This window comes from Numida meleagris, chromosome 5 (assembly GCF_002078875.1).
Source record: "Numida meleagris isolate 19003 breed g44 Domestic line chromosome 5, NumMel1.0, whole genome shotgun sequence".
In the NCBI taxonomy this organism is placed as follows: Eukaryota; Metazoa; Chordata; class Aves; order Galliformes; family Numididae; genus Numida; species Numida meleagris.
The window spans coordinates 16,678,898-16,823,076 of NC_034413.1; the positions used below are offsets into that span (position 1 = coordinate 16,678,898).

Consider the following 144,179-nt stretch of genomic DNA (forward strand, 5'->3'; position numbering starts at 1 on the left):
GCAGGCGCTAGAGGGCACCAAAAGACCCCTAACCCGCGGCTGCAGCATCCCGGCCGCAGCTCCGCGCTGGGCTGGCAGGTGGGTGATGCTCTGGGCTTGCATCCACGTCAGGACTTTCAATGGGACGAGCTCCTGGAGTGGGCTTCTTGAAGCCATATCCCTATTTACTTTGCGTCGCAGGGATGTTTCTGTGTGTGTGAAATATTTTGCTTTAGGATAAATCTAAATCAGAAAGCAAGCTCCAGAAGGGCATGTATGCCAGTCACTGAGAGGCATCTGTGCTTTAGGACCAGACTACAGCTACGGTGAAGTGAGCCCATGTAATGGGCCAGAGATGCTTCTTTGCTGTGTAGATCTGTTCTCATTTCACCACACAAGTTGCTAATGTAGACAAAACCACGAGGCCCCTCGACTTTGCCGAGGGAGAAGGCAGCTGGAAAGCTTGTGTCAGAGCCTGAAAATCCCCATAGTGTATAGATATTTGGGTTATGGCTTTTTATGCATGCCTATCTTAAATTAAAAATAAGTTTTAAAAGTCCCAAGAAGCAGACGACTCATAGTCGGCTAGTCAAGAGAAAGCCTCAAAGAAATGAGATGGGTGCCATAGGACCTCTGGCTCTTCTGACCCGGTGTTTGGGCTGGATCTTTTCCCTTCAGACACAAGCCTGTTCTGTTGTGATGCTCTGGTCTTAAGCTCTTGTACTCTGGTGCTTAAAGGCAGCGGTGAGCATGGCCCTCGCCAAGGCTCCCAGATGCGTCTTCTTGCTGGGAACCAGGAACCTTTATTGCTGAGCTCTAGGTTCCTCAAAGTGGCCTGCAAGCTCAATGAACCTGAGAGCTCCAAGCGAAACCCAAGCAAAGCCACACAGCTTTAAGTGCTCTTGGAATAAAATCCCCTCCGCGGCGTCGGGGAGAGGCAGAGCACGCCAAGCTTGGCTCTGCTCTACCCCAAGCTTTCAGGAAACTCCTCGCCGCGAGGCCAAGAATATGATGTTTGTAACAAAACCTAAAACCAAGCAAAATATATCACGTTTTGAGTTTCTTCGTGAAAGGTTAGACCATCTTGGGATGTGCTCTGCTGGGATGAGAGGAGGGATGAATTCTGCCCTAAAGGGCCAATTTCACATGCATTGAAATCGCATGCAAAGCTCCCAGGGAAGCAAGCTTAAACCTTTAAACTGCTAAAAAAAGCAGCTACCACCTTTCTGTCACTCCAGTTAACTATCTATAAACAGTTACTCACTTGACCTCTATTTGATCTCTCCCTCTGCCCTCCAAGGAATCTTTTGGGCCATCACACTTAATGGATATCTCTGCATACATGAACATTTGGGGCTGTTTTATTCCAATGAGAACAAACTTCTTCCAGTTCTATCTGAAACCTGATTATTCGGGGAGATTTTTTTTCCTTCTCTTAGGGCAGACAAATCCAACATGTCACTTCTCATGGTTTATGCTACTTTGTGGAAAATTCTTCATACAAAAAGCTCTGCTCACCACGTTTGTATAAGAGGAGGTTGGAACCTTGACAGGACAATAAGGAAGGGAAATAATCTTTATTTTAAGCACTTTAAACAATAATATCAAAGGCAGGAGCCAAAAATGATCTTCGGTCACTCTTGAGTTGTCGTCTTCTGGCTCTGTGTTGGGTGCTCAGCAGCGCTGTGAAGCCTCCAGGCTGTCACCTGCTTACTGGTGTAAGCAAAAACATCTCTCATGTTGGAGTGTTGCAAAATAAGGCTACTTCAAAAACAAAACCAAAACAATTCTTAAGTAAAACAAGAGTGACTGTAAGATGGGGTAAATGTAAGGGCATAGAGTCAGTAACTGAAGAAAGAAAAGCTTTATGTGGATTCTTTGTTTTGTTGTTGTTGTGTTAGTTTTGTTTGGTTTCTTTGAAAGCACGATGAAGCAAGGAATTTCAAGTTGCAAAAGAATCAATCTCTGTTCCCAAGTTCCCCAAGCTCTGCTCTGTAAGATACTGTGCAACAATCAAGCAATTTTAATGTTAATGTTTTAGTTTCGCTTCTCTCCCCTTGCAGGATTGTGCTGTGTGGAAATGAGCAGTTTAAGCTTTTATTTTATTTTATTTTTTCCAAAACCATGTCTTGAAAAAGAGCTGCACCTAGAGATGGGGATGGTGATCTGCTCCAGTTGTTATCATGTGGGCTCTCGCATGATGTTACAACAAGGCAGAGATAAGGTCGATTTGGTATCTTAATTGTGCAGCTCCACAGCCTAATACATATAGATTTCTAAATGTAATTAACTTTAGATCACTGAGTTTTCTGGGATTTGTGTGCTTGGTTTGCAGCGTGTTTTACTCCGATTTGAGATGCACTGTGAATCTTAGCTCCACTTAAACAGAGACTCTGTGTGAACACCATGGCCATCCAAAAACCATGGTGCATTTGGTAACAGAAGATAAGCCCAGGAAGCATTAGGGAAGGTCGCAGTCAGATACTATTAGTGCAAACAGGATGAAATCTGGGATACTCTTTTCCCAAACTTAGTTTAATTCTTAACTCACACACACAAAAAAATGTTTCTTAAGAATATTAGGTTGTGCTTTACTGGCGAGAAATGTCTTCCTATAATCTGTGGGGATTTAAAACAACTTCTGACGGCAATGATTTCAGTGCTGGGCTATGCCAGTCTAAAATTATAAGCAACAGAAGTGGTGCTATCTTCCCTTTTAAGAGGAAATGTAATTTGATTCAAATACAGCAAAAATTTGGAATTTGGTATTATTAGAAAAGTCTGTCTCAAGCTGTGTTGGAATCAACAGCAGGCTGTTGGTAAGGTTCCTGAATTCATCCTTTCTTTACTAACGTTCAGATAACAGATCGGGTTTAGCGGCCACGGGGAAGTTCTGGAGGCGGTTGGGTGGTGGAGGGGGGTTCAGCCCTCAGGGCTGCGCTGGGTCTGCCGGGCGGCCAGAAACCCACTGGTTAATTCAGTGGGAGTTAGCGTGAAGTTAAAGCGAGCTTTCTGAGGAATTTAACGCTTGTTAAGCTATCTGGATTTCCTTTCAAAGTGCAGAATTTGTTCAGATTTCCTAATATTAGATTTGGGGGGCAAACGACAAAACCCCCGTTGAAGTTTTTTGTCCCTCTTTGTTTCTTTTGGCATCCTGTTTATTGCGTTTATTGCGTTGTTGCTATGTGAATCTTAGAATCACCGTACCGCAAGGTAACACTTCGTTCTTGGTGGAAAACGGGGTGAGCGCTGTTAGTTTAACATCTCTCCCTCCCAGCAGCGGCAGCGCAGCTGCGGAGCGATGGAGAAGCACTGGGGTGCAGCGCCGGCTGCGGCGGTTTTTCTCTGTGCCCCGAGCAGCAGCAGACACGTTTGTGACAGTGCAGCCATCCCCGTGTGCCAACCGGAGCGGTGGGACAGCGCTGCTCCCAGCACTGTTTGCACTGGGATTAAGCTTCGCTTCTCCGGCACCTGCAGAATGTCACAGCTGTCACCGATCTCATAGCAAGGCTGGGGGCACTGGTTGGGATTATCAGCCCTTTCAGTGCGGCAGGCTCGTGCACTGCTGGGCTGGTTTACCTAAAGCAAGAGGGGGAGCAGGATCAGCCTAAGCAAATTCAGGGCTCCCTGGTAAACAGAGAAAAGGAACAAGAAATAGGTTTAGGGGAGCTGGGTGTGAGAATCCTTTGCCAGCTGCTGTCGGGATGGAGCCTGTTCATGGCCCAGTGCAGCGCGTTTCCCTCGGGCAGCTGTTTCCATCCTCCTGAGCTGAGGCTGTGGGGATTTGAGGTTACCTAGGGTACAGTCTGCCCACGCTGCTGTCCGGTGGCACCGTGGCCGTGCCCTTCAGACACCTCCAGGCCAGGATTAGCTTTACCCCGCCGTTCCCTGCTCTCCCCCAGCCCTTCGGAGGGCGTCTGCTTTCAGTGCATCCCAGGGGGTCCCAGTTCAATCAAAGCCTCAGTGTTTATTTAAAGTGCTGAATGGCAACAAACAGGGCCCGGTGGGCTGGGGCTGCGGACAGAGGACGAGCTCAGGGCCATTACCCCGACGTTGCTGCCAGCCCAACTGCCGGGGAGCCCGGCAGCATCTGCACCACAAAGGGGGGGTGAAATGGGGAAGCAGATGTGGGACTAAGTTCGGCTAATGCGGTGAAAAGTTGGTGTTTGGAGCTAAGCGCGGAGAAACAAAACTGAAAGCTTCCTTCTCTTTACCTCCCCAACCCCCCTCCCCCCCCCCCAAATAAAAAAAATCCCCTAGAAAAACTACTAAGATGCTTCGTATGAGGCGCCGGATGCAATGTCTAGGGTGCCAGTGTAAGGCTAGATTCGCGCCCACGGGACTGGAAGGGGATTTTTCTCCTGGTGTGAGCGCTGGGACGCGGCAGGATGTCCCCGCACCCGTCCCAGGCATGCAGCTGTGGTTGGAGCGCAGGGCTCGGGCTGCCCCGTGCCAGGCGGGCAGCGCCTGCAGAAGGAGCTCTCCCCCCGCAGTGCCCGTCTTCCCGCTGCAGAGCCGAGCCCCGAGGAGGGGGGGGAACTCTGCCTGGGGGAGCACCGCGGGGCTGACGGAGCGCAGAGAGGAGCCCTCGCTCTTTTTGGTCCCTTTCCAAGCATTTTTTGAGCGGAGGAAGGATGTAATAACATGCCACGGGCAATAAATCATAGGCTGGCTACTCCCCCCGCCTCCCCTCCCCCGGCCCCTCTATAGACGGAGGGGAGGAGGGGACTCCGGCAGAGCGCTGCCGCCGCCGGGACGAGCTGAGCCGCTCCGAGCCCGCCTGCCTGTTCTGCCGCCAGCATGGACCTCCGCGCTCTGGCTCTGCTCGCCTTTGCCCTGGCCGTCATCTCCCTGTCGGAGGGTAAGTGAGCCGCCTCCCGCCCGCGGCGCCGGGACTGCGCGGGGCGACCGAGCCCCGGCCCGAGCTGGGAGCGGGTGCGCTGCCGTCCCGGGGGCTTCTCGCTGCGGGCTGCTCCGTGCTGCTCGCCCGGCCCGCGGGCAGCTGGGGGAGGCTTGCAGCAGCGCTCGGGGCACGGAGAGGTGGGTTTTTTTTGCAACATATGCATATTGATTTCTGTAAAGGAAAAAAAAAAGTTACAGAAATGAGAAGCAGGCGGCTGCTCGCTTCCTCTCCAGTCCTCTTTCGTGGGCTGTATCTTGCCTCGGTTGGAGCCAAAGTGGGGCCAGGACTCCCGGCTCCGGAGGTTTCGGGCAGGGGCTGCCCCAGGTATCCCGGGCCGGCGGCGACGTTTGTCGCTGGGACAGCGACACAGCGCGGTGACACAGCCCGTCCCCGCGTGTCACCCCGACCCGGCCGCGGCAGCTGGTCCCTCGCCCGGCTCCGGCAGCCCCTGCCCGGCTGCAAGCTGCCACCTTTTGTCCCCTCATCGAGAACCGCCGGCTCGGTCATGCCGCTCCCATTCGGGGACCGAAACTTGGGTGTTCCCTTGCCGGGGCAGGGAAGGATGCTCCTTTGTGTACTGGCGCGAGTTAATTGCTCCTGATGATCTTAATAACGCGGTGCCGAAGGCGAAACCTGGCCTCCAGCCCGCACCGCACCGCACCGCTGCGGGGCTTTGTAGCACGGTGAGAGCGTGAGGCGGCTGCTGGAGCGGGGAAACGGCTTAAAGCGGCCATAGAAAAGCTAGGGAAGGGGAGAGACCGAGAACTTGCAGCGATGAAAGTTTTCGTGGGTCTTGTGGTGCTCTCAGCCCTGCTGCAGAGTTGCAGGGCTGCCTTGTCCTGCCGGGCAGGTGAACTCCCAGCGCTTCTCAGCCACCCCGGTGAAGCCGTTTCTGCCTACCGCAGCCTTACTCCCCAGGGATATGGAGCTGTTCTAGTCTTACCAAGTTGCTAGCCCTCTCCTGATACTGACAAACGCAGCCCCGGGTGAGCAGCAGTAAAGCGATGCTGCCATCGAAGTGCCCGCAGCAACCCTCCAAAGGGAAGATCTGTAGCATCTGCCCTATAGGGGATTTTTGTGAGTGTGTTGGCTCTGGGGAGAATTTGTCCACAGAGGTGGCTGTTCAGAGCTAGCAGAACTTTCAGTTAGAAGACAATCTAAAAATTCTTCTAGTCAAGTCCAAAGAGCTGTTTTCTTTGTGCGTAAGGAAATGATGCTGTAGGAATGACAGCGAGATGGCTGAGTAGGGTCTGGCTCTGCTGTAACTTCTGACTGTTTCAACCAAATATGCCAGACAAAGTTCTCAAAAGCTTCCTGCAGTCAGTTTCATGCAAACTGGTGTCTTCATGTAACAGTACCACTAACAGGCCATACGGGAGGGCAGCCTAAGCTCATGCTCAGTGTCTGTTACGCATAGAGGAGCCCCAGAGCTTTCATTCCTGCAGTGTAAGTTCAAAGAATTACTGGCTCAATCAGCTCTACTATGTGTGGAACAGTTGGATTCAAATTTTGAAAGGCGATAAGGAAGATGTGCTTGTCAGCCTCAAGGTCGGAGCAGCGCTGTGCCTCCTGCTTTGGGACAGCAGGGTCCCCGTGCTAGGGGATGCCATGTGCACCGAGTGTCCCAGCTGGGCTCAGGGCTGGAGCGCTGAGCAGGAGGTGTTGGCTCTCTGGGAATGATGCTGCAAGCAGCCCCGGTGTCTATGCTGCCGTACCTGTGACTTGCAGACCTGTTAGCGATAGTCAAGGTTTCTCTCCTTCCGATTTCAGGATGGGATTGAAAGTCTCTCTCCCACTCTCATAGAGGACAGGATTGCGTTTTCTATTATAAGTCTGAACAGTTCATCTCTTGCATGTTGTTTAGGGTGAAGCTTAAACTCACTTTGTTAGCACTAACTTGCAGAGGCACTTCTGCAGCTGTGCTGAGTTGCTCTATGACTGCGTGCAATGTCAGCCTCCCTTTCCTAAAAAACAAGCTGATACGTAGCTGTCAGGCACAGGTCCTCATGCCTTTCTCCCTCACTAGCACCAGTCAGCACAGCCCACGTTTGGGGGTTCACTCTGCAGCCCTCCTTCCCCCTGCACATCATAGATGAGAGCTTCTCCTCCTATTTATTAACTCATAAATAATGCCATTGTTTGGACTGACTGATTGCCATGAGACTGATAGAAAATGTCCTCCAATTTTATTAACTTCTAGTCCAGACTCAGATGTGAATCTGTAGGAACTCCACTGATGAATTTCTTTGTCTGTCTGCCAGTCAGATCAGATCCTGGTTCAGAAAAAAGGGTGCTCAGAAAAAAGGCTTTTCCCTCCTGAGGACAGGGCAATTTCACTATGTTGTCTGTGATTATGAGTGCTAGGGTCAGGCATTGGCAAATGTGCAATACATGCCCATCAGCTGCACTTAGAAGAGCTGTGTTTTTTCTCACCTTCAGCAGCTTAGGGATTCTCAGCCCTTCCCACTCTTCAGTTTTGCTTCTGCCTTTAAGGTAGCAGGGCTCGGGTGCTGCTAGTGCTCCGCGTGGCTAAACAAACGGGAGCAGATTGCCCTGTGGGATCTGAAGCCCAGTCAGATGCAGCTCTGACCAACAGCACGAGCCAGCGCTGATGGCTTATGTCCTCATCTATGAGTTCGGTTTTTCCCAGAGGCTGAAAACTGCCCCACTGGGATATCACTTAGAATTTTAGGCAGCTCGGTCTGGACTTCCAGGCAGTACTGCTGTGCGTGTGTTTTATTGAGCATGAGGCTTTGAAGCTTCCACGCTGTGCAAAGACCTTAATTCTGTGCGCTTGCTTGCCGATAATTAAGTTCTTCCATGGAGAAACCATCTAGTAGGACTGCATCAGATGCTGTGCGAGAGCCAGGCAGCTTTTCTCCGTTCTGCATGCATATATATTGCTGATTTCTAACCTAGGGAGTAAACTTAATTCTGTCCTTGTGGTGCCAGTGATGAGGAGCTCACCCAGCCCGGTGGTCCCTGATCCCTGTGTGGGAAGCACGCCCAAGAGAGCTGTCTCCTTGAGCTCCGTTCCTTTGCGACAGGCTGGAGGGGGTCCAGGAGACCCCCAGTCTCTCCTGCAAACCCACTGCGGTCTTGCATTCCTGACTGCAGCCGCATACCGTGTGCGAACAGCTCTGGCAGCAGTTCGGCTGCGGTGGAGGAAGGTCAAGCGCTGGGCCCTGGGAAAGGCGGAACCACTCGGGGCTTTTCTGCAGCCACTAAGTCCCCCCTGAAAGCTGCACCTGAGCCCGGCCGGTTTGATCGGAGCCCTTTGGAATTCACCGCTTTCTTCTGGCTACCTTCTAATTTGGCCTCGGGTCAGAATCGTTTGGCGAGAACAACGTGGGGACAAGTGCCCCCTCTTTCGGCCTTTATCTTGTCTAATTACCAGGAGCATCCCCGCACAATGCGGAGCTCCTTATTCTAATCTCTCCTTTTCTTATCTCCATTTTCTCTCCCTCTTCTTTTGTCTTTCCCAAATCCCACGCACCAGGATTAAAGGGCCGGGGAGTGGGGTGAAAGGATCGCGCTGCGAGCTGGGAGTAAATGCTCTTCCAGAGCCACGGCTTTTCTCTTTGCTTTTTTTTTTTTTTTTTTTTTTTTTTTTTTTTGCGTTTTTGGAGGGCTTCGCAGCCCTGCTCTGTGCATCCGGGAGCAGAGGGAGTAACGTGTCCTTTCTCTCCGTGTCCCACAGAGAAGCCCGTCAGCCTGACGTACCGATGCCCCTGTCGATTCTTCGAGAGCAACGTGGCGAGGGCCAACATTAAGCACCTCAAAATCCTCTCCACTCCCAACTGCTCACTTCAGATTGTGTAAGTCTCTTACTCTTTCCAGCTGGGTGTCAAAAGGGAGCGTCGGAGCCGGTTCCTGCTCTGTATGCTGGCTAGCCTTCTCCATTGCTGTAGTTAGTGATGTGTCACATGCCCTGATTTCCAGCTCACCTCTTCTTCCCATACGTCAGATATGTCAGGACCGGGCTTTACCCCATGCATGGGAGCCCACATGTTTCCAGTGGTGTTCCACCTCTGATCTCTGTGATCCCATGTCCTGCTTCTCCCATGGGCATGTGGGCAGGAATATCAGACAGGCTGTCCCTTCCCTTATATTTAGAGCTTCACATCTTGAGATAAAGACTTCACTGAGACCTGACTCTTCCAATAATCCGTGTTTCCACAAGCAAAAAGAATTCCTAGATTTTCCATAATCTTCTCCAGAGGTACAGCCCCTAAACATGTGTTGGCCTGATCTAAGGACACCCTCACCGGGCAATGTCTGACTCCACTAAGTCCTAGATTGCAGCAGTGCAGGAATGGTGTGCTCCCAATGGAAAATAACCTCTTAATCTTTGCTGAAAAGGAAACACCAATTTTCAGGAAGAATGGGGTTGTTCGGGTTTTTTTGGGGTGTGTGTGTGCGTGGATTTAAGAAGGTGTTTTGGGTTGACTTTTTCATGGATGACTCCCTCCTCCAGCGTGATAAAAATGAGCATTCATCTTCCCATTGCAAAGGAGCCTTACCATCATCAGCTTCTTCTGACCTGTCTGAGAGGGTCTGTGTGACTACATGGGCTCCTCTTGCCTGTCCTATGTGCATCCATGTTGAGCTCTTCCAGTTGCAATTTAAATGCTGTAAAAATCCATTCTTTGTCATACAAAACATTTCTGCATTGAGAAAACTCATGTGGTTTCACGATATTTCTCAGGGATGTACAGATACATTTAAGGGCGTCTCCATTTGTGAGCAACTATTTATTCATATGGCATTTCTTTTTAAACCACTCTGGATGGATCATCCACATTTTCTCATCTGTGCTCCTGCCTTAGGATTTGGTGGAGGACAGTGAGAAGAAATGTAAACCTACTTGAGAAATAATTTTGTTTCAGAAAAATGGTAAAACCAGCTGTGGCTCTGATCTGTACCTATAAACAATTCTGGAGGCAAACGTCCAAAAGGAAACTAGCGTATAAATTTGTGTTCTGGGACTGTCAATGGATGTTGTAAGGGTCCTAATGCTGAGGCTTTGTAGAGGATTTGGAATTTTCCAGAGTAGTTTCAAGAAGATGACAGTCATTTAAGCTTGGATACAGTAGATATATTTCTCTTCCTTAACATCATTGGGATCATAGTCATTAGACATTGTTAAGAGCTTGAAATAGAGAACCACTGACAATACATGTTCTCGCCCCATTCCTGATCTGAGTGTGTTTGCAAGGTGAGTGAATGGCATGCACAACACATGGAGCTGTAGGTCATCACCTTTCTTTTTATTTAAATAAATAAATTACTTAAACCAAAAACTTACCTCCAAATGCCCCCAAAAGCTTGAGCTAGGTCTTCACTAAAAGAGGAGTTGAACTGGAATCAAAACTGATCTCTTATTGCTGGTTGAGATGGTTTCTCATCTCATCTCAACCGCACACTGAACTCAGTGGATCTGTTATGCAGTGAAGGTGTGAGTGACTTAAAAGCTATTTTCAAGAACAGAGAATGTCACTGAATCCATACGGTTTTAATGAAGGAGCTTGTGTTTTTTTTTTTTTTCTCCTTTATGTTGAGGGGAATTGTACCTGAACAAAAAGCCTAAGAGCTTTGTCTCCAGTTCCACAGGGAGTCAGCCTTCCAAATCCAGAAATCTGCTTTGTGAATGTCTACTTCTACAAAGCCAATCCTAATTCCCCAGCTTTTCAACAGAAGGAAATAGGCATGTTTAGCATTGATTTCAGTTAATTGCCTCCTAAGCAGACACCAGAACATCTGCTGGAAGAACATTCCCTACAGACTCCGCTGTAACTGTGCGAGGCGTGGGGGCTGCCAGGCTCAGAAATAGATGCCTACAAAAACTGACGTCTTCATCCTTGGTCTTCATCTCCTGCTGCATGTGCTGGGAGACGGTTACGTGTGCTTTTGGTTCTGTGCACCGTACAGCCGGCTTAATAGTTCCCAGGCACTGCTAACATCAGCAAATCCATTTGCACTGTAGGTATCACTTCACTGGAGGTTCTCCAGCTTGGCACTGCTTTATGGGAAATATGAATTAGGCCCATTCATCACTTTATTGGCACAGGGCTAGCAAGGCTGGATCTTCAGTGTGTTTATGTTACAACTGTGTTGTTGCATAACTTCAGACCGAGGAGCCTTTTTGACCTGTTACTTCTTACTCCACATTTTTGTATTCCGCAGGCTTCATTTTATGAAGTAGGGAATATTTTGGCTTTCATCCAACAAAAGGCTTAAGCAAGTACTGAACTCGCTCCTATGGGCATTTCCCTGGAATTGCTGTTCTTGGCACTCTTGCGTGGCAAGGCTGTTTGAGGGGAGGCTTCTGAGCAGCGGGGCAGGGATGCTTTGGGAAAACTGAAACAGTCTTCAGAGGTGCTGGAGGTCACCTGTGAGTAGGGGTGAGGAGCTGTTTGTACTGCTCATGTGCAGGTAACCCGAATCCCCGGCTGCCACAGGGAATTGGCTTCAGACAGATGTCCGAAATTTGTCTCCTTTTCCGCAGCTTCTTAGCAGATTCAAATTAGCCAACAGCGTGGCTTGGAAAGTGCAGCTCAGACATTCAGGAGAAAGCCCTCAGGAAGTTTCTGCATTTGTTTCTAGTGCTGACTGAATGCGAGAGACGAAATTTGCCTCTGGCACTATGGTACTTCCAATTGTCTTCCTGCCTATAATCTGCTGGTTCAGTCTTGAATAAAACAAGAAGTGGAGGAGTGATCAGACCTTTTCAAGACGTCCAAGAGTTATGGCTTGGTGTCTGTTTCCAAAGCATGCAAAAATTCAATTTGGGGTTGAGTCTGAAAGCTGTTCTTAATTAATTTTGTGCAGAAGTGACCTATATTTACCACACTGTTATTTTTGAATGAAATTTAGCTGTTCCCAGCACTGAACTTGTAGCAGTCCAGATAGGAATTAAATTCCAGTTCTGCATCTCTTTCCCCCCGGAGTGCATCCCAGCACAGGCTGAAGGAATCAGCACGGGGGGGGGGGGGGGGGGGGGCAAATTGTACTGGTGCTCCGAAGTCAGACATATTTATAGGAGGTGCCTGGAGGACGGCAGGGATATCCCAGCCTCTTCGTGGGGTACCCCAGAGCAGCACTGATGCCCAAGGGCTACAGCTTAACTGTCTGTAATGCAGTTGCAAACCTATGTGCGGAGTAAGGTGTGTGGGTGTGTGCGGGCTGAGGGGCGTCACACATGGGACTCACTCTGACTTCTCTCCTTTGGCAGTGCAAGGCTCAAGAGTAACAGCAAGCAAGTGTGCATTGATCCCAAGCTAAAGTGGATCCAGGAATATCTGGAGAAAGCTTTAAACAAGTAAGGCAAGAGACAAATGGACTTAACAGCTAACACATCCTGAGTTATTCAAGGGTAGAACGTTAAGGGCTGGCTTTAACCATGCGGACAAAGTATTTTTGAATTCACATATTGTTTTGAAGATGGGTTTGGAGTTGACCTTGTCTGTATCAAAACAACAGCTTCTAGCATATCCTAAATGTTAAGCCAAGGATTTTGCCAGGATTGTAGGCAAAATCTGTCCTAAAGAATCTGTGCTGGGGTCCCCAACTCATCCTCTTTTATAAAGAGCCGTTCTCCCAAGGAAAATGCTTCCTTTATACTCCCTCTTCTCCAAGTGAAAGTACAATTACTTCAGAATCTATATGGTTAAATTCTCTGGAGCCCCTTCTCCATGTCACACTGGGGGTCTGCTTGCACAGGCGGACAAGGCTAACTGTGTCTTGGCAGTAAAAAATTGTTTCTCCTTTGGCCAGTGCAGAGTGCTAATAATATCAGGCAAGGCAAGATATTCTGCCATGAATAAAGCTCTCCCACAAGGTCAGGGCAAAACCAGCTATGCTTGGAAAATCCAGACTCTTTTAATTCATTTTTATTCCCCTTCCAAGTGGCTGGTTGTGTCTATCCTGAGGAGGACCCAGCCTATCTCTGTCAAGTTTTACAGTGAGCAAGAGCATCACAGTGAACATTTCTGTGCTGAGATGCAGGGGTGGCTCCAGCTTTGCTGGAGTGGAAGATGAGACAAGTGATGGGGCCCTGGCCCTGGGCTGTGGTTCATCCTGCGGCAGTATTTTGGCCAGCAAGCCCACCTGTGCACTCAGAGTCCCTCCCACCACTGCCACCACATTGCCACTCCTCCGTAACCATGCCGTAACCATGCTGAACCTTGTCCCCGCTGCCTCTGCAGGTAAAGGCAGGGTTGGAATCAAGTCATTTTCAAAAGCAGTGCATCCTTGGAGACAGGCTGGGATGGGTATGGCCTCAGAGCAGGTTGAGGCCATACGGGTAGCTGAATGCCCTCCTCTGTCTAAAGTAAGAAAAATGCTTGTTCCCCTGTGGTTTTACAATAGGCAAGGGGGGAAAGTGGTACCAGAGGTAAAGTAATTCTTTCATCTAAGCTTTCTGGGACCATGATAGGGCCAAGAGTGAGGAGGAGAGGGGAGGGAAGCCAGCTAACACAGACTGTGATTCCAGCCCTGCCAGCTCTGCCCATCTCATCTGATGCTCAGTGCCTTCTTTGCTGCCAGCATTCAGCCCTCTCATCCTTGGGCAAATTCTCTGCGGAGGTAATCCAGGTTAATGCTGCCTGGATGGCTTTGGATTTAGGCACAAATGAAGCCAAGAGCAGGATGTGGCCCTTGCTGACTATCATAGGGGCTTCAGCTACTCTTTTCCCAACCTGGGAAAATCCTCAAGCCCCTGCCTAAGTTTCTGTTTTCTGTCAGGCCCAGTGAAGCCCTTTGTGCTGTTCGTAAGGATTGAAACTTAGGAGGCACTAAGAAATTTGCAGGGTTGGCTAGATGTGATGATAAGCTCACATCTTGCCTGCCTGCCTGAGGGGAACAATTTGGCTGGAGCACCTTTTTGCTCTCATTTCCACTGGTGAAGATCTGGGGCCAGCTCTACTGAAACCAGTGAGCCTGCACCTGATCTCCAACCAGATTCTGGGTTTCGCTTACCTAGCTGTAATCCAGAAGCAACTCTGCTAATTTCTGTGGGTTTCATCCTGGTTCACATTGAGTAACAGAAGAGAATTTGGTCCCAGTTCTATTAAATGAGATGACAGAAAGCATACATCTCCATCACCTAATCCTGGTCATCATGGCATTATTTTAATTTTCCAACTATTAATGCTAGCACCAGTGGCATTTTCAGGCTCCACAGACAGTCAGGACTCTGTCTATAGTGTTTTCACAAGGCATGTTTTTGATATATTTTAGTGCACAGCTTTGACTTCTTCAATGAAATGTATTTGGAATATATTTATAGCACATCAAGCGATTCATATATTTGAATTGGAGCCATATGAGTGTTGGTAGTTTAAAACACCGATATCCTTCTGAACTACTAACAGCTTGTAAAATAAATCTATATAGATCTATAAATGTTAATGTAGCTATCAGTTTCAATCAGCCATATATTATATTTTTTCACTTGTACTGAAATTGTATGAAATGTGACATTACCCTATATGCACTAGCAATAAAATGGCTAATTGTTTCATGTTATGAAAACCCAATTGTACATGGGAATTTATTTTTCTGGAATAAAATTAATACGTTTTGTAGAAAGGGCTCTTGTAATTGATTAAGTAAAATCCATACTGTCAAGACATCTTAATCTATACCAGTGTTTCAATACAAGAATATCTTCTGTGTTACAATTCGCAGCTAAAGGCAAGGACAAGTTCATAGAGCATAGCAGTCCAATTCAAGTCATTGTGAGAGCAGAGATGGTTTTTAGTAGGAAATTATTTTGCTCATTAATCCCGCTTAGCCTTTATTATTGCTTTATATTCATCACATCTCCATGTAATATACACACTTATGAGACATCAGTAAAATGCATTCAAGCGGTCAGGAATCCAAATACCTTAACTGGCTTTAAAAATCATTGTGCAGCTGCTGTGGCCAACATCATTCAACACTCATCCATTTTAAAGACGTGGGGCAAATCAGTACTTTCTTGAAATAGCTAACAAATCCTTTATCACTTCTAGGCAATCCCAGTCCTCATTTACAGTCCCACCTTGACTGCCTTTCCCTTCTCTCTTTGCAAGGATTTGCGAAATCGGGCCCTTGCAGAGTTAACAGAGCCCAAAATAAAGAAACCAGAGAACAATCCTGGCTTCTACACTGTCACGTTGACATAGTCCCAGCTCAAAACCTCCCCTCAGCCCGAGATGTTGGAGAGCATTAAGCTCAGCTGTTACTGCTGGCGCAGACAAGAGAGCTGATGGATCTGGAGAAGATAATGAAGTCCAATAGGAAAAGCCTTTCCCCAAGCCCTCTGGGAGAAAGGAAACTCCCAAATTCTAGTGGCTGGCTGTGATGGGAGCTGAGCCCCTCTGCTGCCTTCCCCCAAAGCACTTGTAAATCCAGGTGTGGCAGCTCTTCCTAGCTCCCGGCCTCATTTGTAAATAACGGCTGGAGTACAAGGCACCAAACCATCAGTCTGCTGGTACTCCATGATGCATGTGCATGGTGCCTGCCCTGCACGGTGGGGACAATGTGGAGAAACATCATCACAGCCTCATTTTAAGGCACTGAATGCCCATAAATCCCATAGGAAAAAACACTTTTTAATGTAAATATCAGTGGGACTGGTGGGTGGGGAGCCAGAAATCCAGCCCCCTCCGCTTCCATTATACCTCAGCAGGTACCGTGTGGATGGAGGCAGTGGGTATGTGAAGGGGGATGTGATCTTCATTTGCACCCTGCCAGCAAGATGTGGAGGGACCATAGGATAAATGTGAACAAGGCCTTTGTATGTGGATAATTTATGGCAGTCTCTTTGTATTTTTCTTTTAATTTAGACCACGTCATCGCACTCATAAAAAAAAGCAACAGAAGAAACGGGGCCCACTCTGCCCTTCCCGTGCAACACCACTAAAGTCTCCAGGGAGAAAGAATGGTAGGAGGCATTAGTTTCTGAGCTGGGATACCCCAGGTTCAAGTCCCTGCTCTTACACAGACCATCCTGTGTGACACTGGGCAAACAGCTTGCCCAGGCCTCTTATTTTTCTCCATTGTTTGTTGAAGATAACAATTGTACCCTCCCTGCAAAGGGGTATTGTACAGATAAAACTCATAAAGCATTGGAAAAATTCAGCCACAGCAGAGGTGGGGGTGAATGGGACAGAGCTTTTGAACCCCAGTTCACGTGAAGCTATAGTGGCTGTTGGGACGTCAGTTTTGTTACACCATGGGGGAAGTTTGGCCAAGTTATTTCACTCTCAAAGTGGCCATGTCTTAATGTCAATGCATAATTCATTTTAGCTGGTCTTATTCCTCCAATACCAAATTGGCAGAGTTAAGCTGTAAGTAACAGCTGTGAATTTGTCACTGGTGTTTTTCAATGACAAATTCAGCATTAGGCCTGAAATGCTGCATTGGTGATGGGTTAAGACTTCTCCTATGGGAGACTTCAGACAAGTCCCAGAGCTTGGTACTATATATGCCAGCTCTGGATGTCCCGAGTTCTGTCCCGTCAGAATGGTGTGTCCTACCTTTCTGCAATAAGAGGTCATGCCACTGGTGTGGAATACTACAAAGTATATCTTCAAAGAGGAAAATTTTACTCATGGCTTAGTTACCCTTTTTATGTCTGGATGAGTTTTCTGAAGCTACCTTCACTAAGAGTAGTCACAACCATCTCTGGCTGTGGTCACACAGTCTTATTTGCCCAGCAGGCATTGAAAGGGCTCTTCATCCTGAATCTGAAGGCTAGACAAGACAGTTTGGGGCATCAGGGTTTTTGAATTCTTGGTGTTTACCCTCTTGACACATGTAGCTCAGCCTTAGTGATCTCTTCTAGATTGTAAAAGGTTGATCAGTCTGAAGCAGGAATAGGGATAAGACAAAACCTGGAGGCTGGCAGCACTGGCCTGGCTCCTTGTTCTGACTGAACCCTGCCCACACCCATGGCACACTTGCACCATACTATGGTTCCTAACCCAGTGCTCCTCTTGGGTACCCTTGGTACCCAAGAATCTTGGGTATCACCAGTTTTGGGTGAGATTCAATTCCTCTGCCTCCTACCCTATGCTTCCTACCTCTACACATACACTTCACACATCTCCCATGCAGCCCAGGGCTGCTCCCTGTCCCTGGGACCCCCTTCAATGGCAGGTGGTCACCATGCGGTGTGGCGTGCTGCCCTTCTGTTCACAGCTACAAGGTCAGAGAGCATGGAGGTGATGGAGATTGTTCCAGGCTGAACAGCACACTTGGGGCCTCTGCTCTCCATCCTCCCCATTACGGGAGCTGAACACCAACAAGAGCAGAGAGTGTGCTGCCTTCTGTGTACTTTCATCCACACAGAGACCTGGCACCTCTGCAGGCCCCTGTGGAGCACAAGGGATGCAGTGCAGCTTCTCAGCAGAGCTGTGGGTTGGGGGAGGGAGAGGAGGCATTCGTAGAGTCACTTGCTCCACTATTGGGGCTGCTCACATATGATTAATCCCTCCTTTCCCTGCTATTTTTTGCTGAGTCTCTTTGCTCGCTGATAATTATTTGCTCTGGCTTTCAAGTCCAGAATGAGCTTTCTAGCCAGCCTTCCTCCTGTGTGAGCTCTGAACACTTTACTAACTGTGATGAGCACAAGCTGCCCAAAATAACTCCCAGTGCTGGGTTTGCCCTGCTGGGCCCCAGTAGCTCCTTGTGGAGAACTTCCCCCAAACTGTTTGGCACATACTGATTGGAGGGACTGGAAATAAATGCCTTTGTGTTAGTCCAGATGCAGATTTGCTGTTTGACTAGGCCTAATGTCAAAGCTTTTGTAACTGAATAAACCTTAATAGTGTTTCACTCTGTTCTTCATCAACAGGAGGTTCAAGATGTAAGAGGCAAGCATTGTAAGCCGTCTACAGGATTTCTTACTGTAGGACCCAGAGAGCAGATAACCAGTATTAGGGAAGGAATACATTTCACTGTTATCATGCAGCACAAAAGCAACGCTTCATGCATTTCCAAAGGTGTTTTTTATTTTTTTGTCTGTTTTTTTCTCTTTTTTTTGCACAAATTGGCTTGCATTCACAGTGCTATTTTTTGTAGTAAGATGTATTTGATTTTGAGAAAAATATGGTTTTATACAGGTTGGTTGATTGCTTAGCACTGAGGGCAGATATGAATTTAAACTAATCCTATGTTATCAGATAATATTTTATTTTCTTTGCTATGTAGAGGTCCTGCTTTATTTAACTTTCTTTTGGTTCATGCAAGTCTCCTGGAGATTTAAACCTAGAAGGACATGAACTGTACAGTGCAATGATGTTGTGTAAATAGAAGAAGAGTTCCTTGCCCCAAAAGTCATTAAGGCCAAGAACATAGGAAGGCTAAAAAGCATCAGACATCAGTGAAAGTGGCCAGCATTATCATGGGTGGTGGTTATAGGTATTTTGGCAGAGGGATTAAATTCAGATCTTCAAGGCTAAAGCCATTCTCTGTGGATCAGAGATCTTGGTGACAGCTGTGAGCTACTGGGACAATGCACATGTGGTACTGCAAGGTGCCAGTACTTTGTAGAAGCCAAGTGTTAGGAGCCACAATGCTGATCTGATGTCACTTGGCTTTTCCTATGTTCCTGTCTCTGATGACAAATTTTAGCACAAAAAGAAATGGATTATTAAAGATCTGGCAGCATGATCATGTTGCAGATTGCTGGAGGAGCCAGAGGTGCTGTCATGCACCAGGTGTCTGTTCCCACCCATCTGCAGAAGGTGACTTCAATTCTCCGGACTGGCCTTGTGTTGAAGCACATGAAAGAGCATTGACCCTTCACCAAGTGCTGTACTCTCTGTTACTGAACAGTCGCATTTACCCAAGGGCAGCAGCACCTTTGATTGTTCTGGGTAGATCCAAAAGAAGACGTCTGGCCATGTCTTTGGAGAAAACAGATGACTGGGGCAAAAGAGGAAATACTGAGGGTTTGCCCAGTTTGTGCGCTTCTTGAGTGTGGAGATGAAGGCCAACACTCACTGTTCACCAGTGGTCATGGTTTGCTGGTGAATGGCACAGGCTCTGGAATCTCCTTTGCAAAGTACACCTGGGGACACTTCTTTCACCAATTCCTTCTCTCAGCCGAAAATTTCTTTCTCCTGGTTCCTACCTGTATGAACAAGTATCTTCGCTAAATAGTGTATGGAAAAAATGCCTAAAATACTATGATAATTATGTTATGCTGCACACAGAGATCCGGGGGGGAAGCACATTAGTGCAGCGCAATACTTACATTTATATGTATCTGTCTATTGTAAACAAAAATGTCATAACATTATATGTTTTTTTGGAGCTGGTTGCTTCAAAAGGAATCTTCCTTCTTATCTGCAGCCTGTGTCAGGAACACTGAAAGGGCCGTTTTGGTAAGCATGCCTTTCCGTGGCAGGCAACTTTAAGGCCAAAAAGGCACTTTGGCTAGCTGGGGCTACCTTATTTCCATGTGGATTCAGGTAAAAATCTTGTAAGTCCTTTCCTCTCTGCAAAAAGGTGCTATTACAGAGAGTGCTTTGGCCGGGACTACATCACCTCATTTACTTTGAAGTAGAAACCAACTGCTGTGCCTAAAATGTGTGTGTGCGTGTAATTTTGACATTACTTCTATTGATGCCATCCCCAAGCTGGTGCTTTAAGTATACTTTGTAATATACTGTTCTGTTTTAGAAGGTCTGGTACCACTGTACTTTATGAGAATTGGGCTGTTGATTTCAACGTGAATAGGATCAGAATCCCTGTTGTCAGGGTAAAGACAGGAAGAACTTATATAAGAAAATGCATTTTTTGTATCCTCCCTGGACTGTGCTGTATATCCTAGGGCCCACCTCCTGTCCCTGCACATACATCTGCAGTAGCAAGTGGTTTTCCAGGAGGCTGACACTTGATTGTCAAAGCTAAGAATGATTTTGAGGAAAGTGTGGAAGAATCTTGGTTCTTACACAGACATGAAGCTTGTTCTTCTCCCCCATGAAGGTGCAGTCTTCACTTGTGCTTCCCAACTAAGGGCAGCTTAATGCCTGATCTGTTTCCTTTGGAATCAGACCAGAGTTAAATAATCCTCTTAATTTTGATCCAAGAGCATCCCTTGCTAAGGAGGATAGAGGCCATGAAGAAGTGGCTGGACAGCCTTGGAGTGTTCTGCTGCAGTCCCAGTTCGTACATCAGAGCCTGGGCAAACAGAGAACTTGACAGAAACATTTAGATGGGCAGTGCTGGAGCACCCTACCCAAAATGTAGGAAATTGGGGTCACCTGATGACGTTCTCTTCTAGGGGCAAACTTGTGGGCGTTGCAGGAGCAGACTGCTAAAGAAAGGGCATTCCTGGAAGAAATACATGTGTAGGCAGGAAAGGGGCTCCTCACAAGGGACTTACGTGAGAACCTGATCAAAGCTTTGCCTTGCTTTAGTCCTAACGTCAACCTTGAGCGGTAAGCTTTGCTTTTTGCCTGGCATTATTTACAAGAGAACCATTGCATAAGGAAGAGCAGCTCTGCCATTCACGCGAAGGTCATCAATTACCGGGCTGCATCAAGCTTCCTCACTACCCTGTGTGTCACACTCTATTTCTCCTGTGGACACTTAGCAGGCCAAGAAGCTGCACTAACAGAAACCCGCTCAGGGAGAACACTAGATTTTCCTTTCTGCCTTTAACTGTTGACCAAAGACCAAAACAGGGACTGAACTGGGAGATGGGAGTGATGTAGGGACCACACGTGAAGGAAAGGAGGAAAAGGGATAACACTGAACTAGTGCCAAAAAAGCAGCTTCTGTAAATGTGAAATGGTCATGTCACGTGTGGTATTTTCAAAGTGCAGCTGTCAAATCCTAAGGTGTTTTCTTGTTTATTTTTAAAAAAGAGTAGATGGTATTTATTGCTGTGCCATTTTTTAACTTATACTAGCTTTGTGCTTGTATGTATGAATATCTTATCTGAATTCTGCCTGAGGAAGTATGAAGGATGACTTTTTGATATGTTTTTAACGATGTGGTGTTTGAGCGAAGGTGACTGTTTGTTGGTCTTTTGCAATGAAAGCTATGTTCCAAATAAAATAGACACGTTTTGTTGAAAATGCAGTTCCTATAGAAGTTTCTGTTGATATTTTCCCTTTGTTAGAATCCAGAGGGTCTTCTTTTCTCTGGCTGTTTGTTTTGATTATATGATGTATAGTAATCAAGGGCATCTGAGACCTCATTACCTAAAAATCTTATTTTTTTATTTGCCAACTTCCCACCTAGATGAGTCTTGCCGGCAAACGTGAAATTCATAGAATCATAGAATGGTTTAGGTTGGAAGGGACCTTTAAGATCACCTAGTTTCTGCCCCCCTGCTATAGGCAGGGACACCTCCCACAAGACCAGGTTGCTCACAGCCCCTGGATTCTGGTGGCCACAGAGAAGAAAATGTTTGTGGTGATGAAGGGGCTGCATGGACCTCCCATCTTTTACTCTGTAAGAGCTCAGTGTAGTCAGAATGTGGTGGATACTGTACTTCATATTTTTATTAAATAAAAAGAAATCTTCCCAAATAATGTGAAAAGAGTTTTGTATTTGTGTTCCTGTAAGGCAGCTTTGATGGAGGAGTTATATTGTGCATTTGAAATTACTCCTTTCATAGATTATTTTGAAAATAAACACTTTTATATTGTAATTTCTCCAGTAAATGTGTATGCACTTATAATTTTCTTAATAAAAATGTCTATCTGAATGAAACAATTACTTGCTTCCCATGGTTTGTCCTCAGATATGAGCAGCTGAACGTGAAAGCTGTTCAGTCCTCAGCTCCTCCAGTGCAACAGCATGGTTGGGCTCCAGCCCGTAATACAGCTCAGGGTGCAGCAAAGGCTGGAGATGATTAAATAGCTCATGACAGTGAAACAGTGCTTGAGCCTTCCTGAACTTCCTATTCAATAAATATTATTCGGCCAAATTGACGCAAGGCAAAAGACATGCAAAAAAGGAAAAAGGAAGCTCCAATGACTGATGATCCCTTTGCAAATCCAGCTGTGATTTAGTAAGTGGTTGTGAAAAACTGAGCAGGTAATTGTGTGTGCAGATGGTCAGTGAGAAATTCCCAGGCCATTGGGAAATGGATTGCAGTAATTAGCTACAAAATTACACATTAATATTAAAGAAAGGCTGTGTGTTCTGTGCAGCATTTGACTGCATCTTTTATCAGTTCTTTTCTCTTGAATGTGAAGGTTGGATTTTTCACTTCCTTGGCAAAGCATCACGACAGTGTATCTGTGAGCTGCATATTCAAAGGGCTGCCTTGAAATTAGTGGTGAACCCACCTTATTAGCACATCTGGCTCTCTTCAGAGGCAGCATTCCAGTATTAACAAGCTGAAGAAAATCAGCTGCGTTCATGGCTTCAGCCATCTTGATGCTGATTACAAGCAGGATATATCAGACTCTGGAGTAGCACAGGTCAGAAGGCAGTATGGGGAATGCTTCTGTTTCTTTAGGATCAGTAGCCACATGGAGGGCTTCACATGGGCTCATCATTACAGATCCTCTTATTCCTTCAGAGCCTGAAGGTGGGGAAGGTGGTTACAGAATGGGATTTACGGTCATTAGGAATGTGTGGTAAGAGTTGCTGTCTCCAAATTCTAAAAAAGGAGATTGATTTGAGTAAGAAAACTTGTTTATGTGTCTTTCATGCAATTACTGCTTTCCTTTTTCACCAGTGTAGTAGAAATGGCAAGTCATGGCTTGAGCCAGTGATTGAGCACCTGGTGGGAAGGCAGGGCCAACCCAGGGGAGCTCAGGTGCATGCAGTGCACCTGAGTGACTGGAACACCTGGTGGACCCTGGCTCCACCCCTTCCCAGACCTCATTTAAGGGTTTGCAGAGGAGGTAAGGGTATCTTGCTGGAGATTCCTGCATATCTGAGGTCTTCAGATGGTAAGCAGCAGCTTTCCTTTATTTCTGTGCCCACAGCTGCCGCATTTGAGCAGAGCCTCACTTGCTGCAGCCTGGGACCATGCTGCTCTCCTATTATTGCTGTGCTTTCTGTTGCATTACAACCAGTTCCTCTGTTTTTTAAGGCTGTAGGATTAAAGAGTGCTTGTGACAAGAGAAAACAGGTCTTCCTTTCTTGATGCTGTGGCTGAAATGGGCAGAACAAGAGAAGAGGGTAAGAGTTTCATGATGAATAACATGAAAAGGAGTGAGCTAGGCAAGAGACCTTTGCAAGGCTGAGAACAAGTCTAAAGAAGATGGGGATAGGGTAGATGCACAATGTGAAATCCTCTGTCACTAGAAGAAAGAATATGGGAGACTTGAGATAAAGGGGACAAGGAAAGGTATGGACCTCACATCAGAAAAAGGAGGGTGAAAGATGAGGACTTGTAAAAAGAGGTGTGGAGGGTGCTGAAAGAGATGGAGGTGACAGTCATAGGAAGAAGTCAAGCAGGAGGGGAACAAAGGAGTGACTAGAGGAGAGTTGAAGGAGAACAGGGAAGCAGCCTGTGGAGGAGGGCAGAAGTATCTTTTGTTAGCTAGGGGAGATAGCAGCCTGGCACTCTGGGTTCTAAGCAGGTACCTGAAGGAGGCTGCTGTAAGGATTGGAGCCTTCAGGAGATTCAGAAAGGTGAGAAGGAACAAGAAACAACTTCCATCCAAAGCTCCCTAGCTACCTACATAAGAGAAGCACCATCTCTTTCCATGGCTTTCTCTTGTCTCACTCCCACCTTAGCTCTGTTACCAGGGATCCTCAATCACTGGCCACCTAGCATAGGCTTATCTAGTGTTGTTACTGGGCACTGAGGTTCAAAACTAGGTGCGTGTCCAAAGTTGGAGGTTGGTAGAGCCCAGTGAGGCTGAAAAGCCCCCCACTGTGTTTCCCCAGTCCTCCGTCCTGCATTAAGGGGTGCCAGAAGTGAAGAGTAGGGCAGGAAAACTGTTGAAAGAGAAGTGGAACTTCCTCCTGTTGGGAAGGCCAAGTGCTGAGGATGTTACCTAGGAACTGCTGTGATGCTACACGGTGAGTGTCAGTCCTAGCTTCTAGTAAACATCTTCCTGTTTTACAAAGCTACTTGCTTTTAATTCATCCAGAGTGTCTCAGACAAAACAAGTAAGTAGTTTTGAGACTAGCAAAGAGAAAACGGGGGGGGGGGGGGGGGGAAAGCAAGGTCTTAGAAGCCGAAGCCAGAGACATCCAAACTGAAAACAGATTTCTAAGTGTGGAACTGATTAGCCTTTGGAATAAGTTCCCCAAGAGAAGGGGAAAGCCCTGATTTCAATTTTTTTTTCCTCTGTCTTCACAGCAGTGCTGAACGCTGTTCTGGTGTTTGCCACATAGAGTTTGATGGGCTCTCAGGGGATACTGGGTGAAATTCTCTTACCTCTGTTATGGATGGGGTCAGACCAGATGAGCTAATGATCCCTCTGGCCTTAGAAACCCATCTGCAGAAAGCCCTGGCTCCAAGGGAGCATTCCTCAGCTTGTCTGTGATCAATAACACCAGTACGTCAGTTGTCCCAGCTCTGCTTAAACTGAGGCTGAGGATGGCTCCTGCTGATACACAGGAGACAGCTTTGGGGTAAAACACCATTGCTTTTTGTTACAATGGTTGCCCTCCCTCTGAAGAGGCAGAGCTGTGGCAGAGAGATAAGGCTGCAGCCCTGCTCCTGATCCATGTACCCCTGTTCTGGGAGCAAATCCTGCTCACATAGGTTCTCTCTGGCAGGAGTATTCACACTGGTGATCTTGTAGGAAATCTTCCTCTGACTCTTGTAGCTTCTTCCTTTGTCTCTTATTGGTCCTTTGTTCTGTCCTCTGGCTCTTTGAGGATCTCCTCCTGCCTCCCAAGCCCAGTTGCTGCAGCTCATGTGATGAGTCTTGGTGATTCAAAGTTGTCTGTGGCTCTCTGCCCACCATCACCATCCTGCTTCCTCTTCCTTGTTGGTGCTCTCTGGCTAGTTGTCAGTATCCCACCACCTCTCCCAGAGGCTGGAAAATTCCACTTTTGCTGTTTTCATCCACTGTGTCAGAGCAGGATCTGGAGTCCTTTCAGCCTGATCATTGCTAATGCACTATTGAGCTTATGCTCTTGGGCTCAGTCCACCAGTGAAGTTTGATCCATCTTTCATTGCCTGCCACAGCACCACCCTTTGGCACATTAGCATAGCCTCAGTTCACATTCCTTCCATCCTTTCTTTCCAGCCACTCCTTGCAGAAGCTGTCTAGGAGAAGTGGTGACCTCCTGTTGCTTCCTTCCTTCTGCCAGTGACTAGGCAGTGTAACCCTGATGGAATAGGATTATGAGTTAGTGCAACCAGGAGGGTGCTTGAGGGCTTTGGCAAACCCAGACCACACCACCTTGGCCCACCTCCAGTTTGAACTGAGAATGGTCTACCACAGGCTGTCAAATGATGGAATAACACAACTTAAGAGTGGAACAGAGGTTTAAAATGCTGCTGTAGCTGACTGAAACCTCAAAAACTTGTGTGATTCTTCCACTCCAAAGATCTGCAATCACTTCCAGCTGCCTATCGTGCTGCTTGATTTACTGCAGTGACTGGAAGAAGATGATTTTGGCTGTGGTGAAATGTTTGTGCATTAACTGTAAAAACAGAGGAGCTGAAGAAAGGACTCTCTGAATGATGCTTAGAGTGTGTAACAAAATCTGAGCCACCAGATCACCAAATTCTTTGACATACAGTGCCACAGCTATACATAAAACCAATAGAAGTTTAATATCCAGCACACGTTATCTGTTTGCCTCTGAATGCCACAGAGGCACATAAAACACTTCAGATTACACACTACAATTCCTGTGCAAAGGGAAGACTACTTACATGAGCAAATGCCAAGCCCTATTGTATGGCCAGGCCCATGTTTTCTAAATTAGAGTCTTCCCACAGGGCAGAGCTTGAGAAAAATAGTTCTGCACAAAATATTTGGAAAAGCATGAGGGAAAGAGAAAATAGTTATATTCTTTAAAAATCTGAATACTATGAATGCAAACAGGAATCAAATTCTGTATGCTGGAACTGCAGGCATGAAGGCAGCAGGATGCCTACCATTATGCTTAGCGTCTGCATTCAGGATTAAGGTCCTCATGCTCATGTTCAGTTGTTTCCTCAGCCCAGCTGTCCCAGTGTTTCTCCTAATTGCCTGTGGAGAAATCTATGCTCTCCTTGTATCTCTCCTCTCCTTGTATCCCATCTCCTGGTCTGATTTTGTCTCTGTCCATTTTTCTTGTAGCTGTGGTAAGGCTCCACTGTGCAGGAGTCGCGCAAACGTGGGATGATAGAGTCCTTACCTGATAGGTTTCATGGCTGGAGATCTGCTCTGCTGGGCTCCTATCGGATGTGCACGTTGCAAAGAGTGCAAGCCTCTATCTCTCTGTTGGGTGTTGGAGAAGCATCACACCAGCCATGGGGACGGTATGTCAAGCAAATAAAGAAATACAGATCATCTAATGTCACATTTGCCTCTTTCACCATCTGCAAGGCTTGGTTAACAGGAAGTATTTCAGCTCATTGAAGTGCTGGAGTAATGTAAAAAGATAGCAGAGAAGTGTTGAGAAGAAGGGAGGCTTCCCAGTCGTGCAGTTACTAGAGATAAAGCCTGGGGAGGGATGGCTGCAAGCAGGAGGTGAGCAGCTCTCTGTGCAGCTTTTTCCATGTGGCCCGCTCCCATGTGAGCCTCAGCAGAGCTCACCCTGTGCATCACTGCACTGGGCACCTGGCCATCCTGGCTCCTCCTCTCTTCCCCTCCCTCCTCACTTTTAACTGCTGCAAGATTTCTCTTTCCTGCTGCCACGCTACTTCTTGCTGACTTTGGACATTCTTTACTGCCTTGCATTGGGCTTCCCAGTGCTCGCATACGTTGTGTTGGTTTGGCCTGCTCTGCCTTTTGTCTGTGCAGAAATGAAAGTTCTATCTGCTGCCCAGAGACCATGGTGACTCCAGGGCTTTCCTACTGCCAGCACCTAACTGCAAACAGATTGAAGTCCCCAGCAATACTGTGTCTTGGGTGAGAGGGCCTGATTCTGCACTTTGACATTGGTGAAATGCTCTTGGTTTACAGCTGTGTATCTGGGAGTGCCATCTGGCCATCAGCAATTGAGCTGCCTTGGAAGAGAAGGCAGAAAAGCCACATGACACTCATGACATGAGTGTCTCTGATGTCTGGTTTCCCTCAGCCTCAATAAATAAAGGGTAGTTGATTGCAATGAGCAATCTGGACACTCCTCAGAAAGCCTCACAGGGCACAGAAGCAAATGGCACAATGCTTCCACTCCATTTCTGTCTCTCTTTAAAACCCACAAAGAGGGTTCAGCAGAGCTGCTGAGAATTAGACTTTCAGCCAGGAGAAAGAAGGAGAGATTCCCAATACTCTGGTCTTTTTTTTTTACTGCAAATTAAGATGGAAGTCTGAGTGTAATGTTTTCTTGTGTAATGGAGAATTTGGAAAGAATTCGTCAGTAGATGACAAAATTGTTTGTTCTGTTCAAATTGTCAGATAGTCTGACATGTAGGCATGCAATTGACTTAGAGCTGTTGAAGTTCCAGCAATCCACCCCATCCTGGGTTTCCTGGCCTGCACTACATCTCCTGTGCTGTGCTGCTGTTGTGGCCCATCCATGGCACCGGAATATGTGAGCCAGGGATGCTTTGTGCCATTTACAGTTTCTTCTTACAGTTGGACTAGATGATCTTTGCGGCCTTTTCCAGCCTTGACGATTGATTCTATGATTCACAGTGTCCAGTTCATGAGAGCATGAAGAAGTATCTGGGAGCTTGGACAGGTACTGAGCAGGGTCTACTTTATCTGACATCTTTCATTTATGATTTTTTTTTCCTCTAAAAGAAAAGAGTATGAAGAGTTCTGCAAGCTTTCCCTGACAAAATTAATATTCATTTTAACTTGGAGACCGCCCAGCCTTTGTGTGAAGTGCACATTTCACATGGAGAAATCACTCCTGGGGTATGTACTGCTCCTCAGCCTCTGTCCCATGGCAACTTCATGCGTCTATCTGTGGGTCTGCACAGGCTTATCTCAAATAGTGCTCATCCTGTGTGATGCTGGGTAGCAGAAAGACAAGAGGGAGGACTATTTTTGCCTGCTCTTTAGCAAGCAGACCTGGATGAATTTTTTTTGTGGTCAGACTTGTTTTCTTGGAATCCCAGCATTCAGTAGGAACGTGGCTGTGCTGGTTAACCTTCAACGGGAAAGTCAAAATGCTCAGAGATTAGCTTTTCAGGTCCTTTCAACAGTGCTCAGTTGTTTCATTTTCTTACTATTGAAACCTGTAGAGATAAGGTAAAATGGCTTATTTTGACTTCTTGATTTCAAATATTATTAGATCATATAACACAATACAGCAACATCAAAATTAGATGTTTCTATCCTTTTGAATTGAAATATATTTTTGCAGAAACACCTTCCTGCAAAAAGTTACAATATTCTGACTTCCCCTGGGCTGATTAATGATGGAATCCAATGGCAAAGCATCAATAGTTTTCAGGGAAAGGAGATTTAATTTTGTTTTTAATTTTTTACCGGCTCTACCAGTCTCTCCAGACCACATATTGAGAAAGAGGGACTGCAGAGGTGAAGAAAGCTGATTTCTCCATCTAGCCTTATGAAGCACTGAGAGCAAGTCATTGCGGTGCTGCTGGGTTCTGTCTCTAGCAGCAGCAAGCCTCAGAGGTTGGAAGAAGAAGGCATGAGAGTGCGCAGCAGTGGTGCTTTGGCAACACCAGTACCTGAAAACTGTAGAAAGAAGTACGTTCAGCAGCCAACCTGGATGAGTCTTTTATGTACGCTTCCCTTCAGGGGCTGTTTTGCAATGGATTTGAATTGCGCTAAAGATATGCATCTATAAATGTGGTATTTTTGGTCAAGCTGCCTGTTTTGCATTAAACCTCTGCAGCTTGCATCTTCCTCTTTTTTAAATTTTAGCAGCTGTGCAGGGTGCTGAGTACTGCCTCAGTGTCATCAGAAAAAAAAAGCTGGTGAGAGCCAGGTGAGTAGAGGAAAGGTGTGACATGCTCTGATTAGTCCAGTATTTGGGGTCTCAGCAGTTGCTGAAAAGTCACAGAACCACTTTCTGTAAGGCTCAGAAAGGAGTCTGCGTTCAGAACTGCACCCATCTTTCCTGCATCCAGACCATCGGAGAAGAGGGTCTGTGCAACATGGGCATGCTAGTCCCTGGCACGTAGTGTGTGTGTTGGGTTTTTTTCCATCTCTGGCACAGTATTTCACCAAAGCCAGGGGTAAAGAAATAGCTTTTAATATAATGATTTTTAGATTGAGAAAAACCTATTCTATTACCTTATCTGTCTCCTGAATCTGATATATCTGTGAAACCCACAGTTCCAAAAGCAGTGTATCTGTGTAGGAAATAGATCTAATGCTCAATTCCTTTCACACGGGGAACTTGTTTCTAGTACAGCTACATGCTATCACCTGTGATATACACCAGGCTCTGCAAAGGAGAACCAGGTCCAAAGGGCTGCAAGTCATTTTGTCCATCTAGGAAAAAGCTTTATTTTTTTTTTCTCTCTTAAGAAAGAAAGGCCTAAATAGTTTCAGGTATGTGGATTTAATGACATAGAAGACAAAGTCTGTGGGCTCATTTTGGATTTATGCTGCACAACCAATACCAGAACTTGGCCAAGTGTACTCCCCTTGGACTTTTTAGTTGCTTTGTTTTACTAGTTGCTTAGGACCTGCGGATCTGAGCTCTTTAAACATTTGCTTTCAGAGGAATTAAATTAGATTATCTTCAGCTTTCATCCTGCAGTCCTGACTGTTCAGACTTTGGCAAATATCCTCCCACAAAGGATCAGCCCTGGGGACCTGCAGAGCCCCTCACCACCCAGACACAGACGCCAGGTCAGGACTTTGTCTCAGGCCAATCCCACTCTCTGTGTTTGCTATAAAGAAAGAAGCAGGGAAGGCTGAGGCAAAATCCATGCTGATGCCCTGTGAGGAACTTGTCATTGGTAGCAAAACAAGCTGGTAGGGCTGGAAGGCTTAGAATTATAGAATCATAAAGGTTGAAAAAGGCCACTAAGATCTTCCAGTTAAGCCATCAACCCACCCCACACCATGCCACTGACCATGTCCCTCAGTGCCTTGTCTCCACATTTCTTGAACACTTCCAGGGACAGTGACTCTACCACCTCCCTGGGCAGCCTGTGCTAACGCATCACCACTCTTTCTGCGAAGAAACATTTCTGAATATCCAACCTGAACATTCTAGTATTCATCCAGCTTGCAGATGCCTGAATTCAGCCACAAAAATGAGCAAAATGGTTGCCAAATGCTGAATGCCCCTGCACTGTGTTGCCTCTTCTCATTGTCCCTTTTTGTTATGCTCACAAGCATTTCTAGAGAAGACAATCTGCTTGTCTAACATGTTGCCTGATTTTGCATGAGCAAATCACTTGAAATAATTGCTAAAGGAAGTCATTTAGGAAAATTCCTACAGAAATGAAGTGTTGCATGACCCCTTCAGCCACCAGCGCTCCTAGTTGCAAGGCACAAGAAGCATATGCTCTCAGGGATGTCTTCTCCTGGAAGCCAGCCCAGAGCAGGGTTGGAGTAGCCTGCATCTCTTGGCAAGGTTTCTGTTGATCCTTTACAACTCTGCAGAGATAAAGCACAAAACTCTTTGGTGAAGTCTAAAATTGCTTGCTGCATTGACCCCAGTGGTGTGTCGTAGCATGGAATGGCCTGTCAGCTCCCTGATGCTATTGGAGCCTCCTCTCTCTGCTGATTCACCACACCATTATCAAGCTCTTAAAATCTCCTTTACTTACTTCTAGTAGCCTGCATCAGCACATCTCTCTTCCACCAGAGAACTACCCAAGTGTTTAGGTTATGAAGTGGTGGCTGAACTTGAAAAGAGTCAGGAACTGACACACTTGGCACAACCTGTCAGACTGGGACCGTTCATTTCCTGCACACTGAAATCCAGGCAATATTTGAATTTTTTTTTTTTTCCCCTCATCCAGCAAGAAAGAACAACATTACGACCATTTACTTTGTTGTCATTATTTAACTCCCTGTAAGGACATTGTAGCAAAGTGAGGCTCAGGCTTTTTTCCCAGGTAACAGCTATTGTCTGAGAGAAAAAAGTGCTTAAGTTGTGCCTGGGCAGGTTCAGGTTGGATATTAGGGAAAATTTATTCTCAGAAAGAGTGGTGAGGCAATGGTGCAGGCTGCCAGGGAGGTAGTGGAGGCACTGTCCCTGGAGGTGTTCAGGAAAAGGGTAGGCGTGGCACTGAAGGACACAGTGGCATGGTGGGGATGGGTTGATGGTTAGACTAGATGATATTAATGGTCTTTTCCAACTTTAATGATTCTGTGATACTATGATTCTGCTAATAGTTATTTATAATGTCACCTGTGCACAAGTGCTACCATACCAGAAGGTGCCCGAGTGCAACAGGAATCTCCCTCCAAGCACCTGCCCTGGGATGAAGAGCCATCCCAAACTCCCTGTCGATATTTCCCTATGCATGGCTGCAACCCAAACAGTAGCTCTAGCAGATGCAGAGAGGGAAGCAGCAATTGACAGGCGCTGCAGCAATTGACAGGCGCTGCATCAAGTGGGAGTTGATAAGAAAGAGGAAGAGCAAGGAGCAGACAGCACAAGAACTAAACTTCTCTTTTCATTTGTCTCTTTGGTTTTCAAGTCACTCTATAGCTTCTGTTTGGTTTGTTCTTGCCTCTGCCAGCTGGCATGCTACGAACGTTAAGAAAGAAAACCGATCACTCTGATTTCCTTACCATTTACAGAAGCAGCTCTCAGTTTATTGCTCTGAAATTTGCATTTATGTATGTGCATTTAAGCAAGGTCACTGAATGCTTCAATGCCTGCTGATCATGAAGTTGTAAAGAAACAGGGAGCCATAAGCATGCCAAGCATTCTTCCAAAGAAAAATATGCGTATTAGAGTCATATGTCTATGTATACATACATAAATGTGTGTGTGTACATATCTTTGTATGTATAGATAGTCATACATATAATCTGTTCTACACGTGTATAAGAGGTGTCTGTAAAAGGCAGCCAGCAGTCTAACAAGCCAATAAAATCTCACCCCAGGTGCTCCAGCTAGGAAGCAGGGGGAATTTTATTAAATCTGCTATTGAGCTCGGCATATAAATCAACCCTTACCTAGTTCTACCCATAATATTAATTAAGAAATGGCACCATAGAGAAATTCAAGCGTACTCAGTCCTTGGAAGGGACACATGAGATCTATATTAGACTATCCAGCGGGAGCATAGCGAAGAATGTAAACTCCAGGCAGAGCTGTTCTAGGGATCTGCTTTATCCCATTGGAAATCGGAGCTGTGTCAAGACTGACGTCTTTTGTGGAAATAGATTGATTTTGGCAGCACCTTCCCTTTGGGAAAAGTGAAGCAAAACGTCTCATTTGGAATCAGCAGCCGTGTCTCATCTGTGCCAGTCATCCAGTGCCTCACAGAACTTGTTTTCTCATAGGACTGTGACGCGGCGGAGGGGGGGGGAGGGGGGGGTCACACTGAAGACTGGGAGTGGGAGGCCAGCGGAGACCGAATTCAGTACGAGCAGGGCTGGGGCAGGCTGCAGGACAGGCAGGGAGCTTCATGTCAGCTGACAGCAAATAGCTCCCCAGTGCTGAAAAGGGCTCTTTTGTTGACCTCTTGTTGTCTTGAAACAAAGTAGAAAATGTCGGGATGGGCTGAGGGAGATTGCTTTTCTCCATTAGGCTCTAGCTGTTAAGGTATTTGAAGACTTGTGTTATCCATGCAAGAATATTTTCTTGGGAGAGGTTCACTTAGTGTATAAGTAAATAAACATCACAGGAGTCCATTGTGTTACAAACCCCTGTGGGCTGAACTGCTAGCGAATGGACTAATTAAGCTCAGGGTTAGTTAATGTGTGTAAGGAGCAAGCACCATCTACTAGCAGGACCCCGTGTGAGCAGAGAATGACTGAGTTATTGCAGTATTTTGGCTAAGCTGCACCAAGCTGTTGTTTCTCAAGTTAGCTTGATCATTCTGATTTAGGTCACACCAGCAGAACCAGATTATGGCCAGGCCCAAGAGATGCTCAGCAGACTATTTTCTACTTCCAGCTTGGGTCTGTCTCCTGCATGTGCTAAGTAGCATCGATTACAATCACTTTCTGTCTTTGCTTTATCCTTTCTCCACTACAGGCTCACTCCAACTGCGCTGTCAACACTCCTTCTCCCTGACTGTACCCCCCAGTTTCTTTCCATTTTACATTTATGTGCAACAGTGGAAGCAGAAGAACTTGCTGATGCCTCTTCTATGGCACCTAGACCATTGTCAAGTCACACACGTCACCACCTTTCCAGAGAGCTGTTCCAAGGGCTATCCTCTACAGATGGGAACTGGCACTGAATTGAGTGGAATGGGGCAAGATCTCGCCATAGGAATGAAGACATGGATGCTTTATTTCCCAGGGAGGAATAACTGCTTTTTCTGTCTGACACTTCTCCACGGATGCAGTTTACTGTGGTCTGGGAGGCTGCCAGAGACAGGGAGGAGTACTTGGAGGCATCAACTCTTTGCTTCCCCATTTTGTACAGGGTGTTAACACACCCAACATTGAGTAAGTGTTTGCTTCCACAGGTGCTTCCTAGCTTACTCCTTGTCTGAAGCAGCAGGAGCCGGAGCTCTGTGCTGCTCTGTCATCCCCAGTCACCGTCCGTGACTTCTCCTTCTCTGGGGGTGACTGTGGGTTGGCAACAGCTGCTCCACATCTGTCCCTCAGTGCTGCTGGGTGACAGTTGTCTTTTTTATTAAACAAACACAACCAAAGCTCAAGGGGGTTGAAATTAGCCACATGTTTGGCTGATTCCAGTCAACAATTTCAGAAGTCAAAAATGAAGCAAGTTTCAAAAATTCTTTAGCATTTCAGTTTTCCCTTTAAATATTAAAATGGTTTGACTTTTCCTTTTAAGGAATCCTTCAGAAAGATAACTTGAGCTAAAACAATAGATTCTCTGTTGATCAATCTGTAAAAATTTTTTTCTTCTTTAACTGTTCAATTAAAGAAATTCAGCTCATTCCAAATCATTTATCTTATTAATTCCGTTAGTTCCTTATTAATCTACCAAGAAGTTGGTCTCTTTCCAGCTCCTCTTCATCCATGTTCTGTGTGAATAGCCTTCTCCTGATCTCCTCGCCTATATTTATTGAAGCTGAACGACCCAACTGTAATGGAGCTAAATTACTCTGAGTTTCCTGTCTTCCCTTTCTTGTCAGCAGGATGTATTTTTTCTTTTCATTCCTCCTTTGATGAATGTGTCCCTTCTGCACCAGCCTCCTTGGTCTCCTCTGAAGATTTTTTTCTTAGGCTCAGGACTTTTTAGTGTCTCTTCTCTAATGTGCACATCATGCATTCCAGGACAGAGTATGTCCCCAGGAATGGCCATTCACAGAAGGTCATTTTACTTGTGAGTGTGAAAATGGCCAAGCCCTCAACTGCTGTGACCTGGCACATCTCCAACACCTCTATGTAGGTCTAAAGAGTTTTACACTCCTCTGAAGAGATGGTTCATCAAGAAAGATCACGAGATACTTTACAGGAGGAGAGCTAAGGGTCACTTTGCCTGTGGCTGATGTATAGTCAGCTTTGGTCTGTTATGTCTATCATTTTTATTAGACTTGCTTTCCTTACAGGCAACCCCCATACAAGCCTCTTATTGGGTAATCTGCTCTTCATCACCCTGTGTGTTTCAATCCACATATTTACACGATTGGAGCTGTATAGGAAATAAGATCCACATCAATCCACTTTTGTACTCCCCCTCTGGAAAATATTTCACTGCTGGGCTGTCAGGAATCATTACAAACCCAAGGAGCCAATGTCCTCATACAAATGCTGTCAACTCGCCTCCAGGACCAGAGATGATGTATGAGCTGCGTTAGGCTCTCTGCTTTCCTTGGTGCTCAGAAATGCTGCTCCTCTCTGGAAAGGAGGATGCTTCTTGTTGCAAAAGCCTATACACATCTGCACTTAAGGAGCAGAGAGATAAAGCCTTGAGCTGTAAGGACTCATCCTCCTTCTGCAGCTGCACACCATGTGCTGAGTTCATGGGGTGTTGTGCAACAGTGCTGACAAGCACCAAGCACCTTGCTGAGCCAGTGATCACAGCTCCTGGTACATGCCACAATGCCTCCAGGGCCTTTCTGCCAGCAAAGCCCTTGCCTTCTCTTAGCTTCCTGGGTAGAAATAGGACATCAGTGTGTCATCACACCACAAAGGCAGTACAAAGACAAATGTCTTAATGTGAGAATGTTAAAGCCCATGTGAGTCTTCTAGGCAGAAGTCACTTCTGTGGTTTCTTTTAAATGCAACAACAACAAAAACTGTGTGATGGGGAACTGTTCTGTCATGGCCTGAACTGATGATTGAGCACCTGGTGAAGGGGCTGGCTGGCCCAGGAAGCACAGGTGCAAGCAATTCACCTTTGCATCCCACATGACTGGAAGGGGTGGGTGCTGGGTCCACCCCTCCCTGAGCTCATTTAAGGCTTGCCTCCAAAGGGAGAAAGTTTCCTGTATGAAGGCCAGTTCCTGGGAGGGAGTGTTTTACAGCTGGATACTCCCATCACCAGTTGGGTGAGTCAACTTTTTTTTTAATATATGATTGTTGATATTCCTAATGATACTTTGCCTGGTACTGTAATGAATTTATCAGAAGTTGTTTCTAAGGACTAGCAGTGTTTCAATGTTTCTTTTGTTCATTTTGGTAGTTAAAGTCCTTATTTTTCAAAATTTATTTTTTCTAGTAATTGTGTTTAAAGAAAGGGAAAGGAAAAGAACAAACAGCAGTGAGGAAAGGCAGAATATTGTGGAGAAAAAGCTTCAAAGCTAGTAGTATTTTAAAAAGAATTTTCATGCTTTACCAGAGCATGAGTGCTAGCTGTGGGACATCCTCAGGGACCCCTGCTATCTGCAACACAAGAGAAAGGACTCCTCTGAAGAACTTGTTGATCTTAGCAGCTCCCCACTGTGCACAGTGGTGGGGTGTCCCCTCATCAGCTCCCTCTGCTTGGATTTACACCTCCTCAGGTTTACGCTCATTGGAAGGGGTTAAAATTGGGGGAGAAAAAAATAAGGGAGCTTAAGAGTGACTTAAAAGGGGTTCCACATATGGTGGCACTCAGTTTCCTATCAGCACATGAAATCCAAGCCCTCTTTTCTCTCGGTTTATTGCCTATTTAAAAGGGTTTCCCTGTTTTATGTCAGCTCACGGATGACACAATGTCACGCTCAGAATTAACGAAGGCAGTGAGGACAAGTGAATGTCATTAGACTAAATGCAAATACAGTGCTCAGAACCGGCCCAGACCTTTGCCCCAAAGCTGAATGAATTCAAGGCTAAATCCTGGATGTAAATAGCTCAGGTGGTGACCTGTTTCTTATTCAGACCAAATCCAGACCTTGAACTTGAGAAACTGTTAGATTTTTTTGCTTTTAATTTTCATACACTATGCAGAACTACTGAAGGGGGGGGGGGCGAGGGGTATCCTTCAGCTCCCATCAGTCAGACCAGAATGGGAAGCAGCTAGGAAGTCTAGATGTGTTTGAAAGGTTTCTAGGACTCATTTGTGGACTCCTCAAGTCTGGGTGAATTCCTAGTGATCACCCATGCTTGCTAGGTCTTCCATGCATAATGCTCTCAGGAGAGTCTACCCTTCTGCATAAAAAGACACCTTATCTTTTCTGTCTGAATAGTGTCTTCTTGAGCTGAAAACAAAAGAAATGGAAGTGAAGGTTCTAAGGGAAACCCATGTGCATGGTTTCTACCTGATGTATTGCCTCTGAAATGAGGTCAGGATGGCCACTCTCTCATGCTGGTCTGCAACTTCTCTTGTGCTGTAGGTGGGCAGAAGTGAGACTTTGCAGTTTACACATAACTCATCTTTTTTTTCTCCTTCATTCTGAAATGCATCAGAGGTAAATATATATTTAAAAAAAAAAACTGAAAAAAATACTGAAAATTAATAAGACAAACAGTCCAGTGCATTTATTTTTCTAGATGTGAAAGTTCTTGACCCATTTTGGCCAAGGGTTTCACTTCCAAATAGTCAATTTTCAAAAACGAAAATAATTGTCATGCATCTTCTCGGACTTTTTATTCTCTACAGAATCATAAGGGCTGCACTTCTCCCTTCTGGCTGCTGATTCCACTTCACGTCTGTCTTTTCCTCTCAGGCAATTTGAGTGTTTCCTACATTGAAACCACTTTGTTTTTTTTTGCTTTTTTAGTGTAATTTCTTTCCTTCCTCACATAGAGATCTGCACTACTGGCTCAGAGCTGAGCTTATGATCCCACATTCCCAAAGCATCCACAATTACTACTGACATCAGCATCTGTACTGAAGCTAAGCTGTGAAGTACAGGATTAAAATGAGGCTCACATTTCGGCTGTACTGTTTGGAAGCTGGGCTGGCTTTTAACTGTGTGTGAAATGAAGCACTGGGCACATAGCTCCTGGCTGTTAGGTACCAGGCTGTGACAGCTTTCCTAGCACAGCCCTTCCTGAAGAAATGTTGTGCCCAGGGACTTGTTAGATGGACTCACTGCACAATGAAGCAGGTTCTCTCTCAGAGCTCTGTATAAAACTTGCATCTGCACATATCCTTCTTGTTCTCAGGTCAGCTTTTATTCCTGATGGCTGCTTGCCAGGGCAGGGTTTACTAGTGAAACTCACATGGGAGTAGTTTCGAGAGACTAAAAATCCATCACAACTTTAAGACTTTTTTTGCCTTTTTCTGTAGGAGTAACACCCATTCACCGCCCTCCCTTGTGTTGCTCTGGTAAGTTATTTATCAATAAAAATTCCTCAGCCAACACATAATTGGATTTCTATACAAGCTTTCAAAACTGAGCTGCACCAACCTGCAAGAGGCTGACAATTAACTTGACAGAGGAGTTAGCACTTCCAGCTCAGCATCTGTTCTCACTGCCTGCATCTTTCAGAGCAATTGCTTTCCCATTTTGTTCTGGTTGCAGGAGGAGCAGGTGAAAATAAGCCATAGTTTGTTTTTTTTTTACCAGGCAGTTCAGGTGGTTGGCTGATGCTCGTTCGTGCACTAGCAAATAAATGTTCTGGGAGGTGCTGCTGGCAGTAGCTTTCAAACTGGTGCTCACTGGGAAAGAGCGTGGGAGGAAAGAGATGCATGCAAAAGCTGCAGGCAAATTTCAAGGAGTCTCTGTGAGGGTGCTCCCCTTATCAGGGCAGTCTGGTGTCAGGGGTGAGGTGGTCCATGGAAGCTGGGAGGCATGAACAACTGTTCTGCCCCACAGAAAGCAGGAACTGTCAGTGTTGCTTGCTATCAGCATCATGGGCAGCAGTGTGACTTGTCACTAATGTCACCATCCTGTGGTGCCCAGTAAAAGACAAGGGTCCCACTCTGCTATGCTGTCCAAGGAGCTTTCAGGCTTGTATCAACAAGAAAGCTGTAGCAAATCTGGGTGTAAATTTGTGCTTCTGGATAAATCTGTCTCGGAGCACAGGATGAGCTCTGCCTTGGCCCCCAAGCACAGATCTCCTGTGGAATTGGCTTCTTGTCCCACTGGGTCTAAGTCAGATCTCTTGCAAGAAAATATAACCAGAGCCTCCTCTTCTTTGTGGCTGGCTCCATAAGTTCCCTGCAGTGGCTATCAGGTGCTGCTCTCTCCATTACCTATTTCAACAGTCTTTCTCTCTCGATTTGGGGCTCAGTGACAACTCTTCCCGTTACCGACATCCTCCTGACGTACGCTCTGCTCTGCCTGTTGACTTCCATGAATCCAAATCCTTCTCCTTTTTGTGTTTCATATAAGCAGCCCATTTGTTATCCCCCAAGCTCTGTCAAGGGCTGGGTCTGAGTTTGATTTCCCAGTAGGCACCAGGAAGGAGTGGGCTGCCTCAAGGCTGTAGGGACATGCAAACATTTCTTATGAAGCGAACAGAGGTTACAAATTAGATTCAGGTCTAAATCAAACTCCAAACATTTCTGAAATGAAGCTTGAGACTGAATCTGGGCTTGAAGTTCAGCATGGTTCCTGTTGTGAATAGGAGCCAGAGCTAAGCTAATACTAAGCTGTCTTGAACCCTGCAAATGAAACACATGGAGCGCTTTTTTACTTCTGAATCTGAGGGAGAAGAGCTGGAGATGAGAGCAGGAGAGAGGAGCTCTGTGGCAGAGCTTGAGATGGAAGCTTTTCCAAGGGCTGCTCTCTTGGCCTGGGCCACCCACCTCTGTGTCCTTCTGCTGGCAGTGGCTGAGACATGGACTGGATCTGCTGCAGGAGGAGTAATTGCTTTACACTTGGCTTCCTGTTTGAACAAAGCCAGAAGACCAAATTACCAAAGCATTTTAAAGGCAAAGAATTTCAGGAGAATTGAATTAGGAGCATGGAAACAGTACTTTTGAGGCATTCTCAACAAAGATTAGAAAAACAACAGCAATACTGATGAGAACAGCTTTTTCCATCTCGGATGAATGTTTTGAAACAAAATAGCTTTATTTTGCTCCAAAGCTCAAGTGGAGGCAAGTTTTCTTTTTGCTTCATTTCATCTCCTCTCACTGGAATATTGAAAAACATCTGCCACAATGGCCACATTCCCCCTGTCTCCCCCTAAACGTGTATTGCTTCACTTGAAACCACATTTTTTGATAGGAAAAAATATTCAGGCAAAAAATCCCACTTTGTGAGAATGGACACTGAGCTGTCTGGGAACAAGCTGTAACTCAACGCAACGTCTCTGTTCATGGAGAACTTCTCCAGGCACTTGGTTCCCCTCTGCACACGGGCTTGTAAATAAAACATCAAGACTCCTGCCCTTGCAGCCCCAGCAGATGGAAGTAATCTGCGCTGGCTGCGTATCATTTTACACCCTGGGGAAATCAAGCAGGTGGTGACACAGTTACATTTCACCGGGACTCTAAAGCAGTCCCTTGTGTGCCCATGGACGGAATTCCATGCCAGAGCTGGACATGAGTAGCAGAATGCACTGGTGGATGATACATGTGTTCTGCAGCCCCTTCTCTCTTCTGATCCCTTGAGGCTGTCTGTGTGGGGACACTGCACTGCCTGAGAAGGCAGCTGCCTGCAGCATCCCCTGCCTTCCCGGGGACTTCACCTTCCAAAGCAGAGGCTGCAGTCAAAGCTGAATTGCAAATTCTGCTTCCAACCTCCAATGTCAACCTTTCTGCCTGATTTCAGCGTGCCATTCCCAGTCTGCAAGTGCTAGTTTCTCTTACTGTGAAATCCTTCTGGGTTTTAAGACAATTCTTTCTTCCTCTGCAATATGTTTTACTTATGCCTGTGTGTATAGAAGGTCACCCCAGAAGGTGAAGGTTAGGTCATGTAGTGGTTTGTGGGGGAAACCATTCAGCTTTGGCAGGGTCCGTGCTCCTGATTCCTGGTGAGGATCAGGAAAGGGATCACCAATGTGCAGTCTGTGCTGGGAGGAGGAGATCTGGGATCCACTCATCTCCTTTGCTGCATGATTAGGAAAGATTTCAGAGCTTTCCTATCTCTGACCCTTTGGTTGTGTTTGAAATATTCCATGGGATTTGGGGAGAAAGGACAAGTATGTTTCATAAACATAGCAGGCTTTGTAAAACAACTTCACAGTTTCTTTCTCCTTCAGCTTTTCAAGGAGTCATGTAGAGGGAAAGAAAAAATGTGTGGGCATTAAAAAAAAACTTTTTATTTAAGTGTTTCAGGTTTTGACTTTCAGTTTTCTCAAAACAAAAATAGGTCAGTAATGCGAAAAAGAAAGTAAAATGGGGGAGGGAGGCTGCAGGGGAGGGGGAAACTTACATTCATCTTTGTCCAAGCCAAAATCCACTTTGAACTGTGAAAATCATGCAACCAGTCCTCTGACCATCACTCCCTTTTCAAGCACAGAAACAAGCCAAGCTTTTACTAACCTGGGATCTGTCTGCACACAACTGCATTGTTTTAAGAGAACACATAAGCAGTACAGATATCAAGTGATTTCCGTACATTTTTTTTCCCCACAGAAATGTGGCTTCTAACTGCAACCTTAATTCCAGCAGACAACTGGGGATACACTTTGCATTTATAATGTTATCTGTACCAGGTGTTCTGCTGCATGGGATTCACACTCCTATCTTTCAGAGATACACCAGTGAAGTTTTAGGCCAAGGTGTAATTCTTATGGTGGAAGAAGTGCCATCAAGCAGATACAACCAGGGCAGCAGGAAGAGAGGGCTGCTTGTCTCACACTGGATGGCTCCTTTCAGCACTAGTGATAGGATGGAGAATAATCCAAGCAATAGCATCGTGCTACTGCATGTATCGGGGAGCCCTGATCCCAGAAGGAAGCTCTAAAATCAGGAGTGTGATTAGAGGCAGGGAGAGCAATTAGTGATCAGGAAAGCATGTTGTGCAAGAATACACTGCAAAAACTGGGACTTGCTTTGGAGGGGAGATTAAAAAAAAAAAAAAAACCAACAAGGGGCATTATGGAAGCAGACAGAACTAGCAAGGCCAGACAGAGCCAGACCATCACAGAGCTTCTGCTGCTGTGTCTCCTGGTGCTTGAGTATCCTGGATGTTCAGACACTCCTGAGGCTGAGTCATTGCATCTGTGTATAACTAGGAGAAAGGCTTCTCTGCTCATCACAAATAAATACGAGGCTTTAGATGCTGGGAGATTAGTGAGGTTCATGGTGAAATAGGACGTTCCTCAAAGCTAAGGGGAGTATTCATAGTGATATTAATTAAGTTTCAAAAACAAGAGTTTGGGGAAAGTTATAAAACATATTGGCAGACAACTGCTAATAAAGAAAATTAGTAAGGCACTTCCCCGGCGGGCAATTTCTCTTTTCCTTAACAGCACCTGGTTCTGAATATAGCTGGAGTTGGGATATTGGCCCAGATTTCTCAGGCAATTTGGCAAGCTGGAGGTTCTTCCCTTCTGAATTTACTCCTATAAGTCAGCGAAGGTTCAAAATGCTCAGTTTTCTGACTTCCCTCCTGTGCATTTTCTCAGCATCCATTGCTGTGTTCCTTATTTACGCATCCAAGGCCAGTGTTTATGCTCCAGGGTTCGCTAACCAGGACTACATGTCTACAAACTGCAAAACCTGAGTTTGTAGAGTGGTAAAGAATAATTTCACTTGCATTTTTGATTTTAGGCAAGGCTATGTTCCTCTTGTGGCATTTGCAGACCAATCAGAAACCTCTTCAGCTTAGTTCTGCTCACTGTAGAAGATGGAATAACTTGGATAAACACCGGCTAATCAGAGCAGCTCCTCAGTACTTATCTGCCACAAATCCAGACTGCTTACTCCTTACTACTCCCCCAGCACTTGTTTTTGTCAGACATAATCACAAACATTCCTGTTTCCTGATAACAGAGAGAGAAGCAAAGTTGATTCAGAGAAATGTTGGTGTATGCAAGAGCACAGGCAGCTGGTGCTTGTGCTGGTGTTAGTCGGCGGCTCAGCAGAGCCAGCCTGATGTCCAGCCCAGATGTGGCTGGAAGAGAGGGGGTGGGAAATGTGGCTTCTGAAGAGCACAGATAGCCAGGGATAATCCCTACTGTTAGCGCCTGAATTTCACTTCCTGATAGCCCTGTGAGGTGTGCATGAGATGGTGACACTAGAGATGAGCAAGTGACTGTCAGGAGCTGGACCCTTCTGAACTTATACTGCAGTGTTATGGACTTTGGCAAACTCAGCAAGCTTCTAACACTAAACCCATCAGATTCTACGTTTACAGGGAGATTTTTTGTTTTCACAACACTTTTTATTTGAGGACCAGGAAGGTAGATCTCATACACTGGCTGCTGCTAAACCTCCCACCTCCAGAGTGGTGTTGGGAGAATATGCCCCAGCCTCCTACCCCTTCATCTTTGTACACACCATCTGCAGAGCCAGACCCCTCTGTGTGCACGGACACTGGGGCATAAATCCTGAGCAGCAGGAGACCAGATTACATTATCACATATACCCACGTCTTGACTTACATCCATGTCTACAGTTCTCTAAGTCTTTTTGAGGATATTTCTATTCATTTATTTTCTCGTGTTACCAGTGACATTAATAACAGAGCAGCAGCTGCTGCCAAAAGAATGATCTGGTTTATAGGCACAGTGAAGAACGGTCTTTTACATTATTTGAGATAAATCTTTGTTCTCCAAGCAGAAGAAATGATTTGATTCAGGAAGGTAACTCAGCAGAGAGATGCTTTCCCTCCAAAGGGCTCAAGAAATGCTGGTAATAAAGAACGCAAATAACTCAGCAGATTTATTTATCTGCTTTCCCTCCATCACTTGTCATATACTTCTAAAACTGAGCTGACTCCCAAAGGGACCAATTCACAAGACATTTATGGCAAAAGCTATGTCCAGCCAAACCAGATGGAGAGCAGATAGCGCAGTGCACGGCAGGGGAGCAGATGTTTTATAATTATTCCTGCATTGTTCCTGGTCGCTAGCCAGTTGTATTGGGATTACCCAGTCCCCACACACGAGCAGTACGGCTTTGTGCTCTGCAGAGATGCATGCTAATCCAGATGCCTGCTTGGGAGAAACATCAGGAGTCTCAGCGCTGGTATTTTTATGATGCCTCACTGCTGCACCTCATTTAATCTGTGTTGATGGTAAACAAAGGGAGTGAGCATCAGAACTGCAATCACACTTTTCACAGCCATCTCCAGCACCAGTGTCACTGCTCTGGAGCCCTCTCCATCTCCATGTGAGGCTGTGTGTGACTCCTGGCTGGCTGTCGGCCCTCACCGCTTAAAGAACCCGTCTGCAGGGGAGGGGGCTGTGGCCTGTCTGCTTTGCTGGGGGGAGGGCACATCGCAGGCCTGGGAGCAACTGGCACGAAGCACACATGATGGCAAACTCCCTACAAGTGCTCCTGGAGCATCTCCAGGGCTCTCTGTAAAGTACAGAGAGGAAAAGTTCCTGCCAAGCCCTACCTCCTTACAGCTGGAGCTGAAATGGCCAGTAGTGTGAAGGGGGACCTGAGGCACCTCAGGTGGTACAAGAGGTTGGATATTAGGGAAAACTTCTATGAATGAGTGGATGGGCACTGGCACAGGCTGCTTGGGGAGGTGGTGGAGTCACTGACCCTGGAGGTGTTCAAGAAAAGGGTAGATGTGGTACTGAGGGACATGGTTAGTGAGCAGTATTGGTGGTAGGTGGATGGTTGGGCTAGATGTTCTTAGAGGCCTTTTCCAACCTTTATGATTCTCTCTATATAGTTCATATATATCTCTATTTTCATTCGTATCTGTATCTCTGTGTATACATTCACACAGAATGTGCTGTAAAGGTATGTAGAACAGATCCATTACATTATGGCTCAAGCTGTCCTCGAATCAAACCAGGATGATATTTCCTGGTTTAAGGCAGAACTGCCTTTGTGCAAGAGGCCACATGAATAGGTAAATGTGTGGTTTTTTGTTGTTTTTTTTTCCCCTGGGAAGATGGGCTTCTCTCAGAAGATCTGTCTCACATGCCTGTGACCTGCATCTTACTGTATTATGGCTACTACGTATTTACATTCCAGTGACACCTGACGTGGGAAAATAGACTTCTTCTTGTCATAAGGTCCTAGGGGAGTGGGTGCCTCCTGAGCTGAGGGTCCCATGTGGTCCCTCCCTACTAGCAGTCCCTCATCTGGCTCATCCCAGGTGTGCCTGCACTCACATCACACAGCTGCTACAGGCTGAGGGCTGTACCTGATTTAGACACATCTGAAAATATTTCTGATGACTTTGTAGCACACTATGCACACTTATATGTATGTATACAGATATTTGTACAAATACTTGGGTAGCTTCTTGACATGGAATCAGCTTTTCCTTTTAGGCCACCTGTCAAATTTCTGCTTCTAAAACAAATCCAGAAGTTTTCATAGGGTTAGAAGTTTTCATTCATTTTGTGTATGAAGGGCTGGAATTTTGGTGCAGACGAGGACCAGTCTGAGAAGTATCACTGAAGGAAGTGTCTGCATTAAGGATATTAGGTGATGCAGAGAAAGACTGGTGGTCCAACAGATGCTTTCCTATTGTAAGTTTGATTATCTTTGTACTTCCTGCCTTCTTCAGCCAGGAAAGGGCCTCAGTACTAAGTGTTCTTTGTAGTAGGCTCGGGACAGAAGAGGATTAGGGGGTGAACAGAGGTGATGGAGAGTCCACCAGCCAGCTTGGGAACAGGGATACTGGGCTACTTGGGAAAAGGCAGGAAGGCAAAATCCTAATGCTCAGAAGCCCAGTAGTATATACAGTGCTGATAGTGAGACAAAGGGCTGAGAGCAGCTGGATGTGGTCTGTGCAGTCTCATGCTGGGACTGCATTGGTGTAACAATTTCCGTCCCTTAGCTGGATTCATTTGGGACTTGGCTCTCAGCAAGCTGTGATCAACATGTGGTCCTTTCCACTGCCCTGCCAGGAAGGAGAGAGGACGGCAAGCCCCATCCCCTTGGCCAGTCTTTGCCAGGAACCATTCTGGGGAGAGAAGGGTATTCAGTTGCTCTCCCAGCTCCGCGGAGAGACTGGAGATGCCAGCTGGTAGGGGGAGCTCATGCTGGAAGTAGATGGAGAATCAGGTCTTATTACTGCCTCATGTCAGGGCTCTCCCAGTGTTTGGAGGACTCTGCACCGCTCAGCCAAGTGCTGCTCATGAGGGTGCAATTTGCAGCAGATTTGTGTGGGTGGGTCTCCCTGGAGAAGAGTGATACTAACCCAAGCACGGAGCCAAATGGCTTTGCTTTCCCAAGGATGACGAGAAGGTAAAACAAGTTATGGCTAAAAAAATACTTTGCAGCACAAAATCTGGAAGCTGTCACGAACGTGGAATTGCAATTAAAATTCTGAGGTGCTTGCAGCCTCACCATTAAAGAGTGGGTCATCAGGATCCTTCTGTTGATGACAGCCAGGACATGTCTATTGCTCTTGGTGTGATGGCTGCAGGAATGTCATTAGGCAGAATTTCTTTGCAGAGAATAATTGTGTTATTTCAACCTGGAAAATGTTACTCATTTTAAGAGTTAATCAAGAGGCACAAACCCTGCCAAGCAATAGATCTGCGTTGAAAAAATTACATCCTCACCTGACTTTTCTAGCTTCATCTCTGAGAGATTGTTTCCCAGGAGTAAATAACAGAGGCTTTCATCCATTGGGCAAATACAACCCTAGCATGGTCTTCCTGAAAGCTTTGGTTGTCCAGAACCGAGAACATATTCCAGCACTGCAGGCAGGGGTTACAGTGCATAGAGCAGAGGGCAAACACAAAAGGCTCTTAAGTATTGCCTGTGGCTTTAGTTCAGCAAAACACTAAGGCACTTTCTTAGCCTGAAATTGTAATACGAGCAATAGTCACTTGTCTACTTGAAGTTAAGCATGTGGTGAAGCACTTTGCTGGATCAAGGCCAGCATGTGCAGCATGATGGTACCAGATGAGTAATCAGCAGTGGGGTCTGAATGCACGCACGTGGACTGATGGCATTCCCTGGGAGCTGAGCTCCCAGGCCAGGCTTTTGGGCTGGAGGCTGCCACACGCGCCCCTAGGAGACGCACAGCTCCTGGGCTGGGTGATGCACATGGGTGATGACAGCTGGGTGACAGGCACATCTTGCTGACATGGTGCCAGCAACGCCAACAGCTCTGCTGAAGGAGCACAATGACTGTACCAGAGAATGCCACCTGAGCTCTATAGGCATATGCAAGTGGTGTAAATGTTGGGGGGAACTTCTTTTCACGATGAACATGTGTTTTGTTTTGCTTTATTTTTATTGCTCTGTGACAACAACAGCAACAAAGATCTCGTGAATGAAAGGCGGTATTTGTTAGTAAGAAAAATGAGACACATTTTGCCTATTTAAACATATCTGAGATTAGGCAAATGTGCATTCCATTAAGAGATTTTCTTTTAGGAAAATACCTAATGTTAGCAGAGAGAAAGTAACTGCTAGGGTTACACTGTGCCACGCGGGTATTCTCTGTGACCAAGTGCCAGGAGCTAGATTTCATTCATTAGAAACCATGCACAGTTTGACTGAAGTCTGTGCATGAGGGGATCTGGCTTTTCAGAAAATGCAGCATGGGATGTCAAAAATACTTTTGTTCTAAAATGAAACAAATAAAGACACATTCTGGATTGCTTAAGAAGTGCACGCAGAAAGACTCAAATCTCTTCATTTTGCTTTTGATTTTTGATCCTTACATTTTTTTATCTGTTTAAAATTGAAGGATTTTCGGAAAATAAAAATGAATCTTTCCCTGAACCAGTATCATTTAAAAAGGATACTTCCCTGCTTATGAGCTGTTTCATTTTGGAATTTCTCCTCTAAACAAAATGCTAAAACCAGCTTCTAGATTTCTTTTCCATGGTGAAGGAAATACCTTTCCTTAGTTAATGATTCTTTCATTAAAGAATATGGAATGCACTCTGAAAGCCTATTTGATGAAAGATGGGCTTATTTCACAGCAAGCTGGAAAGCAGTCAGCTCTGGAAGGGTGATGTGAAGGTTTTCGAGGGCTCAGGAATTCACAACGATTAGACACTTAAGCTAAGATGCTTCCCAAAAGGGATTTGGAGCATGGAGCTCTCAGCTATGTTTGGTCATAAATATTACTGAGATTTTAATACCACGTGTGGCAAGCCATCTTAGACTTCAGTGATACTCAGAAAGGCTGTCTTACAGTCTGAAAGAGATCTTTACTGCCAAATACTATGTCTTAAAAATGTATTTGAGAGTAGCTCTGCCTTTGGATTTAGCAGAGTGTATTGGGATGTAGCTTACCCAACAACATGAAGATGTATTTCATCAGGAGATTTGAGATTGGTTCTTTTTTTTTTTTTTTTGATTGCTTGTGTGCATTTCTTTGGATGGAAAAGTAATATATAAAGCAAAAGTGAAAAACTGGGGAAAAAATGAAGTTTCCAGAAAAACATTTCAGCTAAATTTGTTTTGATGAATTATACCCAAAAGCAGTCTTGTGTGTGTGTGTACATATACACACACAAACATATATATATATATATATATATTGCTTTCAGATACAAAGTGGTCTTTGTTAAGAAACGGTCTGACTTAACCCCAATCTTAGGCAGAGGCTTCTTATCTACAGAGCACCCAGTAATGGAATAATCCTATTAGAAGCATTTCAGATACAGGTAACTTTATGAAAGGCACCCAGCTATTCTGGGGCAGGACTCCTGCCTCACCACTTAATTATATTTTCTTTCTCTACAAAAATGCAGCTATCTGAAAGGGTAATGAAGTGCTTGCTGTGAAGAAGGGGAGCTCACTGGTTCATTAGCAAAGCAAATGATTTGCCTTTGGCACTGGTTAACCTTCAGGGCCAAATGCCAGTCTCAAGTACAGCAACAGGAAAATAGTGAGAGGCAGTCTGGTTTTACAGAGGCAAAACTTGGTCCTTACCCTTCAGTGGGAAAGTAAATACAGTATTGCTGCTTTCCATCCATCATGTCAGGTACTAGATGGCTTGACTAGATTACTGAGGCCACACTAACAATGATGTTAGTCAAACTGAAAAATGCTCTTTAAAATGGGATTCTTGGAATTTAGCAGGAAAAAAAAATATTTCCTCTCCAAACTCATTATACTTACAGAAAAATTTGGGGTGAGAAAATGAGACAGCTTTAAGGGACCCTCCTATCTCTATTTGGAGTTAAAACCATTAGAATATGGGTGGGTGTCTGATTTCATTGGATTTGTAACAACTTTTGGAATATTTCTGGCTTAATTATGGGAAAACTTGTAAACATTAAACCTGTCAAAGCTACTCATTTTTATCACCTCCTCTTGTAGAGTATGTACTGATACCAATCTACCTACATGTCAGTTTGTGTGGCAGAGTATTTCACCAGGCTTACTCTGTCTAAAGGCTGGGCCAACTGAAAGGGAGTGCTGGGGGTGATGAGTCCATGAAAGACGGTCTGTACCAACGAGGAGAAGAACCATGATCCTTTCTCCTTTCTATCTGCAGTATTAGGCTCTCATTTCTGTGGAAGATCTCTGAATGGGAAGTCAGAATGGAAACATCTTACTCTGAGCTCTGGGAAGAAAAAGTTGGCCATAAGTAGAGAGTGGAGAGGAACTAAAAAAAAGTGAAGCTACATAGTGGTGGGAGTACAGAGTGACTTTTCTTCATTGACTTTGAAGATCAGAAGTGACTTGTAGGTCATCTGGGCACCATAACACAGACTCGTGGTCTATGGTGGGCCCTGAAAATCTCACCCTGTTCTTTGAAGTTTTCTGCCAATCTATGTTTCTTGAACTAGGCTTCCTTTCTGTGCACTGTTGTTACCCCATGTATCAGGTCTCCCCACTGTTCCCACATATGTTTTTCCTGCCATCCCTGTTGTCTCAGCAGGAGGGCGGAGATTTGTCATCCAGTGTGACTTTCAAAGGTATACAGGGAAGGATTCCAATATTATTAAGCTTTCTCACATTAGACAGTTAAATTTATTGTTAATATGTTAACAGTTTTCTCTTGGACTCTCAGTCCTTTTGCATGTTGTGTTTGAATCCCTTTACTGCCAGTGCAGTAAAACTTTGACTACATCTAAAAGCATTCCCAATAAATAATCTACATCTCCACTTATGTCCCATTACAAAGGCCTCTGTTTGTAAAACTCTTTTCTTATTTAATGGATTTTTTTCTTGCACTCAGCATTTCCATCATTTGTAACTGGATCTGGTGCGAAACCTTGTGGAATAAATTTTGATCCCACTGTATAAACTGAGAGTAATTTAAGTGTCATTAGAAGGGCTACTCCAGATTTGTACAAGTGGAACTGTGAGAAAGGTCTATTAAAAAATAGGTAGATCTGAAGTTGCAAAATAAGGCATCACATGCACTACAAAGCTGCAAACAGCAAATTCAGGTACAGTATGCGATGCAGTTGAATACAGTTTCCCAAAGGTATGCTCGTGCCTCAGTCAAGCATGTGACTAAAGGGCTAGCAGCATTTGGGCAGTCATGGAGCTTCTCCAGCCTTTTCCTAGAGGCTTCCTGCTACTTGCACGGGATGGCAGTGGGAGCCATGGGGCCCTGCAGCACCCATAGGGGCAGGAGGAGCCTTGGGGAAGCATTCAAAGTGAGGAACGTGACAGATAGGGGGCACTGGCTTTCCTCATGGGCAGTCTTGCTGAGCTCTGCACCAGCAGTATGGCTGTGATTCACATCCACCCCCTGCCACGGGCAGATTACTTCCCAACGGATGGGGGCCCAGAGCCCCATCCAACCTGGTCTTGAACACCTCCAGGGATGAGGCACCCACAGCTCTCTGGGCAGCAGTGCCAGGGCCTCACCTCCTTCTTACTGAAAAACTTCCCACTGACATCCAACCTAAATCTCCCCTCTTTCCATTTAAAATTATTCCACCTTGTCCTATCGCTATCTAGCTGTGCAAAGAGCTGACTTTCCCAAATTTTGACTACTCTGAAAACTTTCATCTTGGATGCCATCTTAGGGTTAATTTTTAGGAAAACTTTTTTCAGAAATTTAACTGTTTCCATCTGAAAACAGGGAAAAGGGAAATTTTTTTGCTTTATTCTATATATATTCTATTATAAATAAATTTATTTATTGGGTTGGAAGGGGTCTTAAAGATCATCTAGTTCCTTTTAAATTCAAATTTCAAAGATTTTCCTTTGCAGTGCAAGGACTATAAAATTCCACTGGGGTTGAGGGGAATAATTACTTGCTGAATTCCTTGTGGAATCATGTGACTTTGGGACCTTGGACTCTGCGTAACTCTACACACAACCCGACCGCAGACTTGGTGACAGACCCTCTGCAGCTGGCCCGACATGGTAGTTTGCCTGCATCCAGGCAGGCACATGCTGACCTCACCCTTGGGAGCCTTGCAGCATCCTTCCCTTCCAGTGTGCATGTGTGGCAGGGCACAGGGATTCTTCAAATATTACTGGCTGTGCAGGAGATCTGTGTATTTCCCGTTAAAGGATCACACATTTATGTATCTCTCTTTTCTGCTTACTTCACTGAATAGGAATATTTATGATTCCTTGAGGGTATTGCTGGTTTTCTCGCTTACCATCTATGGGGGGTAAATAAATTCTAGATTTTGTCCTAAAGGAGAGGATATCTGCTCATTATTTTATAGTGAATGCAAATCTTCTTCCTTTTAAAGTCTCACCCGCACAGTCTCCAGCTTTGGCTAGCTCAGGGTCATGAGCCTAGTGCACATTTGGCTAACATGTATCTCTGTGGCTCTCCTGTGCAAGCCTTTTCCTTAAGCATATTCAGCAACAGAGATGCTTGTGATGAGTCAGTGATTGCATTAGTAATTAGGGTGTTTTCAAGCTCCTAGGGGGGTTAAAAAGACTCAGAAAGATCAGGAGAAAAGCAAGTCCAAGTAAGCATCACCTGGGCTGTTTTCCTGGCCAGCAAACTGCTGGCTCTGTGCTCTTTCATTTGCCTGGACCATGGCAGTTTCAAAGACTGTTGCTAAGGCTGAACTGAGATCCCATAGACAGTTGGCTCAAAGGGTGAGTGTGAGTGCAGCTACAGGTGTTGGCCCAAGGCAGAGCTCCAGCAGCACCTCTGTTACTGCCAGACAACACATACAAGGCTTTCCTGGCAACTAAGCAGAGAACAATTTCTATCAGAAAGAGAGATAAACGTAATTTTCTGTTTCACAGACAGAACTGTGTGCTGGCACACAGAGGTGGTGGTGAGTAGAAGCCTTTGCTGTGGCGCAGCTGTCTGCAGTGCACACAGCTGTCTGCAGGGAGCACAGCTGTCCGTGTGGCACACAGCTGTCTCTATGGCATGCAGCTGTCTCCACAGTGCACGGACATCTGCAAGCTGCTCACATGGCACACAGCTCTCTGCATGGCACTCAGCTGTCTCAGGGTGCACATCTCGGTGGGGATGAACATCTGGCTCAGAGCTGTCTCAGGATGTGCATCTGTCTGCAGCTACAGAATTCCTGTGGTCCCATTCTTCCCTAACCAGATTTGCCTTAACGTGGTTTAATGGAACCTATTCAAATTCATGATATTCCTTAGAAGGAGCTGAAATTCTGGGGATTCACAGCATCTGAGCCACCAGGGACACAGCTCTTCCAGCCCTTGAGCCAGGTGAGATGTGGGCAATGTGTGTGCTGGGGGCTGCCAGACACTGCAGATGGTATCATGTCAGCTGCTGACCTGCCTGTGGATGCAGATTGCCTGAGCCTTGGTAGAAGCCACAATTACCTTTGTATGACTTTATGCAGGTCAAAAACTTGGAAGGACAGGCCCTGAGAACGGGAATTGGATGTGACAAAGTAATGTGACATGTGTCAGCAAGGCTTTAGATAAAGCTGGTCCTGCCCTGAGCAAGGGAAAATATTAGAGGAACTCTGAAAATCCCTTTCAGCACTGTGAGGAAAAGTGGAATCCTGACAGCAAGTACACAATGTAACTGTTACACATGGCCATGGACAAAATATTTAATAATACTGAATAATTAATGGTACCACTGCCAGCTGGCTCAGAGACTCACTGGAGTTGGGAAAGGTGCCAAAGCCATTCCCACCCTACCTGCTCTCCCATCTTCCCTACACATGTGGCAGAAATACTCAGTGCAGCAGAGACTGCTTGGCTGTCAGGAGTGCGACAGGTTTATGGAGTCTGGTTTGAGTTTTCTCAAGACCAAAGCATCCTAGGAGGAATAGTCATCTGGTGAAGAGAGCAGCTGCCTCCTTCACTCAGGGGAGCAGTAATCCTGTGGCGCAGCACACCTTCAGGAACCTTATTAACTTCAGACCTCTGCTCTCTGCCTAATGGACTGTTCTTTATGGACTGACAGTGGGATTACCTGCTCCATAGGTGGCAGCACCCACCCAGGTGTGCAGGGACCGTGGTCAGGAAGACTCGGCAGGGCAAGAGAGGATGGGATGCTGGTGGGAATACACCAGACTGGGACCAGGAGAAAGTGTTGTTCTGTTAATGGAAGTGCTGAGTAAACAGATATCCTGCTGGGTCGGGGAAATGTGGTTTATCCAGAATATCCCAGGCTTAGGTTTAATGGTTTTCATCCATCACCTGCCTCATTTACATATTACAGCAATTGACTCAGATCCAGGTGAAATTCAAAACCTCAGGCTGGCATAATTCCGTTCCTCAGGGTTTCCTTGGCAATCACATGACATTTAATAAAATTGCTAGAAGTGAAATAATCCCATCATAATCCCAGAATAGTCCCAGCAGCTCCATAACATTGGAATGCGGATCTGTTGCAGGGGATATTTCCTTTGCAGTAGGCAGGCACTGGTATCTAGCAGGTGGGAGAGAAGTGATGAAAAGGACTTGGCATTTGATGTGAAGGCTTAGAGTGTGCTCAGCTCTGCTGTGGTCAGATTCATTCTTGATCGAGGACAAGGGGGTGGAAGCAGCCAGGAAAAGAACTGTTTGCCAAAGTGGTGGTTTCCAGCTCTCCTTACAGGTGCCACAGAGTAAGCACCCAGGTCTGTCCTTCCTGTTGCTAGCACAGGATTGGACTGGAAAGTGAACACTTGTCTCACAGAAGGTTGGAGTTTTCCAGCACCCCCTCCTGAGTGACCTTCAGCCACTGCGTAGCACTGTTTATGGGTTAGAGAAGCAAAATGCCCCTCAAAATGGTCAAGTTGACCAAACTCTTCTGGAATGTGTAGCTGTACCCAACATTCTCCCTTACCCGACACTGCTGGTGGAGTACAGAGAGCACTGAGAGGTGCCTTGCGCTCAGAAGGATCTTTTCCTTTTTTCCCCATCCTGGGCAAATCCACAGCCACCAGGTAGAGCCATCCCACAGTGACTTGTCATCGTTCCCGACAGAGGCTATTAGGAGTATTCAGAGTTGTGCTGGTACACAAAAACATTAATGAGAGACATCTGAAAACACTGAATCTCTGTCCTATGGGAAATGTGGATATTTTAGCTTCTTTAATCTTGAGACGAAAATGAAAGGAAGAAAGGAACTAAGAGGAAGGAAAAGTCACAAGAATTAACATTTTTGTTGGATGGGAAGTCCCCGGAGATGCAATTTGAAACTTCAAATATGTTAATTTTCTACGGATAAGGAAGTGCTGATGGCTTTGATGTGACAAAGCCTCTAGAAGTAGTAGCATTTGGTGTTTCAAAGTGGTGATGTGAAAATGGGATAGGAGTACAGTAGTGGTGGGGTCAAATGACTCACCCACTCCACTTTGCTGCTTATCGGAGGCATATGTACTGTAAACCCTGTAGTTGCTTGTACACATTAAGCTCAATCTAAAAGTAGATTTATTTTCCAATTTTCATTTTGAATGCCTGATCTTGAATACCATTCCTTCTGGCTTCTAGTAAAAATATATTTATGCACATTACCTTGTGTATCAGCATTGCTCTTTGACTTTTCCTCTTATGCAGCTTCTGCCCACCAGCATCCTTTTGGAAGGAATAAACACATTACCTTTTCAGCTCTAGTTTGCTAACTTACACAGACCAAGCAGGCTACTAGTTCTTTCTCTCAGTAAACTCTCCAGTTTCCCAGGCATCCTTGTAGCTCTTGTTCACACTGGATTAAGGATGACCAGACTTGCAGACAAAATCTCATTAGACCCCTGATTTCTCAAATTACTATTTCTCACTTCATGTGGAAATACCTCTTCAAATTTCTCTCTCCTCGGAGTTCTGCTTTCCTCTGTCAGTACTGTAGTGGTGACCCTGAGACACCCTGTGTCTGAGAGCTGCAGAGCTTTGTTGGTTCCCAGCAATTGGCTATCCAGCCAAGGTGCAATTTCTGAGCCTGACCCTTATGTCTCACCTCTGTGAGACATTTTTCTCCCATTTTCCTTGTTCTGGTCCCTAAGATCATCCAATCTTTCCTGTGTACGTTACAATTACATGAAAACTGGCACTTTCCCATGTATGCATTCAATTAAACCCATGTTTCATAAGAAGCTTTTAATAGTCTATGCTTCCTGTTGTTTTGTGTATTCAAATCAGTTTTCATAATTATTTACTTCTTTTTTTCTTAGCTCGTTTTTGTCATCATCCTGCCACTGTTCTGGATTGGCCTTTTGGGGCTGGCAACTGGTCTTGGAAAAACTGTGTAAATCTGATGTAATACTACGCAAACACAAAATGTGTCTTCAGATTAGCATCAGAATAGCAGCATTGCTGAAGTGATTCTGGGTTAACTGGGACTGAAGCCTCCCTAGTGATTCCACTGAGATAACTTCTTTGAACAGAAGAATCAGGACCTTACCCAAACTGTAGATAGCACTGCATGATAACAGCAGCATACATTGAAGGGGATGTTATTCCTTTGGCTTGAAGCCCATGTGAGGCAGCCAGCAGGGCATGGTGACTGAAGAGCTGAGCTCCTGCTTTTGTCCTACTCCCTCTGACCAACCATGGGCAAACCATTAGCTTTCATGAGGTATTTAAAGGCCTCTGAGGACGAGGGCTGGGAGCTCAGCTTTTCAGCAGAGCTGGAAAAGTCGACTCTTGTCTGATAGGAGCTCTCAGTGGGCACAAGAAGCAGGTGCAGGTTATGGAGAAGGGTGGCTAAAAGGATCGTATGCTCTCCTCACCAGGTTTCCTGCAGGTTTCATGAAACCTGGAGCATTAGCAGGTCTTATAACAGTGAGGAAGCCAGGAGCTGTGTCCAGCCCTGAACTGGATGTAGTTGCCTCTAAAAATTCTCACTGAGTGTTTGGATGCCTCTTTAGGCTCTAAGTATTTCTGGCACTTCAGTCCCTTTTAATTTCATCAGCATTTGCAACTGTAAAAGAGAAATAACTTCACTTCTCTGCCAAGGTTGTTGCTAGGATTAGTGCATTCGTGAGTGCAAAGGGCTGAGATACCGCAACAGCGAAAGTAATAAAGGTCCCTGAGACGTGCATCTCTGTGCAGTCAGCATGGGAGTTTGCCAGCATTGTGGCGGGGCTGATTGTTTGAATTAAGCCTCAACATATTTGCAGGAAGAAAGCTGTAAACAAAGAATACAAATGTAACCATTGTTATTTGCAAATCAACTTTCAAGACTCTCGCCAGATTATAAATCTTGACTGCATGTACCTCTGCCGTTTCTCAGGTCTGAACCAAAAATATTTACTGAGGAAATAGTGTTTGTAGCGATGATCTCAGAGCAGTGCAACTCATTAGCTGGTAATGTGCCTGCAGGCAGTACTGAAGATTCGATCCATCTGGAATTAAATAGCAAGGGATAGCTGGAAGCTGTATTCAATACTGATGGTGGGAAAAGCCTTACAACTCCTTGATTGCTACACATGAAAGCTGTGAGCCATCAATAACCAAAAAAAATATGATGTGCCAGCTATAGTAAAAGTAACAGTAGGGCAATGCTGTTATCTGAGGTCATTCCACCTTCGTCTTGTCAAAAAGTGATAGGGGAAGGGCATGACACAAGCCAGATCTCCAGCATATCCCTCCCTTGTCAGTAGGACCTAATTGGCATTAAATACTGAATGTGTCTGGCTTTAATATATCTCCTCTGGTCAATTACTTCATCCACTCAAGCAGTGGAAAGCTGCCCATTTCACGTTTATAGAGGATAGCTTGCTCTAAATTGCTTTGGACATCAGGGGCCCAAATGGCCCAGCTGATATCTTTTTAATAAATGTTCAAAACATTTCTAACTTGCCCCAAGCAAGGGAGACAAAATCATGCAGGATTAGGAGGGAAGGGGCTCTTTTCTGTACAATACATCCCTTTGATACAGCTTAGAAGTGAATGCAAACACTAGAAACCTGTTTCCATCCCTGTCAGCAGTGTCACTGGGAAACACGTAAAGCACAATAGGGGAAGGAAGGTGAACTTTGTCCATAGCACATTGGACTGTTGAGCCCATTTGAAGGCAAGCGGGGAGATGATGCTCCACTGCCCTTTTGCTCTATGGTTTTCCCCCTAGCAAGGGGGAGCAGGAAAGGTGACAGAAGCCTTCATGGCCTAGTAGGACATCGTGTTTGAGGTTCGTGCCAACCTCACAGCAAGTTGTATTGAGAAGCAGAGGCCAAATGCCAAGTGAAGGGATTTCCTTCTGGATTCAAACTTGATTATCAGTTCTGGCCATGGGCATGCTGAAAATATTACTGCAGGATGAAAACTGCCGATTGCTGCCTCCCACTCCGTCTGGGAGCATCTTTATTGCAAACTGCTGTCCGAGCAGGATGCCTGTCTCCAGTGGGTCCAGTCTGGATGGAGTGGGACAGGGCTGTCACACTATGGGGCTGCCAACGTGCCTTGCCAAATTCGTTAATACTAATAGGGAGGGAATGAGTTTTGACCCATTAGTTGCCGGGTGTTTCTGCTGCTCCCGAAATGGTGGGGCACTGACCTCAGCCAAAAGTCTGCACTCTGTATTAATAAATGAAGCACTTGAGCAGCTCTGGCAGATTGATAGGCTTGTAAAAAGCAAGATGGAAAAGGGACCTCAAAGCCCCATCTAGCTCAGTGTTTCTTTGGTCTGCCATCAGGAAACTCATTGTGAAAGCAATCCAAAAAATCTATTGTAAAACTGTACCCACCCACCCAATACACTCTTATGCATGCCAAAACCTAGCGAGGGGGGAAACTAAACACAGCAAATGGGTGCTCTGAACTTAACTTCACTTTCAGCCACTTGTAAATGAAAAACACTGTGGAAATGCTGCACAGGAAGAACTGCAAGTTTCTTTCATATGGCTTATGTGGCCTTTCATTTAAAAAAAAATTTCAGAGTTGCTATAGTCCAGACTGTGTCTGTGTTTCCCGGGGGGTGAGTTTTAACTACTCAGAGTCTGATCTGACACTTGCAGGCATCTGAGTTTTCTGGCTAAGTCAATCCCATTTCCCCATTTGGAAGTCTATCTGTGTGGGACCAGAAGAACCTGCCCAGAGCTCCAAAATGGGAGGGATTCTGCACCTTCCATCTCCAGGGCACTCCAGGCTTTCATTAATCCCCTCACTATTGCAATTTTCATTTTATTCTGATGATATTTACAGTAAATGGACTCATCTGTGGCTGCTATGGCTGTTTCCATAGCGTTTAAGTGTGGAATATCAATAACATTGAGTAAGCAAAGGGGACATCAATGTGGACAGCATCTTTTTCTAATGTTGCCTTTTTATTTCTTATATTATATATATATTTTTTTATTTTATTTTTTTATTATCTATATATTTTTATAGCTAAATCTGCACGTTTTTCAGGTAGTGTTATTTCAATTGTTGGATGTCTAAGTGGAGCCCTTATCTACTTACTGCAATTTTGCATTTGTTGTTGAGGCACTAGCAAGTTCATGCTCATTTACCAGACCAACAAATAGCTTTGTCCAGTTGTGCATCTGCACCAGTTAAGTTCAGGAACAAGAAGGAAAAGGAAACCAGGAGGGCTGCAGGCAGGAGAGGCAGAGCAAGCTCCATCCTTTTGGATGAATGCAGTGGTAATGCAGGAAAAACAGACTGTACTTTTCTTTTTCCTGTTTTTCCTTTTTTTTCATCTTTATTTTTCTTTTATAAGTTTTGCTTTTTTGCTTATTTATTCTTGGAAACTGGTCAGATAATCTTATGGACTTTTTGGTTTGAGGAATGAGTTCTGGTCCAGTGTCTGGTGCAGACTGCAGGCAGGTCACCTCCCCTTAAGGAATTCAAGCATGAGTATTTCCAATACCCTAGAACAATTCTCCACCAAAGGATGAAAGAAAAACCAGGCAAAGTAAATGCTTCAGCTACTGGCCACATCTCACCTGAAAAGAAATTTCACTTCTGAATTTGCAACAATTTTTAAATGAGATTAAGCAAGGCTTACTTGATTTAAAAAGGACATGTAAAGCCATATAATAGCTTTACCTGATTGTATCTGCCGCAAGAACAGCGCTATTATTATGTGCTATTGCTCTGAAAAGACTCTTTACAGCCCTCTGATATGCGGAGCTGCCAGCCACAGGGTGCCACATGGTGATGACAACCTGAGGGCAAGATCTCCTGTTAGTGCCAGTACCTTTCTTAAATGGCATCTAAGGTTAACTTAAAAGTGTTGCAGTAGCCTGATTTCTGAATCCTCATTTGAGTAGAGAATGTATGCATTCTAATATAGGAATGCAAATATTATCAGTCTTTTGGGTTTTCTGAGTCAGGTTTTTTAAATAATAACATATTAAACGGTGCTTTATTTCACTTGATTTTACAGCATTATGTAAATAACATAATGTATGCATCACAGAGTGGATAAACTGTCTGTGTGTGCACAGTCAGCTGCCAGCTGTCTTTGGAGAGATTTTAGGAGCATGCAGAAATGGTGCCAATGGTGCTGAGTTGGGAGTACACACAGCTGGATGAGTGTTAGCGCTAATAAACCTCCCCAGAACCTCTGCATGGTGCAGTAATGCAGCGATAACTGCTGGGATGCTGCAGACTGGCTCTGGAGTGGAGCTGGTAAGGCTGGTGGGCCCCAGCTGGCCCCCTGCAGAGCAACCTGGCAGGCAGAGTACCCTGAATCCCAGAAAAGATGCAAGCACGCACAAGTTGCCCTTCTGCTGTGCAAATATCCAAGCCTCCTTTCTCCTTCAGTAATTCAGCATGTTTCCAAGGGAGCGGTGATGTTGTTTCTAAAACTGCTGGCTGGTAAAACACTCAGAAGATGGACACTGCAGTATAAAGCATTGCTGCTTTGACCTGGATTTGTGTTCTGTCATGTTTGGAATGATGGGTCTGCGGCATTCCAAGATAAAAGTGTGGCCTGGAGTCAAAGGCAACATTTAGCTTAAGGAACAAATAATTGCGGCGGCCAACCCTATTTGTACAGCCTCTTGCATGCTGGGAGGCTTCTCCAGCCCCTGGGGTTTCTTGATGATGCTGAGGACCTACTAATGTTTTAACAATCTCTGAAACACAGAAATCAAAATTTCTAAAACTCCCTGCCCACATTTAGGTTTACCCATTTTTTGAACAACTGTCCAAGCTCTAAACCATTTCTGTCATTTGGTTAGAGTCCACTCATTCATTTTGGATGTTGGACCTGGGAGAAGACTCTTACACTTGTGTTCAGCACACTCCCCCTGCCTTTCAACCAGGGTGCAGAAGAAGCCAGCAGTTAGTTTTGGGGTCAGTTAGAGAGAGGATTTTGGTAATGCAGCAAACAGCACAATTGGAGTTGTCATATCCATTCGCTCATTCAGTAGTTTTGCTCTCACACCACGTGCTCTGGTGACTAAGTTAATTATGACAAGTCAAAGTTAATTTGATCCTAGAGACTTTAGAGGATGCATCTTTTTGAGGCTTGGTCATACTGACATACGGACCTCTCTGGGACTTTTACCATCTCTCAGACGCAAGATGATTTCAGTGGTCTGCAGACATGAAGCACTTCTGGAATTTCGTGCTGCTGGAGACAGGCTACGTAAATCTAATGGAGTTTTAGTATTTCTTTTTAGAAAATTGTTATGTATGCATCAGTAATAGAAGTTACTTACATTGTAACAGCCTTTTCTGAACTAAAGATAAGGAGATGCTCCAATTGATCGGAGCTTCCCATCCATTATATACTTCTGTAAATAAGAAAAGGCATTCCTAAGCTCTGGGACTTCCCACTCTCATTGGCACCACTTCATTTACAATCCCTTTCAAATCTTGCCTGAGACTGGAGGGGATTTCTGAACCAGCCATTAAGTTGGAATTGGCAATGTCTTTGTTAGTATTTTAATGCTACATTCTGCTTTGGGACTCTGGATCTGCTATTTGAGGACAAAAGCGATAACAGAAAACAAGGCATTTCTGAGAGGCAATGCAATTTGTATGTGGCATCCTTATGTTACCCTTCTTATGTAGCATGGAGCTCTTTATAGACCCCTCTTTGATCCAAGTTGAACTTTAGCCCTTTGGAGTTCAGAGGTTATGTCAAAAAACTTTCTTCCTGGCTTTTAATGTCAGCAAGTGGAGATTTAAGCCCTAATAGTGACAAACTCCCATTGTTTTCTGCACACCAGGATTTAGTTGGGATTAAATTCAAGAAGGTGTAGAGCAGGTCTCTTCATCTTGTTGCTGGTAATGGTGTTTCTCCTGGGATCTTCAGGTTTTCAGGAAGAAACTTGGTGCCCAGTCCGTGTCTTCATGCATGTCCTGACCACAACTGCCTTGGTGGAACATGTTAAGTGTAATCCCTGCTTATCCCATCTGCTTCCATTTTTTCTGTGTTGATATTGGCTGATGGCGTTTAGAGACATGTAACAAGTAGTTGGTGCCCAAAGAGCTTCCCCCTGTTTAGTTTCCTCATGGATAGCTTTGTGGGAAGAGAAAATGCAAACATTTTGCTCACAGTACTATTACCATATTCAAATTGTAATTTTATCAGTCCAAATCCAGATGAGTAAATGCTCCATTTCCAGTAAGCTTCAGCCTCTAATAAGGAAAAATATCTGAAAATGAAGGCAGATGCTGCCAGAAAGTATTTCTTCCTCTGGAGGGAAGGGAGAGAATAAAAGAGCTCAGCTGTCAGTGAAAAATTCTTTGCCTGGAGAGATTTTGGAAAGTTTCCCTAGTCACAGTATGCAAATCTTTACATACCTCTCATCTGTGCTCTGTACTTCTAAGAGCTATTAATGCACCTAACATAATCAAGTCTTTTGTAAAAAATCACAATAGCCTACTTCAGTCCATCAGCCTGGAAGTGACAGCTTGCTCTACCATGAAATGCAGTGAGTGCAGAACCTTACACAGTAGGGTCTGCTGTTTGCCTCTGATCTGCAGCTCCATCACTGCCAGCGAGCAGCTCCCACCTGGGCAGCTCCACACTCTTTTCAAAGGCTGCCATGGAGGACCTCTGTAGAGAAACTTGAAAGGAAAGGCAGCATGGAACGGAAAAGGCCAGGGTCGTAGTGGAGCACAGATTACTCCTCAAGAGCAGCCACACAGCGTGCGAGACACTTGGCGCTTCCTGGAAGCACTGAGTCACGAGGTTTCCTGCATTAACTAGCTGGCTGCTGGATTTCCAGGCGGGCACTGCAGGTCAGCAATGGGATTTTGATGACTGCAGCAGGCAGGGCTGCAGGAGGGCACTTGCAGGGATGTACAAAACTCACATCAGGCTCACTGGCTACTATAATGGGGAATAAGGATCTCATGAATAAGTCATGAGCTGGAAAGGGAAGAATCAACCCGCCATTACATCCAGATGTGGACCTCTTGGAGTGTGTTCAGAGGAGGGCCACAAAAATGATCCAAGGAATGGAACACCTCCCCTGCGAAGGCAAGCTGAGAGAGCTGGGGCTGTTCAGCCTGCTGAAGAGAAGGCTCCAGGGAGACCTGAGAGCAGTCTTTCAGAATCCAAAATGAGGCTGTAAGAACGAAGGGGACAGACTCTTTAGCAGGGTCTGAGGTGATAGGACAAGGGAAAGCGGTTTCAAACTATAAGAGTGGAGATTTAGATTGGATATGAGGAAAAAGTTCTTTAGAATAAGGGGGCACTGGCATAAGATGCCCAGAGAGGTGGTGGATGCCTTGTCCCTGGAGACATCCGAGGTCAGGATGGAGAGGGCTCTGAGCAATCTAAGGCTGGTCGAGCCTTAGATGTCCCTGCTCATTGCAAGCAAGTTGGACTAGATGACCTTTAAAGGGTCTCTTCTGACTCAAATGATCCTATTATCCTTCCAAGGCAAAGAAGGAAGGCCAGTACCCACTCTTGGGAAGATGAAGTATTTCCACACTTACAGCAGCTCCTCCTCAGGCAGATGCAGAAGTCAGAGCCTGGCTTGGCAATGGGACCTCTGATCTGTCTGTTCTCTGCTGTGTCAGATGGCCCACCAGTGCTTCTGCTGCTTCACGCTTTGCTTCCCTCAGACATCCCAGATAAACATTCCCTCTCTACCCTGGGGAATTCCTGCACTCATGTTTCTCTCTGCTCACAGCGGCTGCTGCGGGGTTTCGCAGTGTGTCAAGGCCTATTTAGGATGGTTGCACTCTGGGGACTTCTCTGGGACCTTAACTGGCATAGGAGTGTGATCCAGCATGGGAGCAGCTGTGTCTTTCTAGAAGCTGGCTCTTTAATTGGAAATGCTTCCAAATGCTCAATTTGTCTCCGAGTTGGGGCAGCCTGTTCTCTGAGGAGAAGTGAGAGCAGTACAGGGAGAGACAGGGCCCTTTTGAACTGTGGTGTACCAGCAGAAGCAGCAGGGTGTGAGCCTTGCTGGCAGTGCTGAAGAGCAAGCTCTTCAGCTTCTTTGGTTCTGTTCTCCAAAATACTGCTATCCAAAACCACAGACCATAGCTAACCCATGGCTACACTGCCTTTGGGCTTGGACAGATGTTCCTGACCTTGCTATCCTGTTTTGCAGCTTGGCGTTGTGCATTCCTCAATTTCAGGCATCATCAGTGAGTCTGGGAAGAGAACCACTCACTCAGTTTATCCAGCGCATCAATTTGCTGCTCAGAGTGAAATCATTCAGTAGTGGGAAACACATAAAGAAGACATATACGGTTTAATGTAGCAAACTCTTAAGACAAGGAGATTACCGGATGTATCTGTATTCAGTCCAGACCTATGAAAGAGTAATTTTCTCAGCTATTGCAACTTTTTTGCATTAATTCACCAAAGTTTTCTGTATGGATGGAACATGTGTCTTTTTATTCAGTATCATTAATCAGTGCATCACGGATGGTGGTGAAACTCTTTTCTCTCCACAGTCTTGTTCTTCTCATCTCTTATTCTTTTCACACCTTCATCCTCACCATCTCCTTTTCCCCTATTGATGCTGTGACCTAGATTGATGCACTCGTCAGAAGTTTCCTGTACTTTAGAGGAGAGTGAGAAGGCTGTAGAACTTCCAGACCTTGCTGGGGACTCAAGGCTAAAGGCCTCTTTTGTTCCAAACAAAAACTTGGCAGCCACGCAAGCACTCCTATGTCAGTGCTCTCTTCTGGTTAGGGCGAGGGTCTCTTAAGTGCCGCTTTGGAGGGAACAGCAGGGAGGCTGCCTGCTGGGTGGACACCAGGTGCATGGTCCTGGACCACCAGCAAGCTCTGAGCTGCAGGTTGGCCCAGAATCAATCTGCAGTGTTCAGAAACTGGAGGGAAAGAGATGAGGAGGAAACAAGGCCAGATAAACCCTTCCTGTAGCTATGTACTCCTCTTGGATTGGAGGAGAGAGATGCTGCAGCATGAATCCTTGCTGTGCTGCAAGGTGGCTGTCTGTCTGTGAGGGGGGCAGCCAGCACACACCATTTTTGCGTGATCACCCAGTGCTAGGTAGCTTTGGCTCCTTTCCACCAGGAGAGCATTGCTTGATATCTACCCAGCTCTGAGTGGTATCTGCTGTGTCTGCTGTTGTCACCCCCCTCACCATGTCTTGGTGCCCATCGGGAGTGGCCAGCAGGTCCAGGTGACCAGTCTGCCCATGCCCCAGCTTTGGGAAGGAGCAGGGGCTTGGTAGCACGAAGGGGATCAGTTGTGTGAGCCCTGGACTCAATAGTTAAGGCTTGGTCAGCTTCAAGTTGTCACTGTTTTGGCAGCTGAATGCTGAAATGTCTCTGAACACCTGTGATCCAGCAAAAAAAAAAAAAAAAAAAAAGGAAAGAAAGGATGAGGTTTTTGGATAGATTGCTTACTGCAGAGTTACCAACTCCCAAGTCTTGTAGCACTGCTTTAAAAAAAAAATTATCAGCCGCCAGACTTAGAGCACCTTTGAGAATAGGAGTTTACATTTCTTAGCTTAGTTTCCAAAGGAAGCCAGGCTTACAGGATCAGCATACCTATCCATTTGTCTTTCAGTCCCTCCCCAGTGACCTCAAAACTTTTAGCAGACCAGAGAAAAGAGCCAAAGTCTCAAAATTTTTAAGTTCATATTAGTCTTGCAACACTGGGCAAGGGAGGTAAGGAGTGGACCTTGTTAGAGACCTCCCGAAGGAAAGACGAGCAGGACTGAGTTGTCATCATGAAAACTCTCCTGAGGTTGGCAGAGCTGCAGCCCATTTTCCTGATGATGAACCATGAGATTAAGTGACCTGCTACCCCTGCCATGCCCCAGGCTCCCATGCAAAGACATATCAGACACAGTAGCAAAGTCATCTGTGGCAAAATAAGGATAATTGCACTCACTTAACATGGAAATAAGGCAGCAGAAAAACTGGATGTATATTATCTTTTCTGACTTGTAAAAGATAGAGAATAAAAGCTCATTTTTCCTTTGATTCTGCAACATGTTGAACAAGGGGAACATGATCTTAGTTGGGATCCATACACTTAGTATAACCATATTAACAGTAAACAAATGCATAGCAAATGATGGTACCTGTTCTCAAAGGGTTACTACATCGTTATTTTTGGACTCAGACCATGAATAGCAGATTAGGAGCTCTGCTTTTCCTCTTGCAGCTTTGTTTGTTTTAAAGGCATTATGAGATCACCTAAAAGTTAGTGAAATCTTGTTTATCTGATATTTCTTTAACTGAAGAGAGAAAAAGAAGATCATCTCCTCCATTTCACTTCCTCTAATTGAATTTTATTTATGAATCCACTAGATAAAAGTTTTGTGAGCAATTTCTTATTTAGCTAAAAGAAAAAAAAACCCAAACACTTTCTTAACAGCTGACTTCAGACCATTTAGGCGGCTCTTTTACTTTTAATAAAATAACTGGGTTTCTACAAAAGATATTTTATAAAGTGATTAAGAAGCCCATACATAAAGGTTGTCTTTGCATTCCACAGCAAGGAAGATGATTGGTCATTTCCATGCAGCATTTATTTCTCTCTGTGTTAGCAGGCTCTCAGGTTTCACAATGACAAAAAAACATGCTGGGAACTGAGGGACAGAAAGGGATCTACAGATTCCCCTTTTGCACAGCTCAGAAACAGGATGCTTTCTTGCTCATCCTTCAGTAGGTGCTGCTTGGCCAGAAGGACTTGACACCATGGGAGCAGCACCATCTCCAGAAGGGGCACTCAGCCCTTGATCACTTGCAAAAGGGACATTTGGGAAAACCTAAAAGCATAAGGGAGCCGGCTTCACTCTGAACAACTTGTCCCTTAGTCTCCTTAGTAAATGGTTTTCTAGATAATGGTGAGAGAATTTTACAGGAACACTTGCTGCAGTGTCCTATGGGGAAGGATTAGTTTTACTGCTAGGGGTAGTGGTGATGATGACAGAGAAAAGATGGCAATGGTTCCCCATGACCCTGAAGTGGCAGGGACATGCCCGTGGTGTGTTAGACTCTTTCCCTGCCCTATTCCCTCCCACTGAATACATAGCTTGGTATTTATCAGCTACTAAGGCAAGAGTCAATGAACTAATTTCAAGGGGTTAGTACGGCTACAGACTCACTAAAACGCCTAATTACCATGCTGAGGTATGTGAGACTGCCATGACTCATTCAGTTATACCTCACTTTTCTTATTTCAGGATGAAAATACCCTCTGTGAGTATAGGTTGTTAGTTGTTTGTATTAATATGCATCCTATGGCATCTGGGAGGCTGGGCCCCGAGGTAGGATAGAAAAAATCCATTGTCCTCACCAACTTGTGCCAGTATCACTGGACATACTAAGGCCTGTCATCAGGGGCAACTTTTTTAAAGGCCAAGTATCGATTTCCGTATTTGTCTTTGAAATGCTAATGGCATTGATTAGCCAGCAAGGAAACACCAGAATCATGGAATGGTTTCAGTTGGAAGGTACATTTAAAGGTCATTCACTCCAACTCCTCTGCAATGAACAGGGACATCTGCACCTAGATCACAGGATCATTAAGATTGGAAAAGACCACTAAGACCATCCAGTCCAACCATGAACTCATCCCCCCATGCCCACTAACCATGTCCCTCAGTGCCACAGCTACATGTTTCTTGAAAACCTCCAGGGACAGTGATTCCACCACTTCCCTGGGAAAACTGTTCTAGTGCTGCACTACCCTTATTTTCTGAATTACAGTAAGGTCCAATAGCTTCCTTCCCTTCTTATCTGTCCCCATTCTTTTTGTTCTGCTTTTACAGTCCATTAAAGACTTTTAGTGCTATCCCACCAGCCCATCCCCATTGCTTTTCTGGGACTCCAGAGCAATGGGAACAGGCTTTGTGGCTCTGGTCCCCATAGTGTGTCCCTCTCAGGCTGGCAGCAGGCAGGCAGGTGCCAGCGCAGCGCTGGGATGCTGCTGGTGTCCCACCATCCTGCCCTGCTGCCAGCCATGCAGGGGAAATGGTTTAGCAGGCAGCAGCTGAGCCAGAGATGTGTTTAGTCTCAGAGTGTCTCAAAAAGTCAGCCTCAGCCCCCAATTAAGCGTTTTATTGCATTTTTTAAATGTTTTGAAAAGTTTTCAAAACAGTTGGGATTATAGGGGAAAAAAAAACAACGTAGGAAAAACAAACACTGTTTCAGGCTGCAAAGTGGAAGCGGCTCCTTCCGACTCGTTTGAATTTTTTATTTCCCTGCTTTTAGTTTCTTCTCAGTCCCATTGTCAGAATTAGGGTAAGGTCCAAGAATAGCTTCCCTCCCTTCATAGCCATCTCCATTCTTTTCATTCTGCTTTTACAGTTCATTAAATATATTTCATGCTATCCCATGGTGCCTGCATCTGCATTTTGCATGCCTGCATGTATTTTCTGAGAGCAGGGTTTGCAGTTCACCTTGCAGCCTGCTCACCCCATGCCCTGGGCAGCCTGCACAGAGAGGTTGTCCTGACACAAAGGACACTTGAGCCACAATCTGCACGCATTGTGGCTGTTTCCAAACTCATGACCCCACATCCAGACGCCAGCTGCACTTCTGCAGCTGAACTTCCACCAATCTCCCAGCCCCTAGTTTGGCAACTGCTGCTGCAGTTCATCGAAAGTTTGTCAAAACCCATCCAATTCCACAAACCCCACAGTTCCAGCAAAGCAGCATTTTTCCACAGAAACCTGTTCTCTTGGAAATTTCCCAACCCAGTTCTACTGAGAGCCATTATTTCTGAAGTGCTTTTGTAAACATTTATTGCAGGGTTTTTCTCAATGACAATAGCCACAGACTCGGGCTGAGCTTAATTTTGCAATTTGAAAATCTCACTCTTTCTTGTGCTTTGGCCAGTTGGAGGAAAGGAGAAAAACTGTTTGCGTCTTTCAACACCGCCGCTGCGGTTTGGCTGCAGGATGTGCTGCTGAGCGCCTCCTGGAGAGGACCCTGCCTGACACAGCCAGGCTGCAGCACTTGGGGCACTGTCTATGCATACTGGCAAAGATACCCACATTTGTGTAGTGTCATTGTCTTATAAATCTTCACTATAAAGGAAAGTTGAGCGGTGTGCTGGGAACTTCGAGGAGATGGGAAGAAACTCAGTTTGGGGTGCCTCCATGAGTTTCCTTTGGTCTTTACTATGGAAAAGGCATCTGCCTTCCCTGGTGCCCAGATCCCTTTCCCTGAAGGTGCTCCCCATGCCGGAATGTGGGTTTTGCTCTTCACAAACTTTGTGTCCAAACCTCTCCCTCAGAGTTGGATGCTCTGTGCTCCTGAGCCTGTCTCAGCAGCTAGCACACCTCTGGGGATGGTCTGCCCTTTAAACATGATTTCTGCTAATCAGTCCTCACCTGCACACTGCCCATCCATCTGGCTGCACGCTACTGGATTCCACTACCGAGTTCTCCAGGAGCCATTTGATCCATTCCCCTGGGTTGCAGGAGGCTGTCCCCTACAAATGAAGGGCTGACAGTGCATTTGCTTTTCTCCTCTGCCAGATCTCATTCTGAGCAGACCACTGTGGCAGAAAAAAAGCATGCAGGATTTTTGCAACCTTGCTGCTCTTTAGTAAGAATAGTTTAGTGAGTATAGCACATAACCAAGAGGAGAAGCAGCCAGAAAACTCCCAGAACCTTTTACAGATGAGCTTGTTGCAGCTTGTCCTTGCACTGCTGCAAAGGAGTCAAGGCAGAGAGAAGGAGTCTCCTCTCTGCAGGCAGCCCCTGTGCAAGCGCTGAGTCTGTTGCTGATCCATGCTGGTCTGAACAGTGACATTGCTCTGCAGTGAGACGAAAGGCTGCGCAGCCTTGTGCTTAAAGCTCGCTCCAGGCCTCCCTAACAAGCCCAGTTACATTTAACATAGACACCCCAATGAATATATGAAACACATTCGTGTGCATAAGGCAGCAAATGGAGAAAGTAACAATGATTTGCATCAGGTGCCTCTAATTTGACCATTTTTTCTGTTCCTTACCATGTCTACAACAACGTTTGAATTACAGCCCAGAACATATCCTCCTCTAAAATTGCTTCAGAGGTAGAAGAAACCACACAGAGCAGAGCTGCATAACCCTCTTTCCTCCTTAAATCATTTCATATTTCACAGGTCCTACGGAATGCTTTGCAGTTTGGGGAAACGGCCGCTCTGGGACACCACACATCCCATTTTAAATAATAGCCCAACTGTTGCCTGGAGGAATATTAGTAGCATTTGCCAATTTCAAAAGGATTGTAAAAGAATTTCCCATTATAGGATTTCACAAAGCAGCAATTTCTGTATCATTTATGCCTTGTTATGTTTCAACATCTCTCTAAGTTTATATATAATTTATAAAATAGGAAAACATGCTGGTAGAGGCTTTCCAATTTTCTCTCCAGAAAAGATTTTGCTCCAAGCGAGAATACAATGATGTTTCTGGTACCTGCATTTAGATCGAGCTCTTTGGACTTACAAAACAATTACCATTCTGCAGAGTACCATGACATCCTTGCTGTGGTCCTTGCCCTGGGCTGGGCCCTTGCCTACTCACTGCTTTGCTGTTTCCCTTCCCCCCTATTCTGCACACTTGAGGATCCAGCAGCTGTGCCACTGCTGCTCTGCCCTCAGCTGCCTGTCACACTGCTGGAGCATTGCTGGGGTGCCTGCACAGACAGGGAGAGAGACATAAGTGCCCCAATGTTTGTGCAGTTGCACAGCTGGATCTGCAGCAGGTGTGAACATCAGGGCTCAACATGTAGCAGGAGAGGATGTAAGACACCTGGAGAAGTCCAGGTGACAATGCTCAAGCCCTCTGCACTTCCCTGCAGAGGCTGCCTCAGAAGGTTTGGTTAGAGTCAGTAACACCAAGCACCTGTGCAAAGCATACCTTTAACTGCATGCCCCAGCCTTCTCAGCATGAAGAGAAAATGGAATTCAGGCAGGGGTCTCAACCTGTGCTCTGATTGCTTCCCAGTTATATAAATGGAGGAGAAGGATGCCCGTTTTGTTCTCTAGAAAAAAAGTAATCAGAACTTGATTTTTTTGGAGTGTGAACTTCTTGGTATGAAGCATTCTCTAAGAATGCTCCACTTCTTCTGGGATTCAAGAGACCAGTGTCTAATTTACTGTCCCCCTAACTGAGAAGTAAGGGCTTTGTGGACCAGACACTGGGAGTTCAGGCTTTGTTGAAAAGTGGAAATCTTGGCGCTGAGGGAGTATAAAGCCAAGGATGGAATCTTCTCTATGGTTCACACAGCTGCTGAACTGAGAGTAGTTTTCTGGTCTGCAAAACTGGACTTGACACCTCAGGTTATGTTCTGATATGTAAGGGTTGGGTGGCAGCCTGGAGGAGGCTCACCACTGGGGCTCCCCATGCAGCTCCATGTCACAACTGGGAGGGAAGCATGCTGTGCTGCTGTGGGCAGTAAGAGCTGCTGAAGGCAGCTGTGCCTTGAAACCTTCATCCTGATTTCTGGAGCTTGGATGAGTTACATGAGAGTTCTGTTTCTCAGCAAAGAGCACAAGAGGTCTAGCACATCCGTTCTGCCTTTACTGGGGACACCATCCTTGTATGACAGTCAGCCAAGTGCAACATGCCTGCGCCTCGACTCTTACAGTTCCCAGCTGTAGCTCAAACCCACCTCCCTGGGGATGTAAACCAAGGCACCAGCCCGACTGCAGGAGCTGCTCTGGTACAAGCACACTGTGCTGCTGTCTAGGGCCCGTAAACCTCAGTGGGCACAAAGCCATGGGCAGGAACATCTTAAACACTTCTCTGAGCTTTGCCAGAGCTCATTTGTCAAAGTATGAGGTCTTCAACTGAACATGATCTTTCCTGAGCAGAAGGCACCAGCATTGCTTGAAAGATCCGGGAAAATTTTAAGCTGTAACCACAAAGTGCAGTACAAGAACCACAGCTGTTTCTGTGTACACCAAATTCAGGGGAATCTTCCAAATTTCCCCAAAGTGCCGGTGCCTGAACCCTGAGTGGGAGCCACAGGAGCTGGGGGTGCTTTCTCTGCCACTCTGAAGGAATAAGGCACTGTGGTGCACAGTGCTGTTAGATCCAGCAGTTCTCAAAATGCTGAGAGAAGAGGTGAAGATGAGCAGGAGAGAGATGGAGGGGAGGGGAAGGAGTGACTGTCACTGCAGGTGCTTGGAAAGATTACTTCACAATGAACAAGCACATCATTAAAAGCAAACTGAGAATGCAGCAGCAGTCAGCATTAGAGTGAGCTGGGATGGCAAACAGGGTAGGTGACAGCAGGGAGTTTGGTGGGCTGGGGGAGTGTGTGCTTTGGCACTGGCACAGTACTTGTGTGTGATCCCGGCAGAAGTTGTGTCTTGATTCCCTGGACCATGAGATGGATGGAGAGCAATATTTCTTATCTCACAGTACTTTTTTGGGTCTTAATTAATTTATATCCATAAATCACTGTGAGAGCACATGTAGTAGTATCCATTTACTGTGGAGCTTAAAATGTTAGAATCATTTTTTCTCTTTGACAAAGCACAGCACAAGGTAAATATTTTTCCAAGTGAGAACCTAATTTAAGTATCATTTTGAAGAGAAAATAGCTGAAACAGACTAATATTGAAACAGGGTGTCAGTTAACCACACATAACTTTCCATGTCCAGAGTTGGATCTCTGACTTGTGAACTTAGAGCCTGGAGGCACAATGGATTACTGTCCTATATTCCACGCATTACAATAAAATACCGATGACTGTAATCCTAGAGAAGAACCCAAAGACTGCAATCGACCTAAAAGAGAAGGAAGTGGGCAGCAGAGCTCTCAGTGTTTCGGAAATGTTTACTTGACAAATATTTAGCGAGCTTGGAGGTATTTTTGAGAAAAAAAAATGGCATGAGTTCATGTTGATGAATGTTTTGCTACTGATTAAATCTGAGCTTGTATAAACTGTGTGGTGACAAAGAAACCTGAGACCGTAATGAGGAAACAGTTGGGTAGGATGTGAGAGATTGAAACCACAGATATTGCCATCCCCAGGAGAAATGCTTTATTCTAAGGACTGGAAATTAGTTTGGGACTATTGGATTCCATTCAAGGAATAAGTCCTATTATGTACAATATCTTCTAATCTTTATCCCAGAAATTGCCTTGAAAAGCCAGATCTTGTATTGCAGTAATTAAAGGAAAACATATGTGAAAAAAGATGCCTATTTCTTGTCTGGACCCTCATTAGCTTGTCCACCATAAAACACCACTGTGGCTCCAATCTGTATAGATCAACATCCCTCCACACATCCCCAGATGAAGAGTGGCTTTGAGCCTTCTACAGACACAGGGCTTCCAAGGCACTCAGTTTTGGTTATGCAACCTAGCCTGATCCTCCAGTATTCGTACATTTCTGCAGCTACCCTTCTTTGTGCAACGGTTACCGCCCAAATCCAAGTTGGACCATCATACTTGCCATGATACATTTTAACATCAAGTGTTGTGTATTGTTTTTTTTTTAACATAGAGTTAATATTTTTTAACATAGAGCCTGAAGTTTTGAAAAGTGGTAACCAAAACACAAGTTCCCTAGCTCTCAAGTAGGACATTAGTAAAACAACGCTGGATGTACAAAAATTTTGGACATCATGCTGCTGATATCATTGGTCCACCTGGTCATCAAAGCTAGCTTAGCTTTGAAACTTTAGGCCAGATTTTATTGGAAAAGAACAAATAACTTGTTACAATACATTTCTGTATTTCCAGGGTAAAAGTCTGCCATACCTTGAGTAACTTCCATTTGACATTACTAACATTTTATTGCAACACACTTAATCCATGTTGTATATCCCTGCTCAACAATATTAACACTCAAAGGTCAGAACTGTGTGAAATGCCCTAGATCCCATGAAAATACAAATTGAGTTTGTGGTCAACCGGCATTTGAGTTTCACGCAAACATGGACATACTTGGCCAGTGGAGATTTTGAATGTTCCTTGCTGAGGCTTTTCTTGTCATTCTGGTAGTTGTTGCAAAATTCTGTTCTTTCTATGAAAAAAGTTATGGTCTAGTTATAGTCTAGTGTGATATATGTGAGAGGTAGGGCTATGGTGGGTACTGCAGCCAGTGGGGCCCTGCCAGGGCATGTGCCATTGGACAGAGAGAGGAGCACTAGGCAGCTGGCCTCCCCTTCACAAGATCACCTCATGCCGCTCCTTTTCCTGTCACTGGAAACCCCATAAGGAAAAGAAAACGATGGTTGGAGCCACTTATAATGGTGCCCCAATATTTTCCTAGTGGGATTTTAAACTGTGGGAAAGGGTTGAATGATGCAGATTAGAACAGAGGCATAGCTGGAAAAGTTATGAGTTCAGTCGGTAGGTTTTTGGACTCGAGTCCTTGCTGCTTATGCTCAGACATCTCTCTCCTCATCATACCTGACATTCTGAGCTTGCGATTGGAGATTATATTATAGGGTGGAAACTGTGCTGTAGTCAATGCAGAGATACACTCATTCTTTTCATAGTTACTTTTTCCAAAATGCTGTAAAATCTCCAATTTGTACAGATAGTCTGAGTGATTGTTATGCCTTATGGAAAGCATGAATATGATCCAAAACTGGTGGGATATTTTTTGGCAAACATTGGTGAGCTATGCACCTAGGTCTGCACTTAACTCCTTCAAATTATGATGTGAAATCAAAATGTTTTGGCTCATATTCCTTTTAGTTCACTTTAGTTCCTCATTTGGGAAAGATGTAGTTTCGAAGTTATTTGGGGTAAAGTCTGAAATTTAAAAATAGACCTGTCTCTAAAAGGGAATGAGAAGAGTTTAGCAGAGCTAGGCTCTTTCTACAAGGTAGGACATTTGCAGGCAGGTGGTGCTAGGAGGAGGGGGTTGGGTGCAGATGCTGTGCCATGGCTACTGACCCTGAATCATCCCAGTCTCTTGCTAAAAATGTGTGCGTTGTATACTTAGTGCTCTCCCACTGCTTCCCTTGTAGCGGTTTGGCCCTGGAGCAAAGCTTTAATTGCTGGCATTTCTAAGCATTCTAAAATCCACCTTGCATTTTAGAAACCTTTTCAGAGAAAAAAGGAGTTAAATGGCTTTAACACCTTTAAAACCTTGATAAGAATAAGGGGATGGACTCAGACTAGTAAACATAGCAATGGGATAATGAACTCAGGTCCAGAGCTGTAACTACTGATTTGTCTGATTCATAGGTGTAAAAAAAGTACCTTAAAATAGGATTTAAACATGATTTTATTATTATTTCATTATGTGTCACTTGAAATGTTCCCTGAACTAGAGCTTCATTTCAAGGCTTTGTTTCCTCTCATTTTCAAACACATTTAAATGAAAACGGAAATAAACTACAGTGATCTTGAAGAAGCAGTAGTTTTGTCTGGAAAACATTAACATGAAACAACTGGGCTATACCAAAATATTTTTCTTTTCTATTTTTGTTGCTTGAATTTGGCAAACATTTTTACTCTCTGAAGATGACAGTATTGGTACAAGAGTTAACTAAACCGGCACTAACTTTGCTCACAACAGTCTTGTTAAACCTCCAGTGACATGGTTAGCACTGCTTCCTGGAGTTGCTTGGTCAGGGGACTCCTCCTGCTTCCCTAACAGTCAGAAGCTGATTTGAATAATCGGCATTCTCTCATGAATGTGGCTGTGGAAATTGTCTTCAAAGCCGGTAGGGCCCGGGGCAGACCTGGGAATGGAAACTGGGGATAATGTGATTAAAGCTCTTCAGGGCCAAAGCAATCCCTCAAAGAAACTGGGGCTTCGTGTTCAGGCAACATAAAGTCTGGCTCAAGTGGACAGCTTCAAAAGAAAGGATGCTGGGAAATAAGCTAGAATAGAGCAGCGGGAAAAATCTGCAGCCACTAGGTGAACAGTTTCTCTTCCTGACAGGCCAAGTGACAGACATCTAATGTGGCTACTTATCTTGGCTGAGCATTCAGACAAGGCTGAGCATCTTTGCCATTCCTCTGCTCTGTGAGCTATCCAGGGAAAGCATCTCAACAGAAAACTTCTTGCCATCGTTGCTTGCACAGCTGGAGTATGGCAGAGACTGGGGACTTAGGGTTAGGATGATTAGAGAGCTATGCTTTTCTCAGCTGCTGCCCCGACTACAAGCAGCCAACATTATCCCTGCTCTCCATTTGTTTCTCTCAGCCTTCAACTCCCCTGATATTGTGAAAAGTAGAAAAATGGAAAAGTTTGATCTGAGCTAATGTTTTCCAGCTTTCTGGTCAGGAAAGGTGCTGACCAAATGTGCTTCATTTGTAGCAGGTGCAAGAGATTCAGTTGGCATGAGCTGTGGAAACCATAGCTATCAAATTATCTGGAGTTGCTGTAAGAAAAAAACTCAAGCCTTGTGCAGCCCGAATCTCCCAGGAGTGATCCAACTTGTGCTGAGTGCTGCCTGCAGGGTGCTGAGCTTCCCACCCTCCTGCAGGCAATTCCGAGCTCCCAATACCTCCCAAGAAGAGGCATGAAAATGGTGCTGCAGCCCTGAAACCTAAAGCATTCTGCTTGTGCCCCCCTATATTTAGATAGGAAAGTGGTAAACACTGCAGGGATTAACCCTGTAACCTCAGCTAATTCACATTAAGTGAGTAAAATGGAGCAGAATCTAGAAACAATCAGCATTTGTGGCTTTCTGGGCCTTCTAAGCTCATTTCTCTGCAATGCAAACCTCCCTCTCCAACGATTTGTTCAGCCTTAAGTCCCTGAATTCCAAGCTTTTATGTTATTAGAAGCTTCCCTGTACTGAACATGTTTGTACCAGCAGGTGCACAAAGCTGGGGGGCTGTGGCAACGCACATTTTATTACTTCCAACCAGAATCTTTTTTTCTGGTTCACAGCAGTTCTGGAGCTATTACTTGATAGGTGGTTATTAAGGTTACGAGAGGAGAGGTACGTAAGTTCTGAGCCCTGTAACTACTATGAAAAAGGCTGCAGTGCAGATGGGGTTTGCAATGTGTGCTGCAGGGGTGGGGCAAGCGGCGTGCCTCGCTCCATCAGCTCCGAGCAGCACCTGCTGTGCTCTCTGTGGTGCTGCCTGCTGCTTCTGTGTGCTTTTGGTTACGTGCCACAATTTATCTCCACCAGGAAACATACAGGAGTTGATGGTGAAAAACGTAGAGCCTTTGAAAGGTGAAAGTGAAGCTCTGGTTGCTTCATGAAGAAAAGATGACTCGGTTGGGGTGCCATTCACCCATGTGTACACAGCCCTGCTCAAAACTATTTCTGGTGTTATTTAAACATTCCAAGAGCAGTGGAAGTCCATTTACAGGAAATCAAATATCAGACAATGGGGACCTACTTTAGCAGGAAAAAGCACAGGCTTTTATTTACAAGGGACTAATTCTTCCAAGCAAGAGTGAGTGCCAGAGGCAGTGACAGGCTCCCTTCTCTTCCCCAGGCTGCTAAAAGGGCAGACATTGCATTCTATCAAAGTGTTTACATGTGGCCCCCCCAGCAGCCAACCTGCTGTTGCTGAGAGCCAGAAGTGAGCAATAAATAATACCACTGACTTTCACCTTGCTGCAAACGCTTTCATCTTAGGGGACAGGAAATCTTTTCTGACACACTTCACACCTTGAAAAAATCCCTTTGCATTAGGAAGTGGGAACTGACATGGCCTTCAAGAGAGGTGTTGATGCACAAGGGAACCCAGGCCAGGGACCATTTATTTGTATCCTTGCTGTCAAAGCATGAGACTTGAGGAACAAGTGCCTTTCAAACCCTGCTCAGTCAACCTTTGCTCCTCCTTTCTGGGAAGAGAAGGCTGTGATTCATTCTGTGTCTGCTTTTAGGGGACTGCTGAGGGATTTCAATTTTTATGTCCTTGCAAGCTGTTAAAATTTGACAATTGTAGCTGATAGACATGCTGACACTCCTGTGGCTTTTGTAGCCTGTCAGTGCTCCTAGCAGGCTGAGACAAGGGTTGTTTTCTGCAGGCACTCGTCTTCCCCAGCCCTTCCAATCGCAGCATTCCCACACCCACTTGTTCTTCCAAGCCCTCTCAGAGGGCTTTCCAGCCTGCGGGCTTCTGTAGCCTGTGGTCTGTTTATGGCTTTAGCTTTATAGCCAGCCTAATTAGCTGTTGTGATAAGGATAATTAGGTAATTAGGATAATTTGGATAGCACAGTATGAGGCTTTTCAAACCTCTCTTCTGGAGAGCTTTGTCTTCCACAGTGTAGTCAGTGACACTTCTCTAATCTCTCAGAAAACAAGAAGCCCATATATCTCTGAGCGTGATTGATGAGAGAGAGTTAACATCCAAGCCAAAGTATGAACTGAGAATAAGAAACCTTGAAACAGGATCTGCGAGGGCAGGCTGTAGCACTGAGCTCATGCCAACACAGCTCTGCGCACGCGTCATGAGAGCTCCCTCTTATCTCGCGGGTCACCATGCTAGGACTTGGATCCCTCTCTTTCTAACCTGCTGCTGCCTTTTGATAGAGGCAGTGATGAGCTACTAGGAAAAAATGAACAACAATGTGGGGAATTTTCCATCACCTCATATCTTCAAAGCCAAACTGGATGCTTTCCTGAAATATATGCTCCAGCTAAATATAAGCTGTAAGCTGTGGAGCAGGAACAACTAGAAACTACAAGGTCTCAAGCCTCTCTTGTCTGAATGCCTGTGAATCAATGAGCTTTCTCTTCCAACCTCTTTCTTTCATTCCCTTTTCCCTGTACTTCCTAAAGAGCTGTTGTGAGAGTGGACATCTATGACGGCAGTGGGGTCACAATTGAAAAGAGAGGAACTTAAGTAGAAAAGTTTGGAAACTTTTCTCTGTTCCTAATTGGAGTTGCTGAGCAGTATGCAGGAAGTAAGTATCTCAAATTGTTTCAAGAGCTGAAATACTGTCTAAAGCTCACAGAGAACTGAAGGTAAGATATACATGGGAATACACGGGGAAATTGAAAAGAACCAAGTGGGGGGAATGGACAGTAAAAGCCAAGATAAATTTCCTATTTTCACTGGAAGGGAATGTTAAGCAACCACAGGAGCCTCATCTGAAGAGGAAATAGATAAAGTTCCTATAAAACGTGGTTCACGCTCTTGGAGAAAGAAAGAAATGTGACGGCTGGTGGCTGATGACGCTTGCTGGGAATGAACAGAGTGGATGATTCAGCACAGAGAAGAGCAGCTAGGCTGAGCACTGTGGTTTGCTGCTCTGAGCTTTCCCCAGGAACTTTCCCCTTTGTCACCATGCTGAAAATGTGAAAAAGCTGACCAGGGAGTGAAGTGGAGAGAAGCAAGCTTCACAACCAAAGCAGCACGTGTGCGCTCTCAGGGATGGGGTGCATGTGCAGATGCAGAACTCTCCCATTTTCTGCACTGCAATGTGGAATCCACACCTGGAGACAGGGGTGTGGGAGGTATCCCAGCTGCATGGTGGGGTAGGACTGTGCGGCCCCTCAAACATGTCAGCTGGCCGGGGCCCAGCCCTGACGGCTGAGCTGCGGAACAGGAACTGATCTGAAGCTGGAATGCCAGGAAGTCACACAAGTGCCTGCTATTCTGTAGTGCTAGGCCTGCCTGGGGGCACGGAGGGCAAAGTGCTTTCCTAACAAATTAGTTCACTGAGGTTTATAACTGGAGACAGGCAAGGATCCAATCTACATAGAGAAAACATGCAAGATTCATGCCAAGTGCAAGCTGAGTTATAAGAACCTCGGGGCTGCAGCTCCTCTAATCTGCTGTGTATTAGACCCAAGAGAGCCAGGCAGCACTAATGTCATGGAAGTCTCTTGACTTCTGCACGAGGACTGGTCTTATCCACGTGTCATTCCTGGAGGAGAGAGTGCTGCACTCCCTCTCACTGATGCAAAGCAGATGGATCCAGGATTTCCTGGTTAGGAAGGGCCAGGTGCTCTTCCAGATGAGCAGAAATCTTGGGGCAAGGCTAAAAGCCAAACCACTTGTGAGCTTCTCCTGGTAGTCTCCTGGGTTCTTTAGACTTCATTCTGTACAAAGATATGCTGCAATTAACCAGGCTGATTGCCTAAACATCTATTGGTTGTTGGAGTGCTTGCGGGCATTCCTAAATAAAAGCCATGATCTGCTTCTGAGTTGTGGTTCAGTGACTTGCACTGCATTTATCTTCTCAAACAAATGCCTCTGGTCCATTATTTCCATGAAGTCACTCTTGGCTTTGATGTGTGGCTGAGTCTTACAACGCGCCTCACTCTTAATCAGCACTGCCTTGAGCTGCTCAGGGCCTTTTTGCTGAAGTGATTTTTCCCTCACAAGATGTCATTTTGAGTCAATCTTTTTCATTCAAAATAATCAATAGTGAGGGCGACTTTTATCATCAGTATTTCTAACACTTCTTTTTCCACAGAGAGAGAAAAAAAAAAATCAATACTCTTCTCTGTTTTTGAGCTATTTGCTGACATTCCTGTGTCATATTGCAGATGTGCTGCGGCAGTTAATATGTGCTGGGATGAAAAAGAGAGATGTGTGCACGGAGATGAAGCAAAGGGGAAAGTGGACAAAAGCACATAATCTCCTCATCAAGTGAGATAATACGTGGCATAACAGACTGCATAGGACATGACAGTTATGTTATAATACCTGCAATAGCTGTTGAAAATTATATTATTTTTATCATGTATTATTGTATTTTATTCTTGAACAAATGAGCACAGCTGCTGCTCAGCAATGATTGAAACATCCTGTCTTTTCTGGATTATGTCTTCTACTAGTGTTAGTATATCTTAGCATTTGGAAGAAAAAAGTATTCATAAACTGGATGAGCAGCTATTGTTTAAAATATTTTTAAATGTTTCTCAGTGAAGACCAGGATGGCTGTGTCTCAAGAACTGTTGTAAAAATAATAAAAGTAACATAAGAATAAATACATAGGAGAACACTTCATTTTTTTCCCCAAAAAGGAATTTTTTCTCATAGAAGAAAACATTGTGGGTTTTTTTTCTGGCACGAAGTGAAAGGAGATTTTAAAATTTTGTACTGGTGAGAAAACTAATACGTGGACCATCTATAGAAGTGCCATGGAAGTGCAGCATTTTGTTGGCACCTGCTATCTTGTGTTATGTATCCAAGGGAATGTTGCCCTCCCAAGACTGAAGCAGACCAGTGATATTTTCCTTGAAGATTTTATCATCAGCAATAGCACCAACTTCTCCTTTTAGGCATGTAGGTTCATCTTTAACCTTCTCTCTTAACTACTGAGAGTTCCTTTCAAAATGTCTATTATCAGTACAATTTCTCTTCTGGTTCCTTCATTATTTTCATTACAATTCTCCAAACTCTGGGTTTGGAAGAAGATTTTCGAGACAAGTAAGCAGGAATGCACATTAGAACTGGCTGGACATTTGCAGGGTTTTCAACAGAATGGTGAAAATGATTGAAACTGCAACAGCTTACGTTGAAAGACACGTTCCCTTTTTAATTTAGAACAACTGAAAAAATAATAAATAGAGCTGCATTTTATCGTTTAAAAATGAGCTTGCCCAGTTTTATAGGTTCAAAATTATGCTTATTTCAGATAATGAATGCATTATATTTATGCTTGCAATCAAAATAAAACATTTCCAGATGACCAGAAAGTAGTTTTTAGGAACTTAAGGGGAGACTTTCATTGACAATCCTTTCAGGATAAAAGCTGTTCACTAAAACCGTTTACCTATTTGAGGATGGGAAATATACTCAGTATGAAAAACCCTGTTTCTCTCCCATCTGCCCACATTAAAGTATCCAGGAAAGAGGGTATCACTGATTTTACACTTTATTATTTTCTATTCCATTCCACATACAGCTTCATATATTGCTTGTCTTTTGATCTTAGGTACACCTTCCTGCTTTTCCATCTGTTGTAAGTAATTACGAAGAATGTGTCAACTTAGTAAGAAAAAACTGATTAGAATTCCAGCACTCCAGGACAATTATTCTTCTGCTGGAGCATGCTTAGGGCTTTTGGGGCAGTCTGGCTTTTGGCTGTATGCCTCCCAGTATGTGGGTCTCAGGGAAAGTTAACTCTGATATGCCACAAGGGTATTTATACTCTGGAGTGAGTCACAAGAGCTTTTTCTTTGCAGGTGCTGAAGACATCTGTGTGTAGTGCTGGTCCCACAGTCACAGAGCCTGCACCTCCTGTCCCACTGTTTACCAGTGAGGGGCTACATCTCCCAGCCTAAACACATCTCTGAGGGGCTGCGATGCACAAAGGCTGAGGTAAGGGTCAGCCTCCCTTCCCAGGTAACCAGTGATAGGACAAGAGGTGATGACCTTAAGTTGTGCCAAGGGAGGTTCAGGTTGGTTGTTAAGAAAGATTTCTTCTTAGAAAGAGTGGCATTGCACTGGCACAGGCTGCGTAGGGAGGTGGTGGAGTCACCATCTCCAGATGTGTCCAAGAAACATATAGATATGGCACTGAGGGACATGGTTAGTGGGCATGGTGGGGGAGGGTTGATGGTTGAACTTGATGATCTTAGTGGTCTTTCCCAACCTTAATGACTCTATGATTCTACAATGCTATGACTGCAGCAAAGGGATCTGAGCAGACTTTAATCTTGGGATGACAGACTGGAGGTGATGTTTCTTCCCAGCCCATGAGGAACAGCTATTGGCTCAGCTGGAGGAATGCTGGGGGCTGTGGGCACTGCCTGGACAGCAAGCACGCTGCTCTTCTAAACCCAGATCAAATGTTGTTTTGCCAGCTTTTGGCTATTTAACTGACATTTTCCTTTCACATCACAGCCAGACCAGCAGACATCTTGGTATTGAGACAGCCAGCCTTGCATCAACTAAATACTATTAGCTTGTTAGTAAATACTGAGAGATCTTGGTGTGAGCAATATTTCAGACGAAGAAACTGATGTGTTGGCAAAGGCAACATGAGTTATAGGAAGAAATTAAGGACATAAAATTGTGACGTGCCCAGCACTGATAGCTCCTGCTAGTTTTGGACAGAGGTGATTTTGTCCAGAGCACAACAGCATTTGACCCAAATGGACTACTTTGGAGGTCAGGAGCCCTTGCCAAGCTGTTCTGCTTGAGCTGTCAGACCAGTGGGGATCTCCAGGTGTTATTAATGCTGAAAGCTTTTTGCTTGGACTAACATGGAGAGATAGGGATGTCTCCTGGGAAGTTAAAAGGCTGCTTTGCACATAATAAAGGATTATTTAATACCATCCCGTGGAGATTCATCTTGTTTCTAATCTATCAAAACTAATTTGTGCCTCGGGGGCCTTTGGCCCTTTGCCCAAGTTGCCTTGCCCATCTCTCCTTTAAAAAAAAGAAAAAAAGGAAAGTTTGGCAGCATCATCATTTCATGAATGAAGTAGATTAATGTAAACAATGCTGGAAGTTTAATGGGGTCCATATTTACAAGAATTAGTCCCGCTCTGACCCTGTACTCTAGACTCCTGCTGACCTGGGGGTTAGGCTTGTCTGAAGATAACATGAGTTCCTACACCAGTCCCCGGATTTATTCAAGAGCATGTTGACTTTCGGCCTGTCTGCCTAAAATATACATGGGGAAGGACAGATTGCTTTCTGCACCAAGCGCTGTCTAAAGGAAGTGTCTGCTGAGATTTTGGTTCTGCGCCAAGTTTCCTGCTGTCTAGCATTAGGGCTTTGGCAAGGCAGTCTGGGCCCTGTCACAAAGAGAATCTATAAAAATGGGTTTTCTTGTCAACACACATAATTAAGGACAACGTTTTAATCAGGCGGCTCCCACTTAATTGCAGTGCTTTGCGTTGGCTACCCTGGACCTGCTGTTTTAAGCAGAACCAGTGTGTTTGTCAGATGGGGTCAGACTGGGAAGATGAAACCTCATCTAAGATATGGAGAAGTCAATTATTGTATAAGGAAGGAATGCGCTCATGTCATGGTTTGTTACAAAATAACCACGGTTAAATGCAGGAGGGATTGATTGCTGTGGTATTGGAAGCAGTCAGCTTTAAACTCTGGTAGCTTGCTGAGGTTTAAGAGACCGCATGGAGAGATGAGGCTTTCCGGATCAAATCTTGTGACTGGATGGGCAGTTTTGATTGATTGATGATTCTACTTTTATTTAAATAATAAATAGCAATGAAGAGAAGTTGTAGGTTCCTTGCACATGATAAATACCCCTGAAAACTCAGGAGCTGTTTTTATTTTTTTAAAAAATAGACCAAAGGAGAATCGGGAAGCCATGAATGGCCACTTTTGAATCATTTGTAGCTTTAAGTGCTCCAAACCTTTTTGTCAAAGGTTTTTTTTTTGCAGCGTGCCTTGGAAGTCACTATTTTTGGATCCTGTCAGCTGAAGATATAGGAGGGAAGAATACTTTCCAGCATCATGGAGGCCTTAAAACCTGCTTGGTTCATAGCCACAAGAATCCCAAAGAAGCACTCAGACAATTTGGCTCATGAAAGGAGAAAATCCTTCAATTGCTAGGCCATGATAATACCTGCAAGGCCAAAGTTGCCTTCTCTGTTTAAGTGTATTGGCCTTTTGCAGTCTATTAACAGCATTTGATGGCTCTTACTTTTGGCTGACAGCGGCAGATGCAGGGAACTGTACCACTCCAAGCTATGGGGAGGGCATGAACTGCAGGTTTCAATGAGCACCCTTAGAATGTGCATGGTGCCACTGTTCCATTTCTACCCACTGTATAGCCAGGGAGTCTGATATACAGATGGGGTAGGAACAGCAGCTTTATGTCCTAATGATAACCAACTAGATTTTCAGCTGTGTGAATGAATGGCTGCCCACAAGACTGTATCACACACCCAGCACGTCCCATGCAGGCCTTCGAAACCTCAGCAGTTTTTCAAAGGCTGGAAAGCTGGTGGGGAAGAGATGCTAAGCTGGCCTGCATGTTGCCTGGCTCAGCTGATGTTCCTCACTGTGATTCCAGGCTACAGACCTGCTTCCCCACATCTGTACACAGGAAAATTACATGAGCCTGCTCAGGAGAGGCAGTGCACATCTGATGTGATGGAAGCCAAGATGTTTCAGAAATGCACTGCCCCAGGGCTCCGGGTGATCAAATTATTAAAACTGAAGCTTGCCAGTGGTGTTGCTTTCTTGTCAATGATTTTGGCTATTACACACTAGAAAACTATCTCCAAATTCTTGCCCCAGCCACACGTATTCAGAGGAGATGGATAAATAAACATACTGGCCAGAAATAGGAGACTCTGGAAATCCCCTCTTGGCAACTGCTCCATCTGTGGATAAATGCTGAAAGAGAACAGTGCAAAGGGAATATCGCTATTGCCAGCACTGGCCTCCACTGGACACTGTGTACTGGACCTTATCTGTAAACACCACCCTCCCTCCAGCAAGTCAGGTCCTTGAGAGATCTGGCAAGAATTTACATCTAAGCAATAACTGTAGGATCAGCTGGGGAGATGGTCCTTGTCTCATCCCAGGACTGCTATCAGGCTTCCTGGAAGATGACCAGTCTCACAGCCCAAGCATTCAGAGTCTCAGGTTCTCCTAATCCTTTGTAGTGCAAAGTCACCTGATGTGTGCATTACCTTTGCAGTGCAGCACAATGGAAACACTTGAAAGAGCTGTCCTAGTATCCCAGCAGTGAAAACAAGCATTGGGTTACAATTAGGGTTAGCAAGTTTCTACACCTCTTCAGGTGTACTCTTTAAAGGATCTGACTTGGCTAAAAGTTTTAGGTCTTGGTGAAAGTGACCTGCAGAAAATACAGAATTATGTCTGAAATCATAGGCATGCAAGTCACAATTACAAGGACATTTGATTACCTGACTGATTGTTACAGGTCACCGATCTGTTACCAAGCACTTCTCATTATGTTGGAGTTCTTGGACTCAGCTAATTATAAACTATTCTGAGAGCAAGCAAGTCAGACTGTGTTGAGGGTATAGCAGTTACAAAAGCACACGTTTTGAGTGTCAGCAAATCGCTTAGCTAGTCACCAGGACACTGGGATGGGGGTTCTCAGGTCTAGGTTTTCTTTTTGCCTCCACCATGATGTGCTCCGTAACCTTTAGGAAGTCACTTGCGTTATCTATTTCCCAGATTCCCTTGCAGCTTTTCCTCCCCTACAATGGTAAGCTTTTCCAGGCAGGGACCTGGATCTCATTCAGGGCCTTTAGGTGCTACTGAAATACAAAAACACGGCAATCCTGGAGACCTTATTCTTGTTCCACTTGCAGGCAGTCACACCTCATCAGAGAAGTGTGGATAATGTTCGGATAATGTGACACATCTTACATACTTCCTTTTGAGCAGGGTGTTTAAGATGTCTAGTATGTGTATTTAATGTGATGCTAAGATAGTGTTCTTATACTTTATGGTTGTTAGAAAAGGTGTTTGCACTGACAGCCTCAGGAGAAACACTGGGTGCAAATCACAACAGACAGGATTGAGAGCTGGGCGCCCACTTTGCCAGCAGGAGATTACTTCTGCATTTCATGAATTCTGCTTGACTAAGGAAAGCTTCTTTGGGGCTGCCTCAGCTCCAAGCCCTAGAAGTTGCTGTCTGTAGAGGAAAGTGGTAAAACCAGTGTGTTCTGGTGAGGGACAGCTGATCCAGCATATCACTCTTCTATGATCATCATTTGCATTGTGATCAGATTTACTTTTTGCTAACCAGAAAACTGTAGGCAAAAATTACATCCCTGGGGAGAAGCACATAGCTGACACCACTGAAGCGTGTTCCTGGTTTATATGAAATACATAATTGACAAGGCACAAGTCTTGTCTGCTAATAGTGTGCCACCTGGCAATATCAGAAGGCTTAGCCAAGTGTTATTTATCTTGTGTTGCTGATGGTTGCTGGGAATTATTCTTTTGTTTGATAAAAAACATGCTATTGAAGCAAAAGGATCATTTTTTTTAACCTGCTGGTCCCAGGAAGGCCTTAATGCTTTTGATGAATATTGCAAAATGAACACACTGTTGAGTCACATAGACCTCAGAGAATCAGCATGGGTCAGCATGTTTCACATTGCCATCTAATTCTTCAAGCCAGCAGCTGATTTCTTGGCTCTGAAAAGCTCTCAGGTTATCCAATATATAACTATCTCTTCAGATTTGTTTTTCTAATGGCAAGTCAAAATATGGTTTCAATTTCATCAGAAAGTCCTATTTATACAAGTGTTTGCAGTGGAGTTTTATGGTCTTTTCCCAGTTGGATCAGATCATTACATTGCATTCTGCTGAAGTTCGTGCCGTGAGTGCTGCAGCCAATGCTGATGGGCAGAGCACACCTTATGTTCAGCCATTGCTCTTCCTTTTTCTTCGTCATTACCACTGAGGGAAATAATTGGTGAAAAGCCAGGAAGACTCCTTAAGGCATGTTTCCAAGTCAGGACCTGGGATGTGGCCAGGTAGCTTTCAGTAACGTGACAGGGAGCCAGTTTCCCACAAACCATTTCAAGAACGCACCCTTCATCTTCACAGTCCAGTTTCATCATAAATAGTGAGGATCCACGCGCACACACACCCACACAGAGAACAAAGCAGAAGGACACATGGCAAAGCAATCAAATATAAAATATGGGCAGTTTTGAATTTCATTTTGCTTCAGTGTTTTGGACCATTTCCATCAGAGAATTCATTTGGTTAAATGCATACACAATGTGTTACTGTCATGGCCATGCTCAATCCACAATCAACACATTGGTCCCCCCTCTTCTTTATTTTTTTTTTCCTTTCTTCCATTTTTTCTTTTTTTTTTCATTTTTCTTTTTCTGTTTTTTAGTTTTTTTTTCCCCTTTTTTTCCTGCCTGCTAGTCATGTGGAAGGGTTTTTATTTGCCCACCAGCTTGTGAGGTAGGAATTTGCATTACAGCTCATCATTACACTGGTAACTTCTCAGGACTCCTTAGCAGCAATCAAAAACAAAACCAAGAAGTTAAACACAGCAAAAGGGCTACCGAACATGCGAATGCTATTTTTGCACAGGGACTTGTGAACAGGTCAATAACAGTGGTGTTTCCCTAAATGAGAAAACCTTTTCTTCCACCAAAGCAGTCCCCATACCAGCAGCGCTGCAGTAGTGCCCAGGTGACTGGCTGTTTACAGCAAATGCTCAGTATCAAGTAAATCAAAGAACACACTCAAGTTGCGACTGACAAATGTGTTATAAGATATGTATTTTGTTAGAAAATAGCTGCCAAAATATATACCAAAATCCCACTTTGTACTCTAGTTGCAAGCAATAACTTGCCTGTCTCTCCTCAATGGAATGTCAACACGCAGCAGTGGAGCAGAGCATAAAACTGTTCTGAAATTCGGCAGGTTAGTTCCCTGGCACGCAGTCCCAAGGAAATGATGCTTTAAATCCTATCAGCATCTTGCTCTTGAAAATAGGAACGTCAGCATCTTAGTTGGCTGACAAAATAGAAACTGTATGTTCTCGAATCACATTGAAGTTCTCACGATTATTTTTTATTTTCCAAACGTTGTAAAGAAGTACTCTTGTTAAAAAAACATGTTTTCTTTCACTTTGTTCTCCTGATTTTTCTCCAAAATAGTTTTGCTACTTTAAGGAACCAGTCGCAGTTTTGAAAAGTAAAACCTGTATTTTAGACTCTATTCCTGTAAAATTTTAATCTTTCTCAACATCTCCTTTCTCAAAAATTAGTTAATATAAAAATTTGCACAGGATTATAGTCATCATAAACAAAAAATTTTAAGTGGAAATTGTTTTCCCTAAGATTATTTGCTCAGCATCCACAATACAGTGGAAGCAGAGAGGTATTTTGAACATTTGAAGATTTTTATTTTAAAAGTATTTTTTAACATAAAGTTTTTTTTGTTGTTGTTGTTTTTTACCAGCTCCTCAAATGAATTTGAGGAACCAATTCAGTGAATCCATCAAAGATTAATTTAACCGTGACTTAAGCATGACTTTACTCACAAATCCAACCCATTGCTGTGTCTAGATAAACACAAAGCTCAGCAGCACAGCTTCGGTATCCGTGCTTCTCTGAGCCATAGCTCTCACTAAAATATATTACTCCCTATATAAACGACAAGCTACAATTTTTTAACCTCAGTAAAAATGCAAAAACAAAGCAGAAATCTCTCTTCCATTCCCTACTCTCGTTAGATTTATGGTAAAAAATACGATGTGTCTCTCAACAGGGGGAGGTCACAGAATGGTCTGAGCTAATATTGGAGCCCGTGAAAAAATGCATTGTTGTTTGGTTAACCAGTGTCACACAATTAGGCAATGCTCAAAAATCAATTAGTCATACACTATAGCCAAACTGGCATGTTTTTCTAACTTTGCTATATTTTATTGCATCTTGAAACCCCAATACTAGTTTTAACCAAGATGTTTCTAAGTCCTGTATGACTTTGAAATGGTGCTTTCTTAGGAAAAAAAAAAAGCCCTTCCAATCTGGAAATGATAGAGTTCCTAAAACATCCAGAACAGCTTTAGAACAATTACTTTTGTCTGCCCTAGTCTGTTTTTACAAAAGCTTTTAGGTCAGTTTATCTTTCTTCCTTTTCTTCTTCTTTTTTTTTTTTTTTTTTTTAATTTAGCTAAGATGCAGCTGTGAAAACTGGATTCTTCTTTTGAACTCCTGTATTTATGTTTGCTTCTGGCAGCCTCGAGGAAACGTGATTGTTTTAAAGCTTACTGCAGAGTTTAAAAGGCCTTAATACAGGGGAGCAAAAGTAACATGTTATACAGTTCAGTGGATTTAGAGATCCCTACTGCCCATATTTTTGTCTGTGGTGATCATGTGAAGCCAGGGTGTAATTGCAGTATGGGTATGCTGGTGATTCCTAGTGATTAAGGCAGCTGATAAAAAGATCAGTGAGCGAAAGTGTTCTGAGCTAGGTCTGACTTTCCTAGAGGTCGGGGCCATTTGTTCATGAGTCAGTGCTTCTCATCTGTCTCTAAAGAGAATGTACAAGGTTTTGGTAGATGTAATATTTATATAATTAACCTGCATTTTAAGGTATGTAGGAGGCAAGACTGTTTTGATTGTGATGTGTGAACATTCATGCTAGCCAGTGTTAAGGCAAATAATGGGTTTCCTGGCATAAGTAATCCTGACTACAGAGTTGCAATTTCCACCAGGCATACTGGTCACACAAGAAATGAAGGTTAGCAGCCACCATCCCCAGGCAAGATGTCACTGGGCAGAAGCAGAACGCTCTCAAAGCCTGGCTGCTGGGGGGACTGGAGTGCTCTTGCGGCTTGCTGTTTACATTGTGAGTGAAGGTGGACTATGAACCTCAGTTAAAAGTCAAATTTTCAACCCTACCCCAAAAACTAGTCTCAACCCCAATTTAAGAAAGATTCAATTTTAGTATGTTTATTAATGCAAATCACTGTCAATCTATTTAAGTGCTATCACATACCAAAATTAACCAACTTTGTTAATGAACAGGCCTCAGGTTTGCTTCTGACAAAAAAATAGGCTCAGCGCTTAATATTACACATGTAAGCAGTCCTACTATCATCAGTGGGACTACTCATCTAGCAGGAATGTCCCTTTGATATGTTGTTGGATCAAGATACAAAGTGATGTATGGTTGGTGATAGGATATGTGTTCCAGCCAACACAGATGGTGTTATGGGCAAACTCCTATTGAATTCAGATCGCAGAAGCTTTGATCCCACTTCAACTGTAGCAGATAATCAGCACTGTTCGGCTCCATGTGCCCAGGTTCAAGGTCTACTCTGCAATGAGGCACTGGGAAATGCTGCTGCTGAGTCTACAGCTGTCGCCTGAAGGAAAAGAGCCCCCAGGCTGAATTTTCAAAAGTTTCTGGACTGGTTATATAAGGAAAGAAATGTTGGAGCGTTGCTGTAGAAAATGGTATGAAGATCAGTATATTTTCTGTACTGCTCATTTAACTAAATGACCGTCTGTATCCAGGTCAGCTTTGTCTGCTGGTTTGCTTCTAATAGGAAGAAATCACAAGCCAAGCTCTCTTTCCTTCTTATTATTTTCTCTTTAACTTGAGTATACAAAAAATATCTGATGGCCAAGCAAGATGTAAAATGCTATTGTGTTGTATTCAATAGAAGGAGTCTGCTCACTAAATACTCTGGGTTTTGTGCTCCTAATTGCAAGTGGTCCCAAGAGCAGGGCTCATAATGATGAGCTCTTTCTTACTTAATCCTAGGAGCTAATGATAAAGTTATTATTAACCATATCACCAACCAGGGCAAGGTGGTATGGCACTTAAATATAATTTTTCTGTATGTTGATGTAGATTCAGAGAGAACTCCCAACCATTACATCAGGTAACTTCATCAGCTATATGAATGAGAAAAGTTACTCTAGGTGAAATATCCATACAATAGGTTTCTTTCTATTAGGGTTCAAAGTGCTTCTTTCTCTACATTTTGGTGTTGGTAGTGTGAAAAGAGCCTGATTGTGTCAGGGTCAAGTTTAAGTCTCCTTAGTACAGTGCCTGGCTTAGTAGACCTGACTGTCACTGAAGAGAAATGTGTGTGGGCTGTGGACTGCTTTCATCAGCAGTACTTGCTGATCACTGTGGTGCTTACAGTGGCAGGAGATCATAGCACTGCTTTTGGGGATATGTCAAGGAGCATTGGGGAGGTAACTGTCCAGAACGTCATGGTCTGGTGTATGAAAGGGTAGAGAAGGCAGCTGAGTTACTAACAGCCCCCTTTAGTACAGGAAAAAAACAGATTTATATATGGAAATAGCAATACAATAGTCTCTGTCTCAGGAAGGGAAATGTGAAAGGCTTCAGTCCACTTTCTCCTACTATGCTGAGCTTTTTGTGCCACTCTAAAAAGAGAAACAACCACTTGAAAATGTTAGACAGCATCCACACGCACACCACAGCTTCACTGAGTACTTAGCTCTACCTGCTAAGAGAGCTGTGTGCAGCCAGGAGCAGTGAGGAGCACCATAGTCCCTGCCCAGGAAGCAATGTTCTGGCTTGGACAGCCTCCTCCAAACATGCAGTTTCCTCACAAATGGTGACTGTGCAGAGGTTATGGGTATCCCAGGCCTACTCCAGGGGTGGAGTGACTAAAACTTTGCCTTCTGGGCCGTACGCAAGAAGCCTGTTTGATCTCTTGTTTGTACATTATTTCCACTCATCCCCTTCCAGAGGAACTTGCTGTCCTGTTGAAAAGCCCTCCCTCCTGGGAAACAGCACAGACCCTTGGTGGGTGTTCCTCTGCACACATGTTTCTAGATAGCAAGTTTGCCAAAGAGAAGTGCATGCTCCTTCCCCATTACTCCGATGTGGTGAAAAGGGTTTTGACAGCTGCACTGCACATTTCTGTCATGTGCAGGAAAGAGGGATCGACAGTACACAGAAGTCTCTGTCTTGGACATACCACTTCTGTTTAATAAGTACAGAACAGTCACCTTAAACTAGACATGAGCCAGAGCTGGGTGTTTAAGATGAAGTTTTGCCTGTTCAGATTTGAGCTTGGGTCTTCGGTTCAGGCATAGCATGGTTTGACCTGAAGTCAGGATGCTGGAGGAGTATGTGTCCCAGCTCTGGACAAGCTTCGCTGTCTCCCTCAATGTCAATGCCTGGGAAATGACTTGTAGATTTTTTTCTGAATTGCTCTTGTTTTTTAGCACTTTCCTACAGGTTCTTGATATTTGCTCTCCTTCCAACACTGAAGGATCTCTTAAGTCCTCAACAAGACGTTCAGAAAACGCTGTGACATAATCTGTTGCTGATTTCTCCTTGTTTCTCCTAATTTCTTCTTATTTTTCTCATTTTTCTCCCTTTAATGTTTTACCCAGCACTCATCCTCTGTTGGGGGAGACATTTCTACCAGCTGATCTGGGACATCACAGAAAAATTAGACTTTCTTGGTATTCTTCCTTAATTTTCAATTAATTCCCCCTAATGAATCTAAATGGACTTCCTGAGACAGCTCCAAATAATTTCTTTTTCTCGTGCAGTGTTTCCCCTTCGGACACCCAGAGATGCCAGTTTTACCATGCTGAAGATCATCTCTTTTCTCTTGCATTTTGGCCAAAATGGAACACACAATTCTTTTGATATATCCATGCATAAATCAGCCTCTCTAGCTACTTCATCATTTTGGTGTGCTTCTCTGGATTCCTTCCAATTTGTTCTCACTACTGTTGCTGAGCTGTCCAGAACTGAATGTAATATTAATATTCGACACACTGTATATAGTACTTGTCAGGCAAAGATTAGGAGTTTTATGATGACTGATTATTTACAGCTCCCAGTAACAACAGTAATCATGGAGCCAGTGCCTGTTACTACCCCAAATTTGAAAAATTTCACTCATCTACTTATCAAAGTATCAATTCTTGATTTTGATGGTTGAATGAAATATTAGCTTTTCTTATCCTCACTACAGGAAGGGTAAGCCAGTAGACTTTGGCATCCCACCGTAAAATGTCATATATCAAAACAGCACTACGGTATTCGTAGGCTCCTAATGGAGCTGCCAGCCTAAGTTCAGTGTGAGCCTGCCCACTGCACAGTAGGGCTCAGCACTTCAGGGTACAGCTGCAACCCAGTGTACTGGTAGAGCAGCAGCTAGGTGAACAGACAAGAAAAGCTGATGGGAAAGCTGAGTTTCAGTTCTTCTTCCTCTCTGGGACTGGAAGCTATGTCTGCCCTTTACTCCCCAGAAGGGAGATTGGACATTTCACATAGCCTGTCTGAGATCCACAGTTATTTTCCTGTCTGCATCAAGCAGCTTAAGACAGGGCCTTTTTTTTTTTCCAGGCTTGTGCTCATGTCTAAGGAGCCACAGTACTTCAGTATGCATGTCTTCAGTTTACATTAACTGAAATATTTTGTAAGGGGTGGTGAGTACAAATAAAACATTCTAACACCAGTTGTTAGAACAAATAACCAACCAAGCAGTTTTAAAAAAATACATACTTTCTCCACTTTTGCAGAGGTTTTAGTGACATAAATCTGTCCTACCCATAGGCTTACTCAAATAAAGCTCTGACTCCATCACCTACTTCCTGTAGTTGATCACACATTTTTCACTAAGGAGTCAATATTTTCTAAAGTTTATTTGTTACCTGGTCACTGATAGATGAACAAGGTTTTCAGCCTTCCTTTTTCTTAGGAGTTTCTCCTGCTGTCCTCTCCACAGATTTAGATTAGGCACTGTCATTTATTGTTAAATAACTGTTGCCATACAGTTTGCTGAGTTGGTGAATCCAACTGTACGATTGGTCACACTGACCCAGTGCTTGGCGTCACTGTGAAACATATGGCAAACAACTTCATGGAATAGATGGAGCAGTTTGTGTAGCTGCAGAAGCACACTGATGGATATTTGCACAAAGTCATGGTGGAGCCAAAGATTAAAGTGGCAGAGGGCTATAAACTAGAAGGATAGCTCTAAGGTGTCTGTCCTGAGATGTTTCCTGCACTGGGGGAACAGGATTGTTCTGAAATAAGTCCAAAATCAAGCCTCTATTCTGAAGGAAGTAATAAGTGATAAGGGTGAGATATGAGACTGATATAACGGGCTGCTAACAACTCTCAAAGGCTTCTAGATATAGCTTATGGAATTATAATGGGCCAGAAATTCATGCCAGCATGTCTTCTGAAGAAAATATCTGCTCTATGCACACTGATGAGGGAGCACTGCAAAACTGCCATGGAAAACCAATCCATATGGAGAGCTTTCCTATAGTTCGTAAAGCAAATGGAAACAGTCCAGTGTTTTAATTGTGAATAATCTGTCACCCCTCTCTGAAAGGTTGCCTGGCTCTGCTTAGCTTATGAAAAGGAGTAAACCACAGGCTCCTAAAGTTGTAGCTCTTAATGTGGAGGGTGAAATTCCTAGTTAACCTCTGGTCTGTTTCCAACCATCGTTAATCATGATTCTATCATTAATTTGCTAGTTTAATGACTTCTTCAGAACATCTAGCAAGTTGATATGAATATTTGAAGGTAACATTGGTTTTATTCAACCTGTTGTAGTTTTTTTTTGAGATGAACAGTGTCACCAATATACTTCAGATTCACAAGTGGCACAGAGAGAAATTGCTCACAGAACTTCATCATCACTAGGTTTCAAAGGAGATATCAACTCTACTGGACATTTTCTGCTCAATTTAGGTGCTGTGAGGACTAAGAAACATTTTCTGAGAGGAAAAGAATACCCAAAGAAGTACTTAAAGGAAGGTTTGGGGCTTTATTTTTGACCAAATTCTCCCACAGTTACACCAATGGCAGTAATCTGTTCTTATGTATGATGCTGGCATTTTTCAGATGATTCAATCTGTAGACTATGTAGACCAGCCAAGAGTTTTGGCATTTTCACATACTTTCTGCCAAAATGCTGCTGCTTACCTCCATATGACATTTTGCAGGCAAGACAGCATTTACAAGTGTTGGCCTTTAAGTATAGACTGGGATATTAAAGAGCAATAGTGGCTAGAAAATGTATCAACAACAATGTGAAGAGATCTGCCTTCAGGATATTATTTCTGTACATAGAGCATTAGTGTTCAGAATATTGTGCAATCCATGACTGAGAAACTCTCACCTCACTGGTTAGTTTTTGATGTCTCAATGAAGCATGAAGACAGCAAATCCCTTGGTGGCTACCAGCAGACATTGATTCATTTCACGGGTCTCAAGAGGGCAAAGACCAAGCTTAATAACCTGAGATGTGAACATTTTGAGAAGTCTAATGTGGAGCTGGGGCTCCTATTTGAGCTCCTGACGCTTACTCAGCTGAAAGTTGTTCACTTTGTGAAAATTTCTAAGAAGGCCAAAAATAACAAAATTCTATTCTTCTTTGGAAATCCTTATTCCCTACCCCCCTTCTTTTCCATTCAGGAATTCAAGATGGTAAGTCAAGGGCCCTATCTAACTTCTACTCCCTCTCTTTCTCCCCTTGATCCAACAGAAGTACATCAGTGGAGTTGAATCATACATGTTGTGTTGAAGTAGTTTATTGTGTTTCACTGTAAAAAAGGGTGATGCCATGAACAATGTACCCATATGCCCTACTCCTTATTTAGCTCCAGTTCTGGGCACAGGACACTGGCTCTCTCCTCCCCATTGTCAGTGGTACACAATTTCTGGCTCACTGAGAACTGTCAACTCATCACCTCTGAACAGAAACTAGGATTAGAGTTATTATAGTTAGCTTCAACAATTATTTAGCCAAAAAAAAAAAAAATGGCAATGTTTTAACAAGAGAAAGCTGGTAGGAAAAACACTAAAACCCACGGAGTCCAATGGAATATGGGCCATGTGAATCTGAGCTATAGCAGCTCAACCTAAGATTGTGAAAGGGAATAGAATTTTTTTGTTTGAAAATCGGAAAATGGTCAGTATTTGATGTCTGAACTTGCCCCTATTCCTCACACCTTTTTATGTTTTGTTACTTAAGAATGTATTTATTAAACTGGACCGCTTTGCTATAATGTGGTACAAGTAGGTATTAGGCAGATGCATAGAAAATGTAAGGAAGCTATAAAAGAGACAAAGATTGTCATGAACAACAGCAGCATTGAAAAGTGTTTAGGATTATACCTAGAGTGTTTTAATGAAATTTAGGGGCAGTGGAATGACTGACATTAAAGATGACAGAAAAGTATAATGTCCTTCCCATGGGAAGAAATGTAATTTCAGCACTAAGGACAAACAAACAGTTGGGACAAGCAGTTGAAATAAAACTTAACTGAGTTTATTTTTTAAAGAAAATCATGGGTTTAGAAATGCTGAAAAGCTGCCTTCAGTTTTAGGTTTGACCTTGTTCTTGGCATATCCTTTTCCCACAAAAGCCTGTGGTGCCCCATGGCTCATGGAGGCTCAAGGCCACTCTTTGCTACCCCATGTCCTAGAGAACTATAGAGGCCACACGAGTGGCTGCCAGGCAGGGTTGCGCAGCACATCCCAGCAAAGCTCCCACGGTATAGTGCAGGCAACAGCCATTGTGTCAACTCCTAACAAAATGTTGTGGGCCTTCTGCACTTTGTTTTGTGTCTTCTGTGGAAAATTCCACTGGAAGTGATCCATTTTTGATAGAAATGTTGAAACAGACCCATTTTTGATAAGAGCTAGTGTGGGGGTGTAGAGATGCTCTGCTCAAAATATTTCAGCTAACTCCACTTAGCAGAAGACTGACTCATCTAACTCAGTCTAAAAACAGAGGACTTACTATATTTGTTTTTAAATAGAGTTTCAGGGACTTAATCCCACTAATGAATGAGGAATAAAAATGAGCTTGCTTTTATTTTTCATCCAAAACTAACAGGCAGACATAACTTTGAAAACTGTGAGTTATACTGCTGGACTGCCTTAACTTTTTATTGCTTTGTTTCAAAACTGTGTGCTGCCAGTTAATTAAATGATCTACACTGGAAGGACTCAGTATAGCATTTTAAATGCTTCAAGGTGATCAAATGCTCCAGGTTGATCCATGTTAATTTTTTCAGTGTGTCTTGCTTTTCTGAAAAATCCACAAATGTTTTGGGACCAAACAATGTTAATGCGGTTCTAATGATTATAATTTAATGCAATTTGTAATGTATTTAAGAAAACAGAGCTTATCAACTTTTATGAGACTTCAGCTTCTCTGGAACAAAAGACCTTAAGTCACACCTGGAAATGAGTTTCCTAAATCTCTTGGATAAGTCATAAAATCTTACTTTTTGGAGTGTATTTCCTGCAAGGCAGGCTGATGATTATGCATACTCTATTAGAAATGAATGGCTGATCAGAGCAGGCACAGCTGCAGCAATGGCATATTAACTCCTCCCCAAAGACCCAAATACCAGATCTACTCCTGATCACATCAGGCCACACACTGCAGGGGTCATTTATCCTGCCTGGTGACTGAGTGAGCAAATGATGTGAAATGATCCATCTCTGCAGCTCTGACCTCACGGTACTGTGAGGGCCCAAAAGGAGATGGAGTTCAGTGAGACATCTCTTCCAAGTTTATCTCAGATGTGGTGGAGCATAATGTCTTCTGTTTGGGATTTTATTATCTAATCTGTTCTCTAACATACTATGTTAAAAACAAACACTCAGCATCTGTTTCCAGACACCAATAGTCCTAGATTCCCTCCGCCTTTGTACAATGCATTCCAGCCACAAACATTGTTTTTTCACTATCCCTGATGTCCTGTTTAGGATGAAGAATGACTCTCTGTTTGGCCTGGATAGGGTTATTTACAAGTGTTTGTAAAATGTCTAGGACCAAGAAGGAAAGGGGGGTTGGGGGTGGGGAACAGCCAAAGGGACTGAAGATAGGAGAGGGCCACTAGCAATTGTTTGCTTTATTTAGAATAAAAATTTACTCTGGTGCTGTTTTAAACAAACAAACAACAAAAAAAAACCAACGTATTTTATTGCCTGCACTTGGGCCCAGCATAGGCTATTTTGGCCAGAGGACTGCAGTGAAAGGTGGGATTTCTTCCACTGATAACATGCAGGGTCTCACTGCGGTACTGGCAGGGCAAGGCCTGTGAAGCCCGGCATTGCCCAGATATCCAGGGACAAGCATTTGGCTTTTGTGTTTCATTTGAGTTTCCTTCTGTGAAATCTGTAAAATATCAGCCAGGTCTAGACAGTTCTGTGCCAGCTGTTGGTACTGAAAAGAACATGACACCTTCACCTGCTTGAAGATCTCTCGCTGGGTGCATGGCCCCTGCTCTCATCCCCAGTCTGCCGTGAGGGACTATGGTGGCAAGGAGATCAACTGAGCCCTGTGCCAGGGCCAGCTCCAGCCTAGCTGCCTGGCCATGGCTGCAGCTCTGAGGACAGAAAGACCAGAGCCAGCCTGAAAGCCTGTGTCTTTCTTTCCTTACTGCTACACCATTAACATCCTCCCCAGCAAGAATGTCCACTTGAAACACTTCATCTCCAAACTTTCTTGGCTTTCCTGCAGAAATGTGCACTTGCTTTTCACTTCAGAACATGATCTGAAAACAAACACAGCTTCTCGGTCTGCTTAATCAAGAAGTCCACTGCTGTTATTTATTTACTCAGTTTTGGGGCCAGACCAATCATGAAACTCCCTGTTGTGTGTGGTTTTAAGGGGCCTTCTGTCTTTCTGCAACATTTTTATGTGCTTGAATCTCTCTGCTTTCTCTGAACAAATGCTTCTTCAGACACTTTTCTGTCTTCATTTCACTATCTAGGAAACAGCAGATGTGTTTATGCAGGCTGGATTTTTCCCACCTTGGTACTTTTGTACTCTTAGCCTCTTTGGGTGGTAGAGAGGAAAAGGGGAAGAGAGTAGAAGTGGGGGTTGAGGAAGGAGGAAAGGTGAAGTCCTGCCTACTCTAGATATCTTTACCTTTAGATATGCTTTATCTGAGCTCCCGATAAAGCACAACCTCCAGACACGGAACCAGGAATCATAGAATTGTTAAGGTTGGAAAAGACCTCTACAATCATCTAGTCCAACCATCACTCCTTCCCTCCCTGCCCACTGTAGGGGAACTGCTAGATCACAGCTTGAACCAGTGATCAAGCACCTGGTGAAGGGGTGTGGCTGGCCCAGGGAACACAGGGAAATCATTTGCACCTGTGCTGCCCACCTGACCAGAAGGGGTGGACCTAGAGCGGAACCACCCTAGGGCTCATGTAACGGCCAGCTAATGAAGGGGAGCATCTCTTGGACCTAGGCTGTTTCTTGAGGAGTGCTGTATAGCCAGAGAACCCTTTCACCAGGTGGGTTCACCTCTTCCGTCTGTATATGACTATTGGCCTACCCATGAATACTTTGCCTAGTATGACTAAATACCTGTTAAAAGCAACTTTCCTTCTTTGTGAGCAGAATGCCTGCTAAACCATGTCCCTCAGTGCTATGCCTATCCTTTTCCTGAATATCTCTAGGTACAGTGACTCCAACACAATCCTGGGCAGCCTGTTCCAGTGTGTCACCACTCTTTCTGAGAAAGAAGTTTTTCCTTGTACCAGGGGCTCCTGGTACACCTTCCTCACACCGGGCACCAAATGTGGTGAAGACCACCACATCTGATATTCCGTTTGTAACTGTTGCCTTGCCCGCAGGGACTACTTTCCGTCCCCGGTCACCGTGTCGTATTTACACATCAATATGATGAGCAGAAAAATGGCATTTATTGTTAAAAGCTACAAAACTATATAGTATTTCTTATCTTTTTACTAGACTGTTCCAGAAGCTCATATGGGCTCCTGGCCAATCTTACTGAATATCCCGCTCTGGCCACTCTCTTCCGAAAGGCCATATAGGGAGTTGTTGTGCCCTTTGTTATGAAAACAAAGAAGGACAGCCTCTCCTTCTTACGTCATGGGTTCAAGTAAAGTAGGTGAACCAATAGAAAGCATATGGGGAAGGGCCTTCAGCGTTACAGCCCAAGTACTCCGTAACATGCCTACTACAACAGGTTCAATTGCGTACAACTTAAGGGCATTACTTCTTGTCCTATCACTATTACCTGGGAGAAGTAGTTTGTGAGCCTTGGACACTTCGCATAAAATACTCAAACATCCAAAGATCCTTTCTAGTTTTCAGCTAATTAGCAGGTAGGATATTCTCCCATTCCTGACAGAGCACAATGATGTTTTCCTTGTTTCTGTTTGATTTTTCCTGTGTGCTGTTATCTTCTAAACAGACCAGAGGATATTTCTGTTCGAAGTACAGTCCTGCCTACTCACTCTCAGCTGTGATGTCTTGCTGCCCCCACCTTACTGTTGCTTAGAAATGTGGGGGGGGGGGGGGGGGGCATTACTGCTTTTTAATTCCTATTATTCCTTTGGATAGAGAGTTTATGATCAAAGGAAGCATGTAGGCTTTAATGAGGAAAAATACAGTAGTAATGTTGTTACGGAAAGCTGTAGCAGTTCAAGAAGTACAAGCTGCAGCATGGACTGAGCCATACCTGTTAGAAACCTGCTGCAGTCTGACCAAGAGCTTCTGGTAGGCTTCCAGATACTTACATTGGCCAAATGTACTTAGTATGCAAGACAAAGCAACAATGTCAAGAGTTTTGTGCGTGTGGTCTGATTGAGAAGTGCTGTTTTCAGAGTTATTTAATTTGCAGAGTGGAAAAACAGATTGTGGGCCAGTGTATTTTATTTTATAATTTACTACTCAGTAAAGAAACAAAATACCTCTGGGGCCCTAATTAGCGTGTAGCAGCATCACTTGGAGACTGCCATATGTAAGCCATGGAAGTAAAATGTTTCCACTTCAGTACTGAGAAGAGGTTCCCATCCAGGAGAAGCACCTGAGCTGTAGCTGCAGCTGGACACTCCTGGGGTTATGCATGGCCTTGTTTCTTGTTTTTTAATTAATAGTCTTTGGAGCATTTTAGTTCAGGCTTGTTGCATCACGTATTGAATCAATTAACCTTGCCTGATAAGCAAGCAGATTGATAAAATTCACATCTTGTTTGGGACTTATTCACTTCCACTGGGTTGCAGCAGCATCATGAGTCTGTGCAGAGTATGCAACTTCTGTGGTGTGCAAAAGCTGCCTTTCGCCAAAAAAAGAGAAAGGTTGGATTTTTCAATCCTGGCTAGTGGTCTTGGCAGATGCTCAAAGGAAGGTGGATTGTAGGACTGATGAGGAAACTGTGTCTAAGAATGATAACGTTTCCTTTGGCTGGAGTAGCAGTGCAGAGGATATCAGTTCTGTTTATGCTGCAGGTTGGAAACAGGTTGTCAGCAGCACCAAAATCAACATTTTGGTTTTGTTTCTATGATTCCAAATTACTTTATGGATAGTTCATTTCCAAAATTTCTTTCAGTGGTTTTGTGGTAACACTTCATTATTGCACCATAGCTGCAGTTGTGAACAGCACTGCAGGGACAAGAAAAAAAAAACTGAGACTAAAGAATTAGGGAGGCAAAAGAAATATTCCTGATGTTGTTGGAGCTCCTGCAGGATTGCAGCACCTCTGGGAGAGCTGGCGGCAGCACTGGTGCTCTCTCTGTCAGGCAGCTCCAACCATTCCTTTGCCTCGGGTCTGCCACCAACAGCATCAGCCAGCAGCACCAATCTGTATCTGGCAGGACAGCTAGGTATGGGAATTTAGCATTAGTAAGCAAGTAGAGTTGCTGCTAGGCCTAAAGAATGAGGTATGTTTGTCTTTGAAATGAGGAATTTCAAACAGTTCTAGATGTTGTATACAAGCACTTATGGATGCTCCCATAGGACCTGGTGTTGAAGTGTTAGCACAGACACCACCGAAGAGTAAGAGTTCATTCAACAAGCACAAAAAAAAAATTGTGCCTTCACAGTGGAGTGGTGTAGCCAGATGTAACACACAGTGAAACTGCTGGGCTATGGTATCCACTGGTGCTCAAAGCTCTGCCTTGCAGGGCCTATAGGGTCCTGGGCACTGCCAGTGCCTGAGCTGAAGCATCAGCAGCGCTATAAGAAACTGTGGTACTGCTGAGCATGGGAGAGCGAAGGAGCAGGAAGTGCAAACCGCCTTGAGCTGGAGTCTGTCCATGGTGCTATGCTGAGCATTGCTGTACTTGCAGAAGTTGCCGTGGCATTTTAATAACTGTGAGTGATTTCATGGCCCATCTGGAAAATGGCAGCTCTGGTACATCTAGGTTCATGCCACAAGCATTGTTGCCTTCAATTTTCTTGTGAGGCAGCTTTCTTCTGGAAATTAGCTATTCTGTGCCTCCTTTTATAGCAGCATAGTCACACATATTGGCAGATCTGTCCTTCTGTGTTCCTCGGTTGCAAATTTTCTCTCTCCAGTTTGAAATATTCTTCACTTACAGCAGGGACCAGGGCAGATGTGCTGAAAAGAAGTGTTCTGCAGGACACATTCTTTTCTCTCTCCTCGAACTTCTCATCAGATGAGTCCCTCTCTGCCCTCCTCCTTTATCTGTTATTTAGCTCAGGTGAAGCCCGAAGCATCACATTCAATTCAGCAGGAGCATCTGTTCTGTTCAACTTTCTGTGTACAGTGGCACAGAAAAAAAGTGACTGCTCATATGGTCTTTGCAATTGCATGTAGGAGGACTTCAAAATGTTCTGTCCCAGTACCCAAAGCCCAGTTGATGCCTTCTGGTCAATGTGGTTTTTCTTATTTCAAAACATTTATTCTTCAGGGTGGTACAGACTGTACTAGAGAATCCAGTTTCAAAATGCTGCCCTTGCAACTGTTATACAGTTGTTTTGTAGTCCTTTCCTCTAGTTCTTCTTCCCTTTTCCCTTTTTATAGGGTCTATAAAGGGACTTGGGAAACAATAAATAAAAATGCTGTTTGAGTTTATCTTAAGAGAATATAGGATGTTGGCTCAAGGAACTTTGTTGATTATCTTGGCTAGCCTTGGACATTTCCTTTCGCGTATCTATAATTGCTTTAAGAAACATGTTTGTAATGAGCCAGCTTCTAATACTGTAGATTCAACTGCTTGATTTCAGATACATGGCTGAGTTCTGCCCCCTGCCTTATTGGAATTGCCCCAGCATGACAAAAGTGTAATTTGTCCAACAGCTCTCAGGTATTTGATTTCTTCATTATAACTTACTTATTTCTTTCAGGATATTTGTGTCTTGGATGAAACTTTAAACTTCTGGGAGAGGTAGTTAATAAGAGGAAGGGGGAGAAAAGGAAACTACACAGTATATCTAATAAATATGTGACATCTAGTTTAAGAATCTGTTGTTTTCTTTCAAGAAAAGGGGAAGAAAGCAATGCAGTCATATTCCCTCATTCCCCTGGTTGTTGGCATGAGTCCTGGATCCACTGAAATTTCTAGGGAGATGTAATTAATTAACTTCAAATATGAGGTTAGCTCATGGTTTCAGTGTATATCCATTCTGATGTAGATATAGAAAGACCTTGGATTAATGATCACAACTTTGCTCAGGTATTTGAGGGCTCTTACTAAGTAGTGACAGCTCTTTCTGCAGTTGTGTATAATCAGCACACAAATTGACATCAAAGTCAGTGTCTGGTATTCATTACTGCTACTGCAGATGAAGCCTGCAGGCTGCAACCTTGGCCCTGTTAAGTCACTTGCAGTTTAATCACAGACTTTAGCAGCATCTAGATTTCATTCTAATGCTGCCGTTGATAATCTGTTTAAAAAGAAAAAAATAAACACACACACAAAAACACAAAAACACAAAAAAAAATTCTATGTGACCAAAGGTTCCTAAATGCTCTGAGAAGTTTCTGGAGTTGAATGGAAGGCAGTGTTTTGTCTTCAACATCAACCCAAAGCCCAGAGCTGGAGAAAAGGAGCAGGTGAGCCTGGTCACATGTAGGAAGGGCAGATGTGGCTGCAGGGAATTGTCATTATGTATAAACTATCACTGCCACTCTCCAGACTTCAGAGAATAGGTCATACCAGTTTGCTGTCCTTCAAATAAAGCTTGTCTAAGGATGTTTCTGCAATTTCAGACCCACTGAACTTTCAAGGGGACAGGTTTGGATTTCTTTTTTTGCTGCTGTAAATCCATTTCTATAATCAGCTTCGTACTTAATTCCAGCTATAGTTCAGTTCTCCCAACTCACACCTCCAAGATGAGCATCATGATCTTGCCCTAAGAACAGACAGACAACCATTGATATCTGCTAACAGGCAAAGCACAACACAGTCCCGTCCAGCCTACTCACAACATCTGAGCCAGGGTTGTCTGCAGAAGCCCTGGCTCTGCTTTCTTCACACACTTCTGCTTTCTTTCACATTTATCATCAAGTGAACTCCGGCCACTTGATGATAAGTGATTGAAATTGTGGTAAGCCTGTATTGTGCAACGAGGTCACACCACATCACCCAGTGAGAAGTCGTTCTGTGGCTGCAGACCGGCGAAGAATGTCCAACAGCAGGTCAGTCTCTTCTGCGGCCACTAACAGTGACTTTTCTGCTTTCTGTTTTTTGGATCTAAAGCATTAATATTTGGTGGCAAAACCTGTCAGAGACCTCCCAGTTCCAGCAGATTTGTTCCACTGAAGACTGATCTGGTTCAGCATCCTGGATCATCTCGCTGATACAAGCTATGAGGTGGCCTTACTTGAGTGACACTGAGAAAGCTCAGACAAGGCAAGGCTCAAAATCTTTTACATCAGTGTTGCCACTGAAGATGGAGCCTTAGGTTTTGTAATTGTACTATCAGGAAGGCAGGTCTTGCGTGCAGCAGATGCAGTTCAGTGAAAATGGTGCAGCTTTGGCAGCTGGTAATTCATAGAGTCATAGAATTGTTTGAATTGGAGGGAGCCTTCAAAGGTCATTTGGACCCACTCCACTGCAGTGAATGGGGGCACATACTGAACGATCAGATTGCTCACAGCCTGGCCCAACCTGATCTTGGATGTCTCCAGGAACAGGGCACCCACCACCTCTCTGGGCAACCTATGCAAGTGCCTACAAGACTTATTGTAAAAAAAAGACTTATTGTAAAAAAAACTTCTTCCTTGTATCCTATATAAATCTCCTCTTCCTTAGTTTGAAACCATTTCCCCTTGTCCTTTCAGACACATACAGAAACCTCAAGCTGGTTTCCTGTTAAGCCTAGTTGCATTTGCAGAATAAAATTATCAGGTCATCGCCTTGGCTTTTTTTGGGGGGGACACAGAGATGGTTTTCATGGGGTTCCCACTTATTAAACTGAATGATTTTCCACTGCTACCAGAGAAGTCCAGAAGTGCTCTTCCAGCCTGGTGGGGATGTGTCAGGGAGCTGTGCGCCGGCTATCTTATATGTTGATGCTTGTAAAGGCCCATTTAAAATGAGCTCTGTGGGCTTGAATTTCTTCCTTTTTCAAGTGTCAAGTATAAAATGAGAAAGACCCTGTGGAAACCATAGATTGTTTCTGTAGAACACAGGAATAGGGAGGTCCCTAATTCAATTCCCCTTTTAAATATTGCATCAGGATTCTAGTGCAATATGGTATAGAGAAGGGACATTTCATTGGGAAGCCCTTTATGTAGTTAATTGCATCCCTGAAATAATACATTCCTTATGTGAAAAACTATAGTCTGATCCACTGTCAAGCATGTGGAACAGGTTCACCTTGTGGGTCCGAATGAAATAGCTTAATAAGCTGTTACAGACGGACCTGTGAAAGTAGGTGGATTTTTCTGTTCAAGCTGAAGCACTGTGGAGGGCAATGACTCAGTCCCAGTGGTACTTCTCAAAATGAGGACTATTGCATGACTCTGGGCCTGAATTTCCTTGCTCTGACACTGCTTTTGCTCTGCAGTTTCTCCATTTGCTTCCACTGAGCTTTTAGGCAAATCAAATTTTAAAGCTGAACACTGCTGTCAGATCTCCTGTCTGCTATTAGGAAGGAGCTGTGTAATTGTCTGCTGGGTGTAAATCAGTGTAGTGCTGAGAGAGCAGCCTGATTAGCTAAATCTGAAATCCATTTCTGTTGCCACGTTTTGGCCTGCTGTGATAAATTCTCCCATTTTAAAGCCAACAGCAGCAAAAGGTTTCAGAAAGCTACTGGCAGAGTTCAGGAACTCCAGCAGGCCTTCAGACTGAGAGCATAATTCTGTAAACATGCTTTGGGAAGCATTTACAGGAACATTTTATTCTAAATTTTGGAGCAACACAGTGTTCAAACTAATACATAAACTGTTTTCCAAATTCCATCCCCCTTGCAGACCCTCACCAATCACTGAAATCTATATCATTTTGAAAGATGGTTCCATTTTAAAAATAAAACCTAGCACATGAGCAGCTTCCAGCATGTGTCAGGAAGAGATAAGTCACCTGAAGCTATGATGGCCCACTAGGGTGCCTTAAGTGGAGTCAAGCTCCTGTCTATACAACCCTTATTAGGATCTTTCTCTCCCTTTCCCTCTCTCTCACTTCCTTTTGGCATTTGCTCTCTAAACTGAACAGCACCTGAGCTGGCGTCCTGAACCTCACCAGTCTTTGTGGAGTTCAAATTGAGTTCAAATGTTCTAATTAAAATGTGCCCTTCCTCTCCATCATTAGATAGATGCAAATAGATGACTGAAGCTTCCTGACTGGAAAAGATTGGTCAGTGGCCTTATATCCAAGGGATGAAAAAATCCCTGCTGGGAAACATCTTGAGTCAAGTTGTCTGTATAAGGACATCTATTGAGTCAGAACAGTAGCAGCTGTATGAAAACGTTAGCTCTTCTTGCCATGATCTTGTGGGAAGGGATTTTGTCCTCCAAAGTTGGTATCTGGGTCTCTGACTCCCTGTTCAGATCTGATGCATGTGTTCTTTGCCTCCAAGTACCTAAGATGGTGAGAGCACATAAAATGTTTGTTGTCTTTCCTTGGAATGAGGTTGGCTCTTCCCATTGGAATAGTGCTGGGAACTGAAGGCTGAGAAAGAGGAACTTTGTGAACAACTGACTTCCTGCTACAGTTGCTTTAAAAAAGAAAAGAAAAAGAAGGAAAAGATGCTTTTATTTTAGGAAATGTTGTGACCCCCAGTCATACTGTACATTATCTGCCCAGAATCATTTAATTTTTGGAAGTTTTCATTCTTTTAAGAAATGAAATACCAGTCTCTGATGTACCAGGTTTGCTTTAGAAAGGGGAATGAAAATCTATTTCCTTGGAAGACAAAAGCCAAATATTTTGAAATCTCCTTGGTGCTGCTTTTTTTTTTTTTTTTTCTTAAGCCGAAACTCAATAGTTCTGCCACTGGCAGTGCTTGCCCTAGCACAACATTTTTCAGGAAATGATGGCTGCAGCTGCTTGGATCTGAATCTTTGATCCATTCAGAATACACTTCAGATTCAGTTTGTGCTGTTCCTGTTTCCTCATTGCTTCCCTTTTCATAAGAAACATGAACATAAACCTCGTTTATAGATGGGCAAATTCTAGCCCAAGTTCTTCTCAGACTTTAAGCTACTTAGGGGAGAAAGAGATCTCGTGTCAGTAGGAAGCACAGAGGAGCTGTTTTCCATCAAACTCAAGAGGTGTTTGAATAGCTCTAATCTCAGGCCTGAATTTCCTGTTTGCCCCTTAACCCATGCAATATAATCCCCATCACGGCTAATGTACCGAGGCTGATCAGAGATCTCTCAAGCTCCAAGTCTGTTCTTCTGCAAGTTTGTAGGAAGAAACCCATCTTCATCAGATATATCTGTAAATGTTTAATTATCACTTATGAAGAGGGAAGGAGAAATCATGCTGAAGACCTCCCTTTCTCAAGACGTTACTGTACACTTTGCAGAACCTGATTCATTCCTCTCCTGTCAACTCTTGTGCTTAGGTATTTGCTTGGCCCTGGCTCCAGGTGCAGACTATTTTGGTAGAAGCCAATCACTGAAAGCAACTCCTGAGTGCCTCTCAGCTCCCTCTGCCTTTCTCATTCTGACACAAGAATTCCAACAACAAAAACAAAACAAAACAAAAAACCAAAAAAGCCCACCAAATCATCAAATTGTTCTTTTCCTAATCCAGAGCACGGCAGACTGGCTGTGTTTTCTTCAGGAATGGGGCTGCCCAAAAGCACTGTGGAAGAGTAGTTCCCTGTGAAATCTTCCTTCCCAGTCCCTGATGCAACCCATCACTAAAGAACTAGACTCATTTGCCTGCATACACAGCCTGCAAATATTTTTACTGCAGTAGTTACATTGTTGAGGCTGCAATGAAAGGATATAGGCCAGTCAAAGTTTGTAGAGAGAGATAACATCTTTTATTAGAGTAGCTAATACTGTCGGAAAAAAGCAGGCACGCTTTTGGAAGCAATATTATCCTTTATTATCTCGCTGTTCACCCTCCCCTGTGACCCCCTACCATCCTTCTTCTGAAACAATAAATACTTACATAGTGGAAGGAAACCTGACCCTCTGGGGCAGGTAAGAGACAAAGGCTTGTGTCTGACTTCTGATCCCCATCCTCTCCCATTTGTATTGGTAAGAAATCTCCCAGTGCTCAGGGGCATTACATGGCTCCCGACTACCCCTCTGTTCTGTGCCAGAAACAACAACAATGAGCAAACTTGCTTGCAGTGGCGTCAGTAACGATCATTTCTGATGAGGGTCCCTTGACTGGCCTCTTTGTGCCCCTCCATCAGCACCTCTTTGGTCACTGACAACCCATTGGCAGCCGGAAATTATAAACTGGTAATGTGTTTAACATACAGTGGTGGGCTGGTAGAGGAGGTATCAGGAATATCTGGATTACAGTTACTGATACAACAGAAAATGTTTGTCTGGGGTCACTGTAGGAGCTCCTTTGCCGTAAGTGTGCCTAGACAATCAGGAAGGCCAGTTGTATCCTGGGGTACGCCAAGTATAGGATTGCCAGCCGAGTGAGAGAAGGAATTGTCTCACTCTGCACTGTGTGTCCTCAACTTGAGTACTGTGTGGGTTTTTGGGTGCCTCAGTGTAAAACTATTAGCATCCAAAAGAAGACTACAAACATATTGAAGGGTCTGGAGGACAAGGTGTGTGAGGAGTGGCTGGGGTCCCTGTGTTTGCTGAGCTCGGAGCAGCAGGGTGAGGGAAGCTCTCATGGTGGCTGCAGCTCCTCAGGGGGGGATGGAGGGGCAGCGCTGAGCTCTGCTCTCTGGTGGCAGTGACAGGGCCCGAGGGAACAGCATGGAGCTTTGTCAGAGGAGGGGCAGGTGGGGGTTAGGGAAAGGTTCTGCACCAGAGAGTGTGGGCATGGACCCAAGTGCTGGAGTTCGAGGAACATTTGGACAGCGTCATCAGATGCAGTCTGAATTTTGGTTGGTCCTCTGTAGAGCTAGGAGTTGGACTCAATGATCCTTGTGGGTCCCTTCTAACTCAGGATATTCTGTGATTCTATGATTCTATAAAAGGATTTTAGAGATCAGAGGAATATTTGTCTGAAATGACTTCACTGATGAATACCTTACTGTACCTAGGGATGGGGAGGTGGACCAAATCAAGGTGTTGTCAGCTTCCTTTGTGGAAATCCATTTTCATTTCAAGGCTGTCTGCTTCCCAGCCATCCCTTTGTAAGCTGATCTCAGCTCTGAGATCTTGCTCTGCCCCCAGAATGGAGACCAAGGACCTGATCACAGTGCTATCTGAAAGCCTGCACACTTTCTGCCTGGCTGTTCTGTACTGAAGAAAATTACTAGGTGAAGCAGTATTATATAACTTAACCAAGTGGCATTTGGGCTTCCTATGACTGTCACCAAAGTAAGGCATCTATTTTGGGGCAATGTAGCCACCAAGCCACCTCCCAGAGGAATAGAGAAGAAAAAGATGGTTCCACTGGCCATGATCTCCTCTCTCCTGATGGCAGGTTTTCAGCAGTGGGTCCCAAGGAAGCATCTTAACAGAGACAGCGGCTGCGGTAGCTGGGATCATAATGTGGTTTTCAGCAACATTTTTCAACAACGCCAGAAGAATATGATAGAGACCAGGGCTGAGAAATTTGCTTAGACTGGGAACAACACCTACAGGGGATGGTGCAGCTTGAGGTGACAGTGGGAATGCAAGTGACATAAATTAATCCACGAGGATTTTGAGTGGGAACATACATATTTCGTATTGATAGGGAGTGAGGGGCTGCCAAACCTACTCAGAGCAGGGTTTCAGTTGCATGAATAACCATATGCCATGTTATTTCGATGTTATTTCATAGCTCAGTAATCGCCTCCATGCTCTGAGCATTGCTCAGGACAGAGATTACTGCAGATCTCTGTTCAAATCAAGGAATATTGACCCATTTCAGGAGCCAGGGATAGCGGATATATGTGCAGACATGCCAACCAGCTCTTGTTTTTAAATTAAGATAGCCATCACAAGCATTTGTTTCTTCTCTGGAGAGTATTTTGAACTGGCTGGAAGCTTTAAGAAGAAGTACTTTTTGGGAAGGAGGTAGAGAACGGGGTAGGGAATGAGTGGCAGTGAGGTTGTGAAAACATGTCAATTTAAATAGAAACTTGTTTTCAGTTTTTTTAGCTCTCTTGTTCTGATTCATATCAGCTGTTTGATTATATTACAAATCTAGATTAATTTCATATTAGTGTTTAAAGTCATGTTGGTGTTATTTAAGCTGCACAATGTTTTCCAAAAAAAAACCCCAAACAGCTACCTGCCCTCCCTTGGGAAGTTACAGCTACCCTGATTTCTTTCAGTCAGTGGTTTCAATTCCTTTTGGGTTAACTGAGATGTCCAGCTTTCTAGGGCAATGAGTTTTGAACGGCTGGTTTCCCTGCCAGGAGGCACCGTTCAGATTATAAAACTCAAGTCCTATTTGGTCCTTCACTAGCTAAGTCTCATGGTGCATTTCATGAAGGAGATGGGCTTCACCAGGACCTGTCATCCCACTGGTCTCTGGAGGTGAGCAGGTGCTGTTTGTGATAGGCTTTTTTAATGAGAATCTAACCCACAAGAGATAAGTAAAACAAAAAGAAAAAGAAAAGAGGACAGAATAAAAAGAAACAATTTCCCATCCAATGTGTGAACAAGCTACAAAACTTATTTACCATAATATTGTTAAGACAAAAATATAAAAATAAAAAATTGGCAAGATCCTAAAAAGAATGAAATTATGTACAGACAACAGGCATATCCACAATTATAAATAATGACCAGAAAATATTCTTTAAAGGATCATTAAAACCTCTGGCTTCAGGGCTCAGAGCAATCTTTAATAAGAAGTCTGAGGACACTTTAGTTATCTTTTACTTTGGAAAGTATCTTTCCCGAAAGCACTGGTCCCTGATAGCTATTGTCAGAAAAGGAGGAGCCACACTGCATGGGCTTTCTTTTACAGGGCTGTCTTGTCTGTACTCCCACTCTCTAAATCTGAGCAGGCATTGAAATATAATATTTGACATTATTCAGAAAGTAGTGGATAAATCTGTAGATTAAAAAAAAAAAAAAATACCCTGAATCACATTGAAAAAGAAGCCAAAAGCTTTCCTTTCAGAGTTGTTATTCTACACTAGATAAATCAAAATCTTCCTGTATATACATTGTTGAAGAGCAGAAGACTCCCTATGAGTCTCACAGATGGTCTGTATATTTGGAGAGCTCAGTGGCGGTCTCTCTTTCCTGTATATAGGCAGAGCAATTGTACAAGGACCAGTTTAAGATTAGGACATGGTTGGTTTAAGGATGATTTCATAATTTTTACATCATTCCCCAAACATCAGAGAACATAAAGGAAACGCTAATTTGTTTCCATGAGCTTTAGCCCATAAAAATTTGTGATCAAAATCACCTGGAGCAAGTTCCAGCCCATTCTCCAAGCCAATGCTGCACGTCCCTTCTCACACAACTGTTGTGGTGAAGGGCCTTATATTATTTTACATTATCTCTGATGTCATCTGGTTGGCCTAATTGAAGCTGACTGGGTCTCTGATCTATTGAGACTACACATCTCTGTCTTCACACCTCTCTTGGCCACAGTAGCTGCTAAAAAGAGCCCTGGGGACAACTGGTATTTTTGACTGCCAGCCCAAACATCTCAGCTGGAAGGAAGACAATTTCCCAAGTGATATCCCTTCCCCTGTGAAGTCTTTTGGCAGTCACCCTGCTGCCATCTCCAGTCACGAACATCTGGCTCTAGGATCAGACAGCAGCAGAGCCCTCTGACCCCTGATCTTGGCTGACCTTTCCCTACCCTTAAGAGGGGGGCTGCCATTGTGTTCTGAACTTTCCAGTGGCCTCAGGGTGGTTCCCACAACCATCCTCCCACCTGGTGCTTGCAGCCTCAGGCTGCCAGCCCTGGGGGCAAGGTCAGGGATGAGCAAGGCACGGAGTCACTCACAAGACAGCCTTCTCTCCAGCGTGCTCCAGAATCCTCTCTATGCATGTGGGGAGGAGCAGTACCTGATAGTCAGTGTGCTGCAGCCAGGTGGTCCCCAGGGCTCCTGACCTTGCCAAAGCATTGTCTGCCACCTAACTCTTTAGGGTGGAATGGTGACACCAGACCAAACTCTGTTCTTGGTGATGTTGGTGAAAAGCTAGAACAGTGGCACTGAAGCCACGATCCACTCCTGTGTGACCAGGATATAGGGCTTGCACGCCCGTGCTTGCATCCTTGCCACAGAGAAACTTCTGGCTTTGTATCCCCTTGAGAAAAACAAGAAACAAATTCCATCCTCTATCTCTGCTCTCAGACGAGCTACATTTAAGTAATTATGTATCAGCAAAAAAAAAAAAAAAAAAAAAAAAAAGTCTGCTCCTAGTCCTAGCCACAGAGTTTCCTCCTGAGTCCTTTCCATTGTGTGCTCTGCACCTCCCCCTACTCCTCCCTGTGTTAGCTGGAGTCCAGCTGCTCTGTCCAGCCCACTGCAGCTCAGGGAATCTCACGTCATTCCGTCTCAGCTAGAGAAGTGCCTGAGTTGCAGATTGTTGGATGGAGATGCCTCTGTTTGTTTCCCAGTGTGGGAGGAGGGGATGAATCTTCTCAACTTTGCCCCAGTTCCTAAAAAAAAAAGGCCAACAGTGAGAGGTGGTTGTGGCAGTGGACCTGGTGATGAATAGCTTGGCCAGATGGCCCTCATCCTCCTCTGCTGTGCAGCCCTGTTGGACTCTGTCCCTGCTTCCCATGGCAATAGATCATTGTGTCACACCTGGGTAGCTGTGACATCACCGCTGCTATGGTTTCATCATGAAAGGACGGTCACAGTCAAGAGAGCTCTCCTCCATCCCTGCCAGGATGGCACATGCAGGGCAGCCTCTTTGCTGTCTCTGCTGCCAGCACTGCTTAGGGTGTGATGAGACGGACAGACAGGCAGCTCCCAGGGAAAAGGAAGGTGAGTGACCATAGGACAGGACAGATGGATCACCTGAGGTCACAGCTCAAGGGATGGAGGTAGGCCAGGGGGTCACCACACTCCCTAGTTGCACTATGGACTATATACGCAGGGCATGGTGTCACCGCCCCCCAGGGCTCCAGTTTAGGGGATCCACCCCTCTGCCTACTCTGATAGACCCTGCCTTGCAGGAGGGCATGAAATGGAGGGGGAAGGCAATCCAGAGAGGGAACAAGTCTGAGAAATAGCTGTGAAGCAGATGTCTGGGAATCATTACGAGAACTCTCAATCTTCCTGGAGCAGCTGAAAGCTTTATTGCCAACAGTGCTTGGCTGCCAGTCTCCCATTGCTGTATAAATGATGATAATGCTCTTTGCTACTCCTTCTCTACACGTTCTCCTCCTCCCCCAGGGATAGGCTCTCCTTGGCAGCCACACGGTTCTTGTTATATGTGAGGAGCTGTTGGCAGCAAGGGCTGGGATGGAACAGAGGAAGGAGAGAGGGTATGGTCCCTCTGCAAGCTAATAACCACCAGCACCCCTGCTACAGCATTTTGTGCTTATTGCAGAGCTTCTCCAGGTGCCTTTAAAAGGCAGCCCTTTCTATTCACAAGCTTTAATTAGGGGCTGGAGAGTCAGAAGCATTTGCTTGTAAGAAAGAAGCAATGAACTTCTTTCCTTGCAGTAGCACTGACCGGAGTCCAGCAACTCAGTCCCTGGTACAAAAAATCCAGGAAGCAGCTGCCCTCTGCTATGGTCCACCGCTTGTCCTTGCAGGCAGCACTGTCCTGCAGCCCCCTGCTGGTTACTCGAGGTCTGTCTCAGCTTCGTGCGAAAGGTCCCTACTCCTGGGTTAAATCTACTGCTTTGGTGGTGCTTAGCAGTTACTCAAGAGTTTACAGCAGCAGCTCCAAAGAGCCCTTTCTGCTCTGTTACCCTGCTGATGAAGGGCTGTCTGCCCAGCACTGCGAGATATTCCCAACAGCACACTGAGCACAAATCCAGCAAGTAAAGCCTTTTCAGCCATGGAAATACTCTTTTCTGCCAAATAATAACACAGAGCTCTTGTCCTACTGTACCTCTTTTACTGAGGGCGTGTGGAGTTACAGAGACTCCCCAAGTGTCCTGGCTGTGTGTTTCCCCCTGCAGCAGTAGTGTTTCTGTACCTGACCAATGTATGAGAACAGCTTTTCCACCTAGAGTTTCAGGCTGGAGTGCTTACTCTTCAGACCTGCAACTTCACAAATAATAGCAACAAATAATTGAACAGCCCAGCCTCATGCCTGGCAGACCTAGCCCAGACTGAATGAACCAGTGGTTCACAGCACCTCTGGAGATATTTCCTCTGCCTGGAGAAAATATAGAAACATGTGTACCCTCATTTGTCGAGGATGGGGAGTTATTCTGACTCTCAGACGTAAGACATGGATGTTCCAAGTTTGCCATGTTCTTGGATTAAAAATCCTCAGCCTTCTCCAGAAACTTTCAGTGCTCATACAGAGGTCTGCTGAGCACATGTGAGAGCTCTAACTTCAGCCCTACTGAATACACACATCAGCCTCAGAGCTACTGAGCAGAAATCCAGCAGACTCACTGTGCAAATAGTGAGATAACAGTGAGACAGACTCCAGGCAAGCCCTGAGATTTCTTCCTGCAGAGACCTTCTTCTTGGGGCGTCCATGGGACCTTCCTCATGGATTTTCTTCTATTAGCCACCCAGGCCTGAAAACTGGGGCTCTGACTCCCTGTGGGATACAGGATTGTTGGATTTCAGTAGACTCTGGCATAAGTAAAAGGCAAGAGATCACTCTTTTGACTTATACAGAAATGAGAAGCAGGCACAAGCAAGCCTGCACCAGCCAAGAAACATTTCTCTGTAAATCTCCCCGTGCCTTTCTGGTGGGATTAGTAACAGCATAGAACTGTTTTGAACACAGATGCCCAAGTATGTATTTGGCAATTTTCAAGCATTGGAAATATGAAGAAAGCTTCATTGACCACAGAGAAAAAGAGACTCAATGCAATTACTGCACTTCTTTCAGATCAAAATGGTGTAACACAGCAAAAAGATAAACCCTGTGCCAAAACATTTCTTAAAGAAGCTTTATTGCAGCAAAGCCCAGTTCTCAGAGGCCTTTCATGTTCTTTGTATTACCAAGTCATGGATTGACTCAGCCAGCACAGATTTGTACTCTAGAACTGTGTTTCTTCTCTTTTGTTGTTTCCTAAATCTCCTTAATAAAAGTTCTCAAAGGGCCAGCAGGAGAAGATGGGAGAAGAAAGCCAAGCACAGCATTCCAGCACAGCTACCTCTTCACACAGGGAAAGAGTTAGAGACCCAGGCTGATGGTCTGTCTTAAGCCAGCTGAGCCTGCCAGACACAGAGCTTTTCGGCCAAAGATCTACCACACCTCATGCTCCTTTCTCCCCACTGCTCTGCTCTCACCCTGCCAAGCCCTTCCTTGATGAGTACTCACTAGGTTCTGAGCTAAAAAAATGTATTTTCTGTTGAAGCCTGGGAAGCATCTCGGTTCTGAAAATCTTAGTGTAGTTCAGCTTGCACTGAAATTGCAATTAAGGAAGGACCAGTGCTTCTTACTGGTGGTCATGCTGACTGGAGAATTATTTCTGGGTTTTTCTCATAGACAAGCAATCAAGAGATATTCCTTGAAAAAGTATTCTTTAATGATAAAATGTTGTCTGATTTGGCCAAAAGTAAACTTTCTGCTGATCTGAGAAGCTTTGAAGCCCCCTAGGAGCAGCAGCTGGCTGCTCCCCTCCTGCATATGCTGTGACACACAGCTGGATAACTCAGGTTGGATATGAGGAAATTTTTTTTCTCAGAAAAGGTGGTGAAGTATTGGAACAGGCTGCCCAGGGAGGTGGTGGAGTCACTGTCCCTGGAGGTGTTAAAGGAAAGGGTAGGCGTGGCCCTGAGGGACATGGTTAGTGGGCATGGTTGGCGTGGGTTGCTGGCTGGACTACATGATTTTAGTGGTATTCTTCAACCTTAATGATTCTGTGAGTTTATGATTCAGTGGACCACCTCAGCGCTGTGTGCGTGGTGTGGGAGCATGGATCACCTGCTCCACTTAGTCTTCACCTTTTCCCAGTCTCTTCTCCTCACATATTTGGGAAAGTTGAGATCAACAACAGATCTCATTTACATTTGCCTCCCAAACAGCCATCCTCTGTATCCAGCTCTCTGAACTTCCATCTGTTTGCTCATCCCACGTGAAAGCCCTCTTCCAGCTCCAGTCTTGCCCACACCTCATTATTTTCGGACGTAGTAGGTGGGATTTCATTCTGTAGCTCTGCTGAGAGCAACTGGGGAAATCAGTCTGCAAAGAATATATCCCACAAAACCAAGCACTGTGTTAGGAAAGTAGATGGAGTTCATTTCTGAAGAGTGAAGGGTCCAAACTGCAGACACGTCAAAGGAAAGGAAGGTAGATCACAAGCCATGGTGATGCTACATCCATCATTTTACCTTCTCATGAAAGTCCTCGGCTTTGGCTGGAACACAGAGTGGCACAGCATAGCCCAGGAGTGGGAAATAATCTGTTTTTAGATGTCTGTGTTTTCCTATTGTTTGTCAAAGCTCATTTCCCCTCTCTGGCTGCCCAGACCTAAATAAAGCACACTTAAAAATATAGACAATGCATATTACACATGTTGAAGCTGCATTAGGTCATCCCACGTGGCTGTGCTGCAGAAGCAGTGAGGCCATCCATATCCTTGGGGATCGCCTCCAGTCCCCACTCCTGCAACAGTGCCTCTCATTTCGCCTGCAGGAATGTGCAGAGCTGCACAGCCATATGGGTGCCAGGGAAAAGCAGATATGTACACACAAAGAACAGGAAAGGAGAAAGAAAGACGGGAGAATACATCAGTGGATTGAGCTGCCTGACAACCCTTCTGGGGGCTTTACATCTTTTGTTTCAAGTATGGGCTTTCTTTGAACGACAATGTTAAGCTGGTTAGCTAATATACAGGTGTGAAACCCTCAGCAAGAACATATAAGGTATAAAAGACAAGCTGCATCCCCCAGGACTGCAGCTAACCACTGCCTTTGCAAGGCTCCTTGTGACCATTTAAGTCACAGGGCTTTTCTCCTAAGAAACACTAAAGAAAGCGCTGCTTTGTTGGATGAAGAGACAGGGGACTTTCATGCCCTACAATAGTACCCACTGACTTGTCTCTCACAGCATGTAAAGAATTCAGCATCAGAAGCGCATCTCTGGGCAATCTGATCTAGTGCTTGAGCAATTCTGCCCACGGTAGGGGGTTGGAACTAGATGATCTTTGAGGTTCCTTCCAGCCCAAGCCATTCTATGATTCTATTCTTGGCCCGAAAGGTGGCAGCCACCAATACAGCTAAGAAGAACTGGGGAGAAATTTTGCCTATGGACATTAGAGTGGTTCCTCACTTATCTCGGCAGTGCTACCTGTCAGCAGCTGTGGGAGAAATGGAGATGCGGGAGGGTGACATGGGATGCTGGGTTTTCATCTGAGACTTGATGTTTGCATGCTGTGCATTTCCTGGTGGTTGTGAAAAGTCAGGTTTGGCTTGAGCATTCATGAAACGATGTCAACGTTTCTGACAAAATGTAAAAAAATATATATTAAAACCTGGTTTAAAGCACACTTTTAATAGTTTTTAGTGATACTGAGTCTTTCCAAGATGAAAAACTCTTTCTGATTATTTTTGTCTTGGAAACAGCAAAAATTATCGGGCTTATTTTGAGTGATTATTGTAAGCAACCAATTCTGTAAAAAGGCACTGCTTAGACTATGTGTTTTGGTTCATGCAGAAACTAACCAAAAACTTTTCCAGTATGGGGTTTATGTGTGGGTTCATGAATTGTTAGCTCACTTGCGGATACCACTGAGGAAACTGAGCAGCCTCTGCTAAGACTGAAGTGGATTTTGCAAAAGGAATACCATATTTCCAAGCTGACATTTCGCATGATAGTATGGCTGCTTCAGCCCTCAAAGTACAGCTACTAAAGCACCTCACTCTACCAAAACAAATTTCAGAAAAAGATTGTGCTCATTACCTATACTTTTTTTTTTAAGATGGAATATAATTTGTCACACTCAAGCCATGACCATTTTGATGTATTGCTTAATATGTGTCTCATTCCACTAGTGTGGCTCCCAGGCTAAGGAGCTGCAGTAGATGTACAAGAGAAAAGTCAGTGCCAGAGAGAGCTGTCAACACGTCTTGTATTCTCTTTGTCCTCAGAAAGCAGTGTGCTGGCCTCTGCACCTGGCTTTTACAAGTCTCTATCACTATTCCAGTACTCCTATATGATATCCAGATTTGCTTCCATCTCCCACATGCCCATCCTCATCCCAGAGCTGTTACTACAAACCAGCTGATCTGTGAAGTTCATTCAGAAGTGCTGAGAAACCTTCACATGTTGCTGGACAGCAAGGCCCTTCCTCCTTTCTCACTGCAGTTACCAACATTCTGCTGTTAACAATTTTAATTTGGGGGTCTTTTGACCGTCTTTCTTGTTACATTTATCCTTACAGCAGTTCTTTGTTTCTGATGAGGTTTTAAACTCTTCCTGGCAATAAAACCCAGAAATATTTCACAGCTACTCGCCCACATGAAAATACTTTTGTGACCCTGCCGCTGATTGGACAGATAGTGGCTTTTATTTTGTATTTCAGTGCTCCATTTGTGTAGTAAGGAGAATAGTAATTCTCTGGCTAGTGGAGAATAATCTGAAAAGCATGTTAAACCTATACAACCCTAGGTCTGCTTTCTTATACACTGTGTCTTCCTCAGCTTACATGTGGTCTCATTAACAACAGCTGCTCAAAATAATAATGTGTCATAATTTCTAGAGTTGGATCCTGGCTTGACTCAAGCTGAAATCACAGTGCGTTAAGGCCAACTCTATTTTTTTCTTTCTCCCCTCCTGAGGTCTTTGCAGATCAGGCTTCTATTCAGAAGCATTACACTGTGCCATCCTCATGACACTGTTAATGAAGAGTCATTAGCACAGAGGGTCCTGCTGCCTGGTGACAGGCCAGTGCCACAGCACTTGGCATGAGGGGGATTATCTAGGGTTTAGAACATCATGATGGGACTGGGAAAACCTGTGTTCAGTTCCTTGCTGAGCAGTCACAGACTTCCATCCTTTGGCTAAATCTCTTCATCTAGCGTGTGCTTCAATTACCCATCTGTACAGGGTGTTTCCCCCTACCTCCAAGCACTGCAGTCATCTAAATCTTTCAAGGTATTTTGATATCACAAAGATGGGGACAAAGACCAGAGGGCTACAGACCATAGGTTCCTTTAGATCATGGGATTATAGAATTGTTTGAGTTGGAAGGGTCCCTTAAAGGCCGTCTAGTCCAACTCCTCTGCAATGAGCAGGGACACCTGTCCCACAGAACACAGAGTTGTAAATACCATGGAAGCAAAACACAACTGATAACTAGGTGCATCTGATCACTGCAGACAAGGATCACATCTCCTAAGATCTGAGAAATAATTAATATTGCAAAGGGAAGGAAAATCTCCATCTCAGGGCAAGGACTTTACTGAATTTCCTGTTTGGTTTTCTGGAGGGGCTCTGAGATTAAGCAGATATAAATTTCAGTTCTTCCTAGGTCTAGAGGGGTTGTAAAAGCAATGAAAACCCACATAAATACTTAGGACTTAATTTTCACATTAACACTTCCCCCTCTCCTCAAGACACCCACTCTTTCTGTTTTGTTTACATCATTAGTACACATCATTAATTACCGCATGCTTATGGATTTCTGGTGCTGTGTCAGATGTGGAACTTTACAGTGAGGGGCCTGATCCAGGTCCCACTGGGACCAGCAGCATCCATGTGTCAGCTTGCACAGGGATTACCACGGGAATGGGCTAATTTGTAGGTGAGAGATGACGACCTGCTCAGTTCACAGGAGGACAGAATCCCTTTCCTAACCAAACCCACATCCCATCAGGCAATCTCTGAATTATTGTAAGGGATAGTTTTTTGTAACTCCACGTTAATAAATATCTCTCAGCTCCAGCCTCTTCTCCATAAAGTATAACAAATGTTTCACAGTGTCAGCCTCTTGGCCATAAAGCATAATCCTTCGCAGTGACCTGTGTTTTCCTTGTAGTGATATTTCTTTTCTTGTTGTGCCTGTCATGGCTTTGCCCACACAGCCCATCAATTAACAATGGTGTCTACAAAGAAAGGGTTTATACGCACAGAGTTAAAACAGAGCCGTCAAGCATGGGGGTTTTGATCTCTCCTTGTGTTTCTGTACGAGTAGCACAAGGTGAAAAGTGGCAGAGAAGGATGTTCTCATGGGGGTGGGCAGCAGAGATAAAAGCCTTCATTTAACACCATTTGAATGTAAATTCTAGTGAAACAAGTCAGTGACAGAGAGAAGGTTATGAGTGATCAGATACGAGTCTTTGAATAGTTTGCCAAACCAAACTCCTTCTACGTATTTTCTTTCTTTTTTTTTTCTTTCTTCTCCTCTCACCACTTTTCATCAGTGACATGTGCCATGATGGTTTCTATCAGGGAGTCAAAGCACTAAGCTGCCCAGAGCAGAAGCAGGAATATGAGATAGGAAAGGGAGACATCGGCATATCAAAGATACTCAAGGACAGGGAGAACTTCAAGGGTTTTCATCCAGAGATAATGACCAAACTAATATGAAGTGAAACTGAAGGCAAAGGAAGTGAGAAGTGTCTGAGAATATTTCTGCTAGGGAGGGAAAGATCTTTGTTGTGTGAAAAAGAGATCAGATAACCAATCTCTTCCACAGCTGAAAGACCAAACCTAAGTGATACTGGAATTTTGCTTCCATTCACTTCAGATGTAGACGTTGAGATCAGACCGGATTTTGAGTTAATCCTGACAGGAAAATATTCTGGGGTTTTGTGTGGTAGAGAAGTTCTATTCCACAAGACAAGCTGATATGTTGATGACAGCATATAGAGTAAAAACAGCAGATTTGTAATCAAAAAGTGAGAAAGCAGTGCTATAAATGTCAAGTTTTGGACAAAATATAGCTTGTTTTTTCTTTGATGTGTCATCATATATCATATTGACAGTAAAAAGAAGAGTTTTGCCATTAATTCCCTCTGGGAAAATACAGGGCAAGACCTTGTTTAAGCTAGATTTTTAAAACGAATATTCAGGCCCCATGGATCAATCTGTGGAGAATCTGTTTTAAGGATGTCTTAAGGATTCAGTATCCAAAAATCCTGATTAATAGCTATTCACCTTCTGTTTTGCTGAACTTAGACATCTCAGTGGCTCCTAAGTCTTTTTTTAGGAATTACCATACATTCTCACAATATGGCCTTATATTTATGTGTGCTGCCTATTCCTAGAAGGTACTATTCTCCATTGGGATGCTAATCTCTGAGTGCTGATGTTATGAATAGATTGATTTTAAAGTATTTGGCTATTTACACCTTCAGCAAATAATAATCTCCAGGGACAAAATCAACAAATTATCATGCAGATGTGAGTCAGGAGTCATTTCAATAGACTCCATGCAGTTTTTCATATTTGTGTGTGTGTACACTGTGTGATCAGGTCTTGGATCTTGACTACTCTTGGTTAGGCACTTCCAATTACTGGGACATCTATCTACTATAATTTCGCTTCAGTGCCCAGCTGCCATTTGCAGTGCCAAGTTCTTAAATACCACAGTCACCACTTTTCTATCGGCTCGAATTTACAAAGCCACCAAAATCCCATTCCTGGGCTTTGTCTAAAGCATTATCTAAAGCATGGCCCACATGTGATACTTAAATAGGTTGAGCATATATTGATATATTCAGAAGTAATGTATCCACCTTGGATATTCTACTTGTTGAAATCCTTATTCTCAGTCAGAAATTAAGCTAGAGGAATTGATTATGATATTTCTAAATATCCGCATGCACTCATGTCCCCATATGCCCAAAAGACTTACATGAAGTTAAAATCTGATCCTGTAGAAGCCTCCCTGTGCAAGCAATTTGATTTACTACAGACTTTAAGAGCATCATTTTTTTCTAAGGAAGCTCTATTATTAGCATGACTTCAGATCATGGTCTAAAGCATGGTCCCACGTATGCTGGTCCCACAGATGTTTCTGGAATATTTAGTTAAATGAGACTGTCCTGGAGGAAAGCTATGTGATTCACAATTACTTGTGCTATTTCTGATTTGGGAGAATTTTCAAATTTCCAGTGAACCGTTGTAATAAAATGCAATATAAGGTATATATGTATTCTGCAGTCAAAACATGAAGGTTGGCACAGAGTAATGTAAACCTTACCTACACCATGCAATAATGCTGAAAACACCTTATCAAATTTTGACCCAGAAATACACACGTAGCAAGATAACAAATAACTTGTTCTTGGAGAAAGTCCCAGCCCTGATTTATATCTTACAACCCAAATAAATACAAAAAGCCTGCCAGAGCTGACCGTGTAAATCTTAACCACCTCATATGGTTTCATTCTATGAAGTGAAAAATACAGGAAAGAAGGTGTTGTTAACGCTGTGAATGAGGTATCCAGGAAAAGTGTTATTTATTGAACTCTATGGGAGGGAAGTTAATTTCAGAAGTTATAACCATGATGAATTATAGCTAATATCTTGGAGGAGTTAAATGCAATTGAAAGGAAAAAAATTCCCTATTTTCATTTAAATTAAACAGTTAAGGTTGAGTTAATGTTAAATATAAGGAGCTGGCAGGCTAGTAATCTTTGAGACTCTTGCTGATTGACCAGAATGGGCAGCTTCTCATAAATGAGTTGCACTAGTGTTTTATGTCTTCAGTCTTCATGGGAATTCCTGGGACAGTTTTGGGTAATTATTTCAGCCTTGGAGCAGATTGTGGCCTGTTTGCTTTCATTGCTGTTGCAACAGCATGGGTTATCTCCTAAGAAACCTGGCAGTGCCCCTGCTCCCATACCAAGTGCTTTCAAGCAAGAGGCTGAAGACAGGCAGGGGAAAGATAGTCCCACAGGTCAGGCTGTGCAGTTTGGTGTCCTGAATTTGTGAATATATGTCCCAGTGCTGCCAAGCTGGGTCACCTTGGGCAAATGACCTTCAGTCCCATTTGTCAAGTTTCTGCTTGGCTTGGACACCAGGTCTGAAATGCTTCAGGTCTGCTTTTCAAGGGCACTGCGTGCTTGCAAGTCCCAACACACAGCTCAAGTCTTATACACTGAAAAGCATGAACAGAGTAGTCGGGTATCTGGAGATAGAAGTAAAAATGTTGCATTAGGAAAGTGGATAGAAAATAGACATGAGACTAGGAAGTAGGAGCACTGAAAGAGGGAAGTAGGGCACAGATGGGCTGTAGGGATGGACAAGGTAAAGGACAAGGTGATATCACCATGAAGAAAAGGGTAGATGCAGCACTGAGGGACATCGTTTAGTGGGCATAGTAGTGATGGGTTGACAGCTGGACTAGATGGTCTGAGCGGTCTTTTCTAACCTTAATATTTCTATCATTCTATATTGATAAAGGATGATTCTGTAAGGCACATGAAGCTGTAAAAAGGAACAGAAAGGTAGAGGCATTCATTGTGTTTAAAAAAAAATAAAACCTATTCATTGGACTCATGAGCTTTTGTTATTGAATTCCTTCTGGAGGGTATTCCAGAAGGAATTACACTACATTATCCACTATGAAGTTTTTCGTGCGACCACCCTGTCAGGATAATTGCAGCCTGCTGAGTGGCACTGGGGAAATCTGGAGTGCCCTGAGGTCAGGAGAGGCTATTCTCCTGCCCATCCATTCCATGGTGAGCAAGCTCAGTGCTTTAGAGGGATTGAGCCTTGTGCACCAGTGAACCTGTGCTAGGTCAGCAACTGCTACATTTTGCATTGAGTTGAGCTGTGCAGCCAGCCCCTGGGCAACACATCATCACAGGGAGGCATGTAGAACCAGCTGGACACATCCTCTTGTACACATCTACTGCTGAGCACACACACATGCACATCCCTGTCAGGACACCCCACACAGGCACACGTACCGTGCACACATCACCAAGTTACACTGGCGGGCACCAGTGTGTGCTGGCCTTCAGAATCACAAGTGCGCATGTAGTGCTCAGAGCCCTGAGATCTGCAGGTGTTTGTTGTAATTTTGCTGCCTTTAAAGCAACTTTCCATAACTCCCAGTACACAAAGATGTCTCAGCCTTGTATAACCTTGGTGTCAAGAGCCTATGCTAATAAATCTGAATAAGTAAATGACAGGTACAAATCTGGGTAATAGACTTAAATATCTCTTCTTAACTCAAATATAAAGCAGATGTTTTCCATCTGCCAGCAGGCTTCCACAGTTATCCACACTGCCCATGCTGTCCCCTGGGCTCTCTGCTGAGCGCTTTCTCCTGGGTGATGAACATGACGTATCACTGTAGTTAGCTCTGGGCTCAGGTTGCATTAATTCAACAGTACTTTTCTGACTTCTGTGTTGTTGTGCGTCTTAATTCAGCCGCTTGAAAGCACCTCCAGTTTTGTTTGCTTTGCTTTGCTCCCCCAAAACCCTCCCTCTGTCTGCAATCACGGCTTTGCTGGGGAACTTGGCCCAGCCATGCATACTGAGGCTGGAATAATATTTGGCGTTTTTTCCCCAGTGCAGTCAGTGATCTTTGCAGGCAGTGCAGGAGCAGTAATTAATACCTGACACACACTGTGAGGGAGAGCATTGCTGGCAGGAGCTGAGGCGAGGTGTTGTTGTTACACAGCCCTTCAGAGCAGAGATGGGCCCTGGACAGGTGACATCACCGTTGTTCCAATGGCCCAATGACATACCGGCCCACCCTGCCATCTGAGCTGCTCAGAAGTGCTGTCCAGCAGGTGAAAAGGGGCAGGTAGAGGCCTTCATGTACAACACAATCAAAGGTCCCTTATTTTTTTTACTGTGTAACTGTCTTATAATCAAAAGTTAGTTCTCATAAAGCTTTTGTGAGCAACTGTGTAAAAAACCACCTCTGCAAGCATCACTCAGAACGCTTGGGCAGTCCATGGGACATCCTTACAGGCTGCATGCACTGGAACCTATCCGGCCTGCTCACGACTGCAGCCATCTTTACCTGCTGGAGGGGACGGAATATGCTGATCTGCATATTTGGGTTCAGTGTGATGCAGATGAAAAGACAACATTGAGCTAAACAATAATCTGGCAAGAAGTTCTCAAAATTGGCCTTATTTATTTTTAATTAAAAAAACACTTTTTCTTTCCCTGCTTATCTGGAACAAATTGAGAGCAGTCCAATTTGCTATAATCGTATTTCCACAACATTGTGCCAAGGCAATCAGAGTTGTCAGGACCAAGCCATCTTCTTTAAGAGTTAAATTTTATTAGTGAGCTTGCTTGCGAGTCAGCTGCTTGAACTCCAGTTTATCCCTTGTATCCGCACTGTAGAGCCTCAGTGTGAACCTCTCAGTTGCTCCACGTACAGAACCCTCCCGGCAGGCTGATTAGAATAGTATGTGCAAAGATAGCACCAAAATTCAATTAAAACTGACACTTTTTGTTGGAAACAGACTCGGGAGAGCAGCTCACATCTCAAAAGCCAGCTTGCATCACTGGCCCAGAAAGAGCTGTTTTACAGGAAAGGCCTGTTACGAGGACTGCGTGACTTGGACAGTTGACTAGGAGATATGGAGTCTAAAATCTGGTATACACAAAACATTTTCTACCAAATTCATTTTTGGCTTTGAAACACTGTCTTTTTCTTCTTCCCCATTTTTTTCCCTCAAATTATTTGGAACTTAAGGAATAATCTTAACTGACCTTTAACCACAAAACCTTGGCTGGTGATGCAGCCACTGCCTTCAGAAGGTCAAAGTTGGCTGGATGCAAACCAGATCCTAGAGCTCTGACCTCTCTATACCTAGCAACCTCTAAAGTGAGTCCAAGGAGAAGCGAAGACTGAACATGCTTTTCTCCAAATAGAAATTCCCTCCAGGGCAGGATTTAGGACAGAAAATTTTCCATTGCTGCAGTCTGAATTGGATGCATCCAGCAAATATTAAAGACTTCAGAGTGGCTTTCTGACTTCAGCTGGACTGAAGTTTCATCAGTGCTGCTACCCAGGGAATTTCAGAGATTTCTTTCTTTCCTAGCACCAAGTCCAAAGAAGTGAATAACATTCACATTTAAAAAGGAAAAGAAAAAAAGAAAAGAACATGAACATCTGGAAGTCAGTCCTCACAAATGGCTGTGCATAATCAGGATTAAGCCATTACTGTGCCTTGCTTCTTAAATGATGGAAAACTGAATTGTTCTGAATTACAGTTCTCTCTGCTAACAACGTGCTACAGACAGAGAAGAAAAGAAAGCATTGCTTGAACAGCAGCAAAGAATTTCAGATTTTCAAAACCTCAGGTTTCCCCTGCGTAAACCATTTGAACACTGGAATGTAAAGTAGTGATGAAAAATGAAAGCCATGTCAGCCCAGAAAGCGATATATTAAAGCAAAGTGTTTAGAAGTCAAAGGCCCTTAAATAAATCTAAAATACATACTACATTTTAAGCCTTAAATCTGCTGCTGCTAATCCTCATCCTTAAAACCAGAAACCTATTTTCCCGGAAAGCTAGCTGAAATGGGATGGAATTTGACGTGACTAGCTAAACAGTGAGATACTGACTTTGATATGTGTTGCATCTACCCATTCCAGCATCAATTCTCTGACGTATTTCAGAATTACTCTTGTTCTTTATGGCATACCAGTGAGCAGAAAGAACCAACAGCCCAGCTCCCTGTCCCCTGCTGCAGTAAATACAGCAGTTGTAGGTGGCATCCTAACCTGCCCCTATTTCCTTTACTGACATCAGTCAGCATTCACGCCTTGTTTTTTCATCAAACTGTGCACACATTTAGTCCTGTGCCAGCCGTGGGGCTAGCAATCTTCTTTGTCACCCCTTTACAGTGGAAGGAATTGGAAAAGAAAGGCTTAAAGGACTGCTCAATGGCATAGAGAGAGCAATGCTATAATGAATGCTGGGAACCAGAAGTCGTGTGGTCCCATTGGTATGACACACGCCACTGGAAGTCAGGGAAATCTGCAGCAGAGAGGTAATGGGACTTCTTATGATCTCTCCTTCTCAACTCATTTCTCTTCATGCTGACATCTGCCTCACCCAGGAGCCCATTCTTTGAATAGAAAATCCTATTGTTTTGGGTTAAAATCTGAAAATTCCCAAGAGATTTAGTGGGAAGGGGACTAATTAACCAGTACGGACATAATCTGGTCTACACAAGGAGTGCCTAACTCCTAACGCGCTGCTAATGAATAGACCTGACCAATAAATGAAACAAGGCAGAGTTTTTTTCCTGCCAAATAATACATTTTTCTGCCAAAAAAATATGTGAAGGAAAATAATCCAAATAGTTCTGTTGATTCTCAGTCTCAGGTTTTGATTTTCACTTTGTTTTTAAACTTCTGTGATCTTTGGGGGGCAGCTGGGGGATGGAGGAGAGGGACAAAAGCTCATATTCCTCTCCTTTTTTCCCACAGGTAAAGGAGGGAAACAGAAAAAAAAATGCCAGTATTCAGGTCTCCCTCCATATCCTTTGAACTATTTTTTCTCCCCTTTTCTGAGCTGGGATTACTGGGATTAGAAGAAAAAGGGTAGGGAATGTGTGAAATGAATAAGGAGCAAGGGTTTCTTCCTTTTATCTCCTCATGTTTGCTTTTCCCCCCATCTTTTTTTTAACAAGAATGCAAGATGAAGTAATACTAAAAACTCACAAATTCTAATACTGAAAAACCAAATCCAACGAAAGAATTGATAGATAACAGAATTGATAGGAATAAAAATCCTTCTGTCCTGAATCTTTGTTTACTGAACATGTTTACTAGAACGGAGCACTTAACAAAATGCTTCAAAATGAAATGCATACTCCTTTGGTAGGAGAATATAACTGATAAAGGAAGGATACTAGATGAGATAAAACAAGGAAACCTAAAATACAGAAACAAATTATTTCAAAGCCTGATTCTGGAATCTGTGATGTTTCCCATAATAAAATAACGAAGTTGGAAATACTTTCAGACTAAACCTTAAAAGACTGATTTTCTCAGCACTTTGTCATTTCTTCTGGGGCAAAGGATCTTCAATACCTTGCAGCGTGTCACATACATCCAGTGTGAAATTTCCATAGGTTCCTTCCATATGGAACTGCAATGCTCTGTTCATCAAAAAGCTGCTCCTTGTTTCCAGCCTTGCTGTGTCACTTACTATAAACATGTATGACAAATGAGTGTTATCACTGTATGAGAAATCTAGCCAACCCCAGTCAAGCTGTGCAAACGACAAATCTTGGCATAAAATAAATCAACATATAGTCCTTGCCACTGTTGATTTTCTTATAGTCAAGGGAGTCTTCAAAATATATTTCTAAGTATACATTTCCTAACACCTCAGCTCCAGAGCTTTGTTATACAAGGCTTGGCTACAAATCACAGCCCACCACCCAAGGATGCTGAAAGTCTATTCTGTATTGAGCCTTCCTCACCATCTGAGTCCCTGTAGTGTATACCATGCAAACAATGCTCTGTGTAGTTAGAGAAGCCTGAGATATTCTTTGACATGTCCTTGATATGACTGAAATGATTCTTTTGGTCTTGAACCAGCCATGTTGATGTTCTCGATGCTGGGAAGATAAAATTAAATTCAGGATGGTATTTCTATTTTGAAAATAAATAGGAGGGACTTTAATTTAAAATTATTCATCCATTTCACAAAATATGAGGAAAGAAGAAGAAAAGGACAACTTAGAAACTCTTACGAGAAGCACCCTTCATCATCTACCATCTCGCTGTTTGGAGGCAAGGTCTTGAAACAGTACTGCCTGTTTAACTCACGGAAGTAGCTTCTCTTGGTCTCAGGAAACCTGCCTGTGTTTGGCAAGCCAAGAGTTGCTAAAACACTTTGGTTCCCTTATACTGAGCAGGGACTCCTCCAACACCACTTCTTTGTCCCAGAGGGTTTGCCTATACCAAGCGCCTGTGGATGCCACCCTGGGGTGAGAGGAGGGGAGCCAGACTTCCTCTATGATGGCTCCCTGCTCCCCTGCCTTGCTCTGGCTCACATAGGGCCAACCATGCAGGCTTTCTGGCCTCTTTCCCAAGGACTCTCTCTCCAGTGGATTGGACTGGGCTGATTCTTTTTGGGAGATCTCCATAACCAACACCACTGGAGGACTTGAAACAAAACAGGGAAATTTTGTGTTCTCCCAGTGACCTCTGCATGGTGAAAATGCATGACCTTCCTCATCCTCACCCTGTACACACCACTGGCAGCTTTAATGCCAGCTTCTCTGAAGCAGAAACCACACTTTTGTTGTCTGCTGTTTAGCAGCCTCAGGCATCACAGCAATGCAAGCACTAAGCACTAAGCCGCACTAATATATTTTTCCACCCAGTTGAGCTTCCCTAAAATCCTATTTCCAGAAGAAAATGCTGTCTTCTCCACTCACTTTCCCAGCAGCCCAATTCAGAGACCTGAAGTCCTGGGCTGGCCTCACATTTGCATGCTGCCTCCCTCCCTCAGGAGCCATGGCCTAAATGTATCACAGAACTTGTCCCTCTCAGTATACTGGGAACAACAGCAGTGAAGGCTCTCCCTTGGATTATTGTTTTTATTGTTTCTCTGTCTACAGCAGTAGACAGAGAAAATAGCTCCTCTTGTAGAATGGGAAAAATGAGCTCAATACATATCACTTCACCCCCCTCCCTGCTCCCATGCATTCCTGGTCTGAGCCAGGGGAGAAAGACCGTTAGAATATAACCTAAAGCATTGCATTATTTAACTGTTGTATTCCTGTAGATATTTTTGGAGGGAAATGTTGCAGATGGCCTTCTTAATCGTGTCGACTGACATTAATAGGCAGGGAGATGGAGGAAAAGGCGTCATTAGACTTTCAGAAAGGAATCAATAGTCCTCTGGAGGGCTGGTATTCCTCAGCTGTAAACATTTCATTCCTCTGATCAAGATGGGAACAGCAACCTGTGACTCAGACACCACCATCCTGAGCAGCCAAGGAGCTTTATGAGTTTGTGCAGCTAACTCATTCCTCATGAAGCATGTCAGCAGAATGCTCACAAACAGCAAGCAAAGGAGCAGAGAAGAAAATGATGACATTTGTAGTCTATCTTGAGCCTCGGACTCTGTGCTGTCACCTGTCTCCTCCCATGCATGGTGATAATGCACCTGATGCTACCAAAAAGAAGACATTCTGGCCTATGCTCCCACTGACCAGCTCTCTGCAGCACAGTGCACGTGCTGAAGGCATGTAACGCTCTGCAGAACCACTAAGTATTGGCAAAGAGAGGGAACATCATGTCTTTCCCAGCTGTAACTCCTGCAAATCCATGGGAAACTTTTCCCCTCAAACATCTCCATTCATCTGCTACGCTGTTACTTGCTGGCTGGTGTACACTTCTGCGTGTGATAATTCCAATGTTGCTGCTACAGCTACCCCTCCATTTTGATATCAAGCCACATATTTTCAGCTCTGTAATATTTGTAATTAATAAAAACACAGATTGCATATGTATTTATATATGCTAAACACCAAATTGGTGCATGTCCTCCTGGCTCAGCTGAGGCCTGCAGACTTCCCTGCAGGCTGCAGGGTTCGCTTCCATGTCACACAGTTCCTGGACAGGCTCCTGCACAGTGTCACAGCACCTGCGTTGTGTCAAAAAGGGACCTCGGGACCATGCACTGGCATACCAGCGGTGACAGCTTAGCAGGAAGCAAGCACTGGCTTTTGATCCCCTGCCCCACAGCTGTGTCAGCACTGGCATGTGGTGTGTCCTCATGCCCCACAGGCCCTGACCCACTTCTGGCCAGCTCCCAAGCCACCATCACATCCCATTTACATCATCAGTGTGTGCTCACCACCAAGGCCAGAACAGCTCTGCCTGCCCTGGAATGCCACCTAGCACACCAACAGGTGAGCTGTTAGCCATGTCTTGAACTGTGTCCCTTGCCTTTTCTCAGTGCTGCTCTGGCATCCTCCACCAAAGCCAAGCAGCTGTCTGACGAGATGGTCCCCAGGGCTCCAAGTTTTGGATCCTTTTGGACCCGCTTCCTTATCCTGCGTTTCTCCCCCCATAACATCTCAGAGCAACAGACGCTGGATCCTGTACTCATGCAGTAAATGACACAGGAGCTGATTGCAAACAGATCTTTTCAGTATGTGTACATGAAACATACTTACATTCAAGCCTGGAAATCTTAAAATTAGGGTTTTTTGTGTATTTTTTTTCCTACCCATTTCTTTTTCCTTTTTTAACTGTGCTTGCAACATATTTGGATCCTGCCCTCCCTAGTCACGCAGACAAATTATCACTTTTCTTTTTCTGGGAAACTAACACTACTGAGCAGTCACTCCAGCATACACCACAAGTACTACTGGCAGGGAAGATGTAGGTACTTCAGATTTATGTGGCTCTAACTGAAAGCAGAACTCAGCCATGTTCTGCATGACTAATGAAAAGAGATAGCCACAATGGGCTTTGGTATGAATCTGACTTCTAGAAGCAATGGCAATAAAAATAGCAATGGTATCATTTGTTAATACTAATTATTTCAAGAATCACCCATGTAAGCCTGTTCGTGAAAGGACACGCTGAACAAAAATGCATAAAGGGAAAATAGTAGTTCTTTTACCAGAAGAATAGAGGCAGTTTTGTGTCCTCCAGGAATTTGTATTTTGCTCTTTGGCACATGCTTTGAATACTACAGGTTCTTCTATGCAGAAATGGTGTTTCTCTTCCAACATCCTTGGGATAAGCATTTTTTTCTTGCTTGTAGAGTTTCTGAAGCTCCTGTTACTCCTTAAACTGTACACAAGCACAAAGAAACATTTTGGCAGCTGACCCATGCCTGTGTGCAGGTGATGACCTGCACGCAGAACCTCAAAGCTGAGCAACAGATAGCCAGTAGCCCTCAGTCAACAGGAATCAGAAACAAGAGAGCAGGTAGTAAGGAGACTATTTTCCCCACTTTTTTAATTAGAGTTCTCCCATAGAGTTTTAGGACTTTTCTGACAGATTTGATCAGTATCCAAACCTTATCCATCTCCTGCTCCTGTTATCTTACAGATGGTGAAAACACTCATTTGCCCTTTTGTATCTGCCAATCATCAATTAACAGTATTTCAGGTCTAAGGTCTGCCCATAAACAGCTCTGAAAGGGAACAAAGTATTTAATTTACATGTCACATGCAATGGTTATATCTTGTTAATTTCTTGAATGCATATGCTTGCATTCAAGTTAATTTAGGACTGATGACATATATAATACTGACAAGCCAAAAGTTCAGCACAAATACTGTGTATTTATCATGAGGGAACCTGAATGTCTTCCATCTGCCCCTGAATCCAAGGGGCTCATCTACCCCATACAAGGTTTCTTCCCTCAAATCCTCTTCCCGGAGAAAATTGTGCACACAAAGCCTCTGTGTTCGGGTAGTAGATTCCTGAAGGCATACATTTTTGCAGCCAGTCGTGGTGCACAGTTGTCACGTCATATATGCTTTTCTCTCTGCAATTTCTTCCCTACAATTTCTGAATCCACTGGTCACTTCCAGTCACACTTCACAAAATGTGAGAGATACCAAAAAAAAAAAAAGAAAAGAGGCATCCCTATAAAGTAGTGAAAATCAGGGCCTGGATAGAGGGAGGAGATGCCAGTTATTGTTCTGAGTGAGGGAAGGGCTGCATAGTGAAAGCAGTAATTATCTGTCCTGTTTGATGGGCCAGCTGGCCAAGCAGCAGGCATCTCCCAGAGAGCCTGTCAGTGCCACATGGCCCAAAATGGACCATGGCACGTGCTGCTTTTGGCTCCCTAGCAGTCCCCAAACTGCTGGAGAAGATGGGAGGGTCTCAGGTATTTCAGGCAGTGCATGTGCATGGGAATTGCCAGGGCACAGCCTGAGCAAATAGTTGAGCATCAGCTGAGAACATGTGGCTAACCCAGGGAGTTGAGGTGCAAGCAATGCACCTGAGTGACCAGAAGGTGTGAAGCTTGGGTCCACCCCTCCTCACCCTTATTTAAGGGTTAGCAGTCAAGGGATCATGCTGTTTTTGAGTTGTCACTGGTTGTCAGAAAGGGTAAGTTGCTTTTTCTCATAGCACTTCTATGTTAGTAGAAGGCACTACCATCACCTTCTCTTGCTCCACAATTTGAAAACATGAGCTAATGGGAAACTTACAGTGGTTGTTGTTGTATGGCTGAAATACAGAAATCCCATAGAGTGACAGTCTGCATCAGTTTGCATGTTCAGGAAATAACTTTTTACTATGTGCCTGCTAGTTCACTGTTGAGAAGGCAGCTTGTGCTGAATGCCTGGTGCTTGGAGACAGAAAATGCTGAGCTGCAGGATGTCTCCCAGGACTGGAGGAGACAGTTTTTCTTCTGTTCAGATATGCAGTGTCACCGTGGACCTCAAGCTCCACAGCAAATACAAGGCAACTGAAATAAGCCTTGCCCCAAAGACAGATAACTAAGCTAACTCAAATTACCCTCCATTCATTGTGGGCAGAGAACGTGTTCAGAGACTGCTGCTATAGCCAAAGTTTTGTCAAACTACAGCTGATGAATTCCTCTAACTTCATTGTGATGCTGGGAAACTGATGAGCTTCATTAAGACAGATGCTTAGCAAAAATAATCACTATCTTTGCAGTTTTCAATCCCTTTTTTGGTATGAAGTAATCTAATCACAATGCAATGTATTTTGCTTCTTCTAGTGTGCTTAACTTACTTTTCCTCATACAAACAGAAGCAATTTGAATGAAACAAATGGTGAATCAGAAGAGGAGGATGAGATTGTCAATTTATATTGTGACAGCATTTCTTTCGTCAAATCAAAGAAAATGTTTATCTATAGCAGTTGTGCTAGGTTCAGGAACACAATGCCCCACTGTGGAGTCCTTCTGAATGATTATTACCCAAAATCAGTGCACTTTCCTTCCCCGCCCATATTTCTACATGGGGAAGACACATTAATGAAAATGAAAAAGACAGTGTAGACAATCATGTGACCTTTTTCCAAAATCAATTCTTTTTCATCAGTTTCACACAAAATCCATCAAAATCCTCTTGTCCTGCTAATTCCTGTGAGGCATCCTTAGGTCTCACAGCTGGATGGCTAAAGCATCAACCCATTCCCTGACCTTAGCATCCATTTTACTAAAACTTCCCATGAACAAGCACACAGTTCTACAGACTGGCAGGCCAGGCAGAAAAGTGGGCTTTTAAGGAACTGTACACTTTGCCACATGTTTTCTTTCTACTAAATATCACTGGGCTTGTTCAGCTGCTGTCTCCTGGATTAATGGCCAGTGCCTCATCTCCTCAGGTGTCCCACTTATCTTTTTCCCTGGAGAAACAGGCAGCCACGAGACCTGATGAAATCTAAATCCCAAACTACTTTGGACATTGACCTTTCCAATACTGCATGACTTTTTCTTACAACAGTTACTGAAAGTTCAACTAAAGATTAATTTATTTTTTAATTATTCATCCCTTAGGAAGAAAAAAGGAGAGACTCTGACAGCTCCTTGGTCCCAGAGCTGCTTATCAGCATGTCCAGTAAACAGGGAGAATATCATAAATATTACATTCTCTCTCTCAAGATAAAGGATTTCAGAATGAAGGATTGCTTCCCAACAGCAAACTTCAGGGCAATGTCATGGAATTAGGTCATGGATTGCTGGAATGCAAAATCCATGTGGGTATTCCCTGGAGCGAGAGTCTCTTGTGTTCCACACAGCTCTTCTCTGGCTCCCAGGAGGCTCCCTTTCTGTGGTTGTGGTCAGTGTGGACAATCAAGGATGCAGCCTGGAGAGATCTGCAGCAGTGAATTTTTGGAAAGGAGTGGAACTCCATTTTTCTTCTGATTTCAGAAAGATATAGCTTCTTCGCAGGGAAAAAAAAATCTTCAAATTCTCTGCCTGTGAGGTGTTTTTTCTTTTCCAGTTTTGGGAAGGAGGGTGTCTCTCAGGCTGAAGAAATCACACTCCCCATGGCCAAAAAAAGACTTGGACCCTGCAAGGGTCTCATTCTGGTACTGGTCACCTCACAGTGGGAACTCAGGCTCAGACTGACCCATCCAGACTTGGCCAAGTGGGATGGAGGAGATGCCAAAGCCTGTCCCACCATGAGGCCTCTGGGCAGGGGTCCTGCAGCTGTTGGTGGTACATGGAAGATAGACCACCTCTGGGAGACACAGTGCTCCTGATCCACCATGGGAAACTGCTCTTGTTCCTGTTTCTCTTCAGCATTCATAATGATAACTTGGCTTGTTCAAGCTCTCTTAACAAATCCTGATAAACTCCTAACCTCAAAAACATCATGTAACTATGGGCTCCCTTGCCTAGCTGCCATTTTGTGAGGGGGAAAAAGTGCTTCCCCTTATCATTATTACATTTGCAGCTGCTGAGCTTCACCAAATCTTTTCATTCCGTTATTTTAAAGACAATATGAATATTAATTCCCTTCTCCCTTATCCAACCCATCCACTCTCTTCATGAATTCATTATGTCCCCTCTTATTAATCTCCCATTGAATGTAAACTGAGCCAGCTTTTTCAGTCTCTTCTTATGGAAGTTTTGCTTGCCCACATCAGTAATAAGGTCAATTATTACTTACCTGCCTTGAACAGGGCTCTGCATCTGAAAGATCAAGGTGACTCCATATCACGTAATACAAAAATTAGAACAAGCACCACTTTGTTTTCTATATCTATAGAAACATCTTAATGGAAAGTCTTACAGCAGCATCTCCTGTCTTGGTTTGTAGTATAATTTTTCCATCATTATAATCTGTACAGAAGGGCATATGTTTTCTTAATCATCAAAAACATAAATAGTTATCTTTTATTTAAAGAGCTCTTAACACACTGTGTAAGAGCTAAAAGAAAACTTGCTTTTAATTCCTTCCATAAACAAATCAACTGACTTGGTTTTTTTTTTTTACATTTTGAAGGCACTAGGAGTTTATGGTTTGCTGTATGATGCTCACTGTTAATGGTACCCATCACATTTTTGTGGTATCAGTGTTGTCTGTTTTCCATAAATGTGCCATCATAATTCAAAACAGCAGCTTCAAGTATGTTTTGCCTCTACCCAGCAGGAGGTCACATCACATTGTTTTACACTCTCAGTGGAATTGCAATAACTGAAGTATAATTTGTATGGCCTTTTCAGCCTCTAATGTTTAACCAAAATGCCCTGCCTTTGTTTAAATACCTATTAATTCTCCTAATTTTCAGCCTTACTGTTAAGTATCTGCAGCTGCTTCACAAAGAGTCTGTATTTCAACTTAAGGGAGAAAGACACACGCCTGGACCACATCTTCACTTGGCAGAGCCACCTTCTCTGCTCCAGTATAACACTCCCTGAAACTTCCCTCTTTCAGAGGGAAAGAGGAATTTGAGGAAATTCTCTTTATGTCATTGTGCCTCTCTCTTAATTATGAAAGTAAGTTTTCCCTTCTTTCTCCACCCCTCCCAGCTCCTTCCCAGCACAAACCTTCTATCCACTATGCAGATATAATGTAGTTCAGAGGAGCACCAATTTACTTGTGAGTTTCAATTGCTGAGTGATTCAATGTACTTTCATAGTGTAAAGTAAAATTAATTGTTTATAGCTATTTTATGGTGTACAATGTTAGTTTCCCAACAAGGTATTCCTCTGAATATCTTATCTCTCCTCTCACAAATATCCCTCTTCCTTCTAAAAAAAGTTTTGCTTAACTTTTGAGTATTTGCATTCCCAGAAGTTACACCAAGACTAAAGCTATAGATTGCAAAGTTTCTAGGCAAACTCCTCACCTTGCAATGTGTGTTTGTGTCAGTGCTGAGATTAAAATTAATCCAGTGACCTGATTGTGTTGATCCACATTCTTTGGCCCAAGGGAGATTATTTTTATTGTTTCTTTAAAATAAAAAGGCGCAATTAAAAATAATTAAGTATGAAAACAGAATCGAAGAGGAAATGAATAAGCATTAAACTCAGAACAATGGGATGGATCATAGATGACGTGCTGGGCCAAACAAGAAGTACAGTCTCAGCTCCAGCACTTCAAGAGCTTCTGCCTGTGCTTAACTCTATGACCCCTGGGCTGATCCTGCACTGATCATGTCACTGAGGTCCCAAATGCAGTAAGAACAAAACGAAGCCCTAGGAGCATTCATAACACAACCATTTTGCACAGGCACGTCTGTAACCTGGAGAGCATAAATGTACCTCTGAAGTCCTATTGATGGAGAATTCAGTGTCCCTGTGAGCTTGGTTATGACCTGGCCGTGGATTTCCAGAAAAAACAGAGGGAGGTGAGGGGGTTGTGGTTTTCCCTGAAATCAAAAAGAAAGTCCCAATAGAGCATTAGGAGGTAGCATATAATGATGGGTATCTACTCTTCATCTATCATGATATCCCAGGGCATTTTTGTTTAAGGTAGATGTGTTACATGTTGGGGTAGGCTGCTCTTTGATTCTGCCAACAGTCATCTTACACGTCACTCTAAGAGTTTGTGCATCTTGCTAGAGTTTCAAGAAGTCATTACACCAAACTGCAACCAAATGATTCAGGCTGAGCCTCACATTGATCCAAAACAACCTTACCAAGTTATAGAGAAATGTGCGTGAGGTTTGGAGTAGAGTTATTCCAAAATATTAAAAAATCTCACCCTGACGGATGGTTGGACTGGATGACCTTGTAGGATTTTTTCCAACCTTGGTGGTTCTATGATTCTATGACATCCTAAGTAGACTCGGAGAGATCAGGTTGCAGAAGCCTTCAGCGAACTGAAAAATGTGTTGTCCTTAGCTACATTCTGAGAATGAGAAGCATTTATTATAAAGTAAACATAAATGTAAATTCAGAAGAAATGTGCTGACCACTGCAGGCAAAATCAGGGAGCCAGAGGAACAGCAAGAACTGGAGGTCTTTTTTCATACGACGTGACACAACTGGCCTTGGGAAGGCTCAGGACAGTGATCTGATACTGGTCATCTAATTGCTAATAATAATAAGAAGAATAAGAATATTTTTGTGAGCACTTGTGCAAGAGCTATGGTGGCAACAGATTTTACTTCGTCAAAATTGGGTAGGAAAAACAATGGGGAAGGACACCCTCCTGAGAGCTCCTGAAGTGTACTGGTGTAACTTTCTGTTAGAAAAGCAGAAGAAGAAGGCAGATGAGCTATTCTTGATTCAGTTTGGTTTAAAAACAAAACAAAACTTTTGTTGAGATTATAATAATGTAGTAATTTGGAAAACAGCGCACATAGGGTGCTGAAGTTTACCACTATCCACTATTCTAGTAAGGTAAAAGATTACAGATAAGGCTATTGGGTTCCACATTCTCTGGGACCTGTTGATCAGAGTCTCTCAAGTAGATAATCAAGGTTTTCAGCAGGAAGAGAAGAGTTAGCAGATCCTAAAACATGGCTATGTTAAACACATACAAGAAAGCTACCCTTATGCAGAAGGGCTCAAGGCATATAGAAATACAACTACAGCTGGGACACTAATTAAGTGGTTACTTCAGAAAGGATTAGTACAAACACATACCTAAAGATAAGGTAATAAGACAAACAATTGGGGATAGAATCAGAGCAGCTACAGCACAAAAGATGTTTCAATTAGGAAAGGACATAAACGGGAACAGGGAAAAATTCTATAAATACACTTTAATTAGAGGAAGAAAAAGGAAAGTCTTGATCCATTACTAAACAGGAAGAGAGAGCAAATAACAACTAATGTAAAGATGCCTGGAGTTTATCTTGATTCAGACCTCATTTAAAAAAAAAAGAAAAAAAAACTGTTTGTGACCAACGAATTACTTGAATTATTTTTAAAACAAGGTAGGACTGCAGGCCAAAACAGGAAAAGACCAAGTTAAAGAATACTTGGATGAGCCAACAGCATACAAGTCAGCAGGGGCTCATAAAGTTCACCTGAACATATTCAAGGAATAAGATGAAGTAATCTGTGAATTGCTAACAACTATTGTAAAGCAGTTATTGTAAAGGAGCCACAAAGAACAAGATTAGCCCTGGAGAACAGGAGAAGGGTGAATATAGTACTGATCTTTAAAAAGGAGTAATGAGACCCCAGGAAGCTATAAACCATTCACTGTGATTTCAAAAAAATCTGGAATTAGTTATTAAACAATCAGTTTTTAAATACCTAGAAGATGGTACGGTGATAAAAACCAGTCTACCTGAGTTTGTCAAGAACAAATCATGTCAAACCAGCTTAATTTCCCTTTTTGACAGAGTAACTGGCTTAATGAATAAAGAAGAGCAAGTGGATGTGATTTATCCTAATTCCCTGACATGGTCGCGTTAGGTATGAGCTGAAGCACAGTCACAACAAGACGGGTGCACAACTGGATGAACTTCACTCTGAAAACACATTTATCAATTGTTCTTATCAAATAGGAAGTCGTTCTAGAGGGATTCCTCTGGGATCATTTCTGGGCCTGTTTCCATTCTTTTCGCTAATGATGCATATGATGAAATCTGCAGTTACCATTAAACTTGGAGACGCTGCAGGAGAATCACAGTCAGAGGATCAAAGTGCAGAAACTATCTGGATAAGCTGGAAAGATGGTCCACAGCCAACCTGGCTGAGTAAGTGCTAGGGCAACCACTAATTTCAGGATGGAGGAATCAAATTCCCACCTCTAAAGATGAAAGAAATGTGTAAGCAGTGGGATGGCAGAAGGTCTGATGGATGCAGCAAGCAGTAGGCTGGATTTGAGATTGCAGTGCCCTAGAGAAACCTCGTAAGGTTCAACAAAGCCAAGTGCAAGGTCATGGCAACCCCTGCTCTCAGTACAAGCTAGGGGATGCAAGGATAAAGCATAGCTCTGCTGAAAAGGACCTGGGGGTCCTGGTGGATGGTAAACTGAACATGAGCCAGCAATGTGCCCTCACAGCCCAGAAAGCCAACTGTATCCTGGGCTGCATCTAAGGAATGATGGTCAGTAAGGCAAGGGAGGTGATTCTGCTCAACCACTCTGTGCTGGTGAGGACTCACCTGGAGTGCTGCATCCAGGTGTGGAGTCCTCAGTACAGGAGTGATGCGGATCTGTTAGAGTGCATCCAGAGGAGGGCCACAAAAATGATCTAAGGGATGAAACACCTCTCCTATGAGGACAGGCTGAAAGAGCTGGGACTGTTCAGCCTGCAGAGGAGAAGGCTTCGGGGAGATCTGAGAGTGGCCTTTCAATATCTATAGGGGGCTGTAAGAAGGAAGGGAACAGACTCTAGCAGTGTGTGTAGTGATAGGACAAGGGGAAATGGTTTCTAATTACAAGAAGGGAGATTTAGATTGGACATAAGGAAGAAGTTTTTTACACAAAGGGTGATGAGGCCTTATCCCTGGAAACATCCAAGGTCAGGATGGATGGGGCTCTGAGCAACCTGATCAAGGTGTAGGTGTCCCTGTTCAGTGGGGGGTGTTGGAGTAGATGGTCTTAAACAGTCCCTTCCAGCTCAAACGATTCTATGATTCTATTATCATTTATTTCCAGCACTTGTTATTCCTTATGTCTTAAGAAGAATGTTCAAAAAACACCAGGTAAATAAAACAAATGAACCGAAACTCTTTCCTCCTTTTTTTTTAACATGTCCCTGTGTATCTCTCTAAAATTTATAACTAACCTTGTTTTTCTTAATTTAAGAGCCAGAATTGTGCAGCTAATTAATTTCAGTGCCACCTTCTGTTTTCTTAACTGCTCAGGTTCAGCACATCTGGTGAACAAGCAAAGATTTGTGGGGGCCCAGATATTTCCTGCAAGGCTATGATGTGTTTTGTCCTGTCACTGCACCGATCTGCAAGTGACACTGAGTTAAGGTACTCAGACTGCTTTCCTGTCCTGAATGCTGTAAATCAGTGCCAAAAACTAAGGGCGTCAGGAAACTAATGAAAAGGAGAAGTGGCAGCAGTCATCAGAACACACGCAGCCAGGTGATGGCCAAAGATAGTATAAGGGAAATGATGGAAATCTCTGTAAGGGAATCAAATCAGAGAATATCATCAGTGGATAATTCAATTTTATAGTTAAAATAAGATTGTTCTAACACAGGCATGAGTTTGGATTTCACAGTTAAAGCACAGTTCCGTTTTGCACTGAAAACAGGAATTCAGCTTCTTTGTTGTGTTTGAAAAATATGGTCTCCTCCTTAAACTGGCAGCGCTTATCCCTCTGGGTATGAGATGAATGGTCCGGTAATTTGTTAGCTTGTGATTTGCAATTAATTAGAAACTGGGTCCTTTAAGATATCTGTTCCAGTTGTTGCTTTGTCTGAAATATCTCAGCAATGAAATAATGCAGACCATTAAAATGTTCCATGTAGTCAAAATACATTGAAAATGTGCACAGACAATAGCTGAATAAATTAGTTTTCAATTAAATATCTTCCTATCTAATTGTGAACAGGGAATATTGTGACATCAAGGAAAGCTCATCCAATCATCAGGTTTCCCCTAGAGTGAATATACATGTGATAATCTCATTGGCTGTAAGGCTTGCATTCATTAATCCCATTGACTTGAAGAGGGCTGAATGGATCAAAATGACATTACTCAGCCAGTTCTTTCAACATTTTCTGTTTTGATCTGACTCGGGGAATATTTAAGAGGCACTGCTGAAGAACCATAGGCAACAGAGCTCTTAGCAATACTGTACTGTTGGGGCAGTTTCTTCTTCCTCCCATATTTCCTTCCTTGTGCTCCCTTCTGCCAAATACCACCTACCATTCATTCATCATTAATGCACTACACTGAACCATTGGTTTAAATCCAGGCCCTAAGAGGCTTAAGAAATAAAATTTCCAAGGGCTCCACAAAAAGTAACTAAGAATTCGCCTATTGCAGGAGGCTCAAATCTGCTCCACAGGAAGGTATATTTCCTTCAGAAATTTTGTAGTTGTCCACAAATTGAAAAGCAAAGTGGAAAAAAAAAAAGCAAAAAACAGTAGCAGGTTTGATCCAGGCATAGTCTTCATCTGTTTGGTGAAAATCTGGATGTAAAGTGCAGACATGGAGCCAGACAAAAAGAGAGAGGAGTAAAAAACGAAACATAAAAAAAAACAGAGATTCAAGAGGCATCTCAGGTGCAAGAAAAAAAAAACAACAAAGCAACAGTGGCTTAGCCTAGGAGATCAAACTCAATGAGATCTTTTCCCAGGAGCAGTGTGGCTGGCTACAGCCTCAGCAGGGGACAGAGGTGTCTCCGGAAGGACCCTTCAGGGGATGCTGATCCTCTGCCCTGTGCCAAGGAAGGGTTAACAAAATGTGTACTGATGCCGGGAAAGCTGCAGTTGCAAAGATCAGGAAGAGTTCTTCACATCACAGTGGTCCACAAACCTAAGCACCAAGGGCTCACCTGGATTTTGGGAGGGAACTGGAAATAAAAATCACAAAGAATCTGATGAACCAAAAATGGTTTATTTTGGCAGTTTCATGCCAGCTTTTGAAAAATCTTTGTGAAGTTTCAAGTTATAAATGAAAATAAAGTTGGGATGCAACAGAAAAAAAATTGAAATATTGTTTAACATTTAAACTTTTTTTTTTCTTCCAGGAAAACAGTTTTCTATGTTTATCCCAAATTCATAAATAGCTCTGATTCCTCCTTGTTTGTACAGTGGGATAAGTTCATTTGCCAAAAAAGAAAAAAAAATCTTCCTAAATCCTAAAATAACCAACATACAAATATATCATCCCAAACACTGCCCCTCATAAGTGAACTGCATCCAAGGATTTAACAAAGATCTAATACAAGGTTGACCTGGTGTTAGCCTGGGAAAATGTCCCTGAGACACGGAGGATCCCTGCAGATCCCATAACTGAGGCACCTCAACGGCGAGTCCCAGCCCAGTGAGACTGGGAGAGCAACACAACCTGCACAGCATGAGCACCATGTTAGGACTGCCAGCAGGGAAAGGAGGACAGGGACACGAAACACAAGGGAGATAAAGTTGCACAACTGAGACAGAGAGAGGAATACCAGAGCCACTCCACTGGCCAGCCAAAGCCTGTGGGGGATACAAGCTCGTTTCTTTGTATTATCTGTTAGGAAAACACTGCCTGGCGGAAAGGGTGGGAGGAAGCTCCTGCCCCACAGCGGCATGGGCTGCTCCATGACATGGGGTTAGCAGCAGGGAGGAGACCCCGGGCCTGCAAGCCCCAGTGGGATATGACCCTTCAGCACAGTGGGAGGCATGGGGGTGGAGCAGTGAGTGGAAAAGAGGGGCCTGGGAAATCCCAAATGGCGGAGGTGGTTGGTGTGGGCAAGATGGTGGGAGGCAGTTAGTACAAGAGGAGTTTGCTCTGCGAAATTCCACCACAAGCATGGTATCCTGCATGGGGTGCTGGGACAGAGGCAAGGGATGGGGCCCTTGTTTTCTTCTGTTGTTGGAAATGTTTATCCCAGGGACTAAGGCAAAGGGGTTTGTTTTTAATCTATGCTTCTTTAAGAATTCCTCTGGATTTCCTATCCAAAAATAGCAAGAGGTTATAGAGGAAAATACACAACTGCTCCTTCTCCTCTGAGGCCAGGGAGGGAGCGGGCTGGCCCAGCAGGCACTGAGGTGTGTCCTCCCAGGCTTCCTCCAGCACCTTCTGGGAAGGAGCACGGCTCCTTCCTCTGGCTGGACACCTCCCAGCCGACCTTCCTGCTCCGGAGGACACAGCAGCCAAGGCAGGTGTTCCTCAGGTTGTCCCTCGGGAACACTAAGCTGCAGCTAAGAGCTGGAGGTGTGATCTGGGCCAGCAGTTCTTGTACACTGCCAGGTTTCAGCCTTCAGACTGAGAGCTGGGGTCACCTCTCAAACCCAAGAGACTCTTTCATATCTCCTAGAAGCGCACCAGCAGCTGGACCAGGTGAGGAATCACACAGTAGAATAGGGTGCAGGTTTCCAAAAGACCTGTTTTCCCTTTGATTTTATGAGAAAATGATGATTTATGAATATTAACTTGCAGCAAATCAGTGTTTCTGATAATAAAACCTTTAAAGAGCATGGAGGGCTCTGTCATTACAGTAATAGGCCCCAGATAAGTGCTTCATCGGGAAGACTATACATCATCACTGCCCACAATGTGCTGAAAAGATGAGGCAAGAGGAGAATGAACGGCATCTGCTACAAAAATAAACTGCAGCAGAAACCGTGCTCACCGCTTTCATATTTCATACCATAAAGTCCAGCATTTTGGAATTCAGTTAAGCCAAACATTCATTTTTCTCCTCCTCTCATCACCCATGACTGCTGACAAAACCAAGAGACCCCAGCGCAAGATGGGGAGGCTGCTGGGGCCAGGGGCCATGCCTGCTGCCTGCAGGGCCACGCGTCCCACTGCCACCTGCATGAGGAGCAATTCTTGCCTTACCTAAAGCCTGGAGGTGGCTGGGGCTGTAAGAAAGAAGGAGATGGATTCTTTGGCAAGTCTGTTGGGATAGAACGAGGGGAAATGGTTTCTAATTAAAAGAAGGGAGATTTAGATTAGATATAAGTATTTTACACTAAGGGTGGTGAGGCACT

General features: G+C 44.1%; 1 protein-coding gene and 2 long non-coding RNA genes across 4 annotated transcripts; all 3 read left to right on the plus strand.

Annotated features, from left to right (window-relative positions):
* On the plus strand, window positions 4,534-21,607 carry CXCL12 (C-X-C motif chemokine ligand 12). The gene is made up of 5 exons (XM_021398683.1): window positions 4,534-4,840; window positions 8,583-8,700; window positions 12,117-12,203; window positions 15,718-15,815; window positions 17,730-21,607. The coding sequence occupies exons 1-5, from the start codon at window positions 4,780-4,782 to the stop codon at window positions 17,759-17,761; spliced, it is 396 nt and encodes a 131-aa protein (XP_021254358.1). The 5' UTR covers window positions 4,534-4,779; the 3' UTR covers window positions 17,762-21,607.
* Window positions 22,757-26,321, plus strand: LOC110399642. 2 transcript variants are annotated; one of them, XR_002439318.1, is made up of 4 exons: window positions 22,757-22,797; window positions 22,941-23,029; window positions 23,744-23,878; window positions 26,104-26,321. It is a non-coding gene; the product is annotated as an uncharacterized LOC110399642 (long non-coding RNA). The 2 variants fall into 2 exon arrangements; XR_002439319.1 differs by lacking the exon at window positions 26,104-26,321 and adding an exon at window positions 25,060-25,516.
* On the plus strand, window positions 34,514-86,629 carry LOC110399643. Its single transcript, XR_002439320.1, has 3 exons — window positions 34,514-35,498; window positions 81,094-81,229; window positions 83,267-86,629. It is a non-coding gene; the product is annotated as an uncharacterized LOC110399643 (long non-coding RNA).

What these genes read in the sequence shown, in the direction of transcription:
- CXCL12 (XM_021398683.1), top strand. Translation starts at nt 4,780, where the DNA reads ATGGACCTCCGCGCTCTGGCTCTGCTCGCCTTTGCCCTGGCCGTCATC. An exon ending in CGTCATCTCCCTGTCGGAGG is followed by an intron (nt 4,841 to 8,582) that starts GTAAGTGAGCCG and finishes CGTGTCCCACAG; the next exon opens with AGAAGCCCGTCAGCCTGACG. An exon ending in GTCTCCAGGGAGAAAGAATG is followed by an intron (nt 15,816 to 17,729) that starts GTAGGAGGCATT and finishes CTTCATCAACAG; the next exon opens with GAGGTTCAAGATGTAAGAGG.